This window comes from Nipponia nippon, unplaced genomic scaffold (assembly GCF_047370975.1).
Source record: "Nipponia nippon isolate SJK-2023a ecotype South Korea unplaced genomic scaffold, ASM4737097v1 scaffold_6, whole genome shotgun sequence".
NCBI classification, from domain to species: Eukaryota; Metazoa; Chordata; class Aves; order Pelecaniformes; family Threskiornithidae; genus Nipponia; species Nipponia nippon.
The window spans coordinates 57,732,374-57,861,802 of NW_028262380.1; the positions used below are offsets into that span (position 1 = coordinate 57,732,374).

The following is a 129,429-nucleotide window of genomic DNA, read 5'->3' on the forward strand; positions in this document are numbered from 1 at the left end:
TAAAACCACTGCTGCGGTCACTAAGATTTTAATAGGAAACTGAAGATAAAGGGAGGGATCACGGACCCGGGTACTTCCACTTGGGCCAAATCTAACGGAGAGGCATCAGGGAGCACTGAGCCTACCCACTCCTTACTCCTGGTATGAAAACAGGAGACTTCTGCTCTTTTTAGGAAGAAAAAGAAAGTAATCTTCCAAAACGACTTAATACTTCAGGTGAGCAAACAGCCGAACAGACACATTGCGTTTCCTACACGGGAAGACTGAGCCAAAAGCCTTCAGCCTTAGAAGTGACTGTGCCTTCCTGGGCTTGCTTCTACCTTTGAGGGATTCTACGCCATCAAGCGTGAGCCATTCTCATTTATTTTAAGCCAGACAATTGACTTTAGTTTTATTACAAAGCTTTTATTAAAAAACAAATGCTCAGCACATTAACTCAAAACTGGAATGACAAAAAAAAAAAATCGGTTGACAGTATTTTTGGCAAAGGCTGTGCCTTACTATTTTAAAAAATGGGTACATCAATGCTCATTTCAACAACTGGCATAAAATCCCACTAACAGGCTAACAAAAACAGATACAAATACAGAACAATTGAAGTAATAATTCAAGTGCTGGGCTTTTTACAAGGAGAAGGGGAATGGGTGAGGAGAACTCACTGCAGTCAGATTTGCTGGATGTATTGCTTATGTTTACAGAGTAGATGATGCAAGACTGACGTGTCTACTGACCAGCTGACTGTTGTTACATTTATTTAGTTCTATAGGACACTGTATTATATAGACTTGAGAGGCCACTATTTGTTACAAATAGTTTAACAAAAAAGCCACCTTTTTTCCATACAGGTTTTTCCTCTGGCAGAAAAAAAAAAAGAAAAACCCCTTTTATTTAAAAAGTATTCTGACACTGGTTTAAAAGCTCATACCTAGTAAAATATACACCAAAGAAATTACAAACTAAAAGTTAAAATATAAAAGCATTCAAGTTTCTTAAAAAAGCTAAAACCAAAATTGATCCTGTCGCACCATTAAATAAAAAGAAGGTTGAGTGTGTCATCCTGGTCCAGGCAAATTCCATTCCTCGATGTGTTGTATGGGGCAGCTGTGGTCTACGTTATTCTGTTGGCTGAAGCAGGCAGAGACAGCCACGCTACTTTGTTTGCTGACTCGATATGGACACAGATGAGACGGGGGCTTAAGAGTGCAAGGCAGAGGTGGAGTGAAGACAAAAGCTGCTCTGCTGACCCAGGAGCTCATTTGCTCTATTTATATCGGGGCTGGACCTCGTGATAGTGAAGGATTTTGGCAGTGATTGTCTTTATGATTCAGTGTCTCTAGCAGTGACATCAGGGTGAATGACATCCTAGACAGACTCCTTGGGGGTGGTCTGTGTGGATGAAGGACACACCTAGGGTTTAACAAGCTTCCATCTCCAGAAGGGGTCCTGGTGTCGCCGCCTTTGCTTTGCAAGTTGAGAAAGCATTTCTTTTCCCACCTACAGAGAGGGTGGGGGGAGAGAGAGAGAGAGACATAAAGACTATATGAAGCTTTTTTTTTTTTTTTAAAAATCCTTCAAAGAAGCTGGTGACGGGTTGCTGGAGTAAGAGTTCTATGACACAACTGTATTAGTGGAATGTGGCCTTTGTAATGTGCAGAGTATTGCTATTTGCTCTTGCTTGAAGTTTGCAAGAATATTTATGGACAGTACTTTGGATTGTAACTAGATGTCCACGCCAGCTAGAAAGGTGGGTTTTTAAGCTATTTAGAGACTCAACATATTACAGCAGTAATTCCCTTTTGTAGTGGATTTCATTTATCTACAACATTTGACCCAGATATCTGTTACAAAACTAGACATCCTCAGGCTTTGGTACTACAGTGGTTGAGGTCAATTAAACCCCTACTTTAGAGCCTAAAGCTCTGCTCCCTGCAGAAGCAAAGAAATGCTGTCTTCTGTAAGCAGCTGGCTAGAGGAATGTGGTCGGTGAGGCTTGTGTGAACACTGACCCTGCCATGCATCCACACGACTGGGGAGGATTCGTTCTGCTCTTCAGCGGGGTAGGATACATCTTCCAGTTGCGTAAGAGCCATGGGCCTCTTACCTAGCAGTAAAGTTCACTAGGATCCTGGAAGGATTTGTGTTCTTATAGCACGTGAAAAGGCCAACAGTGGAAACCTCATAGGTACTGCTCATCCAGAGAGGAACAGTTCTTCATCATTAGGTCTCTGGGTTACATCAGCTTACTTACACAATTGCGAACTCAACCATCACCCCTGCCCTTCTGACCCAGACAACTGGGTTGTAACAAGGACTCCACCCAAAGACTGTCTAATGAGTCAGGCGTTTTCCACAGACACATGCTCTCCAGTAATGGTCTCAGGATTATTGGTATCTCGAAAAATCTACGTTAACCTCTAGGCCTCCAGGCACTACTCAGCTGCCTAACAAGTAGAGGGTTCAATGAGCAGGGCTTTTGAGAATGACCAAAATTAGGACAGGAATGCCGTTCAGTGGAGAAGGTGAGTGAATTTTTACCAGAAGAAACACAAAATGCTTAGTCACACAAAGCAGATACACTGTCAGCACCCTGAATCACGCAAGGCAAGACAGAACAAGTTTCTGAAGAAATGGTTTAAACCACAAGTCAAACTTCTGTTATACTAATCATAACAGATAGACTGCTTGAGCCTGTAAGAGCCACAAGCAGAATTAATCAGCAAATATTACAGCAGCAGTATTTAAACCAGGGCCATTCATAACTGGGCACCCACCTCCCATCTGCTGCAGCTTCTGTATAAGCCATTACAACGCAAAGCATTTTGCCCGTACTGGTTGAGTACAGCTCCTGAATAAGGAGTTACACAGGTTAATGTACTCCAGGGTAGAAAGCCATGAAAACTGATTTTGGACCCTTTCATTTTAGTAAGCGCAAGCTGAGGCCCCAAAATCTTACTAAACAAATGGACTCCTCATCAGAGGCCACCCACCTGACCACCATTTTAGCGGAAAGGAAGGTTGAGGACACTGAAGAAGTTTAGCTGCAGACTAGGTAAGGTAGAAAGAACAAGCACAAATTTGTATCAAACTGTCCTGTACAGCTTTAATTTGAAGGACACCCCCCCCCACCCCCCCCCCCCAATACCACCATCCCCGATACATACGGAGTAATTTTCACCTGCTGCTGGTAGCCACAAAAGGACATTTAAAGCCACTGTGGCCTCTTAAACAGCACAACTGAAAGTCCACTGGCAAACCAGTGGTTTCAACAGAGGTGGTCTGTATTGACTAATTCAGTTCCTATTTCCTCATAAAACCAGCCCAAGGCCCAACTAAAAAAAGCCTTCTGAGCTTCCTGCCTTTTTTTTTTTTTAATAAAGTAGCACAGTGCTCCGTAACACATGCGGATCAAAGAGCTGCGAAGGGCTCTACCTTTCCAAGGAGCACGAAAGAGAGGCCAAGCAAACAGCAGAGGAACACTGGGGAGAGCACCCTGCAGCTTTATATTTATTTTGTGCCTTTTCATCCCGGCTTTTCAAAGGTTTGGTCCAGGTTGCTCTTCCTGGGAAGGTTTTCCTCTCAGTCTTACATGAAAACATTCAGCTTCCTGTTGAGGAATGGCCTTGAGGCGCCAGGCCAGTAGTTCACAGCGGTCTGATACAAGCGCTGTGATTCAGAGCTACTCCCCATTAGCAGCCAGGAATGTCTACTTCACTGAAGGAAATGAAATGCTCTTCTGTTGAGATGGTTCCCTGCCTCCTCCCCCCTTCCCTTACCAGCAAGCTGTCTTTGAAGTCAGGAGGTTAAAATAACGACCGCGGCCTTGCTCTGGCCCTCAGCTTTTTCAAGCAGCGGCCATCGCTTCTTTCTCGATCCAAACGCCGCTTTCGCAGCGCCTGCCTCCTTTCCATAGCCCCTGCTCCAAAAGAGGGGCTGCAGATACTACTGTAATGCCACAAGGGGACAGGCACAGGGAAGCCCCAAATATTGTTATTTCTAAGCCAGTACTGCAGTACAGCAAATTACACAGTAGCTGTCCTGAAAACAGCATCTAGAACCCAGCCTTTCCCCAGCTGCACATTAAGGCTACACGCTGGAAATTGCTTCTACTGCTGATAAACCAACTAATACCTAAAAAATACGAATGATGATGGTGTTGCTTTACAGATATAAAACAGGTCAAATCAGGATTCTTTTCAAGAAACCACAGGCATGTGCTAAGGAGACTGAAGACTTCCCACATCTAAGGCTTCACTGGGGGGCTGTAGCTGAAGTCTTGCCAAGCGAGGCATGCCCTAGCAAAGCCCAATCCACAAGTGAAGTCGGCGCAATCAAAGACTGCAATTACAGCTCCCTGGCTGTGGTTAGGCTTCAAAGAAAGTGCTGCAAGTCACATTTTACATATGTGAAGTCTTGAGCCTGAGCCACAACAGGAGGCACTGTCTGTGCCATTTGCAGTGTACATCTGACTGCAGGAGGAAAGGGTGGGGGGGGAATCCACTTCGAGAAAGAAACAGAAATAATATTCAACAATAATTCAGTGTAAAAAGAAAAGACTTACTACTGAAGTGATAAAACTGTATTTCAGGAATCACCACAGTAAAACTAAAGCCTCCTAACGAGCCTGGGCTCGATGGCTGAGGGCAGGAGCATCAGAGGGGGATCAGAAGTCCTCCCCATGCTTGGGAATGAGATGGATTGAAGGGTGGGTCTGCAAGGGCCTTGTGCTCCTCCTCTAGTCTTTAACTCCTCTCCGTTTTTCTAGAACAAGGGAGAAGATTATGTAGCTTCATCCAGGTCATGCTGATCGGAAGAGGTTATGGAAGAAAGTCAAGAGTGTCTGGGTTGGTACAGGAGTAAGTACAGAGCAAAAGAGATAGCTAACCCCTCACAGAAAGCAAGGGAAAGTAAAAATTTTAAACCGGGTGCTTTTTTTCTACACCCTTCTCCACCATAGGTTGTTTTCATACAGTTGTAAGAAGTTGTATAAGTTGTTGTACATACTGTACAGTTGTAAGAAGTTGTATAAGTTGTTATACATACTGTATAACAGCAGTTATATGTATTTGGGGAAAAAAAAAAAAAAAGGCAGTCTCCAAACCTGGCTTTTAACCCAGTACTTCAAACAACGTGGCAAACTCAGGGACCCGGCAGCTGAAACTGTCATTTTCTTTTGAAGTCGAAAACGAACATGTTCAACTTACTGCCAGGGTTTACCCAATACTCCAGAAGCTTGGGTACGCAAAACCAGGTCATTATTTATCGGAAAGGTTCCCGCTGTTTCTGAAGCCCCTTTGTATTTTCTTTAGCAGCAGAGCTGGAGGGAGTTTCAGGCGCAAGCAGATAGATGCCAGCGCTGCAGTCTGCTCCTCTTCCTGCCCAGCTGTGCCATGGTTTGCGGGGTAGCCTAAACCAGATCCTTGAAACGTTCTGGGCAAACAAAAACAAACACTTCACAACCTTTGTTGTTTCTAAACAAAAAAAAAAACCCACTTCCCAACAAAAACCCATCATTTTAGTAATCCGATTTGCTGCAGGGTCCCACAAGCTGTTACAGTGCATGGATGGAGAGACCTACGGGAGACGGGAAAAAGCCCTCTCTGCAAGAGCTGGATACCAGCAGGCAGCAGAGGAAACCTTTTAAGCTGCCATTGTTGCCAAATAAATTACATAAAATTGTACCCTAAAACTGTAACAGATACTGCCATGTTGAAGTTATGTCAGTAGTAAGTTTTTCTTGGGGTTTTTTTCCCCCCCTTCCTACCCTTAGCCTCAGCCCATGGCTGGTAACTGTGACTGGAGACCAGTAACAAATTATCCACTAGTGTTTTAGATGCCCTGAAGTAACTACCCCTGAAGATACCTCTCCATTGGCTACAGGTGGAGTCTGGAGTCCTAACGTCTCTCCTCTGAGTTTGGCCTAAGCTAGATGCATTAAGTGAACAGCAGGAATGCCCTCTGCTCCACGAGTCAGAGCGCTCTTCTAGAGCAGGTTAGTGGCAGCAGGGGAAACGCCCAGGTGTTTTAGGGATCCCGCTTTGCGCAGCCGAAGTCAGCGATGCCAAAGCAGGTGCGGCTCTTATCAAAAGCCCCCAGCGTAGGCAGCATGAAACTAGAAGCTCTATCACTGAGCTACAATCTTTAAAATGATCCTACTGGAAGACCCAGGACGTGTTTTTCCTGTTGGGGGTGGGAGGGGAGAGAGGTTCCACGTTTATAATAAAAAACAGATTACCTCTAGACAGCCACCTCTAGCAGCTTCTTAAAGAGGAATAATATACTAAAAGTGATCTGCAAGGGAGGAAGAAATAGGCTTGTCCCCCTTTTGTATCTTTATGGCATATAATAAATATTCAGAAGACTATTTTTTAAATTATATATTTTATAGACTGAGAGCTGTGAAGAAATGCATCAGTTCTAGGGGCACTGAAATTGCTACTTCAGTTTTCACCTGCTGTAACAGAAAAGACATGAGGTACTGGTAAAGTAGTAAGTGAAAATTCTTTCAAAAGAAAGAAATAACACAGGTAGTTTCCTTTGTAGATCATCTTTTCTGCCACAATTAAACATAGGTTAGAATTTACACGGCACTTTGAAAGACAATCTCAACATTTAAATCTTCTAATACATGGAATAATTTAAACAGTTGCTTTCATGCAACCAAAGGTAAGTCAGATGTAACCTGAGTATCTTCTTGAGCTTCATCAGCTCTTCTACACACAGCCAGCCACAGAGCCACACTACCAGTGTAAGACAGCTTCACTTCACCAGCACATCAGCTTCACTTTGATGCAATTAAGTCATCTCAGCAGAAAATCTCGACTGGTCCAAAATACACAAGCCTCCTGTTATGTACCTCAAAAGGCACACATACGGGAGAAACCCAACTATTCATCAAAACGTAGTTTCACCTAGTGTCAAGGCAAATGCACACACCATAAAACTAATTATATGTAGTTATTTTGGCAGTAACATTTTACCTCGTGCATTTTCAGGTATCCACGAGATGACAGATAGGGGACTCAAAACTCCCGAGTTTAATTCTGATGCAACTTAATGAGGAAACGTATCTTATTTTTGCAAGGAGGAAGCAACTTCAGAAATTATGTCTCTCTGCTCAGTTAAGCCTCCTTAGTTCTCTTACCCCCTGATCCCGCTCTACGGATGCCTGTGGCAAGAACACTGATTCAGAGAGATGGTCGCTGGTACCATTTCCCTCCGTTGCATCTAACCCTGCTGACACCCTACACCCCAGTGCCAATGACACCTTCTCTGCACAAATGCTTCCAACGTTTGCTCCTACCGCTGGAACCAGCAGCAGAAAGCTGGTGTCCTGGAAGGTCAGACTGCAACCCATACTGCCTAACTGGCTGCCAGTCTCACGTTTAACTGGCTGGACAGCGATGCTTCAGCTGGCCCTGCTGTGAGCTCCCTTCCTTGTACAGCTTTCCAATCCGCACACTTCCAAAATTGTTTATATGGTACAGTCTTAACAACCAGGTAAAGGACCAGAGATTTAAAAGATGACTTGCATAAAAAGTCTTGAAGTAGAGGATTAAGGAACTGACTGGTATGAGCGGGTTGGCTCTATTAGCAGTGACTTTTGCAACATCAAATTTAGGCTTTTTGGTTTTGTTGGGTTTTTTTTTTGTCTTCGGGATGGCTGGTTTTGCATTCATGTACATCAGAAGACCTCTTCAATCCAATCATAATCTCTAAAAGTCAGAGGCCGCCAGAAACAAAACTCAGTGCTAGAGTTTGCTAAGCTTTGACAGAACTGCATTTGAATACAATTCTGTTGAAATGAGAGGACAAATTTCACCCAAGCTTAGTCTCCAGAAACAAGTGGGAAAGACTTTGACAATGTCCTAACAACTTGCTTTCTAGCTGTTCAGGAATACAGTATCAATTTCTTCATGTAAATACGGTAAAAAAGCAAAAATGCAATACAGACCTGAGATGAACACTAAAATGCTGAGGTTTTCTTCCAATTGGGAATGAAACCACATTTCAAAGCCTTACATTGTCATTGTGAAACAGTTTGTTTCTACAGAGTTTTTCTCATGACCTCAGAATTCTCAATCTGGTGGCAAGTTTACTAAATGCACTAAAATACACCGTTTTCATCCAGAGAAGAATGGTACACCAGCTGTCAACTCCCTGTCCCCACCCTATCCCACAGGAAGGGTTAGAACAATAGTGGTCCCACTGTTCCTTCGTTCTAGCCCAAGCCGCCTACGGTGAACACCTCAGAAGTGAAACGATACAGGGTTTTTTTAATCACTTGTAAATGTGGCTGAGTTGAAACTTCATCAGGCACCTCGAACTTCACAGCAGCACCTGCAACTCCAGCATCTCTGACAAAATAAACAGGTTCTAGACATTCACCTGCTGAATTAACTACTTTTGCCCTTTGTCAGTGTCAGTTTAAAACATGAAACGCTGAAGGTCAGCTTCACAGCTGACCGGGCTACACCCTTTGATTGCAAAAACTGTTTTGTAAATACGTAAAAAAATTTTCTTGTTTCTCTAATCCCATATTGATGCTGATTGTCTAGTTGAAAGTATTCTGCTGGTTTTTTATTTAGAAAACCTATGCTGGGCCCCTACCCTGCCTTACCCTTGTCCCTCCCACAGCCTCTGATTGCACCCAAACCAGCTTTTATACCCTTCCCTCCTGCACTGCACAAGGCTCCTCCGCCAGGCTGTAAAGGGCAACGGGGAACTGGCTCTGCCCTGCCGCCTCTCTCCCAGCAGGTGTCAGTGCCCTGCTGTACCCGCCACCGAAACAGCAGGCAGCTTTTCTTCAGGTCTGCTCTTCTGACGTTTTTCTTGATGTCAGAGAGCCTGAAAGAGAGGAGGTTTTCTATCTTTCAGCCCAGCAAGATCAATGTCAGGTCAGAATTAAGTTGCAGGAGGGGATCTGTCCGAGGGCTGTACTCCTTGACTTTGGAAATTTCTACGCCTACCTGAAAAAGGCTGAAGTTAACCAAAGTATTCAATAATATAAATGTTTCAATCCAGCAAATTCTCTTCTGTTCATTCTGTCCTTCTTGCCTATGCTGAAGGCCACCGTTCATAGGGAAACCAGGGAACAGGGAAACATGGGTCACACAGGACACAATTTTTAAAGCAAACCAGGACATGTCTCTGCGCCGCCATCACCACACAAATTCTCACGCACACGAACTTCTGCACACATCCTCCAGGCTCTGTTTAAAGCTTCTGAGCAGTCAAGGGGTATGGAAAGGGGTGGAGCGTTTGCTTCATTTTCAGCTACTCCAGCTGCAATTTCAAGAGCGCTGGACAAGCCAGGTTGGCAAACATGCGCCTCCGAGAGCAAAGGACCACATCCTCTTTGCATTGCCTTCCTAGCATGCTGGCCAGAAACCCATGGTCAACCGTGACCACAGTCATCAGGCGGTTCTTTTCCACAGTATTCTGGCTGTAGATTGGTCCCCTTTATAGTCTGCTTACACAGCCTCACTCCATTTTATTTCTAAGGAATAAGGGAAAGATAATCCAGTCATAAATTGTTTGTTACAACACTATCCAAAAATCACTTCTGCACTGAAATTTGGCTCTAATTTCCATGTAGGAAGTTTGAAACGTTATAGATAATTCATTGTTTAAAGTTACACAGTCTTAATCTGATCCTTTTAAGTGCTTCTGATTGTAAATCAGTATTAGTCAAGTTTTCTCATTTTTGAAAGCTTGGCTAATCTAAATGCTAATTGTCATGGAATTTTGCAAGCCACAAATACACTTCTCACAGGTTTTCAAATGTTTATTAAGCTTCTCTATCACTCTTCTTAGCCCTTGAAGATATGCCAAAACACAATGTTAAATGATGTAGCTTGTGAGGACTTCCCAATTGCATCCTGCCATATGTCAAATGATGTGCCTTTTACAATTACCGTACATAGCAAGTCATAAGAAGTTAACTATTTCCATGTTGCGGAACGATCAGGAGGAATTTTTGTTAGTACCCTTCTATTTCCTTGCTGATTTAAAAATACTCATGAGATGCTACAAATCAGCTTCTTTTCCTTCCAAAAGTCAAATTGGATAGGAAATCAGGAATCTCCACTTCCGACACAGAATTGCTCCCATTTTCAAGTCTTCTAGAAGGTTGTGCTTAAAGTAACAAGAAAACACCCACCTTTCTGAAAGGTGCTCAACAGATGACCTCTACATTGTCCTTAATCTTAGCTTTCCTCATTTCCCCTTCCCTTCTGGCCTCTCCCAAACTCATTTTTAGCATTATTAGGTCTGACACCACTCTTGGTTGATTTCAAAAGGAGTGAATAAACACAAGTTATTTCTTCAACAAATAACAGTTATTTCAAACATTTTGTTGGGCCATGCCAACTGAAAACAAAATCCTGCTTGGGGACAGTTCCACAACTCTTAAGGAATGGCGACATGCTTTGGAGTACCCCAGGATAATTTAGCAATGACTGGAGCGCCAGGTCACAGCATTCCTAAAGCACTCTAATATTCAAGTGTTTTACAAATTGGCTGTTCAGCAGGCTGGAGGAGATCGCAGAACTCAGCTAAATCCTAAGCAGTGAAGTCTGCTGCTGTGTACAACCCCGGGAAGAGGAGCAACTTAACACTACCACCTTGACCTCACTGCTCAAGTGACGTCCAAGCCAAAAAGCAGGCTGGAGGTCCACCTTAAAAATCAGTTATGTGCTATCAGTGTTCACGGACAAAAAAAAACCACACCCAAAACTTTCACAGTATCTTAAATCATTTCTGTTTGCATGTCTCTTCCGTTACTTTCCTCTGAACATCCCACCACACAACCCTCCCACCATTTCATCCTTCTCACTTACATCATCGTAATTACAGCCCTGGCTGATCTCGAGATTCTTTCTTTGGTCTTGCCACCTACTCATTTCTGATTCTTCTCAGATAACAGAACGCTTGTCTTCTTCCCAGACCTCCCACCCTCCTTCCCCCTCTTCCTTGCACCATCCGTACGAGTAGGAAAGCTAGTGTTTTCCTGTCTTCAAGAGCTCTTTGCGGCACTCACTGAAAGGCATTCCCAAACTTATCATCTCCATCCAGTAAAGACGACAACAGCTCTCCTGTGGGCCTGGTAAGATATTATGCTTGTGGGCAAAACATTCTTTGGATTAGGCTTGCAAAGGGCAAGAGTCTTAACCTTCAGAAGTTTACTTTGAAGTCTGGCTGATTCAGGTTCCCTAAATCATTCTGCACATTTACTTCCAGCTAGAGCACATCTGTACGTCTCCAGTGGAGAGCATTCATTTGGCACGCAACGTTTAGTGAGGCTGCCTACATGTGCATATATGGAGTCAACAGCACACTCCCCCTTCAGTGGAAGAAGACACCTACTGTTCTCATACTCCGTGTTATAAATTGCACGAGGACAGAGGCAGGTATTACCAACAGTTCCCACACCATTACAGAGCTTAAGGGGAAGGGAGGAAGGAAGGAAGGGGTGTAGAGGTAAAAGGGAAAGAGAGAAAACCCACACTCAGAACGCTCATCCTCTTCTATTTCAACTCATCCTCTACTATGGAAAATGCAAACAGAGAAACTCCAACAAAAGTAGTTCGGTGTAGGCAAGGCGTCATCCGTGGATTGTAAGGCATTAAAGAGACCAAATATCCCCCTGTTTTTTAACTGTCACTTGAACCTTCGTTGTATTCCGATCCTTACCGGGTGCTCTGTGTCAGTTCAGATAAAGCTATGTGTGTTTTGCTTACTGGTACTGTGTTAACATCAAAGGGAAAAATACTCACAACAATCATGGACCTGGGCAACTAAGCTGAAATATCAATCATAAAATTCAAGGTTAAAGCACTTGCCTTTTTTTTTTTTTTTTTAATAGGTATAATATTTATGGCAGTCACTGTAACTAACGATACTTTACAGCTACATTTGTTGTGTAGGCTACAGAACCCAAATGCTGCAATCCACATCTAAAATCAGCATGACTCAGGCATATTGCAAAGGGCAAGACTGTCTGCTTGCCTGAAAAACTTTTGCTTAGCAGGAAGAAAAAAAGAGCAGGCATTTTGCCTTTTCACTTTACTTCAGCTTTAAAAACAAAAAACCCAAAGTCTTAAACACAACCAAGTTCAGACTAACCAGCATAGCGGCGTAACTACAGAAGAGGCTTGAATCATGCGGAAAGACTGACCACGGACACACTGCACAGAGCAAACTTAATGTGGCTTTCTCCGGCTGGAAGTCCAAGCAGAGCAGGGGGCCAACAGGAGGCCGCTTTGCTGACCGCTCCGAGTGCCAAGGGGATCAGGTGGCCAAACAAGGCAGAGGGAGAGGGGATAAAGAGCCCATTTCTGCTATAAGGCATAGGTGAGCTTGCAAAGTATTATTTTTTTTTTTCACGGTTCCTGGAATTCTCAGGGATCTCCCGAGAGCAGTCTGGGTTAATTAGACCGTGTAGAAGCAACTATTATGTCAAATGAATGCCATTCCTACTAGAAAACGTATCACACTGAGCGGAAGGGAAAGACTTGCCTTCCAACACAAACACTGAGAAATGAGGATCTCACTGTGGCACTGTGTGCACTCACAAGCGGACTAAATGGTGTTATTGGATATGTGTAATCACTAGTCATTCCACCTTCAGTACAGATGAAATGATATGAGGAGAGAAAACACAGGCTGGAAATACGACAACAACAAAAAAACCAACCCACACCACACATGAAATACCACTCTACGGTTGAGGGAGAAATTCTCCGTATAACTCAAATATTCCCATTTTCTTAGCAGATGTTTTGTTAGTATACAGGTGAATAAATTTTTAAAAAGTGTACCCAGCCAGCCAGCATCTTGTAGATGTCAGCACATAAAATGTACTCTGAAGCCAGCGTCTAACCTGCTTTTATGAACTGTGACAGTCTGCTGGCTGGGAGGGTTTGCACTGCTTAATAAACCCATCCCTGTGCTTCACAGGCAGACTTGCAGCGCGTCAGTGAGGTATGGTCAATTTGAAAATATTAAGGTTAAGAAGTGAAATGGTGAACACCTAGTAGATAGCCGGTATAAAAACCATCAGTAGTCAAAGTAACGTTAGCTTTGGGATATGATACTTCTGCAATTTTTGCTAAATTCATATTATTGCATAAAATTTATAAGAAAGCTTATTTTACAATTCAGTTTTATCATCAGGAAAGCTTTAGAGATGTTCTTACCATGCTTCAGATGTAGGCAGCTGTCATTCTGGGGCCTGTACCTGTAGAAGATTGTTTTCCTTTAACAAATTTCTGTTACAGAGTTTTTGCACATTCCAAATAAGTTTGTTTGCTACAGTATTACATGGATTTTTTTGGCGTGTTTTTTGGTTTTGTTGTTTGGTTTTTTTATGGTTCTTATACCAGCCATTTTTGTTGGGGAAAACAGGGTGTTTCTTTGTATATATTTTACAGGCAAAGAGGAGACCTCACTGATGCTTTTAGCCAACCTACTAGGCAGCTGTTAGTGTACACAGAAATGTAAAATACAGCAATAAAAACACAGTAGCTACAAAAAGGTCAGTGCAAAGTTTCCAGTGTCCAATAATCCCACACAGCATTTGAGACATAGTTAAGGATGATACAACATTGATTGAGGAGAAAAGCAAAGGTGAAGCAGGACAGTGATTGCAGCAATGCGCAAGTTCAGCCAAAGATGTTGATGCCGTCAGGACTGCTGCACGGAAAGGCGTAAAGGAAAGGAGACGTATTGTGTGCATTTTCACAAGCTTGCATTCAAAGTGAAGTATCTCAAAACATCCATTAGAAGCAAGCGTTAGAGAAAAGGATGTAAAAATTAAATAGCGCAAGCCCTGGTTTCTAAAATATACCTGAGGTGAACGCTAAGTAAGAGTTGATCATGGCCTACCTGATGATGATTCCTGCAATTTTTCTCTCTTCCTCTTCTTTTTCTTCCCCTGAAAAACAGGAAATTTTGCTATACCGTTACATGCACAGAACTTTTTTTTGTCACTCCCCCACCTCACAGCATAGAAAGAAAAGCCACGTGGACGCTGAGGAAGGAAAACAAACAATTGTTTTTGGGGTAGCTAAAACCTTTTCTGACCCACTTCCAACTGCTTCAATGGTAACAAGGTTTGCTCTCAGCATCTACGGAGAAATAAGCACATGAGCAATACACATTTTTATATCCACATGGAATTACAACTTCTGGCAGTTTTTCAACTAATGCTGGCAGCCGCAAGCATCTAAAAGACTTCTCACGCTTAATAATCTGATGACACATACGTTGATATAATAATTTATGGCTCTTACAAGAACTCTTCACTCATTCAGATACTTACACTGTCATACATGGCAACAGCAGACAGGGTGTTGAAAGTACCTAGGACGACCATCACTTGTCCCCAGGGTGCAAACCAGCCAACTAAAACTGTTCTGATAACACTCGTACCTTAACAAAAGCCAAGTCTCGTACGGCTGTGCCTGGGGAACACGCTATGCAATAAGCAAACAGCAGGCTGCTGTACAGCGGAGCACCCTTAACGTGACTGAGGTGCAGGACAGAAATGGAAGCCTGGCAGCTGTCTTTCTTGGACACCACACTGGCACCAGCGTGCCGGCGCAGGCTCATCGCGCCAACCCACACACTCAGCCTTCTCCTGCACCCCCATCTATGGAAAAGGCCGGAGCTCCCGGTTCGCAGAGTCTTTCAGGAAACAAAAGGTCAGCTTGGACCCACAATTTTAAACCTCAGTCATCTTGCATCACCCTAATTACCACTTTGATATTCCTCCATGTGACTTCTCTTTATTGTCCTGTATTGTCAAAGCTTTTTTTTGTTGTTTTTTTTAAAAAAAAAAAAAAGTAGTCATATCCATTTATGTTTTAAAGAAGCCTTCAAGCTGCCGGGACAGGCTCTAACAGATGAGCTCTGGCAAACCTTGGTGCAGTTGCTGTAAGCAGGACTGCAGCCTGCTGTCCATCCCTCTGCCCCCCAGCCAGAGGTTACCCCACTCAGCACGGTTGGCAGCCATCAACGCATGTCCCAGCATAGACCATGCCACGCACAGTGGCCACAAACTGGAAGGGCTGAGGTGGAGGGCAACGGGATGGACAGCAGGTGATGTGAGACACCACCTCAAACCACAGCAGCGCTCACTGATGGACAGCAAGCGAGGGCCCCAAATACAGCCTACGGTGAAGCTACGGTAGATGAATTTAAGTAGTCTCCAGTCTGCTCTGACAGTGTGGGCCTGCCTGACTCTTAAGCTCCTGTCCTTATTTATCCTGAGGCTGGCAACAGGGCTGAGCAATGCCTTGTGAGCGAGCTCCCAAATACGGGACCAAGACTAGACGTTGGAAAGCAGATTTCAAGGGCTCTGGGAAATTCACGGTGATATGCTTTGTCACTTAGGCACCAAGGCAATACTGCTGCATTACTGCAGATGTTAACATGGAAAAATCATGCGAGGAAAATTACGTTTTATTCTCTATGGCAGACTGGCTTCAAGGGCTAAAACATACTGAAGGCTGATCTGCCATCCATCTATGAGATACCAGAAGTGGAGGAACAGAAGGAAAAGGCTGGGCTGAAAACTAGTTGTCAGCGTTCCCAAATGAGGTAGTTTCTAACAACTCCAGCACACACAGACATTACCACATTATGAAAACCACTGTGCTCCTCGTGACTATCACACAACTTTGCAGGACTACTTTGGGTGTCAGTAATAAAAACATAATAAAAAGCACACAGATATTGTCAACAGTTGAATAGTAATGATTAACATTTTCTTGAAATTTCCGAAATCTTGAATAAACAGGCAAACAAAACCAGAAGAATTAAAACCAAGCAGTACATATTTTTAATTGTACTGTATTGTGAAATTCAGCCACGTGAAACAGAAGAGTCACCCCTCAGTCACTTCCAGCTTTCAAAATAGTGCAGTAATATCTGTGCTAAATGAATACAATTTCTTTTTTTTGACTGCTCAAGTTCGAAAAAATGAAGAGAAAAAAGAAAAAAAAAAAAAAAAAAGAGACATATACCTGAAAAGGTTTCAGTGATAAACTGATCTACTGTGACCACCTTCTCACCACCCCTGCGCCAAGCGTGTGCATTCCTGGAGAGGCAGAGAGGAGGACTGCAAGAGGAAGCTAGCAGAGTTCTCCATTGTAACACACAGGACTGGGGTATGCCAGAGATATACTTCCACACAGGATGTAGGTTGGAAGCACATCAAAGGGAGAATTCATACGTGCCATCTTACACACTCCAAATGTCTATCAAGGCATTTAAGAAACCGCAGGTCCGCTGCTTGTGCTGTGTGGCAGTAGGCTGTGGCAAAACACGTCAGGTTCTCAAAGTCACCATGACCGAGCATCACAGGACAATCTTGAAGGCTGACATCCAGTAAGCGTGAGCCAACAAGGCTCCAAAGTGGTTTGATTTTCCAGAAAGTAAGTTCAAGACAATTGAAATCCCCTTGTTTTCAGGGAGCATATCACTAAGGCCCTAGTTGTTCCCAAGCATATTTCAAGACAGCTCTGTTGACACGGTCTGGTGACTGGAAATAAACCCTACCTGCATAAGGTCACGACAGCTCATCTGCTAGGAAAGATGACCGTATAAAACAGGCAGAACCAAGCTGCCAGGGCTTACAGTAGTGCCTGTGCTTACAAAACTGGGCATGGATGTCAGCAAGACCAAGGCACTTGCTTCGGAGTTGATCACGTAGTTTCTGTGTCAATGCCTTCCGTGCCAAAGGCCTCCCTAAGAGACTCTAGCTTACAATGAAAATTTTGTTTAAGCTGAACAGTAGCTGTGCTGGATTGGAAATGTGGGGTACTTCTACAGTCTCTGTTAACACTGTATTTAGGTGCCTCATACATGTCCACAAGACATCACTGAAGTAGAGGAATACTACTGTCCACCTAATACAGATGAAAAACTGAGCCAGATGTGGCATGTATGCTTCCTATCACAGTAAATAATGTCACAGCTGACTGGGGGACGGAAAGGAGCCCAGATCTCAGGCTAGGATCAGTCTCTCAGGATTGCAGCTTGCAAGTTTCGTAACATAACATATGACTACACTGACAGCTCATTGTAAGCACAATAGTATAATTGTGCAGTGCAAGCTGTGCAATGTGCTATTAACACTTGTTTGATATTTAATTATAAAATAAGAGTAATTGTAAAACTACTTAGCTTCACCAAACTGTATAAGAGCAGAATCTATCATGAAGTTTATTTATACAAATTTTGCAGGCTTTATTTCAGAGATGGACCATTCTAAATTACTTTCAGCTAAAGTTCTTTAGTGCTCTTGAAAGAGAGACACCCCTTTTTTGCTCAGGTCTAAAGAAGATTTCTGGACAGCAAGTGATCAAACAGAAAATTATGGAAAATTCACAGCTGTACAGTAGAACATAAACTTTCAGACAGTACTGACAAGTGACTTAAGAAGAAAAAAAAAAACACCTTTCCATGCTAATTTTTCCCCTCAAAAACTGTGACCTTCATAAGAAGCATCTCAACAACAACAAAATCTCAAGTTTTCTGTATGCTTGAAGTGCAAACAAATATAAGACTTATGTTATATGTTTGGTCACCATCCCTCCATCCAGAACTTTCCACAAGTTAAAGAGAAAAAGAAGAAAGAAAAAAAAATCAGGTAACAGAAGTTAATTTGAAAAGAGCCTTCAAGTAAGTGACTTACATAGTTGTCTCTTGCAGACCAGCCTGGATAAAGCTGCATGTGTAGCTGCCTTTCTTTACGAGCTAGTTCATAATATTTCGCTTGCTCTTCACGGGAGAGAGCATGCCACTGCAAACAAAATAAACATAGCATTAGACTAGGAAATAACTCATACCTAGGCAAAGGATGACACGAGCAAGTGTTTTTGTGACTTTGATTCAGTCCTTCCCCACTGCAAAACTGAAATTCATTAGCAATTACAAGCACCCGTGTTTATTAACCAACTTTCAGGCATTTGTCAGCTCTGCAACTGCCAAGTGCCTTGAGCAAGACAAAAATCATTTATGGAAACAGGGCCCGCCAAATAATCTGCTCACAGAACCATAGTCTCCCAACACTACTTTAAAAAAAAAAAAAACAACCAAAAACCAAAAAACCCAAACAACCAGAAAGTACCCTTTAGTTCCCGACAAAACAGAAAGGTTTTGTGCTGCTCTTAAAGGGCAGCGAGCTCCCCACCACAGAAGGGTTTGCCTTCTTGTTTGTAAGCAGCAGATACACGCAGGTTTTCAATGCCAATGCGGAGGGCTTTCTGGGCACCAGCAGGCTTCTCGTCCAAGATCAACCTCAAAGTATTGAGCTTCAAGGTACCTGCTTTCTGATTTCTTCTTCTTGTAATAGAAGAAAAGAAAATGGCAACTGCAAGATACAGAAACCACAGAACTGTAGTCTTCCAAATTACATGAGTTGACCTCTGCAGCCAAGTAGGGATAAACTTCCTGCTTCTATGTACTTTTAAAAAAAACAGACAAAAAAACCCTCACAACCTGCACATTTGAAAAGGCACCAGCTACATCAGTATCTCATCATTCTGTTCTTGTTGAAACACCTATCATAGACTTGAACCAAAAAGAGTAAAGGCCTTTTATTCAGAGTCAGGTTCCCCTCCTGCAGCATTAGATGTGTCTTCTTGTTTGACTTTGACAACATGCAAGGGGGAGGCGGGGGGAGAAGAAGATATTAAAAAAAAAAAGAAGACATACACGAAGTCATTAAGACACTCATGCAAGAATAATTTACAGAACTAGGGTTTCAGATCAGATCACATTTGTATGATTTAATATGTCGTTTTGTTACACGTCAGAAGATGTGAACTAAAGCGCTTGTCTGTCTTGACTTGGCAAGTTCGATGTGTTACTGAGAGCACCGCAGTTCAGCCTGTTTGCAACTCTCCAACTCCACATGTGCATTCCAAAACTGGAAGGCAGCGAACATTATGCCGTGGCATCAGCGAGCCCAGCAGCATGCAAAGCATCAGCTCTTCAGAACAGAAGTGGTTCCTGTTCCGGAGTGGCACAGGGTATAGTAAATAGTGACCAGGATGACTGAACACAAAACATTTGATAACAATTAATCTCCAAGCAATTATGTCGGATAACTCATGTGTTGTTTGTACCACAGTAAAAGTGGAATTTGAGGTACTTTCATGGAGAACAGTAACTTAAAAGGAGGAGTCCCAGCTGTGGAAAAAGCACGCAATGGAGCACTGAGGCTTGATTCATTACCAAAATGGAGGTAAATAAGCCTCTGCCCTCATTCAGGCCAAGAAAACAAGGCTGACATACTAAGCAACTAAGATCAGTTACTGAGCAAGTGAGAATGAAAACATGATCCTAGCGACTTGCATGAAAGAATGGGAAAGGCAAGCACCAAGGTGTCCTTTAAGAGGGGGTAACAAGAACATCAGAGAGAAGGCAGCAGGCTGCAGGAACCAGGACAAGTGCCGACAGATTTCTGCTCTGGTCGGGGCAGGGGGGTGGGGGGAAGTCATCTTCAGTTTGTAACAGAGAAGTAGCAGTTAAGGTCATGTACTGACTTCCCACTTAAAAAGCACAGGGTTTTCAGAGAGTTGCAGTGCCTCTCAATCCTGCCTTAGTCAGTGGTCAAGAGGAGGGTTCCCTGAGCAAGGGGATTTGAATAATCGCTACTCAAACTCAGATTGATGCAAAAATCGTCCCCTTTTCTCATTTCCAGGACAGTCAAGGGCAAAATGGATATTTACCTCTGCTACTTTCCCTTGGAAGAACACCACTGACAGTGAACATGAAGTTTGTAATTGTGGGTTGGCCTGCATACTTTTTTTCGGAGCATGGAAACAACAAAACATGTCTACAATCCCACAGAAGCAAATGGCTCTCAGCAAGGCTCTGGGATATATACTGGGATCATCAGTACTCGGCTGCTGACTTTAGAGACATTCAAAACTTGACATTCAAAACAAAATCCCTGAGCAACCTGATGTAACTGGACATGCTCTGAGCAGGTGTTGGGCTAAATGACCTCCACAGGTCCCTCCCAACCCACATGGCTTTACCATGGGACTACGTTATATTCACTTTTGAGTTCCATCTCCACTGGCATCCAGTGTTCATCTTTGAATGACCCCCTCCTGCTCTGATGGGCGCCAGCCTAAGGGAGGACCCAGAAGGTGATTTGAACGCTCCTGCCATGTGTGAATGAGGATATTTCATGCCTGAGGTGCTGACACCACGACATGAGTGGAACAGACATCAATTTGATGATGTTGTTAATGCTGAAAAGAGAAAATCAAGATACTGCTTTTATTTTTAGTTGCATGTTTTATCTTCTACAGCTAATTTGATAGTCGCACATTAGTTAGCACCTCAAGCAGAAAGTGAGCCATCACACCCAACTAAGGGGAAACACACACAAATTAGCAGCACACGTGAGTACACACACACCCTCCTGTACGTACCCTTCTGCCAAGAATCTGGTTGATAGCTGCGCTTTCTTTCAGAGTACACTCTGCTACAACGTTCGCTCTCATTTCTTTCATGTACAACATGAAAGCATTCAGAGGTTTCTTAATATGAGGTCTTTTTGGCTCTTGTTCTTTTCTCTGTTCGTGCTGAGGCTTCCTAAAACGTGGTGGGGGAAAGGGAAAGGAGGGGAAAAAAAGCATCCATTTACCTTCAGCCTAAAAAAACCCCAATGGAGAATTACCAGCCTGTGGTTACAGTACCATTTAAGTTGTAAGAATGAGAATTTCAGTGGTCATGTCCCATCCACTTTCATATCTTTTCAGAGAACTGACTTAATTTAATACCCAGGGAGGATGTCAGGTTGACATTCTCTAGCAAATAACATTTGATCTGTGAATCCACTCCAAATCCATCACTTGTCTCCATTCTCTTTTCGAATGGCTATCCATAGTACCCTAGAAGACCAGTGCTACAGGCAGGCGGATAGCTCCTCATCCACTTCTTAGGCCTTTTGCCTTCCAGTACTAAGCAAAAGGGCTGCTTTTTACTAGTAGGTTTTGCAGTTAAGACCTTTTCCAGCAGAAGGCCATGAGTTCACACTCAAGCAACATCCACAGGTAGACAGGTCCATGATTATGTCTGAATCAAGATGACTGTTGCTGATAGCTAAAAAGTGTTGGACTGGAATGAGAAATGGCTTCATGTCTCATTGCTCTTCCCAAACAGTAGCCCACATCTCCCGTTTTAGTCATAGGAGAAGAGTTAAAATTCAAAGAGGACATGAAAGGCACTTTTTTTTTTTTTTAACCTCCTTGACTCTTCTTCAGATAGAGTTAGTTCTCAAACATTTACAGATTAAGGGCTAGTGCAGAAAGGCACTCACACATGCATTAGCTCACTGTCGTTGTGCGGATGTTCTTGTTTTACTTGAGGTGTTACAATAGCTGGGTGAGGGATTCCAGTTGTGTGAGGGCCTGGAGGACCAGGAATCATGTGATGTGAAAACCTAAAAGAGAAAACAGGGAAAGGTCTGTAACACTACTGAAGACAGTCATCAAACATGTCTGACAGCAGTGGGATGCCCCAAGAATGCAAACGCTACAGAGCTTGCAATGGAAGACAATTCTTTAAGAAAGCATGAAAAATATTTGGCTAAGATTTGTGCATTATAGCCCACTTATTCAAGAAAAACAAACAAACAAACAAATCAGCCAACGTTTTGGTTGTAAAGAAGTTATTTTATCACCTTTCAGGCAAACAGTTTTAGCAATGCACACAAGAAACATTTAACAGTTATACTGTTGCACTGACTAGCAATAAAAATACACATTTCTTAACCAAAAACTGTATTTCTACACCAAGATATAAACATTCCTAAAATATCCACCACCAGCCAATGCCAAAGGAGGGAACTGCCATGCAGAAACAAATAAAATAAAAGAAGAAGAGTCTTTTCAAGAAGTCCCTGAAGGCTCTCTAAGGAATCTCTTACTTTTCAAGTTACTTAAGCAAAAAGATTTTAACATCACTTCACCTAAACTCACCATCCTTCCCTCAAATGCTTAAAATAAAAATAAACTAAAAAAATCCTGCGTCCTGGAAGAAGGGGGAGGGGGCAGGACAGGGGGAGAGAGAGAGACTTTTGTCCTAAATAAACCTTCCTTTCATTTGTACAAGAAGGAAAATGAAAAGAAAAACCAAAGTACCGCTAACTCAGTCATCCCACCCTACTAACCCAGGTCATCCTCAAGGACAGCTGAGACGGATCTTGAAGGTGCTGAGCATTGCAAGCTCAGGTGCAGCAGAAAACCTGCATGCTTTATTTTGAACTGGTGGAAAGTACCATTAACATCAAAAGCAAGCTCATGCTCCAAAGGTTTGCTGAATGAGTGCTGGTTAAGGAATCACATCCAGCCTCTCGTTCCTCCATTTCCTAGTCACCTTGCCCTTTTCCTTCATGCCATCAAAACAGAGCAAACACAAAGCCCTGTAACTAAATCAGGTCATTTTATTATGGAGAAAGAATGGGTTTTCTTCTCAATCACCCTGACAGGCACGTGCTTATTCCCCTGTAAGGAAGTGAAGGGACAGTGATAATCCAAAGGAGCCCACACAAATAGAGGCAAGAGGACCCACCACTTATCAAGTGGCCTGTCTTAAGTCCCTGTGCAAGAGGATGTGTCTTCTTCAGGTGACACAAAAAAAACCCCCAAAACACCCAAGAATGGTATATTGCAACCTTGTGTACACCAAGCACAGGATGCAGAAGCTGCCTTTAGAGGGCAAAAGCAGAGGAGAGGAGGTCTGGAGTGTGTCATGGCCAAGTCTCAGTTAGCATTGCTTGCTTGCACTTAGACATAAAGACACAGTGCCTGATTCACACACCAGTACAAACACACTGTGCTGGCATCCCTTGCCATTAGTGGCTTTGGGCTATGAAATACCTACTTGCGAGCAAGTTTCCACACGGAGTGATACCTAAATGATTCAAGACTAATTAACAACAACTTTGAAATTAGAACTAGAGAACGCAGACTAGCGTGACAATCCACCTGGTTGCATACTTGCATGAGCAAAACCCAAGGATGCACACTATGTGTTGCATCTAGAAATGAACTAGTGACTCATTTCAGATGGAACAGCTCAATTAATTGCGGACAATTCACCAGTGCTCCTAATTGCAATACTTCAGAGACTGCCAAGAAAATGCTGAATGAGACCAGTGTGGGATCCAGGCAAACTGTATATACACAAATAAGTTAAATAAAAATGTACACATAAAGTTTTAGCTGACTGAAAAGCAAGCAAAGGCAGACCAAGATGCAAGCAGAAGAGCAACTTGCCCTCTAACGCCAGCAGTTACTCCCCAGTCAGTCATTCACCTCCTACACCTACCTGGACATGGAAGGGTCGACTGAGAGTGAGGATGGATAGGGCTGCCTGAATCCACTCGAGATGGGATATACAGGCTGACCTTGCCTGAGGTCACAGAAGAAAGGAACCCATCAATCATATGATACGGTATTCAGTAGTTACTCTAGAGTTACAAGCACTTGATGGGAACTCAGCACTAGTCACAAAAAATAGTAATAGGTAACACTTTCAAGAGTTCTCCTGTATTCAAAGCTAACGAATACTTAAACACTTTGGAGTTTCTCCCTTGCTATTGAAAGATTCCCAGCCTGTGTTTCCACTGGGGAAGAAAGCAAAACAACCAGCCTTCCTCCCCCAAAGCACACGTGCATGCACATACACACACACATGCACGCATGCATGCACACTCTCTACCTCTATCCCTCTCTCGCCTAGTTTTAAAAGCACTGGAATCAGATTTGGTTAACTAGCTCTTATGAAAGAGGCATTTTATTCCAAACAGTTCTACTGTAGACCAGTGCAAGAACACTAGACTGTGAATTATCAAGCTAGAAAACTTTTTGAATAGTTTTGTTAAGTCTTTGAAAACTTAGGACTCTCTTCATTTGCATCTTCTATAGTGAGGTAGAAGTGGCCAGCTTTTCTAAGAAAATAGAGATTTATTTGATAAAAAAACCCCTCACAACCACCTAAAAGCCCACAGCAACATAAGTCCATCTTAACTACTTAAAGTTCAAACTTTGCAATCCAGTAAAAGAAGCTTGTATGAAATTCTTACCTCCTTTATACTCCCACATACAGGGAACATTTTGTCACCACCCTGTCATTTGGACTCTCTAGTTTTTATCATCATCATTACATATTGGTTACTTTCAGTTAGCAATGGTTCAGGTTGTGACTACAATTAACACGCTGAAGTAGCATGCTATGGTAATGCAAACACATACCAGCTCAGCCCAAATACCTGAACCAGCCCAGAAAGACCACCACACACATCAATCTTATTCAAACGGTTACTTATAGACTATAAGCTCAGCCTTCAGGGGGGGAAAAAGGGATATTGGCCTTTGTAAGGTTCAGGATACAGGTTTCACACTTGGAGTGCGTTACTGGAAATGAGCAGTGCTCAAAGGGAAGGGGGGAAAAAAAAGGTGGAGGAAGTCTCAGCAGCGCTACCGCACAGAAGGCAGCTGGAAGCCGTATAGCATAAGGGATGGCTGGGCACGTCCTGCTGTCAGTGAGTGCTGCTGAACACATCCCCAACCCTTGTAAGATCGGATCTTGTCTCTCCTCTTCTTTCTCTTTTCCCTCTTCCCTTCCCCCAGCCTCTGCATCGAGAAACCATTCCAAAGAAATGATTGACCACATCTGGAAAACGAATGCCAGGAACTGCCTGGTGGTGGTGGAGGTGGGGAGTCAGCTGAGCAGCAACGAACCGGAAGGAGGGCGGGAAGGAAAAAATAGAGTCAGATACTTCCATATTTTAGTTTGGTATCTGATAATAATTCGTTCCAAAAAGGCATGTGACACTTCCTGAAAGATTTGCCAGCAATACAGCATTTCACCATCTTCTGCTCTCTACTCTCTATGCCTCTTGTCATCTGGATCATGTTTCCCTCCCATAAACACACTTAAAAAAAAAAAAATCAAATCTGCATCGCTCATTGCACGGGTACAGATTAGTCAAGATACAGGTTCTGAAGCACCGAAATTGTTGCTAAGTTTCCTTATTCCTTGCTCTGACAGATCTGAGGGCAAGTACCTATCTACCCCAAGCAGACACAAAGCATCCTGCCAAATCAATTACTCTGAAAATACCATGTTTCCTCCAAAAGGAAAATGACACCCTGAATGGCAGAGAAAGATCCTGAGAGGGCTAGCATTAGCAAGAGCAGCAAAATCTCCCAATGAGAGAGGCTTCTCCCCATACAGAAACTGTAAGAAGCAGCAGACTACAAAAGTTTGTTCGCCATTTTGGTGCAGTTTCAAGATTTCCCCCCCACACACACACTTCAAAGTTCCTTCTTACCTCCCCTCCCCTCAGTAATTGCAATTCTGTTTATTAAAAATTTACATTTAATTCCTTGAGAACTGTTTTCTGCTATCTTTCCAAATGCCAAGAGCCACAAATCTGAGCCATAAGAAATATATAGACTTCAAAGTGAAATCTACACACTTCAATTTTTGTACGTGTTCAAAAACCAGATTCAATTCATTTCAAAGATCAACATTTTTTGATCTTTTTAACTAAAATAACGTAGTAATTTCTTACTGCAGCAACATTCTTATTTTGTAAATGCTGCTATTGATTCAACAACAGCAAATGGCGTGAACATGCACCTTTGTCTGAAAAGAAGCTAAAAGATCTTACCAGCCAAGAGGTGGTGTTATCTGTCCAACCCCCCCTGGAGACAAGGGATAGAAGGTAGGGAGATCAGGAGCTGGAGGATGCCTGGACATGCCTGTTAAAGAGCACAGAAGAATGAATGACTTTCCCCTCAAAATACTACACATGAACTACAGTTTACAGCTAACACGGCCAATGCTACGATGGAATTAGTGCTCTAGATAAGAAATAACCATATTCTTGGTTAGTGTTAAAAGCAAATGGCTACCCACGCCACCTTTAAAATAATAAATAACTTGCACACGATACTGCAATTCAAAGGGAAATACTGGAAAAAAGTAGAAGGAGGGAATAAATGTACGGGTAAGGGCCTGCGCAAGTTTAGATCTCCTGTGAAGCGTGTTAGGCAATACCGTCCTCTCAATGGTTTCACCAAACCCGATCGGATCCTGAGGACCTCTCACAACACAGCATGAAACAAGAGGAAATTAAAGCACTGTCAAAGAGGCAGCGCAGCAGAGCTATTAGATTAGGTAAATTGCTACTTGTACGTTTTTGCAGGTTCCCTTATGGATTCACAGATTCTGGAAACTTGCTACCACAGAGGATCAGTGGTTAATTAAGAATCATTTTCAGGCCTGTAATGGTCACACTTGATATGATTCATTCGGCTTCCAATTGTCACTCCAGCTCCAACTAAGCTCTTCATCAAGTTGACTCCTGTGGGCTCCAAGGTCAATCTGTTTTGCATTGGTAGTATTTCATGGAAAAATAAGAGTCCCATCAGAAATGATCCATCAGCTCACATTCCCCAGAACAGAGAGTCCTACAACTGCAAGAATCACCTCAAGATTAAAGCTAATCCTTGTCCCAAAAGGGTCTGTGGTCTCCATTCTTCACCTAAACCTCGTGCCCCCAGGAGACATGGAATTACAGTTGCAGAGGCCACAAAGACATCGGTTTATTTAAATGTGTTTGGGGAAGAGGGAGCTGAAGCAGAAGGAATTGTTAACTCTACTTCACATGTTAAATCAGCTGCTTTAAAAGGGCATTAAATATTTATGTGGTGACACTCCAAAGGTCCGAGACCAAGTGTGTGCTACCTTGAGACTTGGTTTATAGATTGATGTTACCGATTTATTTTCCTCCCCTAGTTTGTATTTAAATCTTCTGAATTTAATTAGAAGATTTGAAGAACATCTTTCAGGATTGTGCACAGAAAAGGATGGAAAACAATACTGGTGGTGTTACCGTCTCAAAACAGCTAAATTCTCATACTTGGGACCACAACCCAAGGATCATATTTTTGGCCAGTTGTCTTTTCAAAGGTGTAAAACAGCTGGTGGCTGACAGGAGATGGAACACTTTATATCCCAGGATTTTTATGTGAGAGGGAATGCTCTTTCAGAGCAGGTTTTTAAAAAAAAAAAAAGGTGAAAAACAAGCCCAGCCTCTCATCTTTCTCATCTCCAGTGACGGCTGATGCTCCTGGGAGTGACGACATGACCTTGCCCCTGCCAGACCAAGTTCTGCACAAGGAGCTGGGCCGTTCCTTCCCCAAAATCCGCATTTCTGACCCACGGGGACAACGCTGCTCTTTCTGCACTAATGCACAGTGGTTATCATTAGTCCAAAACTTGTGGCCCCTTATGGGGGGCTGTCAGCTACCTAATACCCAGAAGGAACACACGCAACTACTGCACGGCGAGTGCTCTCCAAAGCAAGCTTTTGCTCACAGGAGGGTTAAGAAAAAAAGAAAATAAAATAAAAGGGAAAAAAGAAGTGACCGCCTCTAGCAAGGCAGTGGCTGTGTGTCCATCCCAATGTGCCTGGGGTGTGAAAGGCAGCACTGCAGGCAAGCTGCTGTGGGCCCCCTGTCACCTCCCCGCCAGCGGATTTCAGTGGGAGGAGGGCAGCCTGGCGTCTGGGCTGGGGCACTGGGGCAGTGCCTCGCTCCAGACCCACGGTGGGAGGCGAGGACAGAAACAATGGTCAGAAGCGTTTGGCAGAGGACCTGAGGGAAAAAAAATCCTCTCTTCACAGCAACTGCATGGGCCATTTCACTGGGGCTGCTCCCACATGCCAGCGGCACCAAAATGGGGAGCATGGAAAGACCACACACATCAAGGAGACCATCACAGCCAAAACCAGAAGTCTCCAGCTCGCATTATCCATCCCCGTCTCCACCAGACACTGTGCAAAGGGATCGAGAGCCCATTCACGAACACCAGAGGGGCACGAGCTCTGCGACAGAGACATCCCTGGCCGCCCCCCCACAGAGCCCTTCTCTGGGCTTGTGCTCAGGGCCGGGGACGTGAGCGGTGAGTTGCACTGGGGCTGGACAGGGGAGAGGGTGAGACAAGGCAGGAGGGAGGACGGGCAGCAGAAACAACTAACCAGATGTTCAGTTTGGGTCTGCAGGAGAAGAGTACAAAACTAAACCAGAGGTAAAGGCAAAGAACTGGGGTGCAGGAGGGGAAATCCATTGCACAGTAAGTGAAAACCTTGAGCTCACGAACTGCAGCAGTGCGGTGTGCCCCAGCCACCACAGCCAGCTTGGACAAGAGGTGGGAATCCTGTACTCTAACATGTGCAGCACCCGTGGGATTTCAAGGAGCAAGCATTAATATCCTTCTCCTGGGCACTGATCCAAAGGAGGAAGACAAATGAGGACAGGAGGTCTCCATTTGCTTCTTCCAACTCTGAAAAAGATATTATAAGTGTATTTACAGGGTAGGCTTTCCAGGCAGAGTGCTTTTTGTATTCCCGCTCCCTAAAAAAAAAAAACAAAACCAAAAAAACCCCACACAACTAACCAACAAACAGCAAAACCATGCAGAGCCACAAGGCCATGGTATTTCCTGGATGCAGCCCATGTTATTACCTGCGGAGCAAGGCCAAAACAAAAACTAGGCATTCAGGGAAAGTCAGAACTAAAAAAAGTCTCTCTCCCTGAATGATGGTGGCTAGACAACTCTCCAGATAAACGGGACAACTGTGCATGTGGACATGTGCCCAGGTAAAGCAGAGCTTCATGAACTTGTCAGCTAGGTGTCACGCCACGTGGTAGGATATGTGTGTGCAGAAAGAGGCAGGGAGAGGCACCCTCCAGCTCCAGCACTGACAGACTTCATGCCCATGCACTGATGTCCCGACTGCAGCAAACGCCTTCACAAACCCTCTGCTCCCTCTCCTTCCCTCCTCGCCACCAGTTCTCCTGCGCAGGCTTCTCCTCCTCCAGCTGCTTACCCAAACCCTGGCTCAGACCTGCACCATCCGGGGCCAGTCCTCCCCTTGCACCCCCCCAACAACCATCGCATCCCCCCCAGCTCCTGCATCCCAACACAAGCAAACACACCCAGGGGTTTCCTGGGGAGGGTTCACCGGGGCGCTGGGTGGGAGCCCTCGGTGCAGGCGGGGCTCAGCACCTCGGAGGTTGTCGGCGCTTCCCGGGGAACCCACAGACTGACCCCGAGCGGGGCTGGTCAGACGCTCCCAGATGAGGATCTAGAGGGCTTTTTTGTTTGTTTTAAAGAGTCCCAGGGGCACAGAGAAAACTGACACCCATGACTCTGGCATCTAAAACAATGCTTTCTGCAGAAGGCAGTGGGCATCAGAAGGTTAAAAAAATGTCATGTTTGCAAAGCCTTAACCGGCACAGGCTCAAAAATGTATTTTATGGGCTACGCTTCAGTTATGACAACTGACATATGGAAGAATTCGGACAGCTAGAATACAAGGACATAAAATACAATTTCAAGTAAAAGGGGGAAAGAAAATGTTACAATAACACCACTACTGAAGTACTCTTCCCCCATTTTTGGGAAGGTGAGGGATGATTGCCGTTTCTGCATCTGCACGCTGCAAGCCTCGGGCACAAAAGGGGGTGGTGAGGACTAACTGCTGCTTATTGAGATTTTAAAAGATTGTGAGGAGTAAAGCAAGGCCAAATTATCACATTAGAAAGAGCACGAAGATTTAAACGGCCAAGTTAAATATCAGCATCACGGCACAATGACTGTCTCTGAAAGCGGGCATGCACACCTGGAACCCTCCTTCTAAAATATTAAGAATAAAGCTGATTCAGCAGCACGGGGGACACTGGGACTGCTCTGTATCCCTGCCAGAATGGGATGGGCTCACCTTGTTTGGAGCTGACGTCAGAGGGGATGTGAGACGGGTGCGACCCCGGGGAAAAGTGCTCATCGCTGTAGGTGATAAGAGGGGTGAGGGGGTGAACCGCATGAGAAGGCTGTACCACTGGCACCTTGTTTGACTGCAAGAGAAGAAAAAAAATTGAATTAAATAGTGTCAGAGAGGTGGGGCTTCTGCATTAAAAAAAAAGGCACTTCCAAAATGCAACTTTTACATATTTGTATTACTGAAGGGAGGGGGGACAACATTGAGGCTGGTGGATAGCAACCAGGTTTGCTGCCAGAACTGGCATCTTCAAACCACCAGCACCTGAGGAGGGATGCAGGGGTTGAGGAAATGCAGGGAAATGGGTGGGGCCGGGAGCAGGAGGAAAAGCATTTGGGAGACACGGAGATGGGGCTGGGGAAGCGGCGGCTGGAGAGCTGCCAGGCTGGAGGAGCACCGTGCCGGGCAGGCAGGCACCACACACCAAGGGCTGCAACCGAAGGTTGGCAGAGCCAGCAGCAGCACTGGAAAAACCATTTGGTTACAGGATCAGCATTTAAAAAAACAAAAAAAGAAAAAGGTTTAAAGTGCAGGTTTGCCACATCTCCAGCCTTAAGAGCAACACAAGCATCATTGACTTCACTCCTCCTCTCCGCTGCTCTCCTGCACGACTGCGGCATGTCGCAGCAGGGACAAGCCCCCGGCCTTGCCAGAGGGTACGGCAGGCTTTTTCCCTGGCAATTTTACAAACTCCACTTGAAACCCCCCGGTCTGGATAGCAAATAACTGAAAACCCACCCTTAAAAGCCTAATTTCATATATAAGCGTTTGGCAGTGGCCTCTCAGAGGGGTCAGTTAGGGAGGAGACCCGCTGACCGCCCGGGGGCAGCTGGGAGGCCTCTCGCCACACCGCGCCAAGGAGAAATCAGGAATGCTACAAATGCCCAAGAAGGTCCCAAAATGGGTGCCGTAAAGCGATGCCCATGCGGGCCAAGACGCATGCTTCCCATCAGCCCTTCCCACAGAGGTGCAGGGGAGGGGGCACTTGGCGTGACGGAGGGACGCTGCCCAAAATCACGCTCTTGGATCAAGGCTGCAAGACAACAGGACTCGCCCGTCCTGACAAAATCCTGCCGCGCTAACGCTGCTTGAAACACAAGTTGCTCTGCCCATGGCGGGATGAGACGTAGCGATGATGCCAGCGTGTAACAGGCGCTATTCATTTGTACCCCACCACTCTGTACCCTGCCCCTTAGCAAAAATAATTATGCCCAAACAGGTTTTTATTAAAATTTAAAAAAAAGGGGGGGTGTGGGGGGGAAAGCAATAGTCCTTCAGAAAGAAACGCTGATAAAACTCAGCAATGACAGCCTGTCAAATACTAGGAATTAAGAAATGAAAAAAATAATTTAAAAGCCCAGTGAAATTAATTTTCTTTGAGCTTACTATTGAAATCCTGGCACAAACAGATGTTAGGACAATACTCCAAGTACAAACCCAGGATTTCTCTGGACTTCTAGAAGCAGAAGGGCTATTAAATGGACAACTCAATTTATTGTTAAGGCTGATAGGAGAGGGGAAAGGGAGCAAGTGGGAACTAGTGCAGCATTTTCTGCTTGCCTTGTTTCCAGAGCACCACCTTAAGGAACTTGCATTAGCAGGCAGTATCTTCTTAATGTCTGACCTATCCCTCCAGTCATATAGCTCAGAATTTGGTGCCATGAATTTTTGCTAAATTATGCTATCCTTGCTCTCCTCTTAATTTTACGGTTTTCAACACAGATTTGCTTTCCTGTGGGAAAGAGATAAGAACCTGAGGATTTTAATTTAAGCTTCGGCCTTGTCTTATATTTTGCAAGATGGAGAGAGAAAGCAGCGCCAGTAGGTGTTTTAAAGCCAACAAGCATTAGGCCCATTTTTGTGACCAAATAATAAAAGCAATATGAATTCTCAATAATATATATGAGTTGAGTCGTAAAGGGGATAGCTCAGACTGCTATTCATCTTCCCTGTCTGTATAAATTTTAGCAAAAAACAGATGCCAACAAATTTCAGACGCTTTACAGATCAGGCCTCAGTCTTTATCTATGAGACTTGTGGGCCAGCCCACCATTCAGCAATTACTTTATCAACAATAAACTGTATATTATGAATAAAGATCAAGCAATAGATGTATTTAGGTCACACACATGCAGCTACTAATCAGCATTAATTTCTCAAAATTTAGTAATTAACATTTTGTATTATACTGGATGTAATTGTCATGCACGCCCCTGGTATCAGGGTTACTTGCTTTCAGAAATCACCCATTTGTACTTTGAGCAAGCCAATCCCCGTAGTCCCTCGCTCTCCAGCATCCTGCAGATTTTATTTTATTTTCTAATTCTCGGCACCTTATCCCCTAAGCCCACAGCAGCGGCTTTCAACGGGCAAAGGAACCGTGAGAAGTCAGGAGAAAAGGAAAACGCTTGTCAGTGGGCTTAAAATTAACATATAAACGGGCTGTATCACCGTTAAGAGCATTTGAGGGTCTTGCAGAGCCAGAAACTGGAAAAAAAAAAGTAATAATAATTAATAATAATAATAATAATAATAATAATAATAATAATAATAATAATAATAAAGCTCTCCAGCCTGCCTGCCCCACACTGCTTTGGGAGGACCTAGGGAGCTCTGGCCACCTAAATCTTGCCAGGCACCAGACGGGGGCTCGGTGGGCATAGGCTGAGCCTCCCTGTTCCCTGTGGTCCCACCAAGACAACCACAGTGATTGACAGGGGGAGAAAACAGGGCAAAACCTGTGAAACGAAACCAGGATGAGAAAGGCCTGACGACATGTTTTCCAAAAGCCCTATGGACTAAATCGGTTCTGCTATGGCACCTGCCCTACAAGTCAATCCAGATGGGTTATCTGTGCCCTCCTCCCAGAGAGCGTTCAGGGCAGGAGACCAAGATCTCATATGCAGACCTGGATGCCCCTCTTGCTGCCCTCTCAACCCTCCGACCCCCGGGCCCGTCCCACGGATGCTAGCCTGCACCCTTCACTCTTGGGGACATCTGGACTGGGGACAATGTTGAAGCCCCTTCCACCACCTACTGCTTGCAGTGGGCGTTACCGCCCCAAAGGCTTTTCAGAGCTGACCAACATGGCCAAAATGCTACCTCACACTAGACGTACAAGACAGTGCTGATTAGATTCCTCCTACCGCAGCTGTGTCTTTGCCCATAGGCTTCCTCCTCCTGCCACAAACATGCCATCCCTACTACATTCATCTCCCTAAATCCTCCGAAGACGGTGCATACAGCTGCAGAAACACTTCAGCGATTGACAGAGACCTGAACCAGGGACCGCCGATCTGGGTCAGTGTGATCTCCATGCAGGGGGAACTCGGTCCCTCACACTTCGCTCAGCCCCTGCTAACCATTTACATCTAATACAGACACAGTTCATGGAGGAACTTTTCTCCTCAATACAACCTTAAAAATCTTCTCCTGGAGAACGCAATCAGTCCACACACCTTTGATGAGACAATTACATAATTACCCATTGCCCTATGTGAGGTTCTTCAGTATTTCAGTACAGAAATTATACTTCATCCACCCACCAAAATGTAATATTTTGGGGCAAGTTGGTACTAAGCAGCTTCTAGAAACACAATAAAGCAGATGAGAATGCAATTCTCTCATTTCCAAGACAACCTGAAGAAGTTGGACGTTCATTGAAACAGTCCCTAACACAGCTCTGACACAGCATACGTGGTTACCTCCGCACCACATCAGTTTTGTCATCTTCATTAAACTCTGGGCCTAAGCTTCTTCACACACCCTAGAAAGTAAAGGGAATTGAACGTACAGCCTGGCTCGAGATCTGCAATTTGGAAAAAAGAAACAGCTAAAAATGAGGACCTGTGGCTTACAAAGGTGTAAGGCTTTAAGGCACCTTGTCATGTGGGTGTCATAACCCGTTATGAACGTTAAAGATTAACGTCGAAGGGATCACCCTTCATCTGTTGGCCTGGGGACACCCAGCTGTGCCCCATGGGACCCAGCTCAAAGGGACACTCAATCCTGAGCAACTAAACCTTGGTGGCCTCCTTCTTGGAGGCCACTGGCCCATCAGGGTTCCGGTCCCGCAGCACAGTCTTGCAGCAGAGCCTGTGGCAGCATCCTTTGAGAACTGGCCCTGCACCCAAAGGAACTCTCCCCAGCCCTTCCCGGGTCACTTCTGCTCCTTGGACATTTGCTCATCAGCTTGGCCTTCACAGCTGGTATCTTCTGTTTCTCCTGAGCACGTGCTCAGGCTGAGGTGAAGCAGTGCAGGCAGGGGACGGTCCCCTCAAGGGACACCAACAGGGCAAACAGGCAGGGCTGGGAGAAAATACATCTATTGGAAACAGCAGGAGCTGCATTATTTGACCAGTTGGTGCATGGATGAAGCTGTTATTCAGTTTTATGACTGACCTGAAAAAAACCCAAAATCCCCAATGCAAGCTTGCAGGGACGAGGACCCTGACCCAGCAGTAGGCATTACTCTGGCAAGGAGCTTCACCGTGCACCGGAGACCGGTTTAAAACTATTGCTGCATGAAAAGTAACACAGGAACAACCACCCAAGTCCAGTACAAGAACGCATGTTTCTCTTGCAAACAGTAATCACAGTCTGCAAGCACCAGGCTTGAACCGTACTCGGGCATTTTGGGCAGGGCAAGGATGGGGGAAGAAACGCCCCCGCCGCGGCACTGGCACAGCTGCTGCCTCCCCGTGGGAATCGGCTCCCGTGCCACACGCAGCACCCAGCACCGGCGGAGCACCAGCTCCTCTACCAGCACACAAACGCAGCAGTGTCACTCATCATTTTAAACGAGCACTGGCCGCTTATCCAAGGACTACACTTTCAGACAGTTCAAATTAATCTCTGGTGAGTCGATGGTGAAATTCTGCGTCTTGGATTCAGGCTGAATCCAGGAAGTTTTTCCTGACTTTTGAAAAGCAAGACTGCCAGATAAAAAAACCAAAACCCAAGCCCTCCCCAAACAGCTAGCTAATGCTTCAGCAAAGGCCCACACCTGTAAGGTATCCGATGTGCAACAAGTGCGCAAAAACTATAAAAAGCCTGAGACAGCCACGGCAAAAATGCCTGTAGGTCAGCGCCGGGTGAGGCGGGCGGCTGAGAGCTCCTGCTGGAGCTGGGGGGACCATTTGTTCCAGCTGCTGCACAGAGAAAGATATTAAATTAACGACCCTTCAAAGGATGCACATCTACAAAGGGGGTCGCACGCGGGCAGGGAACTGCGAGCAAGCGAGCCCGTGCACACAAGACCCAAGCGTCCCTGGGTCAACACCCAAAGAGGTGCTGCGTTGTTTTTTCGTTTTATCTCTTTTCTTTAAACATGAAGCTGCTTCTAAAAAGCAAAAAAAGGCCCCAGCCTGTCTACTTTTCCTCTCCTGTCAACAAGTTGTGCATTGGGTACAGGCACTAGCAGATGGTCTTCACAATTCAGACTAAAATAAGCCAATTAAAAAAAAAAATAAAATAAAAACTTAAGGAGAAATGCCTGCATTCCCTTTCGTTCCTGAAAGAGAGGGTCACTTTTGCTTCAAGTTTTTGACAGCAAATGTTAAATTCGGGGGGGAACACAAAAACAGACAGCTCCTCCAAAAAAAAACAAACAACCCAACCCCAAACCCTTCCACTATTGCTACAGCAGTACAGCAAAATAAAAGGACCAATGACCTGTTGGAGGATTTGAGGATACCTTGACCTGAAGAGACATGAAAAATCTGTCCATTTTTTAGCCTATTTAACTTCTAGTTTCTAGAGCCTTGAAATCATCCTTAGGCAGAAGGTTTTAGCAAACCCAGAAGATAGCAGTTTCAGTTGTCCTCTCAAAATAGCAATAGCATTTTAATGGCTAAAGTAACTCTGCATTTATGCCTTTGCCGACCAGCTGTTGCAATAAAAATGCAAGACCAAGAAGAACGTACTTTTGGAGCAATGTCAAAACCAGGGCCATGTTCTGGTTCACCAGGGACCTGTCATCACGGACAAACTTCAGCACAGGGGAACCAGAGGTGGAAGAAGAGGAGGTAACAGTAAGGTGTTTTGGCCAGAACTAGCTACCAATAGATGAAACAAGCTAATCAACACCAGCAATAATTGCAATTACCATTTGCCACCTCCCTGGGAGCTATCATACAATCCCTTTCCACAGACAACTTTGCAGAGATGCAGCAAGCCCAATATGTAGAGAGCTCAGGTTACTCCCCCCGTCCCCAAACCATTTATTTAGAGCAAACAGTTTTATGTCCAAAGCCAACCTCCTTCTAGGCTCTTGACAGCAGAGATCATTTTATGCTTAATTTTCAAAACCTCCCATCATTAGACAGTGAAACTGGGAAAATTACATAGCAGATGGGGGGGGGTGGGGGTGGATTTGTAACCCTACTTTTAGCCTCACCTGAAGCTCAAAAGGAGCAGGGAGGGGAAAGCGTGCCCACAGTAACACCCTGCTCACAGGAAACAGGGGCTTAGGAATACTGTGATTTATGAAAGCCAAATGAAAAAGGCGTAGTCTTTTTACCCTGCTTCACAACTTGGCAATGGGAGGCCATTTATCTCGCTGACCTTTCATGCTTACAAACAGCGGGGGTGACACCCCAGGGACTTGCCCTGGTAGGGAGGCAAAGGGAAAACACTGCATCCACTTCAGTGTAAAGCTTTACAGCTTTACAACTGCTAACACTTAGTCAGAACAAAACTAGAATCAAAATCGCGCGTTTCAAGGTATAAACTGATGGCTAGCTGAGGTCAGAAAAAAAAATCCTCCTGGTCCCCCTTTTCCTCATGTCCTGTACTTCAGCGCTTCACCGGGTCATTAAGTTGTATTTAGTGCTGGGAGCCAGGAAAGGGGAAAACAAGAAAGTTACTTTAAGTCAGTCATTGAAGGCTTCCCCCCCTCCCCAGGACATGTGGCATCAGGCGTCCGCAAAGCCACAGCGGCCCAGGAGGCCCCCGGGAGATGGAGAGAAGCTGCCAGCGCATCAGCGGGCGAAGGAGGTACCCGGATCCTTGATAGAGCTTTCTGTGGTTATTCAGGAGCAGAAAAAGTTTGTGCCCCTTTCCCAGCTGCCCAGACTGCCTTCTTTTTTGGGAAGCCCAGCAGCAACCAGCTGCGGCTGCAATGCATGGGAAAGGCAGCTCCATGGCCGACGGTGCTGTGCCATGCTCCGCGGGCACAAAGATCAGCACCGGAAGCAAAGGGGGTGTCACGGCTGGAAATGCAGGCAGCGTACGAGCGAGAGGCGAGAGGAGTCAGAGCAAACCGCTCTGCCTGAAGCCCGAAAGGTCGGCGTGCAATAAAAACTTCAGTACAACAGCCAGGGGAGCATTGCAAAGAAAAGAGTAAATGCGATTTGATAAAGCCTGGGATAAGCATCTATCTAGACGGATTACAATCAGTAACCGGATTCAGGTTAATTGCAACGTTAGTGAGAAACCACCGCGCTAATGGCTTGTCTACATTCTTGTCTTTTTCCAACTTTTCTTCTCCGCCTTCAATCCTGGAAATTAATATAGCACAACTGTGACGGGTTTTTGCTGAAAAGTTGTAATAAACATTCGAGTTCCCTCAAGACAGCTTTAAAAACACGGGTGTTGAATCTCTGACAGAAACATGCTTTATTTCAAGTGTTCATTAAGCACTGCCATTAAGTAAGTGATTAAAGCACACCCAGTATTAAAATCGCTTGATTAGAAATCCCCTGCTATCTCTGTTTTCTTCTCTCCCGTGACTTCTTAATTTGTTTGTTCTCGCCTGCTCAGGAAGGCTGCCGGGAGACCCGGAGTGCTGGCGAACCACGCGGGGAGCCAGGCAGGTCTTGCAAGGCTCCGATCGCGGGAGGACAAGCCCATTTCTATTTACATACTGTAAGTTCACATATACACAGATTATATTTGGTGTTGTACAGCCCATTAGTTTTAGAAATATGTACTAATGACTGATAGGGCATTAAATTGCCAGCAAAGCCACATGCTCGCAGGCAAGGGTTTCCCTGTTAAAATATGTTGCAGCATTTTATTTCGTTCTCCAAACTCAGCACCGGGCCCTCCCCAATAGCCATTAATTGCCAGTAAATGTTCTGCAATTTGCCAGCCAATGCTTGTTTTGAGCTCCGGTTCCCACGTGATGGTCCTTTTAACGTTGCCCATCCTCAACGGTTCATCTTTTTCCTGATGTAAATACGTGCACCAAGAAGCCCGCACCCAACAAGTGGCAAAATGCAGCATCAAATCACACTCGACCCCAGGGGTCACAAAGTCCCAAAACTTGGTAAATGGGACTGCCAGCGCTGGAAATTTTAACTCTCCAAGTGGCAATGTGTCCCACGGGCCACAGCTCCCCAGCCTTTACCCTATGCAGCATCCCTGCTCCTGCCTCGTGCATCCTTGCCACACACAAGCCGGGCTCGTCAGCTGAAAAGGCATTTTCCCCCATCGTTTCATGACCTGCCCAGAGCCCTTTGTGTTTTCTGTTGGCCAAGGGAAACACAGGCACCGCAATGTTTTAACAAGCCCAAGCTCAAGCCTCTGAGTCATGGGGCCTGGCTTATTAATTGCCTTAATGATAAGGACCGCTGCCCAAAACCAGCAGAGGAAGCCCGCGGGACATCAGAGGAACCGGTTGCCACAGCCCAGCCGCTTGCCGAAGGGGGGATCAGCAGGCGTTATGTGCCAGGGAGCCCTGGGGGTTTTGGGCAGGAGGGGGGTGGGTGGGTGGAAAGATGCTGGAGGCCATCCTGGTGTCACCTCTTGTGCCGTCTTCAGCTCTTCCCTGGGGACAACACTGCTCTGGTTTCTGTCACCAGAGCTGTCTGCTGAGTAAAGACAGACATCGACATGAGCTTGTTTTGCTTGCTTGGTTATCAGCATCCTTGCTCACAACAGCTTCGGCATCTTCTCCGGGATACTCAGACCCACGAGCTAATGTCCAAAGGGATGCGCTTTGGTCCAATATTCAAACTGGGGACTCCGCTGCACCCTCAAGCACCCACTTAAATCAAGCATGGAAACCGCTCAGGCAAGTGAAATGCCATCTGCTACATAAACATACAAGTGCTGTGTGGAAGCAGGCAGTCCGACGGCAGCCTCTGAAGCCTGGCGTTCCTGTTCTGGCAGACAACGTGCGTCACAGGATGGGACGACTTTTCCTCATCAGTCTCCTCACGTCCCACAGGATACGGACCAAGGCTCCTGGGGGAAACCAAGAAAAAACCCCGTCCTGCACCCTGGTGACAGGAAGATGCCTTTCAGCATCGCACAGGCAATGGATCAAAAGTGCTTGAAATAAGACCTCCACTAAATGTATTTACATTAAGTCTATGTTACAGCCTATTCAACACCACATGCCATAACAAAGACCATCAGAGGCCCAGAAGACTGCCAAATAGGTCAACTTCTCTTTGAGCAGCAGTTTTTAAGATGCACCAAATAGAAGTGTTCTTGATTAAGAAAACCAAGAGCATGACATGCATCGGGAAGACAGCTGAGCTCTGTCTCATAGAAGGTAAGGACAAGGGCTCAGATGCCTGTGCAAGTACCTGACACACATTTACATATCCAAAGCCTCTGTTCACCATGCCTGAATTTGCAGCTGAGAGGCTGACGAGCCAGCAACCACTTACTTCTAGCAAAACAGAGATGAAGCTGTGCTGGCCACGCTACCCAAAGTGACTGACGTTTTTTGAAGTGCTCCTGCCTCATCCGCCTTCTAAAAAACAGGGGGAGGAAAAAAAAAAAAAAAGATAGAAATGGATGTGAAGAAGGAGGAGTGATGAATTTGACTACATTTATGACTCCTCGGCTGGTCCTTGCTCCTGGCAAGCTCCACTCCCCACCACGCCATGGCTGACGAAACGCTCCCGTGGGGAAATCACCACCAAGGCCAAGCCCCTCTGGCCCCAAAGTGGCGGGAAGGGCTGCCCACGCTTTGCCGGGAGGAGCCCCCACTGCTGGGATTTTAGCCGCTTCAGGGGAATTTCCTGGCAGAACTGGAGCAGACCCACGCCCAGCTTGAAGCCCAGTGCCGACAGCCGGGGCTGCGTGCGTGGCATTAAGGACAGCAGGGGCAGGCAGGGCCGGGCCGGATCGACGCAGGGGTCGTTCGGTGTATGATGGGGTACGAAGGAAGCACCAGAGGGGCCAGTTTCTCCAAATCTGAGGCTCCCAGGCACCGCTGACCCCTTGTACGCACTGGAAAAAGTTTTCATGAAACTTCCCTGAGTCCAGCTAAACCGTATTAACAGATTTATCCAATAACATGCAAATTCAGGTTTTAATGAAAAGTCTTAAGTCCCAGCTCTAAGTAATTTGGACTTTTCTGCTAATGGCATCTGCTAATGACCAAAGATTTAATGCATCAAGTCTTAGCATACATCAGTGCAAACAATATAACCATTTAGCAGAGGTAAAAAGTCATCTCATTAGACATCCATCATTGGATGTGGGCAAGATGGTCCAAGGCTTAAAATAAAATATTCATTTTTAAACTAAAAAAAAAAAAAAATCCCTAAAAACGTACAAATGATTAGGCCAAAAGTAGCAGTCTGCTAAAGCTTCACTAGGATTGAAAATGCAAACTGCAACATTTATCTGGAGGTAAAACGCATTTGCAAGTACTTAATTTCTGCAGCACTGTTCTACAGAAGGCAAAACCAATTTTAACAGGAATTAAAGCAACAGGGCCCTCCAGAAACAGGATGTCTCTTAGACAGGTTATTTGAACCATCAGTAGAAGGTCACAACAGGAATTATTTCTCTACCACATTGTGCAAGATGATTTCAGTACAAACAAAAGTGTTGAAAAGCTACTAACTTAATTTTATAGATCAGTCCCACGAGGGTTTCTCACGCCAATGAGACACACAAACATGCCCTAAACTTACATTTACATGTAGCTAAAAATATAAAAATCACAGCGCACTCAGCTAAGGACGAGCAAAGAATGACTCGAACAAGGCACGGGCTCAAAGGAGCAGGGCTGCAAACACTTTTTTTGGCCCAAACCATCAATGCTGACTGTTTCATTTGGACTCTTGGTGTAAACAGGACCAATAAACCTACCACAAAACACTCAGCTGGATACTGAGCTACCAACGCATAATCTAAACGCTTGGTATTTTTAGTCCCATTTGCCAACTGGCATCTCAGAAGACACAAAGAAGGGACCAACGCCTCCCAGCCACGGACTGCTGGTGGGAGATGACTCAGGTCAGGGGAGTACTGTAATTATAATGGGCCTGTGCAAGCTGCCAGCCTGTTTGCAGGAGAAGCGGAAAAAGGAAGGGAAAAGGGGTACCCAGAAAAGATGGAGCACCCCATCTTCGTGCCTGCTGTCTCCCAGGGCAGCTTAGGAAAAATTTTTTTTCCCCTCCCTGAAAAGCAGACACAAAGAAGCTCACAGCAAGCCTTGCCTCCAGCTGCAGAGAGGAGTCAATAAAGGAGCCCTGCAAGGATGCTCCTATGTTGGCTTTGGGGCTAGATCAGCCTCTGAGAACTGCCCATCCCTGCTGAAATACACCCTTGTGACCCAGGGAGTCCCCGGGACCCAAAATGCATCTTTCCCAGTGTTGGTGGCATTGGCTCTCCTCCAGCTTTGCTCCAGCCCTGTTCACCACCCATCCTTGCCTCTGCCCCACCACCCTGCGCTCACCCCCAGGAAGCTGCCTGGGCCCCCCTGGCCCCGCTTGGCTCGTTTTACTGCACTGCACAGCACCCTCAGGCTCCCCAAAACCAGGCATTTCCCTCAGTTTTCAGGCCTTGCCCATGCAGGCACATGGCCCTCCTGGGCACTAACCTGACGGCTCTCCAGTGGCTGGGGTGGCCTCCGCTTGGGCAGCCCATGAGATAGGGGAAGACAGGGAGAAACACGGGGCTCACCTGCTCCCCCTTCCCACCCAACTCAATTTGGTCTGTTACTACTAAGCTCCTTCCCCCAGTTGGCCACAGGGCTTAAAAAAAGGTTGCTGGTATGCACAACACACGTGATGTCTTTTAAATCCTGACTAGGATATTTCTGCCTGCTGCTAGGCTTGATTTTTTTTTTTTAAAATTCAAGAGGTGCCCTTTAAAATTTAAAAATCACTCTTAAAAGGAAAAAAACACACCCAGCCCACAACGTAAGTTTTGTGCAGCAGGCACCTACATCCCCATAAAAACCCTGGGCTGCACTTTATAACATGGGTAGAAGTCTAAACATTGTAAAAAAGAGCCTAAATTGCCAGATTGCCCAAGCCTCCAGTAAACCACCCTTCCAGATGGGCCTACGGCTGCGCACAGAGCCCCGCTAGTAGCAACGGGTCACCCCACAATTATAATTCAATCCTACTAAACTCAACAAACATTATATGAGAGTTATGTTCGATTTCATTAAAGAGGCACTTCTGAAGTTTACCATTGCCCTGTCATTACCAACAGTTTGATTTTTCATGCAATTAGCGCTCCTCTGTGCAATTAACTCCCCCCTGAAGCGCGGCAGGGGAAGAGGTGGACAATTTCTTATCATAACCGCATCCCTCCTCAGTACTTTCCATTGCAATAAAGGCTGCACTTGGGAGAAATACGGCCACGTTAAGACTCTGCAAAACACCACTAAACAATTTATCAGGCAAAAAATTAGCTCATGCCAGGAGAGCTTCGGGAAGCATTCAAGCCCCTCTCCCCCCCTCCACTGCCTCAACAGGGCAAATGGTCGAGAGTGCCAGAGATGCTCAAACGCAACGCTAACCCCTTTCTTTTTGGGGGTGGACACAGGAGGTATCTACACAAGACCTGCCCGTTGCACGTGCGCTGCCGTGGAGCAGTAAACCCCAAAACCGCTGCAGCACCTGGGGTGGGCTGGGCAAACTCAGGCAGCGACATTCCCACCCAGCAACCTCTCCAGCTGCCGCCAGCAGCCAGGAACGTGGCCGAGGTCTGCAACCGCATACTGGAGAAAACTAAGTTTTTCTTTTCCCCCCCTCTGTCTCTCTTTCTCCTGCTCCCAGCAGAACTGGCAGGCTCTCTCCCCATTCCCAGCACGGTATTTTGGAGGTCAGGACCAGACCCTCCCCTCTCCCCTGCAGAGGGAGCACACTTTTTAGCTTGATGCTCTGGGATCTGAGGATCATGTGGAGGTTGGGCAGCAGAGACCAGCGCTCTGGCTGCAGGCCTGGTAGAGGCTACACACAGACAGATTTTCAGTTGGCTCGAGAGGCCGCTTGTCCACAGCCAGTTGCACAGTTTGCCACATTTATTTGCAGATGAGGTAAATTTTTACTGCCCCTTTATTCAAGAAACAAGCTAGGAGATAGATTCAGGGGCATCTATTTCAGACCTTTAAACAAGGAATCAAGTGCTCTGTTCTAAAAAAAAAAAAAAAATAATTAATTTTCCCCTTTCCTGGCAGTAAGTGCCCTTGCTGTGTAATATTGCATGCTGCTGGAGAGAAAGCATGTATAGGTCCCTCTTACTCCTATCCTATACCTAGGATAAGGATACCTTAACCCCATTTAAAAATAAAAATTACCCCAGATGTCAGGCTATTAACATGCTTCCACCATCTCACAGGTGCTGGGTCACAGCCAAGATGCTATCACACCGTGAAACACAGGCAGAAGCCCCCCCTGCCTTTCATATAGTTTCAGCGCCCATGCCTGAAGACAAAGCTGGCAGAAACACCACGCCAACCAACCGGGCTCAGGATAGTCAGCCCCCAGCCACAGCCAGACACAGGACCATGAGCCACAGGGTGAACCCACGTCACCCCAACTCGAGGGGTGCAGCCCCTCATGCCACCGAACCGGCACAGATGCAAAAATATGGCATCTAATGTGCGGAAGCAGAGACGGGATTTGCTCACCTCAAACATCTCTTCCTTCCGCTCGCCCTCCCCAAACCTCCCTATCCACACACAAGCTGCTTGCAGGGGATAACCAGCTCAAAATGAGTAATTAAATGCCAGTCTATCAAAACAGTGAGAAAACAATATCCTCTCACAGGAAGATACTGCGGATAATTTCTCATATGCCCAATATTTTGGAACTCACCATTTGTATCACTTGCACAAAACTAGGAGCTGAGAACATGAGGAAAGCAGCTCCTTCGGTCTAGCAGAGAGACAGAGCACGGCTTTTCTCAGCATCGAGCTCTCTCACACTAAGTCAGAGGAAGGAAATGCTGCCTCCCCCACAAATTTTTTTTTTTTTTTTTTGAAAAACACCTTTCCTCTTCAGAAAACCCAGGCCAGGTGTTACATGCTCTCAACACCAAGCTAAGGCCAGGCTGGCTAATCTGTAGGTTCACTCGTTAACGAGATAAAGGATTTCAGTGCAGTGCCGCAGCCTGGGCTGTGGGAGCCGTGGGCTGGAGGAGTGCTGCCGGCAGCCGAGTGTCACTCCTGGAGGAATGCCTGACCTTTCCCGGGGCTTTGATCATACTGGCTCGCAGCGTGAGATAACCAGCCCTTTGCAGAATCCGGAGGTAATAAAAAAAGCAGCTTTGAGGCCTCGTGTTTTTGCAGGGAAATACTTACCTGTGTTCCCAGCACACTGCCCAGTCCCCACTGCCACCCTCCCCAGATACCAGCCGCTTTAAAGCCAAACCCATCACTGTCAACTAGGGGAATCTTGTAAAACATTCAGGTGAGGGTTTTTAGATCTTGTTTAATTTCTCTTAATTGAAGAGGGTACTTGCGTATCACTCTTATGGAAGATGCATGTACAGAGACTCAAAAAAGAGAAGAGCAACAGAAGTATGGTCTCCAATTAGTACACAATTAAGCTGTAAGCAGGATAATAGGAGGAGAAATTTCGTATCTTACACAAACAAGATAGCAAGACATAGATAAAAGCACAGAAGGGGAATAAAGCTTTATCCCCAGTTCCCCTCTGAACACTGAACCCATACAGAAAAGACTGGATTTGCTGAGGGTTTTTTTGTTTGTTTGTAATTATTGTAAAGGGGGGTTGTCCTTCTCAGGACAGTCCATGATGGGCAATTTAAACAAGGCAGTGTAGTACCAGGTTAGTAAAGTGCAAAACACCTGGAGCCCTGGGTTGAATGTGCTGAATCTGTAAGTGATAATTAGATCAGTCTTGAATACTTCCTTTAATTGAGTCTATGCAAGCACCACATCCACCCAGCCTGCTTTTCATCACCAACCTAGAGAAGTTCGCGTGATCTTCTCAGGCTGGGGTTGTTTTGTTTTGTTCGGGCCGCTGCAGTAGGGTTGGAGCTACAATTCCTTGGTACTCTCTGCAGGTTGTACACGAGGCGCAGGGCTTGCTCTGCAGCACTCCTCAGCTGCAAGCGGGCTGATGCCAAACTGAGCAGACCTGGATAAGTTACCCCTCTGGCGGGAAAAAAAGTTGTGCTCAGCTATGCTGTCTTCCTCACGGGGGTTAACTATGTAGATTTCAGATGCAAATTTTACTTTAGGGCAGGCTTTATGGTATTAAGAGGCTCCTTTTCAGCCTTCTGAAATTTCATATGTATACATGCTAGAGCTCTCTCATCTCTGTTAATTGGGTTTTGTGGAATTTCAAGGCCCGGGGGCCAAGGGGGGAGGGCTGCTGATTAAAGCGCGCCATGCAGAAGGGGATGCAGAAGTGTTGCACAGTAACAGGAAGGGAGACTGAATTCCTCCCAGCTACCTGCCTTCACGCGCGCACCCCACCTGCCACTTTGGAGGAACCCTGTCTTTCGCCCTGGCCTTCCCAAGGGTGCGAGGACGGCTCCTGCCTTCTCCGACGGGCATCGCGGGGAGGATGCTCACCTCTGCTTCTCCAGTTGCGCAAATCGATTTTAGAGATTTCAGGGCTGGCCCGCAATTACGTTTCCTTATTGCATGGTGCCCGTGTCCTCACCACGGACCCGAACAGGGCCATCTCCCCACAGCCCTAACCCCAAAGCAGTGGCGATGGGGGGCGGGGGAACCCACACTCTGACCTACACCCTTCAGGACCATTAAGAAAGAATAAAAGGACATTTAATCTCCCTTCATCCCCTTTTATAACCCAGCATGCACATGCGTGTCAGAATGTGTTAGGCTGCGATGCCTGAATTGATGAGACAACGTGTGTGCGTGTCCGTCCATGTGTGTCTGTCCGTCCCCACAATGAGGGCACAGAAAATATCCGTTCCTGCATTTGGCGGAACTGTATCTTTCCACATACAAGGATCCAGTCCAGGAGCTGGCTCGCTGGAGCTAAATACAGATATTCACACACCCATTATAAATGCAGTCTAGTTTCATTTTTAACCCACAGGAGGGTGTGGAGGGAGAAGACATCAAAGCATGGACACAGGCTACCCTGGCATTCTGGGCGTGCAATTTTATCTTCCCCTCATTTCCCTCCTCTCCAAACCAGCTGCTACAACTATCATGATGCTTGCCCTCCGGCCAGTATGCTGGAAAACTGGCTTCCAAGACAGTCATTAATCTCTCCCCATTACCCAGCTGGCACAGGATTTTGCTTAGCTCGGAGGAGAGTCAGCTCTGTGCCCTCCGAAACACCAGTGGCAGCTCCCGCAGCCACACACGCCAGGCACCCACCGGCCCCGCTGCCTGCACCGCTGCAGCAGAGGGGCCACCGCGCAAGGGACGCGGAGGGTAAAACCCAAAGAAACACAGGCACTGAAGAGCACTGAAAGAAGAGCTTTGATGTGAATTGAATAAAACCCGCCTGTCAGCAATGATGGTGAGAAGAAGTGCTATGCATCTTCAGGGGAAGGTAGCTCAGATCAGAGCTAAGTTTAGAGGCTGACTTCTTGCATAGCAATAGCAGCAGAGAGTAGCCCCTACGTATGTGAGTTATGCAAGTGAAATGAAGATGCACATAAACCTTCAGCAAGAAAACGCAGCTCAACAATGTTATGCTTTTTATTCAGCCATCAGGTTTTGACCCATCTGAGGTAACAGGGCTGGAAATACACAGACAGGTACGTGGTACGTTGAGCACAAGCCAGGGCTGTTCCAGTAAAGCCAAGCTGAAATGAGAATAAAGCAGGCTTAGAAAGTAATGACGTGCATCACTGCAAGTTTGTTAGGAAGATAAAGTAGCAAGATGTGTGTTTTGTGCGATTACCACCTGAAAAGCAGCCATTTTACTGTCTCCCACCGTATACTGCACTGTCCCAGCGACACTGTGAGGCGACGTTTGATCATCTTCATTGGGACAAAAAGAACCTTTTCAGAGAATACTTTTTTTGTGTGTTGACGGGGTGATTCATACCAAACCTGTCACATCCTCTCAGTAATACTGCTCATTTGCTACGTTTAGAGGGAAACAACAGGGCCCACTGAGAGCCCTGTGTATACATACGTAAACCTGCATTTGATCTGTCAGTAGGACTGTAGGTTCCCCCAAGAAGAAGAAACACACAGACGAGTTTTTGATCTTCCTTAGAGTACTGCTTATCTCAGCTTTTGTTTGTTTTCTGTTTTTTGGGTGTGGGGTAGCATCTGATGTGAATGCCACCCACCATAAGCTATCTAGGCAACGAAACAACCATCATAAACCACCGCTGGAACAAAAATAGCAGCACCTTTCTCTCCTCTGCCTCCCCTGGGCATGGGCCATATGCAGGATGGTACTGCCAGCATGTGCAGCTACAAGTATATTTTGCAGATCACAAATTCAGAGGCGCTAAGCACGGGTCTCCCATCATTGTCTTGCACCCAGACACTCGTCAGGGAACCACAGAGTCCGTCCTGATGGCTACCAGAAAAGGCAGCCCATCCCAAACAGCTGTGGAGCAGGGAGGGATGGTCCCGCACCGGCTGCTGGCAGCTGCAAACTGCAGCTTGGCCCAAGGAAAGCTACTGCCTGTGGTACAACCAGGTGGGTGAGCATCTGCTGCAACAGCTCAAAACAGTTCGGTCCCATGCAACAAGCCTAAACCATGGCACACTGAGCCTCCCCTTGCTGCCCACGTCTTCCATCTTCTCACCCGCTCCTCGCCGTTTAGAGGGAGTGCCAGTCCACAGCTAGACGCACAACGGGGCGCAACAGCAATGGTTCCAAATCCTAACTTGAATGGGGGAAGTGGTCTGAAAGGGATTTACTGGAGGTTGCAGGTTAAACCAACCTTCGCCCATGCTTACGGCTTAGTCCCTCTTAACTTCAGAGCACGCTGGCCAACCACGGCCACACCTGATCAGGGGGTAGAGGTCTCCAAGCAGCTACGCTCCTACCAGCTTTCAAGGGAGAGAGAAAGGACAAAAAACCCAGTGGCGAGGCAAAGGAAGCTCTTAATGAGCAGGAGGCAGCAATCAGCTGCTACGCCACTTGTTTTGCAGCAGCCGGCTGGGTGAGCACCCGGTGCGCAGGGCTGCTGGCGAGCACCACGTGAGGTCTCCGTCCCCGGCACATCCTTCCTCGCCGGGAAAGGACATGAACCCCCAGGAAGCCCAGCTGCGGGGTCTGCTGCCGAAATCCTGCAGAGCTCCCGCTGAAAAGCACACTTAAAATGCATGCTAAAAATAGAGCCCACACTGATGCTATATTTAGCAGGAGGGTGCACGCTTTTGGAAGGGCCGTTGTCCCCTCCAGCAGCAGGGGCGAGGCAGGCAGGCATGCCCTCAGGATGGTCCCACATACTGGCACCCAGTACGAGCATGCCTCGGAAGAGCCGCATTTTCTTATGGAAAGGCAAAAGCAGGCTGCAGGAGACCATCTGCAAGCCCGCTGGGTAGCGGTCCCTGCTCCAGAGCAGCCAAGCGGGAGGCAGGAGCCTGGCCCTCCCTAGGAGCTGTGCCGCTGGCCTGTCCCGTGAGTGGATTCTTCCTTCCCCGTGCCCAGGTTTTTCTACCTGTGCAGGTGGGATAATGGGCATCGTGTTCTTCATAAAGCACTTACGGACACGTTGCTTCATCCAAGCACTCAGGAGAGCCAAGCATAGCTGTAGGAAGTAATATTTAATAGGGGCCACTAAAAATTTGTCAGCCAGTGAATACACAAAATCTCCTTCTTAGCTTGTCAAGCCAAGCAGCTGCCAAAAACCTTGACTAACCATCTCCCAAGTAAACAGCAAAACACCCGTCTCCTGGCCGGGCCACTTAGACTACGGGGGCAGATCTGGAGCCAACATGACGCAGGCACCAGGCTCCACACCAGCGAGCCCCAAGGGGTGTTTCTGTACTTTCCACAGCTCGTGGTGGGTGTCCTCTCCCGCAGAGCAAAGCCGAGGGGATGCTCAGCACAAGGAGGAGAGGATGCCACGTGGTCCCTGTGGATGCTGCACAGGACGAAATGGCACCTTCCCCCGTTGACTTGCAGAGCCCCACGGGGCAGTGAAGCAAGGCAGGGGGTGTCCCACCTCCGGCACCCGGGAGGAGCCACTGAAAGCCGAGCTTCTAATTAAGACCACGGCTTCGGTTAATTGAGTCCAATTCACCTGTGACATGAAGAGTCCCAATCCCATCAACAATAATGGAACTGCATCGGCTTACACCAGTAATGACTTCAAATCAGCGGCATAATAAAGCTAATTCAATACTTCTCCAGGTCCAGCTGATGAGGCTGCCACGAGAGAGCAGGAGACAGCCTTCCTCCCGCCGTGCCGACACCTCCTCTGGAAGAGAGGGTGACGTGAGCGGACAGACGGTTAGAAAGGCACGAAATGTAAAAAATAACGTAAGTTTCCAATAACGAGACTAAGGTTTATTTTAAAAATTTAATTACTCTTGCGGGTGACCCTGTGCAAGCGCTAACGATGAAGCAGCACTCGCCGTGACTACCTGCCGGGCTGAGGAAAAGCAAAACCCTGCAAGGCGGCCACAGGTTTCCAACCCACCATGTGCTACCGAGCCACCCCGCCGAGCCAGACCCACCGATTCGGGGCACCGGAGGCAGGAGTCGTGTCACGTGCATGCCGGGTAGCGCCCGGCTAGCGTGGGAAGGAACTCGCGGGAGATGGCTGCGCGCTGGCAACCCCAGGGAGGAAAGCGGAGCGACATGAAAGTTGCCCGACGTAGGCAGACATGCAAATAAGCAGCTGCGTGGCCGCACCGGCAACCTCCTCGTTGCCGCGACGGCAACCTCCTAATTGCCACGACGCCAACCTCCTAATTGCCACGACGCCCGCCGCTCTCTCGGGGCGGGGGCCGGGAGGGAGCCAGGAGGAGCGGGAAGGAGCGAAACGCTCCCACCAGAGCAGGGGATGTGCCGCCGGGGCCGAGGCCGCCCCAGCACAGCCTGAGTGCCCCGAGGGGTGGGAATGGCACGGGGCTTGGCCCCCGGCCGCCCCACACAGGCCGCTGCCTTGTGCACACAAATTTGTCTCTGCCTCCAGCCAAAAAAACCTAAGCCGCCACACTTCTAAAGAGACGCGCATTATTTTAGAGCAGTCAAGTTATGACTGGTCTGATTTCCATAATACACGCTCTGCAAACATCTGTCTGTTATTTAAGGCTCGGCTCCACCAGGACAGAAGTTGAACAGGGCAGACCTCTGAGCCGGCGTGTCCACAGAGTGCTCCTTGCTGCCAGAGCGACCTCAGGGCAGAAACGTGCCCGCTGGGAGGTCAGGGTAGTCACTCCTCGCTCCTGTGGCCGCAACCGACTTCACGTTTCTGCAGTTTTTCCTGCGCGCTGCCGGTGCTCCCACTCCCATCACAGAAGGGCTCTGCCCCCCTCTCTGCCAGCAGTACCTGCTCACGCCAACGAGCAGCCCCCAGAGCCCGTGCCCCCCGCAGGAGGACCCAGCTGGGGTTATCCTTCCCAGAGAGACACGGGCTATGTATCTCAGGCATCTAACAAATCATTTGGCACCTTCAGGCTGCTGCCATTTTTGCAAGTCGACTGTCGAAACCTGAGCGTCCCACTTAAAGTTAAATGCTGCCCTGAACGATGAGCGTTGCTGGCAAGAAAGTTATCCTGGCGTTATTGGACTGCTCCCTCCCTACTAGAAAACCGCAAATTGGTGTTTACTTTAGAGGCTAAGTAGGCCAGCTTTGAGAAATCGTGCCCGCCCTGCCATCCCGCGAGCTCCGGCTTCCCAGGGGCTCCCTGGAGGCCATAGGACAGAGCACCGGCTCCTCGCCACGCACCTCCGCACCATGCCCTTGCTCCGCGTTTAGCCCCTGCTCCATCCCAGCCTGACAGAGCATTTGGCTGCTGGTTTTATTCCCTGCACGCTGCACTGGGAGAGCTGACATAACCGAGTCTCTGTGCTGCAGTGAGTTGACACAGGCTAAATCAATTAGCTGCTATTGCTGGGATGCTCAGCCACGCCAGATCAAAAAAGACAAAGAAAGAAAAGTCCCACGCCGAGAGGAACCAGGCCCAGTCAACACATTTATCTCCGATACTTTAATCGTCATATTTGAAATGGAAAGGGAGATGGCTGATGCTTTCCAAAGTGACTAGGTGCAGGCTTGCTTTCCTAGGGCAGGAGGGGCAGAGAGGACAGGCAGAGCGCTGCAGCTCCCCTTCACCTCTGCTCCGTCCGTTGTTTCCATTCAAGCACACACTTCAAACAAACACAAAAAAGCAAAATACTCTGTAAGTTCAGTTAAGGCACTTTCCATTTCAGATTGGGTTGTTTAAGCCCTGTAAGTCTCCTAGTTCATCCTGATTCAAAACAGCACATTTTGGAGCTTGTGCTTAGCATCTTTCATGAAGGACACAGAAAAGATCACAACGCACCACATGCCTCACATGCCCCCCTTCTCTGGGCAGGATTTATTATTTTGCAGTAATCTTTGCTCTGCATCAGCTGTCCCAAGGACTACTGATCTTCTTCCCCCTGACTTCTGCAAAACCACACCGGTCGGTAAGCAGCACGTCCCATACCCAGCCCTTTGAGTACCAAGCCCTGGACCCGTTTTCGCCTCCGCAAAACATAAAATATTTCTTTTGAGAGACTGACAATTACGGCTGACAAGACTTCACCTACAGCTGTGACTGGAGGAAACCAAAACTGGTAAAGGATGAAAGCGGCTCTGCACCACCCAGCTGTAGCTGGGCAGCCTCCAGCTTCAGCTCAGCCCTCGTGCAGCCGCTCCTGATGAGAGGTATCATGCCATGCTGCTCTTCACTTCAAAGAAGACAACTGTAAGGAGAACTATTAAAGCAATTAAAAAAAATTATCTTTAAGATGCAATCTACCCAGAGATGAATGGAAATAATTATCAAGCTTCAGATATTTATGGTTTTTTTAAGGCAATAACTGGTTGAACGTTTCTTCTGAGCAGTGTTACCTACAGTAACTTCCACCTTATCAAAATGAGAGACTGGAGATATAATTTTTTTCACATTGTAGGCCACATCTTCCATACCATATCTCGTAGTAATATCTATGCTCACTACCCCTTTTCTCGTTCAGTTCGCAATCCTATAAACACCTCTGTAGCAGCTCATGCAATCCTTTACATAGAAAAGCGTGATTTATGTTTTTCTCAAAGCAGTGAAGGCAGCAGTTCAGCAGCCTGAAGTGAGAAGAGCCAGCCCCAGGTTACCAGGCAGCTGCCTGAAATCGCCTCCACAAATTCGCGGTGAAGAGCAAGACCTAACACCAATACCCTTGCCTCAGCTTACTTGCATCTGCATATCCTGAATCCTTTATTCTTCCTCTTCTGCTCTGTTGTCCCATATATGAAATGGATATTACATCATACTGCAGATGGGAAACAGGCTCTGAGACATCAGCTACCGGGCTGAAGTCATGCGCCAACTAGACTTTCCCAAATCCTTCGAAAATTAGTGCATTCCAGGTATTTTTGCACACAATGTACAATCCATGTCTATTAATCACTTTTTGTTGGATAAATGTGCTTCCTGCTGTTGGAGTAGCTATTATGTGAAGCATTACCCGCTCCTGTTTGGCTCTCACGTGCCCGTGGGCAAGTACCAGCACCAGCCCTCCTGAGCCAGCAATGCTGACAGCTGCCTTGAGCTCCTCCCGATGGGACTGGCCCCTATTATAAACACCTTTAAAGATGCAACAGAAGCAGAAGCAGCTCAAAGCCAACAGACCTCTTTCCAAAGAAGGCTTTTTTGGTTTGACTGCACCCCGAGATGTTGATCCCAAAGAGGGGCATAGAGCAGTTTAGCTTGTGTATCACAAATATGGGGCGTGATGCTCTCTTCTTTGTAGGTTAGGGCTTAAGCCACGTACTTCATTCAATCAAGACAGTTAACTGGCATTAAAAATTTCATGAATCAGCTATGAAAAAGGGTTAAAAAATCCATTAATTTTTTTTTAAATCTATTTTAAAAATTGCTTTGCAATTTAAATTTATTGGGAGGCGGGTGGGGGGGGAATATCACCAGGAGGAAACGGTTTTACTTTTTTTGAGATTATGCATCTTTCACCAAATACTTAAAAGGAATCCTCAGTTCATATTTGTAATAACAAGGGATTATCAGAGTCCTTAATTTACTGTTGAAGTCTGCAGTGAAGCTTCATACCTTGAATGAGGTGCAGCCTAATCCCTGTGTGTGATTACATGTAGGAGTGAGAGGGAGGCGTGAGGAGGGTGGGGAGAAGCAACTTTTATTGAAGACAACGCTTCAGGCAGCCCTGGAGCAGAGTGGATCCAGTTTGAAAAGAATTGGCAACCCTAAAACTTTTTGATAAGATAAAAATTCATTGATGTTGGCTCACACTAGGCCCACTTCAACTCTGCACTTGTCCTCTGTGTTTCCTTGGCATATCTGTTCCTTTCCTCTATCTGCTTTAGCATAACTTTATTTTTCTCTTTTATCTTTAGCTAACTGCACCCAGGGACTGGAGGGATTGATTTTTTGTTTTGACTTATTGTTTGAAGATCCGTAACTCAAAGCAGCTTCTTGCGCCTCTGATGTCTAAGCCTGAGCAGTATAAAAGGTAAAGCTCGTCCTGTGTACCAAACTGAGCGGGGATACCATTTTATAATCAGTCATCTGTGTTTTATTTTGCCTTTTTGGGAGGAAAACTATTTTAAGACTTTATAGGCAATAAGACTTTAAATAAATATTCTCATGGCAGATACTACACATGCCAGTTCTCTTTTTAAAGACAGTCAGCTATGGCTCACCACTCAGGGGAAGAAAAAAAAAGTTCCTAATTAAAGGAGGCCATTATACATCAGAAGATATTTTGAGCATCACGTCACACTACCGACAGCCTACTGCAGCCAAAATGCTACCAGGCAAATCTAAAAACGCTCCCGCTCAGAGATGCGCTACCACGAGGCTAGCCTAAATCCCCGCTGGGAGGGGAAGGCGGTAGACGCGAGACGTGCTCGTCAATGCCGCTCGTAAACAGCGATCCCTCATTGCCATGCTAAAACCACCCTGTCCGGAGATAGGAAGGGACGGAGAAGGATTTTTATTTGCTTCCTCTGCCTTCTGAGGGCCGAACTCGGGAGATTTCTCCTTTTCCCAGGCAATTCTTCCCTCCCCCTGCCCCAAAAATGCAGCTAGGCTGTTTTAAACAAACAGTTCTTCAGGACGCAGCACACAGGTTTCTCACTGCACATACGCATTTCTGTATCGTAGAAGGCTGATAGCCACGGCACACACCGACTTTGTTTACGATCACCCATCTCCGCTATTCCCTGAAGTTGCCCAGCTTGCTGAAATATGGTTACATATGCAAACATTATCTCCCAATTGTAACCTCATTTTCTGCTCTGCTGGACAGCGTGACCAGCATTTGTCATCTCGCCGCCCCCGCCCGCCACATCATTCATGTGTCTATAATTGTCATCAAGATGTGGCATGTCAGCAGGACTCCCGCGTCCGCTGCTCCCCATCTCCACGCAGTCACTCAGGTAACAAACCCATAATCTCGCCCTGTTTTCATGATGGTTGAATTACACATAATTGTTTCTGCACAGTGATTGATTTCTGCCTGAATAGAGACCTCTGCCTTTTTTCAATGCGAGCGAGTGGCAGCCAAGTCTCTCCATCTAGGAGGAGGCAGCAGCCTTTGAAGAGATCAAAGCCAAGGCCGCGAGCAGTTGTGCGCCCTGGGAATATGGAAAGCCTTTATGCTCTCAACCCCATTTCCAACATCATGTTGGATTGCAGCTGCATTACATTCTGCCAGCATTCTTAATGCTTTTAGTATTGACTCTGACATCACCAATAGCTGTTTTAAAGTAACAAAAGCTGAAGGATGACTTATTTTCACAACTCCGTAATTGGAACATGCAAAGTTAGGGGAAGGGAGCATTTGTTTTTAATCTGAGATACAAAAGAAAGCACAGAAAATTATATAAGTTCCCTGAAATTAAAAACACGTTTTTCATATGGAAAGAACAGAGGGGGCATTTTTATAGCCTAGACCACACAAAATGAACTGATTATGCACATGCTTTTTCAAGCCTAAAGGCTGAAGTAAAAATACGATTGGGCAAGCGAGTCAAATTGGGAAAAAATATTGTGACTCACGGTACGTTCAGTGACTTTTAGCACCTGATGCAAGGCAAAATAATGCAGATGTCCAGGCTGTCGCCTCCCCTCTGCAGCTCCTTGTAGTAAACTGACAGTGGTTCACTTACCCTAAACCAGACACACAGCACATGGCAAATGAACACTAAATCCCCATTAGTTTTATAAAAAGATAAATAACGATCTAAAGTGTCAAATATCGCAAAGCTTCCTCTAAGACTCCAGTCATACAGACAACTCTTAGGCTGCTTTTAAACTGCTCTTGCCATAATATTGTTTTCAGGGGCACCAAACGCTCCCACACTCCTCCTCTCTCCTCATCTGGCTTCGCTGGTGAAAACAAAAGTAAATCTCTATCAAGAAAGACTGCCCTGGACTTTGATTAAACATACATCTACACTGCTCTGAAAAAATATTTCCAGGGAACTTTTAAAACTTATCAGTGGAAAGGAGCAGGGATAAGGAGGATGTAAAAAGCGAGATCCCAGGAGGGTGCAGCAGCTGAACCACTCTGTGTCCATATGCTGACCAGTCTGAGCACCACCGCTACTTCGACAAGTACTTTTATTCATTCTAAAACCACTGAATAGGAGCTTTTAAGAGCAGTAATTTTGAAATATGGTAGCTGCCACTACAAGGTGCAAAGTGGTGAGGAAGGAAGAATGTGCAAATAAAGCATCTGCTGTAAAGAATTAAACATTATAAGCTGTAAAGAATTAAACATTATGAGCACCCATGTATTAGCAATAAAAATAATTTCCTCTTAGCTGTATCGTTTTTCTTCTGCTGTTCTAACACTCCTTTTTTCCCTGTAGTCATTAAAACCCCAACTCAAAGACAACAGCAAAAGGATCTGCCCTCCTTCCCTGTGGACACAGAGCTTACGTCCCTGTCATGTTCCTTAACACACACTAACCATACTGAGGCTGAAACTAGAGCTAAACGTAGCAAGCTCTTTACCACGATGTAAAAGCTTATGTTTTTTTTAGCACTATTAAGACAGAAGTCTTTTCTGTGTTAATCCAAGGTTTGGGGGGTTTTCCTCCCCCCTTTATTCTCCTGCCATCCCCAGCAAATTTACTGCTTCCTCTGCACAGCTTGCTTTCTTAAATCAGGACTAATTCTTTGTGGCTCTGGTGTCCACTCCGATAACGGGAGGGATGCTCGTAAAGCAACACTGAGGAAAGAGGGGCAAGATAAGCATAAGCTCTTGCTCCAGCAAGAGCTGGAGCAATCACTGTAAGCAGAGGTATCTGCTGCCATGTTGGCAGGGCAGCTAATTCAACTTCTGCCTATCCCACAAGGAGTCCCAAGTATCTGTCAGCCTCCAGAAGCTGAGCAAGCAACACGCGTAGCATTGCAACGTCTCCAAAACACTCGCTGCTATGAAGAAACAGCAGCAGAGGAGTCACTTTTATACAATGCTGCAACCCTGCCTTTCAGCGTCAAACCATTACTGTGATGAAAAAGTATGTTTTACCGTAATTACTGCTTATTTTCCCTTCCAGGGACTTTTTTGTTCATTTCCAGAGGATTCACTTGCTACTTGATACTTTTGCTTGAAAGCTTGCTACTTTTTTGCACTATTCACTGAAATTTAAGAGACCCCATTTAGCCCAAAAGAGGCACGCGAAGGCTGTCGGCCAGCTTTTCATACTGCACAGGCCACCGCATAACCCGCACAGGCAGCTCTCCGTGCGCAAACAGAGGCACAGCTTCTCCTCACGCAGGCTTTTTCAGTGACCACATCAGGGAGGGCCGACGGACCTGCCAACAAACCTCGCCAGTTCCTTAAATCCTGATCCCTGCAAAGCGACGACCTGCATGACTGCAGCAAACTGAGTTTTAGGCTTGGCTGTGGTGCTGGGGGATGTGCAGCCGCCAGCCGCGGGCATTGTGTATAGGCTGCAGCTACAGAGCTGTGAAGGAAAAAGAAAACACCGATGACCCGGGCAACCCTGGGGAGGCGATGCCACCAGGGCACGCCGCTCAAGAAACACAGATAGGAAGCTCAGAGCTGTGCTCCAGTGAGCACAGCCTGGGCGCACATTAAAGTAGCGGGTATTTCAGGATGCCCAGAAGTTTAAAGGCTCCAGCTTCAAACCAGCCAGCACCTCCTTTGCAAACCAGTCTTCCCACCGGAGGCTGCTGAGGCACAGGGCACGGACATCGCTGAGGCCACGGCAAGTGCCCACCACGGCAGAAGAGGAAGACGAATGCCACCACTGCCGAGATGCCATCCCAAATAGCTTTAAGAAACAGCAGAGCAAGGTCCTCCCAGCCCCGTGTTAAACTCCAGAAGCCCCACCACAGCAGGGCCCAGGGGAGCCGGCTGAGAAACGCCGGTCGGCCATCCCTGGTGCATCGCCACAGACCAACGGCAGCATCCTGGGAGAGGGAGCGTGCCGTGCTGGTTACCCAACTGTGTTTGGGCTGAATTTCTGAGAGGGGGGCTGAGGCAAGAGTCGGGGGTGCAAATAATGATGCGGAGGGCAAGCAGCCTGCTCCCCCTGCGGGGGGAGAGCAAGCAGAAAACAGCATGGGAAGATACGGGTGCTGCTGCAATGGCGGGGAGGGAGAATGAGAAAAAATGAAGCCTGCTTTTTGACAAAAAGTTTTTAAGCTAATTTTCTTAAGCCTCTCCTTGCTTTTACTTAGAAACTTCAGTAGGATTGTCTGGTCCTTAATTGAAAGACTGCGTATGAAACACAGCCACAGACAGCACTGACACCAACTTCCTTTTTATCTGCACTGGTTTTAATCCTCTTATTCCCTCCCTCCACGCACATCCCAGTTTTTACTTTCTCAGACTTCTGGTTTGTTTTCATGAAAAAACAAAACAAAACAAAACAAAACAACCCAAGAAACATATCTTTATAAGCGAGCTGCCTTTCAGGTGGGTTCCTGAAGCAAACTCGGGAAACGCAGATTTTGTTCCCGCCTCTGCCATCACCTTCCTCTAAGTCTCTGAACAAATGTTGCTTTTTTGGGTCCTCATTTGCAGAAGCCTCCTCCCAGACTGTATCTCTGCTTTTGGGAGCAGGGTGGGGGGAGGCAGGGGACATGACCCCCCCACCACACCAGCATGGGCACCAAGGGTACCTCCCGGGAATCTGCCGGCAGCCACCGACGCGCTGTGATTTCCACGGGTCACGTCCTCACGCTAGACGCTACGTTGGGTAATTATACACAGAATTTACCTATTTCATGCTTAATTGCACAGGCACAAACTTTTGCTCCACCCCCGAAACAGCTATAACCTACCAGAGGCACTTTGTACAGGCAACTCTCCCAGTCCTGGCTTAACCCCCTAGGCTCAAATCTCAGTCACTGTCTTAACCAGGCGTCCCCTCCTGGGAGAACCCACCAAGCCCAGCAGAGGGGAGGGGATGCAGGTAATACATGAAAGGCCAACGTGAGCCCACGGCTGACTTGTGAGCTACAGGTTCCTGGGCTGTGAAATGCTGCCTCCAGAAGAGAAATGCAAGACCCACACACAGGCTCTTCTGCTGACTGAACCTGAAAAAATGCTTTGTCCAGAAGATGTTAGCCAGAAAGAGTCATTTAATGGAGGAGGGCATTTTTTGTGCAGTGAGCACAACTGTTTAACTAGCAGAACGTATTTACATGCAGTCCTGGAGCCAGAGCTGGAAGACAAGCTCCACAAAACCCCCTCTAAAATCTCCTTCTCCTAAGAAGTCTGCCTCTGCCCCAAACAGAGGGGTTTCTGAACCGACTTTGGTTAAACCACATTTCCCAACTGAATGTTCTGCCCCATTAGCCTGTAATATTCTCATTTACACACATATCCCTGGAGAGAAAAAGAAAAAAAGGGAAGAATTTAAAGTTTCAAAGGAAGAAGGAAAGCTTTCTACACAAGTTGTTTTAGGAGAGCCCTTGAATTTAAAAAGTTTCAAGCAAAACAGCATTTTGACCAGCTCTCCTAGAGTCTCTTAGTATTTCCTTATTACAAAGTATGAAGTCATCTTTCACAGGTCACTCCGATAAGAAGCTTAGTAGTTGCCAGTTTAAAGAAAAGGTGTTTGCAATAGTGCTGTCAAGCTGTCTGGGAAGTTGCCTAATAAATTAGCATTTTTTTGCGGTTCTCCTATTCTGAGTTTTCCTTCTGAAGATTTACATCTCAAACAGGATCTCTGCACTATTATCTTAGAAATATCCTCAAAATAACTGAGAGAGGGGAAAAAAGTCGCAACAAAACCAGAAAAATCCACACGCTTAAAAGCTAAGCCTTTTAATTTTTTTTTCCCTTTAAATCCAGCACAGCTTCTTTTTCTTCCCGTACCAGGGCTACTTAAGACATGAAATAATGTGTGAGAGAGAGGGGGTTTGAGTAACAATTTTTTCAAATCCAACATGCTCAGTTCAAACTTACTTTTTAAACTGAATTTCAGTTGTGCGCAGGAGGAAATCGGGCAGTAAAGAACAGCCACAAATACAACCCAGCGCGCTAGTGTCAAAGGGCAGTGAAACAAGAAGTTTCAGAGGCGTTCTATAGAGTAAATTATCTTAATTGTTTATGTTTTTCAAAATGTATTTTAGTATGTCCGATATATGGCTTATTTCCTCAATATCCTCAAAAGCTCTCGGTGAGCTCGCTTTCCCTTTTGGTGTCGATCCCCCGCAGCCTGGAGGGGACCCGGGCACGCTGCAGCCTGCCCCACCACCCCGGGCTCCTACACCTGACCGTCACCCACCTGCTCGCTCCGGCCCCGCTCCCAAAAGCTCCTCACGAGGCCGCGTGGGACGTAACGCGGGTCGGCGGCGGGAACCTTGCTCACCGTGGGGGTACACGGGAGGTCTACACGGAGCTGCAACGAAGACAGTACAGGACTGGGGGTGGGAGGATAGAGTGCGACCAAAAACACAATTACCGCTTGTAACTGCAGCTTCCTAAACCTGATACAGCACCAGTCAAACTTCAGAAACTAGAGACCCTAAACAAATCGCTGGATTGTGGCATTTTAACAAAGTAAACACATTTGCATGGCTGGACACAGTTTATCTGCGTTTTAGCACATCAGCAGGGAAAAGGCCTTCTCCCCAAGTGCAGTCTGCATTTGACAAGCGTTGACACCTTTAATCGTCACCTCCAGATTGTACTTTTTTTATACTATACAAAGCTTGCCAATGCAAGATTTGGGAGGGATGAAGAAAGATCAAGGCAAGAAGATATGCCAAAACTGTGGAGAGACAACAGACGGTCACAAAGATAAATCTCTGAGGCTGTTTTGAAATACAGAAAGAGGCAGAAAATTAAAGAAATAGAGCCTTATAGCCTTGCTAAGTGACGAGTTACTGAGACAGAGCGTTGGCTCTGAGCAGCCAGTGTCAACTAGGACCCCAACCCAGAAACACAGGGCCTACAGGGATAGCTTTTTAGAGCTCATCACTCTCCACCTCAGAGGCACAAAACTGCCCAACAAAAGTCCCATGTTCTCCTTCCCTGTTTTTTCGATGTACATGATGAATTAGACCATTTCCAGACTGGTTTTCTTTGGATAACGCCTGCATCCCCATCCAGACCTCCGATCAAGTCAGCTACGGGGAAAGCTGAGCTGCCATCAGTATCAATGGGATTTCAGCATCACGCCTCTCAATTCCGTGAAATCTCACTCCCCGTGCCGACACCGCGGGGTTTCTTGCAGGTCCCACGAGTCATGGTTGCAGGCTTCTTAGGGCAGGGCCGTCGAGGACGTGCAGTGCCTGGCACCGCGCTGGACGTGCAGCAGCAGCCTGCTTCAATCTACTGTAAAGCTTCCCTACTCAGAAAGCAAGGAGGAAAAAACAAAAGGTCTAGCAAACAGATTTCTTCTGGTCTTTGCCAAAGCAGCATTACTAGAGCTTCCTTGCACCGTGAACACACACACACACACACACGTGCACCCCTGCTCATTCGAAGCGCCAGCATGTTCAGAAAGTACTTCGTGGCAAACGCATGCATGAAATTACAGGCTCCCAGGGGACTTCTCCCCTGTGCACTGGCCTGGGTAAAGCAGACCTGCCTGCTGACTCGTCCAGCGCTGTTTGAAGTACAGGGCTAGAGTACTGAAAGCGCTTGGATACACAGACGCTTTTGGGAATTACCTGCTAATTAGGCTTGCCTAATAAATCCTAACCAAAGTGATTCTCTGGTTTATGTGTTATAGCTGGTGACAACAGTACACTTACATTTAAGTTAAACTGCCCATTTTATAAATATTCGATCAAAGCCTCGTAACTTTACACATGTAATTTGTGCTGACTAAGCTCATCCTATTGATTTTATGCCTCAACTTCACCTATACCCACAGCCACTTAAAGAAAATAAACAAACGCCGAGTCGACCTTTCAGCTCCATGAAAATGCTCTTCTACACGAGGGATTTGGTATCTTTGAAGATCACAGACGAAGATATTCTAGGTCCTTCATCTCAACCTGAAGCATCAGTGAGCAACACGACCGCCAGAGGCCAGGGGAAGGCGTGCCACTTCTCCTCTGGCAGTTCGGACCGCTTTTCTTCCCCTTTAGGAGAACAGGCAATCCCTGGCCGATTAGCACAGTTGGTGCACACGTTAACTCCCTACTGCACTTTTAGCTCAATCCCAAAGATTCAATGAATACATTTTTATTTAAGTGCTCAATCACTTTCTTGCTGAGAGGACAGATTCCTTTGAAGTGGGAAACCCAAACTAAATAAACGTATCCACAAGATCCAAGTCTCAAAATAGAAGCCATTGGGTTGCTAGATTAAGTTATTCTGAATGCAATTTTCTTAAGTGAATCTAATGCTGATGAAGGGCCGGAGTGACAGAGATGCTAATCCCCAATTGCCCGGGCAGGAGCAGCACGCCAAGCAGCTGCGCCGCCTTCCCCCCAGCGTCCTGCAAGAAGGGACCGAACCTGACGGCCAGATGAGAACGGTCTTCACGCCAAACATGCCTTACGGCCAAAAGCAGCTTAGCGATAACTGCCTGCTAGCCAGGACGTGGGCCGTTTGGGGTAAACGGGAGTCGTTTACGCACAACTGGAGCATCACGGCACATGGCTCCCCTGCAGCAGTGGGGAGGACGCACGCCGAGGACAACCTGCCTCCACCAGGTCGAGGACCCACAGACCGCCCGGCTCGCGGCAGCATTTCCCTCGGACCGGCCACACGCTGGATCAGCGTCCGTCTGTGCAAGAGCAACACGGGAGATCACAGCGGGCCACACGACGCACAGACCTCGGGCTGCAAAATGTTCAGTGTCCATACTAAAGAAGACTCTTGTGCATGTGTCGTCTTCTGAGAGACACAGTGTTTCCCTACTAGCAAAAAAAGCACATGCCTCTAATGGGCCTTCAGAAATATTACAGCAACAGTAAAATGCTTTTGTGTGGGTTATTTCCTTCCCATATCAGGAGGAGTTTTCCCTAACTATAAACAGAAGTTAAGGACTCGGGAGGAGCCAGGCCTGCGGTACCCAGGCTTTTCGATGCCTGCAGCGTTGCAAGTATCTGGGAAAAGCCTTTTCCTCTTTTGATGCCTGAACCTGTGGAGCTTCAGGCTTTCTTCTTGAGCCATATCCTCCCTGGCACTCGCAGCCTGTAACAAGCTATTCTTATTAACATGTTTTTCTGGACTGGGATTAAGTTGCAGAAGAGGTGGCACAGCACCAAAACAACAGGAATGACATTTTGCTTTTAAACCATCTTAAAATGAAAGCGGCAGCTCCACCTTTTACAGTTTATATTGAATTAGCTCCTAGATATATAGGAAAAAGGAGATTTAGGACATAAGCATACACCCATCTTGATATACAAAAGCTCCAACTTTGATGATTTGCAATGGGTGGGGTTTTTGATTACACCTCCGTTGAAGCCACTGCTTCATGCCACTGCTGCCTCCGGACTGAGACGACAGGAGAACATTTTCTTTCCCCCTTGCCCATTCACAATTAGATAGATTTGCTAATTGCATCACCCTGACAAGGAGAAGGCAGCAAAACCAGAAAGGCCGTTTTCTTCACCAGTATGTGCCCAAAGACCATGCTCGTGATGGGCATACGTACATAAGACTCTGCCTGGATCATGCCATCTTATCACAAGCAACCAGACCAAGCTTCGGACAAAAGCCAACCTAGAGGCACCACAGCAACTTCTTCTGCCCCCTTTTCCAAACGCAGAATTCATTTCACTAAGGGGAGGAAAGAAAGCACCACCCAAACTCAGCCTACGACCATTCATGGCTTGGATTTGTGTTTCAAAGAGACTTGGCTTGTCAGAGCAGCTGACAGACGCCTTTGTGGCAGTGAGGTCCCTCTATTAGCCCTCTTCTCCCCCGGTGCTGGCATTTGGCGCAACTCAGTGAGCCCCTCAGCAAATAGTGCCAAAATTCCTCCCCAGGCAAACCTGAATAAACCCCGGCAAGTTCTGCTTCCACAGAGTCAGGAAGCTTTGCGCTCCTCTGCACCTCATTTTGAAGTTAATTTAAGGAGCTCATCGGCATCATTCGACTTCACTCAGAAAAGGTGCGCCACGCAGGGTGAAGCGGCAGAGCCTCGGTGCTGGGTGAGCAGCTCCGGCTCATCGACCCCCTCGGCTCCCCGCGCAACCCGTTTCCTCAGGCACGGGTCTGGGGTTGCAGGGGAAAGAAAGAGATGTGCAACAGGACCACAGCTGCCCACGGCCCTCAGAGCGTCCTGCGCCGACGCCAACTCAGGAATTAGTGCAAAGCTTTCTGCCGGAGGATACAGGAGCAGGAGCTGAGCCCCCAACATCTGTGCTACAAAGCTCATTTCATATTGGGCCAGGGAGCTTTCAGCTGACCACGGCTCCCAGCAAGCGCCCACAATTGCACATTCAGCAGAAGCTGACTCTCAGGAAAAGACAATATTATGAAAAATCAGGTTCGTGTCCTTCTGCAGCTGGATATGCTAGCTCTAACACTCCCATACATTCCCCTTGGGGTCCCAAAAACTCCCCACAAGCAAGTGAACCAGCCTGCTTTCACAGGGACAGGAAGATGCAGCTAGGGAAATAAACTCCTTTTACTGAGGCTTTGCAGCCACTCATTCTTGCTATTTCTACCCTCATCCTTTCTCCTGTCCATACTGTCTGCACAATTTTTCCTGAGATGTTAGCTCTTCAAGACAGGAGCGATCTCCATACCCCTTGCCATGCAGAAGCACACAAGGAATATCCAAAACTTGGGCAGGGTAGCAGGGTCCTGTGTATAAACGTTGTTCCTTGCGTTCAAGCTCTCTTAGCAGAATTCTTCATCGTTTTCAAATGGATATGCTGTGTTTTGCAAGTCGCTGTAAGGCATTTATAGATTGTATCCTCCAACCTATTTAACAGCTCCAGCTGCTACAAAGAGACAGTTTAGCCACGAAGAAATAAACCCAGACCCCAAGAACAGATAAGAACAGACAAAAGGGAGGTTGAAGAAATCCTCTGTCTTCCCCCAGAAAGTTTAATTCGTTGGGAAAGAAGGAGGAACAAAGACAAAATGATTTTCTGGATGAATTTAAGACACGGAGAAATGAATCTTCTCCAGTCATTCCTTTGTCCCCACGTTCTCATCACACAGACGAGAAAGGTTTGCTACCCCAAAACTAGTGTTGTTAACGAAAAAGTAAGAAAAAACCCACACATGTTAGAAAACAAACAGCTGTCTCCATCTCCCACGTTCAGTAACCCCCATGATGCTGAGAAACCACCAAAAGATATCTCGAGCACACAGGATGCACATTCACCAGGTGTTACTGTGGTTTTAGTACCATCATGTGCCACTTCTCCTGCAGCCACCCATATCAACTGCTTTGCTTTTTCACTTACCCAGCTATCTGATAAGAACGCCTACTGCGGCACAAGGGTTGTACCTGAACTCATAATTAACACTCTCCTGCTCCTACAAATCCAACTTGTAAGAGGCAAATCGGTTGCCAGTAAAATAAAAAACTAAAAAACTAAAAAACAAAAAATTTTAAAAAGAGGGAGGAAAAGAGAAGACGAGACAATTCTAACAATAGCAGATTTAGGAAAATTTGAAATCCTCCTCATACACCCTCTCCCCTCCAAAAGCTGCACTGAAATTACACTATAGTTTTCTTCTTTTAAGGATTATTAGACACGTTGTGTCTGACTACAGATTTGTATTTTCAATTTTACAGAGCAAGAATGTAAAGCGTTTGCCTTTTTTTTAAAAAAAAGGCATTTTTTTTTCCTACATATGTTGGTGAAAGTAACTTTTTTCCCATTCCAAGAAAGCTTTGCTTTCTCTGCACTGGCATAGCGAGCCAAGGCCACCTCTGTCGGAGATGGTCCCCGTCCTGGGTCAGCCGCCTTTCCCTGGGCGTGCATCCCCTGGGTGGTTTGCCGGCAGCCGGGTCCTTCCAAGGGTTTGTGCCGGGCAGAAAAAAATATTCAGCGCCCCAGGGCGGCTTTTTAATCCTGCCTAACACCTCCAGGCAACAGATGCATCAACAAGAAGCGGCTTTGTCATGCAAATGGCAGGGCGCAGGTACACACTGCAGGGCTGCTCCACTCACAAATGGCCGGGGACTAACACCCCAGGGGAGATCCTCCACCTCCAGAGCTCGCTGGTCTCGGCTGCTCCTTGCCCCCCAGCCCCAGCACGTCCCCCCCAAAAAGGGGAGCAAAAGAAAACCTGCGGGGCTGGCGGTTGGGACCCCGCAAAGGTGAAGAGGCAGCGGCGCGCGGTGCTGGAGCTGTGGTTAGCCATGAAGCGAGCGAGCATGTCATCTCCTGGATGCGGCGTTTTGATCTCGCGTGCATTAAAACCCAGCTGTCAGCTAGGAGACTAACAAAGATTATAGTTCAATTAAACAAAAAAATTATTTAATAACTCAAGCGTGTAGCCTTGCGGTTAAACGGAAAGAACTCCAGGCTTATGTCAACATTGCAGCCCTGCAACAGCACTATTTTACCGAAATAGTGGTGCTGCTCTAACATGCAAGAGCAACACTGAACTAAATTAGCCCCTCAGATGTTCGGCAGGCAGCTTTACAATTAGAGAGCAGAAGCGTTTCCCCCCCTCCTACCCAGGTAGGATGCCTCCTCAAGTACCTGAGCAGGCAGCCTCCGCAAGGAGCCGATATTCTGGGGGCATCGATGCCAGCTCAGGAAAGAGCGGCAGCCCCATGGCACGCATATGCAGAGAAAATCCTCAGTGAATAATTAAACTGGATTTTGTTGTTCAAAGCCTTGCACCAGCACTAGGGACTTTCTTAGGAAGGTAACGTGGGAAAGAGGGGGTAAAAAAAGGTCTGAAGTTTCCCAGTCCTCACGGGGGCAGGTTTGAGCCTCGGTGCCCTCTCGAGAAGCTGCATCCTTTTCCCCACGACACATCCGAACTGAAGTTTTCTGTAGAGCAGCGTTTACAGCAACAAATATCAACAGACCATGGTCATCATGCTTCATCCTAAATGGCTGCAGGCCTCTGAACTGTAATTCATACACAAACAAGGTCCTTTTTAAAAACAGACCTACAGAAAGCAATATATTGCACGAGTTTTTGCATCTTTCTAACACAAACGGTGACATATAAAAAGGGCAGATCTGTGTGTTTCCCAGTGCCAAACTGCCCTGTCATTCCGAATCCGAACATCCACTAATTTAACACGCTTTGCTACTGTCAAATTACCGATACAGATTAGGCCCCCTCTTTTTTGATTTTGAAGTCAAAAGCCACAACCGTGAAGAAAAATCAAGAACGTCGGAGAGCAAAATAATGCCAGTTTTTTGACAGAGACCGCCAAGTAAAAATCTAAGAGCCAGTAAGGCGGAAAACTGCTTTATCACAGAAAAATAACAGCATCCAACTTCTCATATCACAGCACACACAACTGCAGCAGCAGTTTTTCAGCAGCATGCCTACAAGCAAATTTGTTTCCTGCTCCACTCCGGTTCTACTAATATAATTTCCACACATCATTTTAATACTGTCTCCCCATCGCTCTACACATATACCAAGAGGTTTATAAAAATAAATGGGAATTGAATACCCCAAATTAAAAGTACATTAAAATCCATCAAACGTGTATCTACACCAATGGAAGCAGAGGGACCAACCTGGAAGAATCAGTGCGCACCACAACGTAAAGGAAAGCTGTTTCTATTGCGTCACAGTTGATATTAATTCCTAAATGACCATTTCACAATTTGTGGCTGAAGATGCAGAGTACGTTTCAAAGCAATACTGCCAGATACAAAAAGCCTTCATGCAGAGCAACTGATGGCAAAAATAAATATCAACGAGCAAAGAGCAATGCCATAACTGAAGGCAAAAAAAAGAAGAATCAAATCTTTTCATCTTACTGACAAGCAACTTTAGCAGCTCTGCTTCCAGCCCTTGATTTTTTCCTCAACAAATGAAGAGTTAAAGCCAGAAAATTCACATCTGTCCCAGTCACTACAAAGACGGCATTTACATCATTCTGCCATACATTCTCCTACAGTCGTCAATCAGGGCTCACCCCCCCAAAGCTCCCAGCCCCGTTCAAAGGATGTCAGACACCGCAGACGCTTTTCCACCGCAATCGCGACCAACACCTCTAAGAGCTCTCAAACTCCACTGGACGGAGGCTCTGAACAGCAGAAGCGCAACCTTCACCGCAACTGGAGCTACCCAAAAAACCCCGGTGTGAACACGCGCCGCAGACCAAACAGGAGGAAACCCAGCTCGCCAAAACCGGTCTTTGGAAGAGATAACTCACTGTTCTGGGGATGGGTGGCGACAGAGATCCGTTAGGCATGTACGGGTCGTTATTCATATTTGGCATCATGATATACCCAGAATAACCAGAGTATGATGGTCCCTTGCTGTATAAGCCACTGTCTGGATGCTTTCCTACGGAAGAGGAAACAATGATTACATTATTCCCCACATATGCATTTCTTATAAGTTAGAGCACTTAAACAGGTACTGTGCATTCATAAAAATGTTCTGCATGCAAACGTTTCCTTATTTATGGAAATTACCTCTGACAGAAAGTGGTCCGCAGCAATTTGTAATAAGGTTTCTTTAAGAAGAGTTAATTCTTAAAGGAGCGAGTGCTCTCACTGAGGAGTTTATGCTTAAAATATGGAATAGCCTCAGAGTAACCAATGCATTTTGCTAGTCCCTGTTCAAACCAAGGCAGAAACATCAGCAATGACATCCCATTTCTCAAGTAGCCGTTTTCCCCCATTTTATACATCCCTCTAGGACTTGTGGATTCAGAAGTATTGCCAGTATGGGTTTCCAACATCATTGTTAGGAAAGGGAGGAACAGGGCAGTGATAACTAGATATAATAATTTCCTTCTCTTGCTGAGCCACTGTGTGCAGTGAACAATTCATTCTGGCCACGCTCACCGGGAACAATTAGAGGGCAGGGGATGGCTTGGAAGGAGACCCTAATGATTTGGGGGGTAGGGGGGAGGGCTGTTGAACACACATGGTACTACAGTCAAGAGGGAAGCCAAGTGAGGGAGGCTATTTTGTAGGAAAATACAGAATTTGGGTCCAGGTCCTGCAAAGGGGGGCGAACAGGTCTCCCACCTATATGACTGTTGACAGTGATACTACTCAAAGGTGAGGTTTTAAGAGGATGCAAGGCTGAAAAGAAAACTATACAGAGCCCCCTCACTGCCAAAATGCTACGAGCACGGACATTATTGCTTTTAGGCTGTTTAATGACCAATTTGGAGAAAGATCACCACAGAGTCCTGGAAAGCACCAGGGCTGAACTGTATCTGTCTTTACATGGAATTTATGATCTGGTTTAGTTCATGATGATAAGCATTTCATTTTAAACATCATCTCCCATCCTTCACAGCACACATTCTTTGTACGCGTGTCCAGCTTCCTAAGTGATATTCAATGAACTCTGTTATTTCCTCTGTCCTCCTCCATCAAAATTAACCGGCTGGTACATTAAAAAAGGCAAGAGGTCTGTTCATGCTTAGATTTGGAAGAGGAGATTTAAGCAACAGACTTTGGCTATGGGGAAAAAAGCACAGAGTTTCTGAATGCACACAACTCGGCTGCACTGTATGAGTGCATGAGATAGATGTGTTTAAGCTGATATCCTAAAAATAGTTATTTCTTCAGCGAAGATCCATTTGGCCTACTTATCAGTTTCTAAACAACCGAAATACCATTTGGTCACTCAAGATAAATGTGCTGCACATCAATGTCTTTTTTTAAATTTGCTTTGAAAGCACCCTGGCATCCCCCTTCCCCAAAAGGTACCAAAGCTATGTTTCCCAACAGAAACCAAGCTCCAGTTTGAGGACCGTGCGGAGGCTCACAGGGGGACTAAGAGGGACAATATCGCAAGACAGGACCGTGCGCTTCTCACCTTCCTCGGGGTGCTCTCTGCCTTTATCATGGTAGGAATCCTGCGCTTGAGTCTGCCTGGAAACCTGACCGCAGGGAATCCACCATCAGAAAAGAAGAGGAAAAAGAAGAGGAAAAAGAAGAAAAGTCATTGTATGGATGCTCATTTATTGATCACAGCGCTACAGCTTCTCGTAGAAAGAAAAAAGTTAGGGCGAGAGATAAGCATCTTTCTTTTCCCTCTTAAGTCCCCTGGAAGGCAGCTGCACCAGAAACGTTTGTGTAAACGATGGTTTTATGACAACGTTAATAACTATGGGCCTTTGCGAAGCGTTTCTAGCAGAAGCGCCCTACATTTAACGAAAGGGGCTTATTTCTGGAAAATATCTGGAGCTTCAGCAGTCAAAACACTCTCTGTAAAAAGATACCAAAAATAAGAATGAAAATCGGGTTGCCCTCATTACCAGATCTTTAGGAAAAAAAAAAGGAAAAAAAAAACAAAAAAAAGGAAAGAAAAGAAAAAAAGCAAAAGAAAAAAAGCAAAAAAAAAAAAAAAAAGCCTCTTCCCCGCTCGCCCTGAAGTTGTTTTAGCGTCGGGAATTTCTTCCCAACAGTTTTATGCAAATCCCTTAAAGAGTTTACGGCTAATGCTCCGACCCCGCCGGTTTTACCCAGGAAATTTCACGGCTGCTTGAGGTCTCACAGCACCGCACCGTCGGGGGACTCGCGGGAACTTTCTCGTCCCGGGCCGAAGCGCGGAGGGGGCCGCCCCCCCCTCAGCCCACCCCGGGCGCGGAGGGGCGCGGAAGGGCGCGGAGCCCGCCCGCCTCTGCCCGCCGCCCCTCTGGAAACGGGAGCTGTGGTAAGGTGATTTTTTTTTTTAGGGGAAATTCGGAAAATAGGGGTTTCCCCGCTGCCCCGCCGAAGCTCGCTCCCTCCCGCCTCCCTCCCGGCGGCGGCGGCGGCCGGAGCCCGCCGGCATCCCGCGGCCCCTCCGCTCCGCGCTGCCCCGCGGAGTCCCCGCGGCCGCGCACCTCGTGCCCGTTGGCGCCGGGGGCGATCTCGGACTCGTTGACGAGGGAGGACTTGATGTCGGCCAGGTCGCCCTCCTCCTCGGGGTGGCTGATCTCGGCGAAGATCTTCTCCTTCTGGGGGTCCCCCTCGTCCTTGAAGGGGATCATCTCGTCGGTGGCGCAGAGCTCCGGGTCCCCCCCGCCGCCCCCGGCCCCCGGCAGCTGCGGCATCCTCACGGCAGCGCGGCGTCTGCTGCGGCCGCCGGCCCGCCGCGGGAAGGGGAGCGGGAGCGGGAGGAGCAGCGGGGGGAGGAGAAGGAGGAGGAGGAGGGAGAGGGAGGAGGAGGAGGAGAGAGGAGGAGGAGGAGAGAAGAAGGAAAAATCCCGTCAAGTCCTCGGGGTTGCTCTCGGCAGCTGGAGACCCCCGCCCGCCCGCCCGCCCCCTCGGGGCCGAGGTACCCCCGCTCCCGCACGGCACCGGCCCTGTGGGGAGCCTCGCCCCGCCGCGCCGCACAGCCGGAATAAGTCGAAATACCCCGGCTTGTGTCCCGCCCGCCCCCAGGGACCGCGCCGGGGACCGCCCCCCGGGAGCCCCGTCCCCCTCCACCCACCCCCCCGGGGCCCGGGCTCACCCTGGGGGTGAGGGGACGCGGAGGGGAGCGGAGCGCGCCCGAGTTTCGCCTCCGAGTGAAGTTGCCGCCACCCGGGCGGGCCCGAGTTAAAATAGCTGGGGGGGGGGGGGGGGGCGGCGGGCGGGGGGGGGAGGGCGCGCCCCGGGGGCCGGGGCCGGCGCTGCCCGCGGCGCGCACCCACCGGGCCTTTGTCCGCCGCTTCGCCCGCGGCTCCGGGCACGGCTGGGCTCGGCTCGGCGGCACGGCGGGGGGCAGGGGGGCGAGGGAGAAACGGCCCTGGGAGAGAGGGAGGGAGGGAGGAAGGAGGGATGGAGCGGGCGGGGAGGCGCCCCCCCGCTTCCCTCCGCGCCCGCGGGCAGGGAAAAAAGTTGCCGCCGCGGCGCCTCCGCGCCCCCGGCCGCCTCCGCGCTCAGCGCCCGGCCGGGCCCGCCTCTGCCGCAGCCGGCGGGCGCGGCGCCCCGCGGGGGGCGGCGGCGGGGCGCGGGGCGGCGGCGGCGCAACTTCGGCATCGCGGGCGCCCGCCCCTGCCGCCCTCCCTCCGCCGTCGGGGCGGGGCGGGGGCGGCGGAGATGAAAGGAGCCGCCGCCGTGACTGACACCGCGCCCGGGGCGGGGGCGGCCCCGGGGGGGGGGCAGCGGGTGCGGGGCTGCCCCCGGGCAAACTTCGCTCACCAGGCAGGCGGACCCTCGTTTTTAGGGCTGCTTTGTTGAGGCTTCCACTTTTGGGGGGCGGGGGGGGGCTGCGGCCACATGGCGCTGCGCGGGGAAGGGCAGCGGGGGCAGCGGGCGAGGGTTCGCCCGGGCGCTGCCCGCGCCCGCTTCGGACGAAGGGCAGAGTTAACACATCGCCATGAAACGCAGCAAGCGCCGGGCAGCAATGCGGAGCAGCCCCCGAGCGACGGGGAGAAAACCAGGCGGGGTGAGCTCGCCCCCGTTTCAGACCGGTAAAAGGAGGCAGAGCACAGCAGAGATTCACCCCTCGCCCCGTCCCATTCCGTCAGCGGTCGGGCTGCCCCGTTAGCTCCCGGGGGACACGGCGTCGCCCCGGTGCAGGGTACACGTACATTTAAATAAAAAACAAACAAACATCCAAACAAAAGCAGGCGCTGCGTTTGGGAAACGTCAGGATCCGCAACTTGTTTGATTTTGCGAACGCGATGGGCGCACATTTTGTAGGAAACAACTTCCCTTGATTTTGGCATCGGAAAAGCGCGGTTCGTGCTTTGCACATGCCCCGCGAGGCTGCTAAACCTTCAAGCGCCGGGAGACGGAGAAACGGGAACATGTGGATGCTCAATCCGTTTTCAGCAGATGCCGGGCTGCGGCGCGGCGTGAGGAGCGGCCGGCGCGGCGGCACCGCCGGCCGGGACACGGGTGGGCTGAGCCCGCTGCCCACGCCGCCCCTCCGGTCTCTGCATCGTTGCCCACGAACGAGTAATTAAAATCCAGCTGAGAAATGAGAACCCGCCAAACCCCGAGAAAGGGAGCAGGTCGTGGGGAAACGGGGGATGGACTTGTCAAGTCGAACAAGTGCGTAAAATAAATAATCGAGACAGACAGAAATTAGAAATGTAAACCCTGGGAAGGGGCTTAATTGTGCAGCGCCCCCCGGATGGAGGGAAGCCCCCTCTCTCCCGAAGGCGGCTGGAGAGAGGCGATCGGGAAGCGGTTGTTTGGAAAACGGCAACGGGGGGATGGTTTGTGCGCGGAGATGCCGCCGCATCCCTCCCGCCCCTCTTCCCTTCCCGGCGCTCGGCGGGCACCGGGCACCCGGGGCCGGAGGAAGGTGCCCCGGGCCGGTCCCTTTCGGAAAAAAAACCCTACGGCGAGCGGCCGAGCGTTGCCGCCCGCCGCCCCCGACGGGGCGGCCCGGCCCGGGAGCGGGCGGGGGTCCCCGCCGGAGGAGGCGGCAGCGCGGCCGCCCGCCTCTTTCGTTACCGGTTCCCTCTGGAAAAACAGCCTCCCCCCGCCCCTCCGCCGTCCCGGGGTCTCCCCCTTCATGTGGACTGGAGTTTCTCCCGGATCAGTTTTTTTGGTGGAAGGATTTTGAAGGCAGAAGAGGGCCGGGGTGGGGGCGGCGGGGCGAGGGGGAGGTGGAGACCGTAATGATTTATGACAAGAGGATAAAGTCAGGAAACCTCAACTCCAACGCCAGATTTGACTGGAGACAACACAAAGCTGTCGCTTTACTCGCAGTCCGTGGGGCTGGGGAGGGGGCACGGCCCGGGGGGGGCCGCCCCGCGGTGCCCCCGGCAGGACCCCGCCGCCCTCCCCGCTGCCTGCCGGCCCCCGGCTCCGCACCGGCGCCGCTTAGTACTTTAACAGGGCTGGGTTTTGGGTTTTAGGTGTTTTCTTTTTTTTTTTTTTCTTTTCGTTTTAGCGTCGTTTTGTATTTTCGCGTTTTTTTCTTTTTTTTTTTTTTTTTCATTTTGGTCGGTTTCGCATCTTAGCTTTCTTTGGTCGTTAGAGCGGGTTTTGGCGGATTAAAGTTGGGCTTTTTTTTCCTTTTTTTTTTGCATTTCAGCGTTGAGGGGGACCGCACTTCCAGCACTCCCCGACGGCCAGCCCGGCTCACCCGTCCCCGGGGGGGGGGGTGTATGGGGGGGTACGCACAGGGGAGGGGAAACCCGCCGCCGGCCCCGGGGCGGGCCGAGCACCGGCGGTCGGGGCAGCGGCACGACCCCCGCAGAGCTTCAGGGGGGCCGACCGCCGAGAGGGGGGAACCGGGGTCTCAAGGACGACCCCCCCCCCGGGCGCAATAACCCGGGGGGGGGGGGGGCACCTTCGCATGCAAAGCGCCGTCCGCCGCCGTTGCCCCCTATATAGGGGAGGGCGGGAGCGGGGCGGGGCGGCGGCGCCTTTGATGTCCCGCCGGCGGCCCCTTTCATCCCCCCCCGCCCCCCCCGGCCCCTTTGTGTGACTAAATTTGGCAGGAGCATGGAGGCGCGCCAGGGCGCCCACGTGTGCGCCGAGCTCCCAGCTGAGCGGGCGAGGGTTTTCTTCCGGGTAAGGAGTCTGCGGGGGGAGATCAAAGAGTTTGGGGAGCTGGAGCTGAAATGTGCACTGGAAATAAAATTTAAAAAAAAAAAAATGCTACAAAAAGAAAGAAAGAAAGAAAGAAAAAAAATCCTCCCGCCTGGACGCACGCCAGCCCGGAGGCACGGGGGAGAGGGGGGAGCGCCGCGCACATGGTGGGGAGGGACCGGCGGGAAGGAGCTAGTTTTCTCCGGGAGGGAAGAAAAAATCAAATATATTCTTGCAAAGGGGGTCGCAGTTATTTTCTGAGAAGAAAAAAAAAATAAACCCAAACCAAAAAAAACCAACCCTTTTGTTTAAAACCACCGGGCTGTGGAGCCAAGCGGGCTCCGCCTGGAAGTGCCACCCGACGGCGCGTCCCTGCGCCCGGCCGGGCCGCGGCAGCGCGGCCCCGGGGGGAACCTCCTTCATATTGACCGACAAACCAGCAAACAGCGGCAAAAAGCCCCCCCCCCCCCGCCCGAGAGGCCAGTGCCAGCTTGGAGGGAGCCCTTCTAGGCAAACCCTCCGCGGGTTTTTTTTCCCGGGGGGGGCAAATGTCGAGGGTGGCCCCCCGAGGGGTGGGTGCACGGGCGGCCTTTGCGGCAGCCCACGCTGTGCCCTGCGGCTCCCCGACGGGAGAGGCGTGCACCCTGCTGCTGAGGTGCGGCACGGCTTTTTTAGGAGCTGTGAGGTGCATGGGTAGCAGAGCTGGGGTGCAGGAGGGGAGCCCCGGGGGGCCCCACCACCGCCCTGCACACCCTGCCCACCCCGGGCCCGCGGGGACGGCCACCCACCTCGGGGCTCCTGCTGCTCCCTCCGGACTGCAAAGCACAAAAAAGGATGTCAGATTTCAAAACCTCTCAAGTGAAGCTTCTACAGTGCCTTTTCAAGGCAATGTGACGGAATTATGCATGTTCCCTGGCTCTGCGTTTGCCACCCCATTTAGATAACACCTGTGATTTATGTGCAAGTTGAATATATAGGCTGAATTCCCAAATTCCTGCTGAAGCAAATAAATCCTCCTCCGTCAGGACGTGGGGTAAGCAGGGCCGGAGCAGGGATGCGACGATTAGCCCTGGGCTCTGCAGCTTTATCGCTGCAGTCTCCCGCACACGCCGCTGCTGCGTGGCACTGCCGGGGAGCCAGCTCCGGGCTGCCTCAGGATGCATGAATGTATTTAGAAATACGGACCTGTTCCTTGCCTCTAAAACAAGGATAATACTTCTAAGCTTCTTTTTCACCCTGTGAGAGTAAATGCAATGTTGTGTGTAAAAGGCTCGCTCCTCCTCTGACGAATGCCATAGGAAAAGCTGTAAATAACAGATCTGGATGGGTTTTGGGCAAAAACCAAAGCGCCCTCCCTCTTGGGTCGTACCAGGCAGACAGTCCCTTTGGCAGTGCAGTCCCTTTTCAGTGCTTTTACTAACGCAGGGTCCAGACAGCCGGTGTGGCTTTGGATTTGGGTCCAGGTTTGGGTTGCAGACACTGTGGCCTACAGCCACATGACCCACATCCAGCTGCTGATCGGCGTGGGTCGCCTGCTGTGGTCTCCAGACGCTGCTGGGGCTGTGGGGTCCCAGATGACGGAGCAGTGATGCCGGTCCCCGGCAGCCTCGGGGAGACTTTGGCAGGGGTGGTGTGGGAAGGATTTCTCACCGCACGCGTCATCATTTCCCTCATGGTGGCTAAAAGGGCTTCTTTCTGACAGTCCGTGGCTGGGCGAAGTCAAGAGGATGCTGCCACGTAAAGGGAAGAGCTCTGTATTTGCTGTGGATTCGTCCTTTGAATCGAGGGAAAAACAAAAAGGGAATAATGTGTGCTGGTTTTGAAAACTCAGTTATTACGAGTCTTTATGAAATGCGGACTCATTTTTTAAAATGATAACAAAGGGCATCCTGGCTATGTTTCTAGCAGCTATATCAAAGAGTAACTGCACTTCTCATTTAAAGCTACTTTGAAAGAGATCACATGTAATAGGTATTAGGATATTAAGAGTGTATATGTGCTTTTTGCTTTTTAATTTACACATCCAGCTTTCCAGTTCTGGGATGCCATTAATGTTCTTAGCCCAGAATTACTCTATTTAAAGAGCTAGGTTTTCTTAGCCCTTGCGACAACATGGGCTTTATGAGATTTGAGTGGGCAAATCTCACCAGCGCATTTTTACTGTAAGAGCTTTTGTTTAGAGGAAGGCATTGGTGGCTCAGACCTCACAAATATGTTAAGTTATCTCATTCTGAGATTAAAATAGTTAGCAGCTCAGGGGCTGCTTTCTTCTTCGTTCTTTACGCACAAGATAAAATACAGGGGAAGTGTCATGGTTTATTCAAATAAATGGTGACACGAAGTAGCTTGCGAACTAACCCTTACATCGAGCAGTGCCGTTGCAGGATTATTTCTGATGACTCATCAGATCAGATAATCTGCAGCGTGTGGATAAAAGGAGAGGCAGGACTCAGAGTCAGAACCAAGCCCAGAAAGCCACGCACAGGAGAATGCAAAACTGAGAGGTTAATGTTATATTAAAGGTGAGACCTGAAAAGAGCAGAGCAACGTGCTGCCCCCCAGCAGGGATTTTTAGGCTGGGATTTTTGAAAGGACCGAAGAGATGTTCAAAGGGAGTAGAGTACTACATCCCTGAGGGGCCCTTTGAAAATCCAAACTTCAGTAGTTTTGTTGGACACTGCATTTATGAGAGATTCTGGCTGAAGAAGTGTGTTTTAATTGCAGAGTAGCAGTTTTGGCCATTTACGTCAACATTTCCTACTTTCTTAGAGCGGGAAGTTCTGCTCCTGAATAAATAAATGTTCCACGTAGCCCAGAACGGATGAGATTTTCTCCATCCCTGAGAGCCAGGATGCCGCAGCCGGGGGCAGTGTCCGTGGGCAGGTTTGCACAGGCCCCTCTGACCGAGTCCTGCTTCTGCCTCTCTAGCTTTGCACTCAGAAGTGCCTGTGCGTGTCTTGCACTGCGACTTCTTGGATGCACCAGGGAAAGGCACTGAGGGGCTTTTGCCAGGGGTTTTGTGCACGTGTCGTTGGAAGCCGTACGCTGAAAATGCTTATTTCTATTGGTACTTGCTTGTACAGTGCAAAATTAGTATCTGTAGCCCCAGAAGTATGTGAGGTGCTTTGTGGAGAAGTCATCCTTCTACAAAAGCCCTTGGCATGGCTATAGTTAGGCCTGTTTCGGAATTCAGCATAAACCAATGGATATATTCTGCCAAATATATCATGAACATGCAGAGCTGGCTGTGCACCAGCGTTTCCTCCTAGCTTTTGAAACAGCGACCGTTCCCTTTCCGTGCTCCCAACGAAATCAAAGCATCTTGTAATCCCTCGCTTGTTTTTAAGTGACAGTAGTCCTCTGTGCCCCGACAAATATTGCCGGCAGAAGCCTGGTAGCTCCAGACAAGGTCCTTTGAAAGAGGTGGGAGGGGAGGGAGGCTCCGTGGGCAACTTTCCAGCGGCAGCTGTGCACTAACGGCATGGGAGTGTGGGAGGCTTCTCCCAGGTTAGTACGACAGTTCAGCGATGCAGTGAATGTGTGCTCCCAGTGCATGGCTCCTGTTTACTTTTTTTTAATTCTCTGACCTCTGTCTGACCAAGCCTGTCGCCCATACGCAGCTGGACGGGGAGGGGGAACAGCAGCCAGGCTGTACCAGGGATCTCGCTGCGCTCGGAGAAACGTGCGGCGCTCCCCCGGGGCAAGTGTTTGAAGCAAGTAATGAGGTGGCGAATCTTCCTTCTTGCCGAGGAAGTTATTTGGAGGTGGGTCTTATTTTAAAGTACCATCTCTCGCTTCCCAGGGAAGTAACTGCCATTAATTTGCCCAACAGAGGTATTACACAGTAACAGCTGAATGCCAGTCAAAGGTGGTGGTGTTTGCTAGGGAAGTGCCAGAAGACGGCAACTAGGAGTTTGCAGGAGTCTGGGATATTGTTCAGAGCCTTGTCATCTCAGCATCACAGCTTCACGGTTTTGGGTCTGGTAACGATCCAAAAATACGTATTTTCACGGTGACTGGAAGGCAGAGGGGACAGCAGTTGGGGCTCACCTTTCAACGAAAAGCGAGATCAGTCCGAGTTGCAGCTGGCTGCTTTACCTTTAGCTCCGCTCTCCTTTGCGTGAGTCTCATGGGCTACTGTGTCCACGTCCTAGGAAAACAGACGGTTTCAGCTTGCAATTCAGAATTTTGGAAAGGCTCTCTAAGGCTGAAGGAAGTAAAGGGATGTGAGCAAATGTCCTGCAGGCGTGGCTGGGTTGTCAAAGGAGAGCCAACACCACACACGAGGAGGTTTGGGTCCAATTCTGCAGACCTTGACTCATAATTGTGCTGGAGCAGGGACCTACAGGTGAGACCCTGAGCTGAAAAAGAGGGGGATGACTTTAAGGACAGCAAGGGGTAGAGGAGAAAACTTGAAGCAACAGTAAGTGAATGGTTGCGCTTACCGTCACAAAATTCCCTGTGTGGTGCTGGCCTGAGCCTCTCAGACCACTTGCGGTTCCTGCTGAGTTCAGCCAGAGCTGTGGGTGCTCAGCCCTCCTGGGAATAAGCCCTGCCTAATGAGGAGGATGGTTTCTGCCCCGCTGGAGAAGGGTAATGAGAGAGAGGGACCTGTTGAGACCGGCCAGGCGACTCGTGGAGGGTTGAAGCCAGACGGGGTCCAGATGGTGGCTGTTGTTGCTCATCTGCAAGGTCGGGCCGTTACGCCATGGTTGATCCGCTGTCTCCTGGCTTGCATATCTCCACAGAAAGCCGTGCTTTCTCTCCTGTTTCTACCTTACCTCCTCTCCTGCTTTGTGCTGGCCGGAAGGAAGGAGTAGATATAAAACTTGTGTATCTGGGCGAACCTGCAGCAGCAGAACTGTCTGTCCTTGCCCACCCAGCAAGGCTTTTCAACAAAACAAGGGACTCCAGCTCATAATACTCTTCTTGGCTAAAAGACTTTAATAATTTTTACTAATTTCAGTACCTTTTTACACAATGTGTAATTAAATTATGAAGCTCCTTCCCATAAGATGTTATGGAGGCCAAAATGATGAATGGATTCAGAAAAGGATTAGGCAAATTCATTTTGGCTATGAAACGTGACTGGTTGGATACAACCTCCAGCTTAAAAAGTCCCTGAACCTCCAATTGCAGGCAGTCCTTCTGGGCACACGAAGGTAGCGGAACAGAGTACTGAGGAGTGGGAAACCAAAAACTGCAGAAACCGACCCAAACGCGTGCTGTGATGGAGAAGTTAGATTGCAATCCAATCTAACTTAAAATGAGATTTAATATATTAATCAAGAGGATCACCTTTTTTTTTTCTTCAGAATCTGAATTTGCAGCATGCCGTCAGTCACTGGCCTCAAGCTATAACCAAGATTAATACCAGGCGATGTGCGTATGCCTCTACTATGTTGATAATGAAATAAAACTTCCCCTGGTTTATTTGTCTGTCCCTTGAGGAATTCAGTCTTTCAGACCTCTCTTGCAGCCAAGACTATTTTTTATAACGTTTATTTATGTTTGCTGGCCATGAAGCATCTAAATAGTGTTTCATTTAAAAAAATCTTTATACGAGAAAGATCAGAAGTATTGCATGGTATTTATATTTCTTTAAAGACGGTATCATTGGCATGCAGACAGGCAGTGGCTCGACATTATACATTAACAAAAGATCATCCATGAAACATTCACCATAAGAAAAATAATATTAGATAACTAGTAAAATTAGCTTTTAATGGGATTTAATTTCATTTGTGATATAGTATTTTGACTTTCAGTAAACCTTTCTGATTTCCCATGAATGCAAGCAAACACCTTGTTATGTTGAGCTCTTTTCTTTTCCTCTTATGCACCCTGCGTTTAGCCCTGATACAGGCGTAGGATTCACCAGATTATTTTGCATTAGAAGAGTGCTATCTTTAGCAAGAGCAATTAAAGCAAAGGGGCTGCAGGCCAAAGCACTAGAGCTGTATAAGGATAGCAGAAGCTGTAGATTAAGCTATATATTAATTACTCAGTTCCCTACTTGGAGCTATGAACAGTGAATTCTTTAATTTCATGTTGCATTTTTAAGGTAGCTTGCAGTTCGCTAAACCCAACACATCAGGAGGTTTTCTATGTAGATATTAAAATGGTGGTGCTTTAGGAACTACTGTGGTGTTTTGAAAAACATCTGAGGCAGACTCCAGAGGCGGATCCAGAGGAAGCGTGCGGAGCAGCTTTTGGGGGTGTTCAGGTTGGTTGCTTTATGCAAACTCTTGCACAGGGTTTTATTTCCCTTACAGCCCTGACCTGTGCTGGTGGATTTGATGTTGTGGGTCCGAACGAAGGTCTGATTCAGGCAGGAAGGTCTCCTCATCTGCTCCCCCTCTGCGGTTTATGGAGGTGCTCACACAGCCTCTGTTGCTCACGGGATGCTCTCCGAATTAGCAGGTCTCTGTCGCAGAGGAGCTTCTGCTTTGGAAGAAGCTCATATCTTTGAACTTATTTGAATTATCCTCATCTGGGAAATGAATTATCCTTCAGCTCCTTCTCACCTCAGAAGCTCCCTGTCCCCTCAGTCACACTTTTGTCTCCCTTGTTATTGCTGTGCATCCTCCCTATGAGCTCTCCCCGCAGCTGGGGAAGCCCGCAACATCCCCTGGGAGCTGCTGCTAATTTCAAGCCAGGCACCAGGGCAGCTGCCTTGTGCCCAATGCCCAAGCAGGGGAGGAGGTCCTATTAATGTTCCTTTGTTCAGTTGATCTGGATCTTGTAAAACATGTGCTTTCAAAAGTCCTGACTCTGACCTGGGAAACAGGTGGCACCTCGTAAGCCTTTTCAAAGGGAGTTCTCCTCATCTGCTGTGTAATTTAGGCCCCTGCATTAAATATAACCGCGTGTGGAGCAATGCCTGCAACAATCGTGCTTGGGCCAATGTCTGCATGTCAGTTCAGTGGTGCTCTGCGTAAATGCAAGAGCCCCCACTGGGCACCCTCAGCCCGGGCTAAAGGCCTCTGCCTGCGGTGGCTATCATCTGTCACGCAAGCAAGGGATCCTTTGCGCCTTACTCCCGTCAAAAGCACAAACGCCCATTTACTGTATGGTAGATGAGGAAACAGCAGCAGCAACAATTTTCACACTGATTCTGAAATCCATCCCTGTGATAATGGAGAGATTAATATAATATAACATAATTTGGTAAGCATGCAATAGTTAACATTTAACTTCTCTGCCCCTTTTGTTCTGCCAGGAGCCTAAATGTCGGCCGTCGCTTGGGTGATGTGGAAAAAGCATGGCTTGAGATTGACCCAGGTGCTCAGCTTCCTTCAAGGTCGCTGTGTGGCTGGAGGATCCCGGAGAGAGGCGTGAGCTACCATCAGGCCCAGGAAGAAAATGCCCGTGCCCCGAAAGGGTTGTTGGAAGTGGTTTCAAGGGAAGATGGGGCAGACTGGTTGAGGACAGAGACCGCACGGCACGGCAGCGTGCTTGGCAGAGGTGCAGGAGAGGAGCCTGGATGGTGGGCAGGCAATGGGGGAGCCATGCCGCCAGCCGGGCAGGGGAGAGGGGAGGAGGCAGCGGCTTTCCTGCAGGTGGGAATGCTCAGGCGCAACTGGTGGCTAAACCAAGCGGTGTGGAAGAAGATGGATGAAAGATGGGGGAAGAATCCTTGAAAATGGCTCCCTGGCCATCCCAAAGCTGGAAGAGCTTGCTAGGTGTTCAGCTCTGAAAGCAGAGCTTGTTAGAGGCTTACAGCAGCCCTAGGTCTGACCACAAGACGTGACATAGCCTTCGCAATTGCCCTCCGGAGAGTCTTTCCCTCCGTGCTGGATGTACTGGGGGCACAGGCCCTTTTGCCTGTGAAGTTATGTGCAACAGACGGATGGTCTGAAAATTGCCCCAAGGTCACTTACTGTCTTTTCGTCTCAGTTTTATGAGATTCAGACATGAGGCTAACAAAGAAAAAGAAAACAGCATTGACCAAGACCTAGAAGTATTTAATGCCAATTGTTCCTCGGTAAAGGGGAGAAAACACGAACTCTCCATGGAAGAAGTCGAGGAGCTGATTGCCAGAGCTGCTGTGGTGGTGCTGGGCTTAGGGTCCTGTAAGAAGTCATTTGAAGGAGGCCGGTTGCTCATTCCTAATCTCTTGGCCTCCAGCACAAGGGACAATGAAAGAGTTTTCAGGCACATACTTTCAGCAGTCTTGGCAGCAGTTGCTTAAAATTAGTCCTTGCTTGTGGTTTCAGAGACTTGCCTCTTGGAGCAGGCCCATGGTATCCTCTGTATTTGTACAACGAGGAACACAACGGGACTCCAATCCCAATTAGAGTCTGAATATACACCTATATGTGTGTGTACGTATACGTGTACGTATACGTATAGCATAGATAAGCAGGCTGAGCAGCATCGGTGTGAACATCTCTGTGGCCAAGGCAGTGGCCCAGGCAAGCAGACCCAGAAGGGTCTGGGCTAGCCCTCCTTTCGCTGGGCCAGCAGCCCAGCTCCCTGCCTTGCCACAGGAGAAACCTTGCTCTCCCCCTTTCTTTGCTCAGGTGAAGCGTACTTGGCACACCGTTTTCTTGGAGATTGTAACACTGCAGGTCCCTGATAGTCACAAATACTAAATATATGTTTTATTTTAATTGATAAGTGCTGCTTACACTCTTTGATTAGCTCATGTGGAGGGTGGTGGCAGCCCGGTGGGGGCTTCTCAGAGCAACAGCATTCACTTTGGCCACACAGCACAACACAGTGTGCAGTACGACTTTGGTTTTGAGGATGGAAAATGTCTTTATTTCAACTAGATGTCCAAGCTGGGAAGCTGGGAGGGATTTTCCTGAGGGGAAGTTATCAGCCCTCTCCCTGGGAAAGGCGCGAGGCTGCTGAACCAGGGCATTTTGTTTGTTGTTATCTCCTCGCCCTGTCTGAGTTTAGTTCACGTAGCTCTGGGGCAACGCACGCACGCCTAGCTGGGCTAGCTTGTTGGCTATACTTTTCCTTTCCAATGAAAGGCTTTCTTCTGTGCAAGTTATTGTATATGAAAGCAAGCTGTTGTGCTGGGCTATACCATTAACCGTACTTAATCTAGGAGGGTTTCTGTAAACAGTCCATCATCTATTTAGTAATGGTGAGTAGGTCTAGCCACTCAGACATACCAGTGTAACGGGAAGGCTTTATCAGCAGGAATTTTGCAGGAATACTGATTTATTTCATTTACACAAAAACTATAAGGAGAGCTCTCTAAGTTTGTAAGGCTTGAAATGCCTAAACCAAATGGAACTATTAGAAGAACACAAAACTGCTCACTCAACTCTGCGAGCCCAGCTCCTCTCTCAGAAACCCACCTCTGCTGACTTCAGCCTAGATATATATTCTTTGCAATGTGTGAAGAGCCTTTGCTGACGCTGTCCTGAGAAGGGTGGGAGGAGGTCTCCATAAAGCTGAAGGAACCTCACAGCAAATGCTGTACCCCTGAGCCCTTCTTCCTTCAAACTTCACAGCATCTGGCGCAAGTACCTCTGCCAGCTGTGGTGGTTATGGAGTAGCGCAAGCAGAAAAGCTGCAAGCCATTTGGAGAAAAGAAGTAAGATACCTGACAGTAGGATGTCATGTGGAGGTGTCAGGGACACTCAGTAATTGCACCTGCGTGCTGTTGAGCAACCTCAGTTTTGGGGTGGTTGTTGGTGTTCCCTTGATGTACAGGAGGATCTGCCCCACTTCTCTATTACTACCAAATTCTGAAATCATTTGACACGAGAGTTGGTCAAACATACCATCCCATCCTGTTCATGTGCTTTCTTATGTGTTTTAACCTAAAAATACTTTTCCAGCAAGATTTTGGAGCAAGGTTTATTTTTAGTTTCTTTTAAGGCAATTTGGAGCCAGAAAGGAACAAAAAAGCTTCCAAACCCCAAACGAAACGGCGCCACCGAACAAAGGGGCTCTTGTTTGTAAACTTCCATTTTAAAGTGTTGTTGCACATTCTGCTGGAACAGTTTTTCATCTTTCACTTACACAGTCCAATTTTTTAAATACTAACCTATTCAAGAGTCAAGTACTTTTTAGTGCCTTTTTAAGCGTCTTTCCAGTGCTGCGTCTCTGTTTCCCAGAAAGCTAAACTCGGTTCTCTCCCATTTATTGATCCTCTCAGATAATGTCTCCAATGAGAAAAATAAGAGTGTTTCAGTTTGCAGAGAAGCGAAGTCAAAGAGACTGAGCTGAATCTGTCCTCTAATCTGTCAACCACCCAGCCTTCATCACTTAATGATCCTCACCTCATGTTTCTGCCACTTGCAGCACAAGAACAGGACTCTGTTTCAGAAAAAAACAACCCAGGAACAAAAAAAAATAAATCCCAATCCCTTGCTCCCCCCTCAGTTTTCCTTTGAATCTAGACGTGGTCTAGCCAGGGGAATTTTTTTTCTCTGCACTTCTACCTTAATATTTCTGTCCACATTGCTTTGCCTTTCTCTGCCGCCAAAGCTAAGTGTTTGCTGAATTAAATAAACCATGCCGTGTTGACAGAGCTTGTGAATGCTGCTATTGTCACCAAAATCCTTTCGCTGATCCGACCCCAAATCTTAATGCCAACTCTGCGCTTACTGGTGCGGTAGTAAGCGAACAAGAATCGATCACGCTGACGAGTCTAAGAGAATCTCCAAAAAGTCACTTTATGGGCTGGTTTTGTCACCAAGCGGCAAAACTTCAGGTGTGTTATACCTGGTCTGGTCTGAAATTGGTCCTGTCTGTCAGGAAAGGTTTTTAAATTAGTAAATGCTCAGTAAATTAGCAACACATTAGAGAAAAGCTTTTTGTCCTATCACTGAAATAAAAATAGTTGATGATTTCAGTTGCAAGGTAGTTAATAACATTGGATTTAATGGATTTCCAGTGTTTGCATAGTACAATAGGGGATGGTGCAAGGAAAATTATTGTTCCTATCATCTGTATTGTGGTGAGGAACCACAATGTAAAGTCTCTAAGATGAAAAATTAGAGCCATTTCTGGCAAGATAGTTTCTTAAGACCTTAAGAGGAGAGGTCTGAATTCTCAAAACAAAACCATAATAATGAAGTCCCCTAATTTTGCATATCTTAAATGCCTGTGCACTGTTATATATTCCAGAACCAAATACTCTTGTGTCCTACTGAGAAGTTAATGTAAAAAAATTGGGTCTACTCTTTTTGTGTGAGGTCTAGAAACAAACGTGTCCACCTTAGACTCCCGTCGGTCTGTGTCAAACCACCCAGTAAAACATCCTGCCTCAAATCCCACACCATTATCTTCTCTGACGCCTATTGTTCCTTCTCCTTTTGGGCACGCTGAACAGTAGCAGCAGGAGAAGAGACACTTTGGGGACTTATGGCGAGGAGCTGATGGCTCAGACCAGTGTTGGAGTTCCAGAATTGGTATTGGTTTAAGGGTTTTGGTTTCTCTTATAGCATGTTTGCGTGAGACAACACGATAGCCTTTTTTAGCAATGTTTTCCTTTTCACTTTGTTTTTCTTTCTGACAACATAGTGCACAAAAACTGGATGGGGTTGTATAGAGAGCTGCTGCGTGAATGACTCATGCTGTCTCTAGACATTGTATTTCACCAACGTGCGTCCTAATCTGAGAACTATGGTCTCAGCCCTGTGGTTTAGGTGAGTCACGCTCAACCCAGCACCTGGCACCAGGAGAAAGGCAGCTTTCGTTGACTTTTCCCAGTTTGGCCCTCGTCAGGGCATACTTACTGCTGGGTTACGTGTGGTCTCATGGAAGCAGTCTACCTGTTGCACTGACCTTTGCCTCTTAGGCAGGGTCCCCTGGCTTTACTGATGCTTTGGTGTCAAAGAAGCCTGCAAGAAGCCCAGTTTCGCCAAAAATGGGCCCTTTCTGTGTGAGCTTTCTGGTTTACAGAAATAAGGGGAATTATATTCTTCCTCCTTAAGGTATGAGGAGAAAAGTGTCATAGTTTATAATGCTTTCAGGTTCATAAGCAGAAGCTCTGGGCTATCAAGGCTTGCTCTGTTGAGGCTCTGGCATCTCGGAGGATTGCAGGAGATCTGGCTCCCAGGAGACCGCGGGCTTTGGAGGCAATGGAAGAGCATGGCAGCAGCAAATCATTTCCTTCCTCGGCCAAGGGAGACTGAGAGACCCATGGCTTTTACAAAATCTCTTGTTCAAACGACGGTGCCAACCTTGCCGTGGCAGTGACCAGCAGAGTCTGGGGTACCGCTTGACTCCTGCTACGCAAGCAGAGGCTGGTACAAACCAAACTGATAATTCACGTCCACTGGAATTCAGATTGTAGCTCAGAAGTGACTCTTTAAAAGCTCCAGAATAATTATTTCACCTGGAGTTGGAATTTTTTCTTCAGGCTCAACTTACAGTTTATAAATATGTGAGATAGGAGATTGGTAATTCAGTTTATAGTTTGTATGAACCCTGAAGCTTATGTCAATGCTGTTATCTATTATAGAAATGCAAACATGCTCTTTGATGTGTTATTCTCAGTGACTTGGGAGGATAAAGACGGAATACTCTATGGGCATTTGTAAAAGAAATTCAGAAATTGCAAGTCTACTAGGACCTAATATATTTTCTTTTTTTTTTTCCTCTTCTGCAATCTGCTTGATTACAGTAACTTAAAAACAAGAGAAATATTGCATCTGTCTAGGTTTGTGCAGTAGGAGAGCTCAAAACGGTTTCCCTGCTATGCCAAAACCCCTTTTTTGAGCATGCCGAACATTTATATTATAGTGGAAGGGAAATTTGGTGCCACACATCTATGATTTATTCTGTTGGATGGGTTTTCTTGCTATAGGAGCACCTCCTGCTGGCTCTGCACTGCACTGCCTTTGGACTGCTCATGTTTTCCAGACTTGGGAATAACAAGGAAGCCAAGCAAGGTTTCTTGAGATAAAGGAAAATGATCAGCATGGGACCAGCTCTGTCACTGTGAGTGGTGATAGGGACACTCTGGTGACTGACACTACCCAATCTGCTACAGATACATATTTATATAGTCCCTAATGGAGTATTAGTAGTCCACTAACTCAGTTCGAGAGGGTCATAACCCACTTTCTGTTCCCACATTTCCAGCTGAAGTCCACAGAAGAGCTGGCAGTAAAACTTGGTAACAGGGAGGTGAGAAATAGCAAGATGACATTGTGCTTGTCCCTGGTAGCTTCAACTAGTCCGTGAAAAATAATTAGGAATGTTTTTCCACCAAAAATGCCATTTTTATTAAAAAAAGTGAATGGGTTTGTGACCATTTCAGGGAATTTTATTTGAAAATATAAAAGCAAGATATTAATACATTTTTGATTACTGCCACAACAAGCAGCTTCAGTGTTTTGTTTCCAAGTAATTTTTTCTTGAAGGTTTGTGTTTTATTTTTTTAGGAAGCAGTTTAAAAGTAATTTTTAAAAATAAATTAAGTCAAACTACAAATGAGATGTTAAATGTAAGCTAAATAAGCTACCCTGACCAGAGTGTTTTTTTCCTTGGAAAACTAAAACAATTGAAAATCCTTGCTGTCATTCAGATGCACAGCAGAAATAAGTTTGAAATATCAACATTTCCCCCAGAATGAGAGCACTGCCAGCGCTGACATTTGTTCCCTTTGGTGATCAAAGCTCTTGGGATGGATGGAGATGACATAAAGAAAACGTGGTTTGTTCGTTTAAATGCAGTGGGTGGGGAGAATGAGAGAGCAGAGCGTTGTAGGGAGTAGGACTCTACCAGAAAACGAGCAGTAAAGATCTGTTCATCAATGCCTATTACTAGTAGTAAGCATTAACACTGTAGCAGCACTTAAAGGCTCCTGTTATTTATTGTTATTCCAATAGTATATAAAGGGGCTGTTGAGATAGACACCAGAAAACAAGCACAAGAAGACACAGACCTTCCTTGTCCCTACAGCAATTAAGCTTTTGTTTTACAAAGGGACGACCCACGGTTTATTAGAAAAGCATTTTCTTCTTTATTGCCCTGTTTTAATATTTTGACACACCCTAATGAAAACACAGCATGCCACTACAATGCCATGCTGTACTCTGTCGTCATGTGTTTTATGGCTGTGTGTACCCTCCGGCGCGTTTCTGCAGCTTCCTCCCTTGGTTAGTTGTCACCTATGGCCGGCTGGCTGCTCCTAGGGAGGATGCCGCAAAGGTGATCGGTAGGGTTCTGATGGCACCCATCGCAAATGCACGCGCATCAGCCCCGACAAATGCTCAGCCGGGACAGTGCCCACAGTCCTACATGCTGTATGGCACACATTTTACAGAAAGAAAAACTAGGAAATAATTTGGAAATACGGTAGAAAATGGTTTAAAACTTCTCTGGGGCTATTCTGGTAAATCTTGCTGCTTGTAAAGGCAGGCTCCTTTTATCTCATAGGGACTGAAAGGCAAAAGAAAATTATGACTAACATTTTTAAGAATTAGAAAAAATTACCTAACCCCACATATTTGGAATATCAGAATATTGCCATTTAAGGCTGTGATATTCAAAAGAGCTTACGGGAGCGTGGCACCCGGACCTACCCCTACCCCCATTGAAATGCATATTAATTTCCTATCAACTTTCAGGTGAGGGATCAAAACTCTTCAGCTCTCACTGAATTTCCCTGGGAGTTTGGTGACTTGCAAAAATCCCAGCTCAAACCTCCTAGCTGTCACTCTCCTTTCAGGGGGAACTGGGTGCCTATTGCGAAAATCCCAGGCTGAAGAGCCTGATAACTCCTGGCTTTCAGGGCGGGAAGCAAGCACTGTGCATCCGACCCAAAAGCCAGCAGGAATCTCTCTTTTCCAGTGCAGAGGGTTTTGACATTTTGGCCTTAGCTACATCCCTCAAGCTGGATGGAATATGACCTGTCTGAGGCTTGTGATGTGTTTCGCTTATTCGGGCATCAAGGAGAGTCTATGTCTGGGCAAAAGAAAGCAGTATTTAATCTGGCTGTAGTGATCCGTTTCTATTAAGTAGTTACTGTTTGAAAGGTGACCAAAAATTTGCACTGACAAAAAGTAGGTCTCCTGAGCTGGACTAGGGGGTGAAGACGGTTTGGGCAGTCACAAACATATATTGCCTTATATTCCCAGCCCATTTCAGTGCCACTGTCACATAAATGACTTTCTGAGAGGACAAGTAACGTGTGCGTTATTTCATATGGAAGGAGGTCTGCGCAGCGGCTTTGCAAGTCAGCACAGAACATAATCAGCTGCGGTCAGTGGGATGCTGCCGGGGCAGCAGCAGTCACTTGTACAAATCTAATGACGAGACTGTTGTATGTGTGGGGTGTGCTTGCACGCGTGTACGTGGGGGTGCACACCCTGCCGCGTGCACACGCGCGCGCAGATGGACAGCAGCAACAAGAGGGGCTGCTCCTGGGAGAAACAAATCTGCTTTACACTAACAGCTCCGGATCTGTGTTTTATTTAGAACAAATAATGCTCGTGTATCAAACAAATAAACCAGCCCTGCTTGCCAGTGCTCTCAGAGCGATGGTAATTACACAGATTTTTGGTCAGTCCTGTCATATTTACTCCACTAAGTTGATTAACCTATGTAATGAGTACAGGACTGTGACCAATACTGACCCCACATCAAAGGCTGGTATTGCTGCTGTGTGCTGACCTGAATTTTAATTGTTCACTAGGTTTTGTAATTAAACCACAAATGTGCTAAAGAAGAGATTAGGCATTTTAGCTGGCAGCATATCCATTTTCCCAGGTGTGCCAGTTGTGTACACTATAAAACATCTGATGCCCACCTCAATATGCAAGTATCTAACGACATGACACTTCACAGATATTTAAAGCCTCTTCTATTTTTTTTGCCTGATATCTTAAAATGGGGAACAAATGTAATTTATATGCTAAAACTTTTCTATATACATTACTGTGTATCACCAAAGCTCTCGCATAAAGGTATATAAATAAACCAACAATGAATAAATTAGGACTTCAAGTGTCTGCGAAGTTCCCACAGGCTTACACACTCAGTCCTCAGAGTCCAAAAAAGCTACTGCAGACAGATGTGTTTGCCTACTTCAGGATCATCAGTGTGGTACATCTGTTGCTTCAGCCAGTGGCTATGCCAGACTCGAGAGAAAACACGTTGCTCCTTAAATGAAGACAACTATCAGAAATAAATGAGAACATTTGGAAAGCTACCCGTGCCTCACTTTTGTTTGAAAGACACTTCTCTTTTGGAAGCTCTCGAACATAAAAGAGAGGAACTGCGCTGCCTCACACTCCACACGACCCCGCATTCTCTCGTTTTGCTGGAGAAAACACGTGTTTCGACATCTGAGTTTTCCAGCATGTGCTGCCTTATACCTCACGCGCCTGCTACTTTGGCAAGGAGAAGTCCAGTGCGTCTGCTGGTGCAGCTCCCTGCTTTGCTTCTGACCACACAGAGGAGACAGAACTAGAACGAAGTCAGTGAACCTGGAGTTGGGTGGGTTGCGCTGGAAGGGAACAACTGGGAAGATCCATCTTTCATTCATAACATTTTGCTTGAAACATATGGGAGGAATTAGGAGCTACATTTTCATCTTGATCAGCTGGGACTCGGGAGCATGTCTTGAAATTTATGCAAGACCATGAATTTGGTCTGAAACTATTTGGTGTGCTTGCACTTCTTCCATCTTCCTGTGATTTAGTCCTCCTGTGATCTACCAGCGATGGGTGTCCTCAGGCCTCACAAAAAGTTGTTGACTCTGTGCATTTGATTGTGAGCAGAGAGCTTGGCTGAAGGAAGAGCAAAACCCAGATTTTTTTCCTTCAGGAAGACTGTTGTGCATAAAGAATAATAAGGACAAGACAACAAAATGTGGCAGGTTTGGGGAGTAGCAATTTCTGAGATGCAGGCTATTTGTCTCACACCTTTGATAGCCAGAGTTCCTTACATGGGCAATTTGCAGTTGTCTACTGATACTTTGGAAAAAAAAATTTGTATGTGGCTGTGTAATTTACTGAGATGGTGAGACAATCCTAGTTGTCTTTTTTTTTTTATTAAAAAAACCACCCTGCAGACTAAAAAGTACCCACCTGGCACTGAATAGTGTCCTGTAGACACTGGTCTTAACGTAACATTTGCAACGTAGTCTCCAGGGACAATCTCTGCTTTGTTTTTCTTTCCTGTGTGCTGCCCAGGAATCCCGAAGGCATCTCTGGGAAGATTTTTCTTTCAACGGGGGAATTGTTTGTTCAGACACGTAGTTGAGTTCACCAACTGGATGCGTTTTTTTCCTTTGCAGTGTGCTCCAGTATGCCTTGGTCCACTCTGAGAGCCTCAGAAGCCAACTGAGCGTTGTTTGGGTGTGAACTTCTCTGCCTGTTTCCCAGCTCAGGTGGCTCTGAGGCACAAGACCGCAACCTATTTCGGTTGGTCCTGCCATGAGGGGAATTTCTGGATGCTGGGGTTTTTAAGAGCGCTGATTTATGTCATACTGGCATCAGCGTACTGACATTTTTCTACCATTTTGCAATGGTTATTCATGCATTTAAGCATGTGACCAGCCTTGAAAAATCAGTGAGAACTCTTAAATGCGGACTGCTGGACTCTATGAAGAATGACGCCTTCGTTACCAGGCCTGAATACACGCAGGAACCTTGCTTCCTTGTTCAGAAGCACCCTCGCCTTTGCAGAAAATAACCGTACCTGAAGCCTGCTGTGTCTGGCTTCCTTGAATGTATTTGCAAGGACTGAGTGTTAAGTAAAATACCTGCTAGCTAAAGAAAATAATGTAGCCCTGCCCGAAATACTGATGTGGTATATTCCTTAAGAGTGCCTGCATGCACCTGTAAAGAGCAGATTTTAGATTGTAAATAAGACCTCCAAATTTTCCTCCTGTGTCTTAAGCTTGCAATGACAAAAGCCCATGCAGTGCATAATGATGCCTCCAAACAAAAATATGTAAATGTGCTAAAAAAAGAAAAGCATTTGCTTTCCAGAAATCTCAAGCTCTATGAAATAGGTTTTGACTCTTAAATTGAGACAACAGTATTCAAATAAAACTAAATGTGGTAAACCAAGATCAAAATCCTAATACAAGAATTAACAGGGAAGAGAAGCCATAAACAAATTACTGAAATATAATTTTAAGGTAAATATGTTAATTTAAAATAAGTTTGCAAACTCATTTTAAAGATGTAATTTCAAGAGAGAATAACCAGTTTAAAATTAATATAATTTATTAACAATTAAAAATTATAACACAAGCAGAGGGAGGTTGAAGGTGAAATATTGAGTTTCCTTTGATAGGTAGAGTAATTATGAAGTATGCTTTTGAAGTTCAAGAAGAGAGCCTTAGGACACAACATTTTTTAAAGCAAAAATTGGCTTGCACTCTGTTCAAGTGATTTATTTTGCACTAAGAAATGGGTGTGAGACATGATGTGATTTAAAATGTCATCCCTTGATGGAACTGCTTGAGGGTGACATCATTTTTTTTTTTTCTTTTTTCTCTCCTTTTATTTATATATTTGGCTGCTTGATTTCTAAAGTTTTCTATCTTAGGGGATCTACTGAAATTATGTAGAAATTAAAAAAACCCTAATCACCAACACCCCACCCTCCCCCAAATAAAACTTTCCCCTAAAGTTCAGGAAGCTAAAAGCTAGACTCTGGAGGGAGCCACCGGGAAGGAATACACTTTTCAGTTGCATCTGTGTCATCCATGTTGTTTACTTGGTGTCCGACTTTGAGGAATACCAAATACCACGCCACCAAACAAATGCATGTAACAAATGTAGGAGTGTTGCTTGCCTTCAAAACCAGGCTGTCCCACACATGCCTGGACAGGGAGGACGGCTCCTCCTCTGTCCTCTCTATGTGCCTTTTTGCAGGAACGCTTCTAAAAGTTGGGAATGGACTTACACCTCTTACAGTTTTTCTTCAAGCAACACAGGATGTGATATATGTGGTAGCTAGTCAACATGATGACTTTTGTGACATGTTTGCTTGCACTGGGCTCTACTGGCAGGAGGAGGCAAAGCTGGCTGTTGTGGCACTGGGCCCGGAGGACAGAGGTGGTACTATGGCCAAAATACACCCTTGCTTACCTTTGCAGACTCAGCTCTTGTAAAGCTTTTGCTTAACCTCAGTGGCATTTTTATACACCTGGAGATTTTTATCATAAATCTCACAAATTTTGTTCGAAGCCCTAGCTACTGGAGGCAAGGGATTTATGTGGGAATCTCATAGATTTAACTTCATAGTGAAGCTCATGATATTTTACCTACTGCTAGCTGAATAGATCTTGTGGGTCCCAGATGGTACAAGCATCTGGACACGCAGTAGGTTGGTTGGGCAGCTGTAGGGGAGATCCACCTGCACTTGCTACCTATGGAAATTCCAGCCAAATTAAAAAAAAAGAAAAAAGAAAAACACAAACCCTTCAAGTTCACACAGATGTGCTCTGGAAAGCCCTGAGATGTGGATGCTCTTCTCTCTCTGAACTCCACCAGCTCTGTGGGGCTGAGCAATTGAAAACGAGAGGAATGTATTTCATCACCAGCATGAATAAATTATAACCAAATACACACAGGGCACAGATCTGCCAAGTAAGATAAGCCACTGTTTTCCTTGTCACTTTTCAAATAAAATTGCCATCTAATCTAAAATACGGCAGTCTTGCTGAAAGTCTGTGAATTCTCTTTGTATGAGGAACTGTAGCAAAGTTCATAGCCAGACTTGTTATAAAAACACAGAAGTTAAAAATAGCTGTGCAGTCAGGGAGCAGGATCCAGCTCTAAATGGGTGGCCCAGTTTGCTCTCACATTCAAGTATCGTAAACAAAAATCAACCCTTTTCTTTTTAGGCTGCTGCTGCTAGCTTTGTCTCTTGCCATGGGGAAATGTTGGCGCTTTCCTATCATCTGACAACTATTGACTATTTTTGTGGTCTTTGTTTGTTCGTGAAAGTTCTGTGTCAACAAAGTACCAGTATCATTTTGACTGTGCGCAGCACATCGTTGGGAAGGTGTTTCTAATGGAGGAGAGGGAGTAGCTTTTTTTTTGCAGAAGATTGGAAAGATTTCTGCAGGAACTTTGCGAGGAGCGGGGCCTTCTGCAGGACTTGCTGTTGCTCTGGTTAGTAGACAGAATTGCTGCTGCGCTGGGAGATGGATTGGCTCCTGGTCCCACTCTGACAGCCATGAGGCCTGCAAGAATTACACAGCCTAGGGTTTTGGGTGGAGCAATTCTGGAAGATTCATCCCAGCTGTGTCTCACACCAGGTGGCAAAACAAACCATAAAGGGCTGAGATGCTAGAGATGTTGTATGCCCATCTTCCTTGCTGTGCTGTGAGGAGGGGCTGCTGTGCTGTGAGTGCTGCCCTCCTTGTTGCACCATGGAGAATGCTGAGGCTTTGAAGGAGGAGGGGGTAAGAGATATCTAAGCTGGTATAAGTCTGTTATGACTAGAAGTAGTATTTTTTTTTTTTTGCTGAAATGCTTTGTTGAAGAACTGAGGCAAGCTCTCCATGTTTTCTGACTTGTGCTAATCCCCAGCCTTGCTAGAGCCTGTGCTGTTTTACTTTGCAGGCCTTGTATATGTCTATTAAATATAGCACAGAGAAGTCTATCCATCTATGAAATGGGAGCATAATATTTATTGATCTTACAAGGGTTTTCTTGAGGTAATATTTTCTTTTGTTTTTAACTGTAAGCCTTCTGAGACTGGGTTCTTGTCTTTTGTGACTGACTGATGCTAAGCAGAGGTGGTGTTAGAGGCAGACTGTAAAAAGTGCTTTAAAATCACTGGATGTGAGGGCTAAAGAATGAAAAGGCATTCCTTTGCTGTTTAAAATGTTGACAGTCTACAGAAAGCTGTAAGCATGTTCTCCATTACTAACTCATATTTTAATGTATGGTCTTATGAGAGCAACAGTATCTGCTATTTTCCTAATGCTGGTATTCCTAGGAGTTTACACACCTCTGATACGGAGTGAGGGATAAAGTCAAAATATGTATCTGTTACCCAAGATGTGTTTGATATTGTAGCCTATGGTGTCCTACTGCTGAATCTGCTCTTGCAAGAGGCTTGGAAAGCTGTTACAAAGCTGGGCAGCACACGGCTAATCTATAAAATCTTAAATATATGTAAAGCTGTGTACAAATGACACCTACTAACTGGAAATTCCTACAGATGAAAGATCTGGCAGCTGAATCACAGAATTTTATTCAGAGTAAATACTTACACCAACTTAATAGCCTGGAAACAGTTCCACTACTCAAACAGCCTTCAGAAGTATCGACTAATTCAAGAGTGGGCTGCTGTTAAAATAATAGAATCATAGAATTGTTTAGGTTGGAGAAGACCTTTAAGATCAAGTCCAACTGTTAAATCCAGTGTTGTCCTTTCTCCTTGGTATCCTCCAGGCTTTCTCTGGTGGGTTTTTGGTGTCTTTTTGTGTGATTCAGTAAAGCACTAGGCAAATTTTAATCTTGAACACAAGCTTAAATTCCTCTGGGTTTAGAAAAGCCTTTCAACATGTCCTTAAAGCTCGACACATTGTTGTCCAGGACCCGCATCCCCTTCCACCAGTAGCAAGACCCAGCATGGACAACCACATGTTGTCTCTTGGCTAGTGAGATGTTGAAGTAAGGAGGTGGTAAGCCTGCTCTTGTACTGCTTACTTGTAAATAAGTGCTTGAGTGTGGGTCTAATGGTTTGTATCACGCTGGAGGGATGGGATGGCTGCTGCTGCCTAGCAGGCAGTTTTGGCAGGTTGTGGCTGGTGACCCTGAGCTTTGCATGGGGCAGACTGCCAGGACAGGCGGAGGCAGAGGTGTGTCATGAGCCAGGGAGTTTGCTTGTGTCTTTCTTTTTCTCAGTACCTGATTAGAGGAGCACCTACATAATCACTGTTCCTCGCCCTTCCCCATCTCAGCTTCCTGCATTTTAGTTGTGGGTTGTGCTTGGGCCACCATACCAGCCCCAGCAAGGTGATGGGTGGTGCAGGAGGTGGGGGTCCTCTACACTGGCATTGCTGTTGCCCTTCTTTGCTTCTGGGGCACAGATGGTGGGGCTGGGTGGCCACACCACCTGTGTGGTCAGTCATTACATTTCCCTGGTGTTGGGGTCATTGCTGTGTTTTGCCTGCTGTGAGGATTTTAAAGAACTTTCTTATCACTGATAAATATCAAAGCTGGTGAGACCACTGTGTGTGGCTGAGGGTTTGCAGTATGAGAGCCTTAAATACTGATATACCTGATGCTATAACAATTTCAGCTACTTTAGCAAAAAATACCCAGGAAAGATCTCTAGTCCTTTCCAAGAGGGGAGTTGGCCTATTAAAATGAATGACTAAGAACCTGCCATGTTGCATGCATAAGTCATTTTCATATTTAGCTAATGAAAAATCTACTTGTTTTATTTTTGGTGAAGTTTCTGCTGCCCTGTGAGCTTGGTGTCTTGCTTTGCAGTTCAGGAACTGCTGGCCATGTAGTGCAAGGGAGCACTTTCCTTCTGTTCAAGCTAAAAGGATGCTCTAGAAATTAGGGTGGTCATCTAGGACATGGCAGGTTTATGTTTACCACTCTGCTCCCTTACTGGCTGCCTGTGTGATATTAAGTTTAGCCTCCATGTACCTTATCTCCCTGTTGAAAAACAGACATAGTGAGGACATGGTGGTGTGAGATTGCTAAAAATTGCCTTTTGATAGTATGGTGGTGTTATGGTCTAAGGTATACTTGCAGGTGAATATAATATAGTGTTTGTATATTAATATTTGGGAAGCTTGGCAGTGGGTTGCACAAAGCTGCTCCTACCAATCTGAAGAAAAAGTAACAAGAATGTTACCTTATTTTCTTAGTTAAGGACTTCTTTTAGTTAAGGACTTCTGGACACTATAATTGCAACAAAATTAACTAAATCCTGCTTATCATGGGTCTCTTCCAGTGTTTATAGAGAGGTCACCTGCTGAGCTTCATGCTGCCTAGCCTGGGCTGCTTCTGCTATGGGAACTAGTTTGCTGAAAGCTGGGTATCTGCTCTGCATTGCAGGGTGCAGTGGAGACATACCTTCAGTTTATGATTTCCAAAGCACTGCTCCTTCACATATACCAGATATTCCTTGGTGACTACTATTGCTTCATGAACTACTATGGGCTCAGGTTCTCTGTATTGTAATATGTAGACTGGACATGAGATATATAGAAGACTATTATATAGTGCCTTTTGAATTTCATGCTCAAGCACTGTGAAAGGCTACCAGGGCCTTACAGATTTATAAGGAAATTGTATATTCCTTATGCATTTCTTCCAATAAGTGTAGCCCATGCTCAGCATCTCTAAGGACTAGGTCTGTCCTTCTGAAATAAGAGCTAAGTTAAAAAAACTAAGCTTCTTGGGCTGAAAACCTCATTATAACTATTTCACCTCATTATTTAGTGAAGAACACTGTCAAATCTTAAAAAGAAGGAAATAACCCATATCCTACCTGTCACAAGTAGGAGAACTCCATGGATGTGTGTAGCCCAGCTGCCGAGCTGTTGGCTCAGCTTCTCTCAAGGAGAGCTACAAAGCCACATGGTGTCTCCGGGTGCTGGATTTTGTACTTGGACCTCTGTATTAAAACTCATATAGAGTGACAGCTCCCTATTGGATATACATCTGAAGAGCCGCAAGAGTGCAAGTCATTCCAGCAAGGATCTGGTATAAATTACACTCAGTAAATTGGCTCCAGATAAGTCTATTTTGGACTGTGGAACATGAAGAACTTGTGTGGTGTATTAAAGCCTCCTATTTCTTGCCCAAACCCTGTCTCTATGCAGGGAGCTGCCATCGCAGTCATAGAAATATAGAGCTAGAGGCTGGTAAGTTTTGGGTGGCAAAATCCTACTGAATCACATTTTGCACAAAGACTGCTATTAGCCTCCTGGGCATATTATTTAACAACTGGGAGACATGTAGTGGGATCTAAGAGCTGTATCAGATACTTCATTTAGCTGTAGCAAGTTATCTTTAAGTAAGTGGCAGCATGCATCTTGATTTTAATATATGCAGCCTGAGATTATGGAAGAGGTAGACATGCTATAGTTGTTTAAACCTCAAAATATGTTTAAAATAATTGATTTCCATGCATCTAAAGTAAAGATCAGTTATTCAAAACATATTTATATTTGCAAAAAAAAGTATGACAAAATAAATGCTTATAAATAATTTAAAACATATTTGGAGGCTTTTAATGTTGCAAAATATGTTTCTCTAACTGTGGTAAAACCTCAATAAATATGATTTAATAATTCTTTGTATAGCTAATACATAAGCATGCTATTGAGCAGAAGAAAAAAATCAGATTTAATTAAAAGTTTGGCAATGAGAGCATGAGTTCATGAAGCCATCTCCTAAGTTTACACCTGCTCTGTGAAAGGCATGCACAATTATAAGTATATGAAAAGAAACTGATGTTTGTTAAGAATCCCTAATTATTGATCCAGTGCAGGTGCAAACCAGTGCTTCATAATCAGATAAAGCTGTGTCAGGGGAGGTTTAGACTGGACATTAGGAAGCATTTCTTTACCGAGAGGGTGGTCAGACACTGGAACAGGCTTCCTAGAGAGGGGGTCGATGCCCCAAGCCTGTCAGTGTTTAACAGGCATTTGGACAATGCCCTTAACAACACGCTTTAACTTTTGGTCAGCCCTGAAGTGGTCAGGCAGTTGGACTAGGTGATTGTTGGAGGTCCCTTCCAACTGGGCTATTCTATATCAAGTGAGAAATGTTTGGTGAGGCTCTCTAGGCTATTGAGACCAAGAAGTGCAAAGTGAATTTTGAAATGGATGGAGGTAGCTAAAGGAGAATTTCTATACATTATTGGCATATAGAGTAACCAGTCAAAACCTCAACAATGTCCTGCACCTCTGCAGAAAGCTAAGGGATGTGCTTTTAGGGGCATATCAGGGTGTAAGAGGTAGAGAGAAATACTGCTAAGCTCAGTCATCCCTTGGAGTAAGGACTGGGCCACCTCCTAGGAGAAGATATGAAGGCAGGACTTCTCCAACTCTACCCTTCCCAGAAGCTGGGCAGCAGGCCCCAGTCCCTGTGACCACTTCTGTTCTCTACCCCTGGCAGCAGTGCGTGCCATGGACCTGGTGCTGGGGAGTTTTAGTTCCATGCCTGCGTCTTACCTACTGATGCAAACAAAAGGTGAGGTGTAATTCTTGCTTTACAACAAGAGGCAGGCTGGCTGCCCTTCCCTGGGCAGTTTCTGCTGCTTTCACTGGATGCTTCCTTGGAGTAAGGACTGCAGAGCACACACCAAAAGAACACTTAGACACCAAACATTTGGTGTCACTTCAGTCTCACTTGTAATGTAATTAAGCTGCCTGCCTGTAAAATGTTCCCTTCCTGTAGTAAAATAACTGTTACTTGAACTCCAGTTCAGATACTGAAGTTCCCTTCCCATAGTGAGATCAGTCCTGGCAAAAATAAATATAGACGGATGTAATAGTTTTGCAGTATGTAGATTTTGTGCTGGTTTTGACTCTATGCCTATTATATACTGTCATAATGCAATTGACTTCCTTGGAAATAGTTGCTGATTGCAGTAATTTGAAGGCTTGTCTACATGAAGTATGTTTAATAACTGAATTAGGGTGTGAATGTAAATCAATTAGCTTTTCAAGTCTATGTGGATACTCTTGCTCTCAGTGCCTTCATAGAGTTTGGGCTAATCCACAGTCAAAGTTAATTAGCATCTTAATCTGTTCTGTGCTAACTTTTTCCATGGTTGGCAGGCTAAATCAATATTGCTCCCAATACCTGTAAGCTCACAAATCACCTGTCTCTTCTCCTCCTTTCATTCATTCCCATTGTATAGCAGTGTGATTATATACTCAGTGTTTCTGAAATATTCTCAGCCTGGAATTCCCCAGTGAGAAGTTAAGTGTTTCATGTTGTGCTCTCTCCCTGTCTCTGTGATGATGAGCGTACCTATACACATGTGAAACTCCTAGGTCTCTACAGCGAAGAAGTTTAGGTGAGCATCTATCTTCCATACTATCAAATACTATTTTGCGCGCTTTTATGAAAAGGGTAATGCAACACAGAATGCTGTACATGGGTTCTTCCAGCTCTGAATTAGTCTCTTTTATCTGTCTCTGACCACAACAGATGTTGGCAGCCTTTCTATTCCATATCCTTAAGTCAGACTAAGAATATCAGTTCCGCTTAGAGAAGCTGTAGGGGGAAAATTAACCCTTTCGGGAGGCTTTTTCCTAATTTATTTTCTCTGTTTTTAAAGCTCTTGACTTAATTTAAAGGGGGGGGGAGGGAAGTCAGCAAATGTCCAAAATGACATACATCTTTGGGGCATGCTCAGTTTAAATTTCATAGAAGTGCTCATTGGTCTTTGCATTTTCAGTCAACTTCCCTCTTACTGGGGACACACAGACAGAGGTTAAAAAGATCACTGTGAATGTTGCTAATACACAGTTAGCAAAGGAATTTGCATGGAATGGCAGCAGCGCTGTAAAAGGCTCGGGAGTATAATCTTCAGCATAGACACCATAGGCAGTACTGGCCATCTCTGTGGAAAGTTAGCCCCCCTTGCCCTTCTCAAACAATCAATCAGTTCATTCTGTTGCACTGATTATGGTACAAAACATTATTTTAAAGGTTTGAAGAGAAGCAGCCTATTTTTCCCTATAGGCAGAGTTAACAAGAGCTTCACATGCCTAGATTCTCTTCAGGATAACCTTGGACTGTTGGCTTTCATCTTAAAACTCAAACAAAAGCAAGCAAGAAAAACAAAGCCATGAATCTATAATTTAAAATAATTACAAATGTGCAGATATTTTATTCCTATTTTTTTTACTTAAAGCTTGTCAGAAAGTCATAATAAAAAGAGAACACTATATATATTAATACTGTAATAATTTGAGAAGTGCCCATTATATCTCCACATAGCCCTTGCAGCCTGTTCACCGCTGCTCTCTGAGATGACCAGGTATCGGAAAGACCCTGGCAATGGCAGAACCAAGCCAGCATTCTTACCGTTTTCCCGCTGCACTTGTGCTTCTAACAGAGCCCTGTACAGCCTGATGCGTAGTGAGTTACATGTCTTCAAGGGAGAGGGCTGTAAGGATCTAATTTTACTGACTGATATGGACTGCAGAAGCATATACAGCTTGCTCATATCCTTTGTGGAGTTGGAAGCAGAGCCACCTTTTTTCTTTTTTCTTTTTTTTTTTCCACCACACAGAGACGCCATCACATATGTTCAGAGGCTGATGAGCTGAAAAGATCTGGGAGCCACATGTGACCAGCAGAACAAGCGTCAGCCTAGAGTAGAGTTTCAGTGGGAGATGACTTTTGGGAAAGTTCCCACAGAAATACCATTGTAGCATTTCTGTCCTTGCTGGGCCTGACTTCATTTATTCTGAGGCTACTTTACATGTCCCTGGTACCACAAAAATACCTTAAAGCAGGCATAAAGCACACTTGCAATCACATCAGGGCGCTCTGGCGTTGCCAGAGGGGTGCCACAAGGCTGCTTGTGTCAAGGCGGATCTGGCCCACTGTGTTAATTCATACAGTAGCTTCTGCTGAGTCACAGCGCCTGCCTTGCAGCCAGGAAAAGGAAGGGCTTGTTTTCATTAGGGGACATCAATGCTATCTGGTGGCTGCAGAGCACCAGGGCGCAGAGCGTGCCGAGGGAGGGTCACAGAAGGCTTTCTGGAATGCCAAGGCAGGAACACGTTAGTGTGATGAGTGACAGAGTTGGAAAGATGATATTTTCAATAATACAACACAACAGTCTAGCCTTAAGGCTTAATCTTCCAAGTGTAGAAAGTGGGGGTTGATCCCTTCTCTCCCATGAGAACAGAAGTAAAAGACGTCAGGAGGCTGGGATGACTGCAGAAGCAGGGAAGTTTCCAGCCAGTTTGCTTGTGAAAGTGTGGGCATCACCTTCTCTGAAGGCAGACCTGCAGGTCCTCTGGCCTGAGTCAGCCTCCAAATTAGTTGCCTCTTCAGAGAAGGGAGCAACAAAAGCAGGCTGGAGGAAGTGTAGAGGAAAAATAGTATTTCCCCCAAGTTACAGGCTTTTGATATCTCGGGTAAAGTTTGTCCAGCTTATAATGGACTTTCTGGACAGACAGGGTGTATGGGGGAAGGGAGTGGTGATGGGGGCAGCAATGGGAGTAGGTGGTAAGGGGAGGGCTGCTATCAGAAAGCATTGGTCTGTCATCTTGTTTTGTGCAGGAGATGGGACTGTGGAAGCCAATGGGTTCCTGCTGATGGAAATGGGAACCCACCGCTGCAGCCTTCCAGCAACCTGCTAGATGCAGGCAGGAGGAGGCAAGAAGATAAGCAAGGGCACCCCTTGGTCCTCCTTCCTGATGCTAAGAGGGTGTAGTGAAGTCTAGAGCTGAGAGGTCCTACCTCTGAGGGAACTGTCCTGACCCCTGACTCAGGAAAAAATACCTCATCCCACTGATTTCTCAACTGGTATCTAAGTATTTTATATGTGAAATTTGTAACTTGGGGAAAGCTGCAAGCCAAGCATTTCAGAGGCAGTCACCCCCACTGCTGGTGAGACTGTTAGACACAACAGAGAGGTTCTGGTCTCTGCCTCTGTGAATTGGTTCCTGATTTATATTGGACCATGCAGTACCCACCAGCACCACCTTCCTGGGTTCCAGCCTCCTGTATTGCCAGGGTACCATTAAAGGCCTCTAACCAGCATACTCCTGCGTACATGATGAGGATTTATGCCCTCTTAGGCAGAGATGGGATTTGAGACTGGGCGAGTGCTCTATCCACTTTTAAATAAGTGGGACACACGGTGGCCTTCTGTGGTTTTGTGCATCTGGCCCTTTGCTTCATTTGATTCTCCTTCAAGCACCCACAATTGAAACATTTCATATAGAAAACATTTTCTGCCCAGTGAGATCTCTTGCTTTCGCTGTTGTGACAAAAGAAATGAAAGTTTCAGAAGGGTTGCAGTCGGGACCCTCCCCTGTCCTCCCCGTTTTGTTGCCAACCTAAAAAATCAGTTATTCCCATAGTCCAACTCCAGGCAGTGTGTAAGGGACAGATCACGAAATGTCTTACTGTGGTGAGTGAGGGCTTTGGAGCTTCTACCCAAAAAACTTTTCTTGCTGGGAATTGATCTCTCATGCTTAGTGTGTGATTTAAACAGCAACATATCCTGCAATTACTATAAGATAATGTTAACTTATTTTAGAGCATGCCAGGCCTGTTGGTGAATGTTGTCTAATAATTGAGAGTCGGAGTGTTTCTTAGTTGCTTGTGGTAATGTGGTCTTCCTCTTTGCAGGGTTATCAGCCCTTTAAAGTGGGATCCAACAACTTTCCTCAAAAGAGTGGAATACTAGATTCAGCCAAGAAACACTTTGAAATTATATTTAACCTAAGGCTGCCAGGGTTACAGAACATGAAGGGATAATATTCTCTCTCTTCTTCAAATTCACGTGCACACGATTAATTGCATTATTTATCCATAGCTAAATACTGTATAAAGCTCTATCTTTATTAATCTTCATTGCAATTCAGCAGTGAAATATTTTTAGATATGATGTATGGTCTCTGCTCAGTGTTAATTTCTCCATTTCATTAATTTGTACTTTTGCATATATAAACAATTCTAATATACTGGAATTCTAATTTATTCCTTTTATGCTTGATAAACATCTAGTATTCATTGAAGAATATGGAAAAAAAATTAGATAAGCCAAATGGCACAATTGAGAGCAACAGCAGTGACTTCCTATAGTCTAATCTGTGTTTGTGGGATGCTTTTCCTAAAAGGATTCCTAAAAGCATCCTAAGTTGCTTCTACCTTCCTAAGAATATGAAAAAGCCCCATTGTCCCCAGGTTTGTTTTCATTGCAGTGTGGGACAGACATGCTAGAGAGAGCTCTAAATAAGATGGATTAAATTCCAGAAGTGCTGGAGACATAGCCTGGGATATTTAAAACTGGTCTAAGAACACTTAAAGATAGGAGAGGTGTAAAGGAATGAATTAGGTACTCAGAAGGTTCTCTCTTGTCTCTATGTTAATGCACTCCTCTCAGTTGCCCAGTTCAGTGTAAGCCTGGAGTTGACACAATTCCTCCAAATTTACTTTATTATCTTTGTACTAATTAGGGCCAGTCCATTTTTGTGAAGGAGGCTATTATGTCAGGTAAACAGGCCATCACAGGTGTTCTGCTCCACTGTTTGCAAGTGAGGGTGTGTGAATATTCAGATCTCTATGAACCTGAAAAAAGAAAGGCTGGCCTATCATCCAACAGGTAGAGATTGAGACTTGAAAAGTGCCCATCCAAATCACGTTAACTACCTTGAGGACTGGTGTAGGGTTGGAAGAATATAGGGCTCAAGCTGCTGGATACTTGGTTATCTTCCTGCCCGTTCATTTTGGGGCTGAAGAGTTCTGTTAACATTGGTGCATGTTCACATGAGTCATTGAGTCACGTTGCAATCGCAGATCATACTGCTGCTGCTAAAAAGGCTGTGGGTAAAATACACAAGCTCAGATTTTCTTTTCTCTAGGTTTGTTCTGCTGTCTGGGTCTTTTGAAACAAGTTTCCATATGAAATAGTCCCAAGGTTAAACTCTGTTACTAACCCCCTATGTCAACTACAGAGTTTCATGAACTGGCTACTGAGATCCTTAAGGAAAAAATCTGTACTTGTTGGGCCAGAGCAGGTTTTTGTTTATCATGATCTTCAGTGATGTGGGACTTTGAAATAGTGTTTCAATTTGATGGGCTATTAGTTTCTTTCTCTTCTGTATAATATTCCTTTCTTGACTGCATATTTTTATTCTGCGATATGACTAATATAAAAATATATTTTGCCTCAATCAATGACCACTGTTGCAGACAAACGTAGGTTTTCTGATATTTGGTTTTCAAGGAGTGTTCAAGAATAGGGTCTAGAGCATCCCTGAGGCTGTCCATCTATAAGCTTTGCCTACATTTTGGCCACCTGAATCTGTAGACTGAAATTCCACTCTGCCGTGGTCATCTTCTTTCCTTTCATCTCATGTCTTGAATGTCACCTCCATCTTGTTGGGGAAAAAGAAATAGGGTTGGAATAGAATAGTAACTCCCCTCTCCTATTTCATTGCCAACTGTTTTAGCTACAGATGGTGGCTGACTAATGATGAACATCCTGTTCCCTTCTGCTGCAGGAAGTCCACATAGGAGAGAAGAGCACAGATGCAATGGGAGCCTGCTGGACTCCCCACCCTTGAGAAGCTGCAAGTGGCAGCACTGTGCTGAGCTCCCAGGAACTGGGATGGCCTAAGAGATTGCCATGTACCTCCTGATGCTTCTTGGGTACTTGCAATGGTGATGCACCTGACTGTGTTTTGTGGTTTTTTAACGAAGTGCTGCAGTTTTCAGAGGTTGGCCATTTTAGTCCATGGTTTGAAATTTTTTTATGGTTTTATCTGGAGAAAAATATACCCCTGGTGACCATATTTCTGCTCAAATGTGACTTTTCTACTGAGCAAGTACTAGTAAAAATGGAATAGATCTTCAGAGCAATGCAATTCTTCAGATTGAAGAAGAAATCCCTGCAGATTTCAACTCCCAGTACTCCTGTGTCTTGCCTGGGTAGATGGAGTAAAGAAATAAGGAGGCTCTGAACCGTTAAGCTCAGCTGCAGCAAACTGACCAGCTTTTGCCTGAGAAGATACTACTTCTTGAGCTATACAGAGAACATGAGGTATTCGGTCTCCCTTGAGACAGGAAAGCTCTGAACTGTCCAAGTAAATCTACAGTTTAATCCAGTCCTGTAGTCTTTGAAGGACCCTGAGCAGAACTTGAACCCAGCCTGGACCAGATGTGCTGAACCCTTCCTGCTTTTGGCAGCTTGGAAACTTGTATCTGTCCAGTTCCAGGAATACTGATCCTCAAAAGTGACAGAGCCTTAATACATAGGTAATGTCAGAAAAGACATACAAAGGTTATATTCACCCCGGCATGGGGGAGTTGCTAGTTAATGTTATTCAATGAATAGGAAAAGATACTAAATTTGTAGGCTAAGTTATTTCTCTGTTTTAACGTTCCATGGATTCCAGTGCTTGGCACAGTAAACTTCATGTGATAAATTACACTTATAGTTTATTTTTACTTGCTTCACTTTTGCCATTGTGTTAATGAAGTCTCCAGAACTTACTTGAAGATTTTCAAAAAAGAACTTAGGTAGCCAGCTAAGAAATTGTAACCTGAGTATTTTCTTCTTTCTCCTACCTGCCTCTCTAAATACTACAAATGCCTGATGTACAAAAGAGAAAATATTTAGGGATAAACTGAAACTAGATTTAGGAAGCTATATGACATAAGCAAGTAGATCTAAAAATAGGTTATTTCTACTGTTTGTGATAGATATTCTAAGCCTCCCAAAGGACTACACAAGAAGTCCTTAGGAGCAAGATGATGGATGTTAAAGTAGTGTCATTTTTAGGCATTTTTCAAAGTAAGTGGCTATTTTTCTTGCCATTTGGGAGTTACACAACAGGATTAATGGTAACTAATGCAGTGTAGGTTTAGACAAAAAGTAGTCCCAGCAAGCAATTTTAAAAGTCTCTCCAACACTATTTGCTATTGTAAATAAATAGGACTATATGATCACATGACCTGATTTGTTGGCATGAGCACAGGATACGAACTTTAAGGTAAAGTTGCATATCACTTAAAATAATGTAAAAATTTTCCAGTGTTCATCCTCAAGTATTCCATATGTACTGCATTTCACAATATTTTGCTATATATTGTGCATTTTACATGTGCTGTCTCTCTGGCAAAATTTATCAACAGTTAGACATTTTACAAGTATCTGGCTGTATATACATTATTCTTGGTGATCCTTCCATTATATTAATTTTACTCAAGGTCACAAGGGAAGCATTGTTTCTATGCCTTGGGAAAAAGTTGTAAACCTTATAATAGAGTTGCTTTATAGAACAACAGCTGCAAATACTTTTTCTCCAATCCTCTTTTTTTCTCCTGCTTTTTGATACTTTCTGCAAAAGATTAGTAATTTTTGAAAAGGAAAACATCATAATCCTATAATGCACCTAAGCTCAGAAGTTGTTTGGCAATTTTAACTTCAATTAAGCCCTTTCCTTTCCCCACAAAGATGTGAAAGTAGAGGAAAAACAATTGAAAGACATGTCCTAGGTAAAAAATTTGCAAATCAAGATTGTTGAGAAAAGAATGCCACTTTTGATTTGGAAATACAGCTATTAAAACAAACAAGCAGTGGACTAATTATAGTTGTGGGGCAGCATTCTGTGGGAGTTGCAAAAATGAGGATAATGGTCCACACTCAGGGGAGAGAAGGGGAGCGGAGACAGAGGATGCTCAGTTGCAAGGCAGGCGAATAATGATACTTCAGCATGTCTAATTGTCTAATGCTGCAGTGTATATAAACTAGGGCAAGCTGAATATTATACAAATTAAAAGCAACCCAAGGCTGTCTTCTTTTTGTATGAGCTCTGCTCTAGTGCAGAAGAGCTGGCTTTGATGGGAGTTGTGTTTTCAGTGTGGCTCACTGCTTGGCTCTAGCAAGATGGAAGCAGAGGTTGCATTCAGTTGGTTTTGAAAGATGCAGTTGCATCAGGGCTGTGTTACTGTGAAAGACTTTTCCTACAATTCTGTTTTTGATCTCCAACAGTCCTGCTGCCTTGCCTTCAGAGATTTAAATTGGCAAGTGCTCAGTGTTGCTCTACGTCATGTCTTTGGATGTGAACTGAAGGTCTTCCTTGTGACCTTCCAAGTTGGCATGCGGAGTGCTGTGCACGGGATGTGCTAAGGGGAACAGGAGTGGTGTTGGAGCGCGGAGGCTTTGCATCATCTGGCTTCAGGCACTGGAAGTGCTTTGATTAGGAGCTTAATCTCCCTGTAGTGAATGCAGAGACAGGCTCCTCAGAGGAGAGACTTGGAGTACCTAGACTGGAAGCCTACCTCTTTCAAAATTTTTTCTGAGTTTTGGAATTACAGCATCTGTAACATCCCTCCTAAAGATACTAAGACCTGAAAAACTCTTGTTTGTGAAACTACTGAAAGAGATGGGGCCTAACACTTTGAGGAGAGGATGAGAGAAATAATGGAAGCTAATAAAGTGTAAAAAAATTGCAAATAGCAAAGAAAAGGTAGCTTGGGAACTTCTGTTTTCCCTATGCTACAACATGCTGCCTTCCAAACTCACCAAGCGATGTAACAAAAATGGAAGGTGGCCAGCTCTACTCCTTGGTTGCCTCTGTGGATATTTACAACTACTAAGCATCACTGTCTACCTTTCTCTCCCCACATCTCTCAAACTTATCTTTTAATCTTAATTCAGTTCCAGGGTTTTGGTAATGTTTAACTATGTTGTTAAGGATCTTAATTTAATCCATGTATTGTCTTTGAGTGGTAGTAAAAGCTGGCTAATAAGAAAAGTTAAACTGTGAACTAATTTTTCTGCAGCGGGAAGGGCTTGAGGCTTGTGTCCTATCACACGTTTTCCTGGACTGGGTCTTTTGGAGTCCAGCTCCGTTCCAAGCTTTTCCTAGTACAGGGTGCTGTCAGCTGCTCATGTGGGATGCTAGTGAGCCTCCTCCATCTCAAGGACTGAAACCATTTTGCCTCCAGCTTTAGCAAACATTACTTAACTTTTTTCCATAGTAACTTAAACCTGGGCAAAAATTAATGTATGTTAACAGGATACTTAATGTGAAAGGAAATGAGTCAATACAGCATCTGCCTATGGCATACAAACAAAAGACGCAAGCAGGTGCTTCTTTTTGGCAGCATCACTTCAACTGGTGCCGAAGCATGGGAACAGTAGTGCTTTGACACAGGCAGCATGTGAAATGGGTGGTGTGTTTTATCATCCTCACACTGGATGACAAAATATTGGGTAAGGATTTTCATCTCTCAATACCCAAAGTGAAGCTCTGATTTTGGTTACCCTGCTAAAAACTAAGTAGCTTCTGTCCATGTATCACTGTAAAAAACAGTCTACCTTGAAGAGATAGGAACATGGCCCCTGTAGAGAGATTTACAAAATCCTTATGTTTAGACAAGGATTAAACCCCTGCCTCTGCTCCTAATGAGAGCAAGAGAGCTGAGTCTATCTGCAATTTTTATCTTTATAGTGTCAGGCTCTTTTTGGTTCTGTTTGGGACTGGGGGGGTGAATGGGAAAATGCTGAAACCTGTGAGAGGGCCTGAACCCAAGGGTTTGCCCGTTTCAGGCTGAAGACTCACCAGATGGAGGTTATTAAGCAACCAAATTGGACAGTGTTTATCAGAAGTAACCAGACTTCTGAACTGCTTGAAGTTATCCTGTCAGGAGTTGAAAGTCACAGGTCGATCCTTCGTCAGGTTTCCCTGCAACAAACTTCCAAAGGTGAGAGCCAGCACTTTGCAAACTGCCAACATAAACATCTCCTTTCATGCAATGCTGGCAGTGTCTGCATATACAGATACATACATATGTCTCTAATTGCTAAAACTCCTTCCAGGGTCAGAGTAAAAAGAAAGCCACAAAACCATATCTTTAAACACCTTGATATAAAACCATAGATCTCAGCATACCCGAACTTTGGAGAGTTTGAAAAACCTTATCCCAATGTGGATTTTGTCTACAATGCACATCTCTACTATAGCTACAAGTTCAGTATGCTCATGCCTTTTAGTAGTTACGCAAGAAAATACCCAGAGACAGATTTGTGTAATTAAAATCCTGATTACTGAGGGGATCAGCATGTGATGAGGCAAGAAATGGTGGCTAATATCTGATGTTATCTTGCAAAAGAGAGCCCTAAAGCTTGAATTTGTTTAATGCTCATTTGGCTTCCCGTATACAAATGATACCGATCATCTTTTGACAAGCGCTGCTGATAATGGGTGAGAGCAGGAGTGTTACTTGGTTTTGGTTTGCATCGCTGAGCATGACATTTAAAAGCAGAGGAAGGCATTTGCTTCAAAGCTTTCAAGGAGTGTTTTCAGAGTCAACCTTCTCAAGCTTCACCTTCCCACTTCTGTGGGACTAGGTGCTTGCAGCAGCTTACCAACTGCGACCCAGCATCACCACCTGCTAGCAGACATCTCCAGTACTGCTGAAGACACTTCTGTGGCCAGCACTGGTTTGGGTATGTGTCTATAAAAAAGGTTATATGATGTGTTTGATTTCTGGAACAAGGGACTGGATTTGACCTAAAAATCCCTCTGAGAACTAGATATGCTTGTATATTGCCAGCCTTTCTCATGAGTTGGAAACTTGGCAAAGAAAAAGACCAAAATTACTTTATTCCCTCTGAAATTTCAGTGCTTCTGAAAATCACATCCATAGAGAGCTCTAGTTAGGCACTGACAAAGAATCCTTGCCTTTAATTAAATTGTAAGTATTTCTTGGTAGTGATTACAGTTATCATTTTAATTATTTCCACTAAGTACAATACCACTGGCTCACACTGGAGCTTCTCAAAATGCATCTCTCCCTACCTAGAAGGACAAATAGTGTGCTCTGATCAGTGAACTTATGTGATTTGGAGATACTGTAGTTAACAGAGATTAGTGTTTCTATGATTTTAAAGATTTAGCTGTCATTTTTCATTTACTTTTAAACCTCACTTTTCTTCTTTTTATCCTGAGGGCTTTACAGAAGGAGTTTCTTGTTAAATTTATCTTGGAGTTATTCAAACTGAGAAAAGAAAATTAAAGAATACCCACAGTTCCCATGAGAGGTGTGGAAAACACAGATTATTCAAGCTTTATTGGGGGGAAAAAAGGGCAAGAAGGGAATGAAGAAGATAAACAATTCTACCACGTAGGTCAAGAGGGCATCCCAACTTGCAGAGGATATTGTGTAGACTGAAGATAGCACCCCAGTGCCTGTGGGGTGGGTATGATGTGCCAGAGCTCCCTGGTGAGCAGTCCCCTGGTCCTGCTTATCTGCCCTCTGTTGCCCCAGCCTTGGAACTGTGCAAATTCCCTCCTGTCCCACCATGTGAGCAAGGGGACCTGCTCCTGCTCTTTGATCAAAATGACAGCGTTGCTCATGTGAGGAACACGTGGTGCCATACGATGGAGCATGTGCATCCATATTAGGTTGCCTGATCTGAGTTGCATAGCAGTCCTTCCTGCCTCTGGTTAGGGAATGATTTAGGTGGGACCCATTGAATACCTCTAATTGTGAGTAGTATGTATCTGGCCACATGAGGAGGAAGGTGTCCTGATGTAGACTCCCCCTGAAGGTGACTATCAGAGGCTGTATATGGTCCACCTGAGAAGTAGCTAGCCACTAAATTCGGTGTTTGTGCTAATAGAACATTTAGTATGTTTCATCCTCAGAGGGGGGAAAAAGATCATATTGTAAACTTGCAAATTCAAGATTAAAAAACTTCCTTTGACTATCTTAATTTTGTAGGAAACATTGCAAATGGCATCATTACCTATTCTGTTTAGGTTTTCATAGATGGGACAATCCCTAATTCACTGAACTTCATATATCTGTCTAGCTCACAAGGAGGAGACAAAGAAATGAAAAGCCTTCTCTGTCCCAGCAGGACAGCCAGGAATACAAGCAAGTATCACACAAGTCCCAGGTGAGAACACTGTCCTCCAGGCAAACAGCACCTAAAAACGCCAGTCCTGAAGCTGCCTCTCAAGTGCCTGAAAATACTTTGCTGGAGCTGAAGGGCTAGTTCAGACAAAACTAAAGGTTCCTTGTATTGATTAGGGCTCACTGAATAATTAGGCACAGTAATCGGACAACTTCTGTTCAAAACCACTACCAAATAAAAAGGAAAACAAGATTTTAACATTGATTTAATAATTCCAGCAATAAAAGGAACTTGAGCTCTCTAAAGCTGGTTATAGGTAATGCAAATGCTACACAGTGCCATGAAACATAGTAGATAGAGCAAAATTTCCCAGATGGATAAGGGGGAGCTTATTCTTCAGCTAGAAGAGACTTAGTTCTTGTGCAAGTGTCCTGTTTCAGTTTATATTAGCTGCTGTAGTGTCCTATGAAGTACTGATCTAGTGGGTATGATGATCTCTCTTGCATCTGGTCCCCAGTATTAATTCCTGTAATTTTTGTCAGTGTCTGAAATTACTAAGTAATTTTTAAATGCTCTGCTGGGTGACAATTGCTATTATCACTCATTCTTCTTTGTTTCAAATTCAGTGCATTTGTGTGTTCCTCCTGATATCTTCCCACTTCCTAAGTGTTCTTTTAAAGTGTTTTTTAGAGGCTCTCTGATTTTAGTCTACATGTCATAATTCCCCAAACCTGTTAAAATAAATTTCATCCTAGCCTGTAGCATTTCCATATGTAACCTTGCCTGTAAAAAATGAACAGAAATCAAACACTACTTCATTCAAAGTTTCTGCTTCTTGGTAAACAATCTCAAAAAAGCATCTATTATGTTAATAATTTTAGTTATTCATATCAACTTTCTCTTGAAATTTGTGCTTCACCTCTTTCAAATACTTGCAGAAACCTTGCATTCTTCTAACTCTTCTCCAGCTCAGATTGTTTTTCCTTTTCTCCTTTTGATTTTTTTATAGCCTTTTATTTTTTTTTCCTTGCAAACCTTAACTGGCTCTGCCTTCTCATTTAGTTTCTTCCTCCTCCTCCATTTCCAATACAGATTATTCTTTGTCCTTGGAGCTTTGAGTGGTCCCGTGTGAACACTCATCAGTTGCTGCTGCTGCTTTGCTGACATGAGGGTTGCAGTGCGCAGAACGGGAGAGTCAGCAATGCTTGGACCTTGATTATGAGAAGACCCTCCCCCTGCTACTTAAAACCTCCCTTGCAAACACTGGAGGGGAGGGGAAACACATGGTGGAGCTGATATATTAATACACATACAATAGCACCAATTGCCTGCAGGAGTAAAAAAACCCTGAACACCTAACTTGAGAACAAAATTAATTTTAAAATGTAGGTCATATGCTAATACAGCTCCCAGTGTAACCTGTGTAGCACCACCAAGCACAACATAGGAGTGGATTGTGCCTTCTTGTTTTCCTTGCTTGCTATATTTGCTGCTTTCTGTGTGTATACGACTAAATTAGTTGTCAGACTCAATGGCCACATTAAAGAAAGGATTCCTTCATCTAATGATCAATAACAATGCTTTACATTATTCTTATGGTGGGGACTGTTGCTGCTCCTCCTTCATCGCTGATGAGCAAAGGAGAGAAAAGGAAGGATTTCCCTCATGATCATGTTACCTGGTAGGCAAGCAGGCTGTGTTATGGGGGATGCTTGCTGTCCTGTCTGTCTTGTGCTTTACAGCAGTTGTGCCCAGATGTTCTGGCTGGGGGGACTGGAGAGCTCGGACCTACCAGCAGAAGCAGGTTGTGCTTTGTGGCTGCCTTCTACATGGTGCGAGCGGACTTAATGCACAGTATGGTTTGATTTACATGCATAGAGTAGGCCCAGCGCTTTCCAGTAAAGCTGGATGTCCCTTCTCCTGTATGCCCTTCACAGTTTGTCTGTATATGAAGTCTCTGACTTTTGAATGACTGATCATCTCTGGGATGGTTTTTCTACTGCTGTTGGAGTTGTATCTTTACCACATGGTTCAGCCTTTGCAAAGTTCAGGATATTTAAATGGAGGCTGTGACAGATTTAGAGCTGCACAGTAAGAACTTATGAATACCATATGCTGACTTGGGTTATTGGGCTGTTTGCTGCATAATGATATTGTTTAATTTAATACAGGGGGATGGAGAGAAATAGGGGAGAGAAAAAGATGCAAGATAAGCTGCTTCTCAAAGCTTGAGTAATAAGGGGCAATACCAAAACAAGAAAGAGGCAGAGCTTGTCAAGAACAAACAAGCAAGCAACCAAATGGAGAAGTGGTATTTCAAAAAAAAAGTGTCTTAACACAGAGGGGATGGTTGGCTCTTTGAACCTCTAGAGCACCTATCTGGTAAAAGGCTGAACATGGGTGTCTGAGGAAACTGAGCTTACCTATGTTAGCATCTGGAGGAAGCAAGCATATAGGTGTATAGCAAACATATCAGGTCTCGCCTGCAGAGCTGGGTGAATTGCGTAGTGCGCATTAAAATGGGAATTCAGTGATGCTAATTAGTATTGTAGGAGTTTATTTTTGTCTCTTTTGGTTGTTAAAAAAAATTGTAAAAGGATTTGTGTTTTCTTCTAAGACCACTTTAAAACACAGTTTTTCAGTTTTTGTATCAAGGCTTAAGAAATTAGAAGTCAAGCAAGATATTGTTTCAGGCCAGTAAATCTTTTTCCTGCCTCAGCTTTTCACTTCAGTAAGAAAAATAAGGGGATTAATGCAGAGCAAGGTCTCTTGGATCTTCCAGCAAACTATAAGAAAATCAGTCCATACAGCCGTTTATAGTTGGTTCAGTACTTTAAAACCTTCCTCCTCAAAAGCTGCCAATAAAAAAACCTCAGATCTTGTTTTGAAAAGACTGATCACTGGGTAGATGCTGTCTGACTTTGATGGAAGAACTGGGAACTGGACCTTGTAAATGAGAGCAAAGGCTTTATTGAGTACTTCCACCCACTACAGCAAGTGCATCAGAATAATGCATGTTCCTCATGCTGGCAGCACTGGCCTGCAAGCTGCTTGGCTGCCTGATATCCCGGGAGCTGTGGAGATGTGGCTCCTGCTGTGCACACAAGAGCTGGATTTCTTGGCAGACCTGTACAGCCCACCTTGATCTCTGTGTGTTTAGATCTGGAGTGGTTTGGTATTACTGCTCACATGGTACAGCTGGCAAAGCAAGCACAGCTGAGCTAGTTAGGCAGTGCTCTGATAAAGATATAAGTAGGCCCCTTGGAGAAAGAGCAGAAAGTAGGTGGAAGTGTAGCTTCCCACAGTTATAACATAGGTTGCAATTAGAGGAAGGACTTGTTAAATTTTGTGATTCAAGTGCCAAGGGCAGACAGCCACTTTGTTGGGCTGCTTCTAGTAAAGATGAGCATGTAGCCCCTCGCATGAAGCATGTGAGGAGCACATGAGAATTCCAGTATTTCCTTTTTGCTACTATAGAAAGCAATTGCTGTGTTTGTTTATTTGTGAAAGCTGGCTGGCTGGATAAGGTGGTAACATGAAGTGCTGAGAAATGGCTTAGATGTTGTGCACCTGAATGGTCATCCTACTGAACAAGCAACTGCCCGTTTAAATGTCTACTTAATTATAGTGGGGCCAGTTTGTCCCATGTTCATAACAGTTGTGCCAGCATTTTTACAATAAACCTTCCTTATCTAAACTTTATATCTGTCCATAAAACGTTGCTCTAGGCAGGTATGTGATATATAAGATAGGAGGGAGGAAAAATGTATGTACCCATTACAAGTTAAGTTATAAGTGGGCATCGTGATTTTGAAGAAAATATTGTAGCTTGGCCCTATCTAGTAGACTTGCAATAAAGGTATGCCTGCTGTGGAGGAGAGCTGGGGCCCTTGTTCTCCTGATTGAGTGGGAAGCTGAGAGTCTGTTGCCTTGCTGATGACTGCCTGGTGGGGCTGTGCGATGCTCGCATTACCTGTCTGGACAGGATGGCAGCTGGCTGCAGTACTGCATGCTTTGGTCTGCTAGCCCTCAGTTGAACTGGTGATTACCACATCTGCTGTGATACAGCCCTCTGACCAAGTAATTTCATGTCTCCACTAAACTTCCATACCTTCAACTCTTATATAAATGACACAACACATTTTCCATTCCCTTTAGCTTCTTTTGTCTTTCCCCTCTGCTTTTATCGTTTGGGTTTGGCTTTCTTTTTTCAAAGTAGGCAAAACAACCATTTTTTTTAATGGTGTCTCCCATCATCACAAGAACCCACAAATGAAAAATTCAGCAAACTAGTGTTAGCGATTCCCCACACCTATACGTTTTTCTGTAGCTCTATGCTCTTTCTTAAAGGCACAGCTTTCAATGCCCTCTTAAAGGACAAAAATCATTCAGCACAAGAAGGTCTTTCCCTGGTTGGCTTTTCTAATCTGCTTGACTTTCTTGCCTCATCTCAGCTGTCCAGGTGCTTCTGTAGTTCCCTCAACCCAGCTTTGACTGGCTCACATCTGTTAAAGGGCCTGCTCATTTACAGTGCTCTGGTGACTTGGGGAAGTGTTATTGCCCCCATTTATCTAACTAAATATAGCCCAAAGGAGAGCAGTACGGACAGCAAATGACTGAGTCCGATCTGTCATAAGGAAAATGCAACTTCCCTTCTTTTCTGTGTAACTCATTGTTTTTTAAAGAAAAATTTGGTCAAGATATTTTTAAAAAGCACTAAGATGTTATATGAGACTATCATGTCATACCTTAGTTTATAATCCCATGACTTGTGTTTTCAGACTTGGAGTTTAAATGTGTGTTGTCAGTTTTGCTCATACGTCTTTTACATTTGCAGGTGCTTGTTTTTGTTATGTTTGTGGAAATCGGGTATTTAAATGTCAAAACCCCTGATACGATTATGTCTTCAGTTCATCTTTCCTGTGTTGAGGTAACTGCAGGGGCCTCTGATTATTAAGTAATGGGAATTAACAAGACAAATGTAAACATTTGTTCAAAGGGATTGTACTTGGAAATCTTAGAGGGCATGAAGCCATTATAGAGTAAAAGCCTGCCGGCCTGGGGCTGGTGGCGAATGCTGGCTTTCACAGCTACAAGCCCAGCCAGTTTCTCTGCTCTATGCTGTTTTATTTGCTTTTATATAGACATAGTTGGAATAGTCCATTTTTTCACAGTTAAGGCTCAGACACACTTTTTTCACCTGTACCCAATTGAAATACTCTATACAATGTCTGCTTTAGCAGTGTCTTAGAAATATATTCATGTGCTTCTTTCTGACACCTAGTCTGACTGGTGTTGAGCTTTGTAGAAATGCTCATTTTGTAAAAATTCTCAAATTTCTGTATTAAAATTCTTGCAGGTAAATAAAGCATAACTTGCAAAAGCCATAGAAGTTTTTAATTGCATAGGAGCAGCACTGAACCTCAGTGGCTGGTGACTTCTCTATTTTAAAACGTATTCTGCTTAACACTCTTCAGCATGTATCTTGCAGGCCTTTTTGTTGCTTTCAAAGAGTGTGACCAAAGGGAGAAGGAAAAAAAGAAAAAGCCATATTTTTCCATTTCTGTAGGTTTAAAAAACCCCTCAAAATCCCCTAATGAAATGAAGGGAAACCGTTTGCTGTTGGTATAATAAAAATCCTAGTGTTACTTTTGTGGTTGTGAAAAGGATGTGTATTGGGCCTGGCTGGGATAGAGTTAATTTTCTTTGCAGAACTTGTATGGTGCTATGTTTTGGATCTGTGACCAAGAGAGTGTTGATAACACAGGGATGTTTCAGTTACTGCTGAGCAGTACTTACACAGGGTCAAGGCCTTTTCTGCTTCTCCCGTTACCCCACCAGCGAGCAGGCTGGGGGTGCACAAGGAGTTGCGAGGGGACACAGCCGGGACAGCTGACCCCAACTGACCAAAGGGATATTCCATATCATATGATGTCATGCTCAGCATATAAAGCTGGGGGAAGAAGGACGAAGGGGGTGGATGTTCAGAGTGATGGCCTTTGTCTTTCCAAGTAACCTGCCGGATGAGGGGAAATGGTGAGTGAATTCCTTGTTTTGCAAAAGCCACCACACACAAGCAAAGCTTTACTTATTAAACTGTCTCTATCTCACCCCATGGTTTTCATGCTTATACTCCTGATTCTCTCCCCCATCCCACCTGGGGGGTTGTGGGGGTGAGCAAGTGGCTGTGTGGGACTCAGCTGCCTACCAGGGCTAACCCACAACAGGGTGGAAGCATGTCAAGGGGAGAGTAGGTGTTGGGTACTTGGCAGCCTGACTAATGTGACTTGTCAGTAGAGGGCACATGGTCTGGGACTATGAAGTCAAATTTCACACCTCACTTCACATTTTGAAAGGCTGCTTCTTTAGGATAGCTGGAGAATGTGCAGAAGGTGAGATAGGAGCATGGCGAAAGGAAGAAAGTTGTGGATAAGAGAATACAGCTGAGTACAGTTTGTAGAGGAGTTGTCTCTGGAGCCAAAGGAGTGTCTTTCTGAGTTGTCAGGGCATTCTTCAAAGAGGTCAGCATGAATGTCTTTACAGTCCTCCCCTTGCTGAAGCAAAGAAATCGAATCCAAGACCCTGCGAATTGGGTGTCCTTCCCTCCTGTAATCCACAGGGCTTTTGGATGGTGGCCTCATTTTTTTGAGAGCTGAGTGCTAATGTGCATGATCAGCTGGTGAGCTCTTGGTCATCTTATCAATTCTCTACACCTTGTGTTTTCTTCTGCTGTCTTGTTCCAAGAATTACATGCAGCATCTCCAAAGGCTATGCCAATGCTCTGGTTATTTTATTTATGTCAGTAAAACACAGTCAGAACTCCTGAGGGTTAGAAATCTCTCCTATTGAAGGTTCCTATGGGATTAAGATTGGACCCTTCGTTAGGGCCTGACCAATGCAGCTGTTAGCCTGGTCCAAGAAATGTACTGTCTGTTACACAGTTGCAAGTCTAAGTGCTGGTGCTGGATAAGGAGGACTGCCTGGATAGTGTTATGTTACTAACTCCACTAAGTGAATGCAGTCCCAGGGTGACTGTTTCTAAAATGCATAGCGGAATGAATTATAGCACATGATTGAAAGGAATGAATTGGGTAAACCTACTTTGATGGCAAAATGGCTTCAAATGAATGCCTTTTTCCTACTCCAAAAGGCTTCACTGCATCTGGTGTGTAGGCTGTGATCTGTACTTGTACCCTGCAGGGTCATTCGTCCACCTTGTTGCTTGCTGTGCGTACTCCCTGCAAAGTTTCCTTGTTTCCTTTCAGGTGCCCTTGCAGTATTGTGCATTAGAGATTCATGAGGAAAATCCAGCAAGTGCTGCTTGAGATTTTCAAATGACAGGCAGATAGCTATTAGCATTAATCCTCTTTCTGTATTCTCCAAAGAGCTCTTTGACAAGGGTGTGTGCAGGACAGGAAGCGCTTGACAGGATTCAGCTCCCACTCAAATCCCTCCATTACAAATGGAGGAAACAGAGACCCTCCATCATCATCCCCAGCACTGGTGCAGACAGCCTGCCCTGGCAGGCAATCTCTCCACTGGAGTATGTGGTGGTGGGCGGTCTCCAGCATCTGCCTAAATAGGCCACCCAGGAGTTGTGTAGGTTTGGAGAGTGATAGACACTGAAATTTATGGTCAAGGCACAAGCCTGCAGTCAAGAGTCCCTGAAACAGCACTGAGATGAGCACTGCATGGGGTCATGTGCGCTTTGTAGTCCCCAGCACCCCCATCCCTCTTTTTCCCTTGCCTGTGTGTGGTAGATGGACAGCAGTGAGGTAGCTCTCCTGCCACTGTTAAAAGAAGTGTGATCCACACTTGGTCAGCTGGGCGCCTTCAAGTCCCGCAGGGCCTACCCAGAGCTGTTGGCAGCCTGAGGAAAAGGGGAAGGGGCTTCTTAGCTTGAGAGGCTCTGCACCTTTGATTTGGGGTCAATACGGGTCAACGTTATTTCTAGAGGACTAAGAATAGGTTATCCTGCAGAGCTTGTATAAGCGGGACTGGCAGTGGGGCCGTGCCTAGGAAATAAGGGATATAAAGCTTTCCTGTCCGGAAGGCAGGCAGCCAACTGACATGTCCATGTCTGACCATCAAAGTGTCTCTCTTCCAAGGCTGTCTGTGACTCATGTGCTGCACCTCACACTGTAGGAAGGATTACTTATTGCTTAAATGCAGCACCTCAAAACTGACATGTTGAGTGAGAATTTGCCCTTTTCTGGTTTTTGTATATAATGAACTTCACAATGCTCCTTAAAAATAAATTACAAGTTGTGTGTCTTATTTAAAATATGTATTGCTTATAATCTGTACCTTTAATAGACATAAAAGGGAAGAAGTTGGCCTAGTGGGTTGGCTGTGGTAAAAATATACATATGCAACACAAAGGTTAACTTGGTGTACTGTGGGCATGAGAATTTGAAGGAGTCTGACCATAGTTCAGCTGATGTCAGTGAAGTTACAGATTATAAACAAAATTGTTATTTGTCTCACTATGGCCTTCTTTGAATCCACACTTCCCTGATCCATGGTTGTAGCTGATTTAGTCAGTGACTCCATAATTCCAGACTTTTCTGCCAAAACCCATCAGCCTTCCCCATGAAGATCTAAGCTTTTCTTTGGGAAGGAAATAATTTAGTTAATTTGCTGAATAAGTATGTGGTAGAGTTTTGTGGGTAAGCCTAAGGGAGAAGATTAAAATCACAAAACACATTTGAACATCAGCTGGCTGTGTGGAATACAAGACAATGAAAGTCAAGACGACAACGGCAATTTAATAGTTTATTTAAAAATCTGTAGCATTTTCCTACAAAATTACATAGTGATCTAAGCTTTAAAATGCTTGTGTGTATGATGGAGTACTATAGCTTGTCTTCTATCAAGACTTGGAATGAAACCTAAATGGCAACTGGAAGAGTATTACTCTGTAGAAAGTCCGAGAATGCTCTTCCCTTGTTTGCTATCTAATGATCAGTCTAGCTATTGCCACATGTGAACTCTTAGTCTTACAAATACGATACCTCAAGGAAACCTGTGTTCAATATTTGCATTAAAGGATAACTCTTAAAAAAAATTCTGGCAATAACCATGTGATAAATCCTGGCTTTCCAGAAAGTTGATTATTGTCCACTTCTGACTGCCCTGCTGGCACTGTATCTATCTCATGACACTTACAACTGTTGACCATAGCTTGATGTTTCAGAGATGAAAATTTTTCTGTGAAAGTTTCACTAGCCTATGTAGCTGATTCAAGCAGCCAGCAGGTTTCACCATCCCTTGGAGGAAATCTCAATCTGAGAAACAAGGTGGCAGGAGACAAGAGGGTTCAGGGTCTCCACAGGGAAGGAGTGTTATGGGACTACTATTATTCTGTACACTGCACAGGTTTTATTTTAAAAACTAAGCCAAAACCTCTTCTGGATAGAATTGGCTAGTTAAATTCATGTTACTTTATGCAAATCTAATAAGTGGTTCTGACCATGAAGTGACCAGCAGCATAAACAAGGCTGAAGTTAAAAGAACAGGCAGGCAGGTCCCAGGAGTGTGAAGATACCTCACGTTTAGCATTTCCTTGCCTTTTCGGTTTGCTTCAATAGCTGTGTGGTCTCATCAGCACAGATGGGCACCGTCAATTGAGCTTTATCTTGTTCATCTTCATAGACCCATCTGAAATATCCCAATTTCAGCCTCAAGGATGCTACAAAAACAAAAAGCAATTTGTTCTGGTGGTCTAGGAAAAGTAGCCCTTCTAAAGGAAAGCAATGAACTTTCCTTGCTTATAAAATTAAAAAGGTAAAGAAAATGGAGCTTTGAAAGGCTTTAAGGATAGTCTCTTGTATTTGGCCTGACTGTGGACAGGTGACTCTGTATGAAGCTGGAGGCATTCTTGAGGTTATCCTGGTAGCATAAGATTTGGATTAGCAATGTTTAGGTCTATTAAAACAGAATTGAGATTGGTATCAAGATTTCTCTTGAAATTGCTGGTAATAACAATGCCTCCATATCTGTGGAGTCTGTTTAAAGGAGTATGATGAAAGGAGAAAAAAAAGCTAAACACTCAGTTGCTGCCCCTCTTACTACTTTCAGCTATTTCAAGTTCAGCATGACTTGAATCAAACAGACAAAATAAAAATGACTAAAAGACCTGGTTTTAGAGTGTTTCATTTGGGGATCTCAAAACTACTTTTCCTGTTTGTGGTATTGCAACCTCTGCGTTCAAAGCCAGGCAAGCTCTTAAATCAGATTAGTTCATAGATAATGTCGCCACCTCTCTGTTGCCTTCCTGAGAACTCAAGGCTCATGGCATCACACTTTATAATGATGGAAGACTGAAACCTTTTTTTAAGTGAAGGAAGACTTTTACAGAATCCTGTAACTCCAGAAAAGGCAATAAGAAACTTTAAACACAGGACTTGAGAGAAAATAAGTTTGCAATACAATGTATTATATTCTGCCTCATCTTTGACCACAGGGTAGGTACATTTCATCTGCCTGTGATGGGGAAGCTGAGACAAGATGCAGTGATGTTGTTCCTCCTAGGATCACAGTATGAGAACAAACCCCTCACTCTGACCCCATTGCATTGGCCACTGAACTAGAGGGCTCTGCTGTGCTTAGGTTAATGATGCTTACAGCTAACTGCTATGAATCTCTTTGGGGTTTTATCTTAGTTCTTATGATGCTTATTGTAGTTTAAACTATCAAGATTCACAGTATGAGTGAGTGGCATTTTGTAAATGAAAGGTGTTTTCCATTTCCATTTTGTTCATAGCCCTTGAATTAAGTCACTGTGGAAAAATGCCAAATAATACACCCTTTTTTTGGCAAATAAATGTAAAAAAACTTGATGCCTCAAGCATATTACATGCTTTGCAGGAAATTCCCAGACTCTTACAACAAAGAGACAGCCAGGCACCATATCAGCTCTTCAGAGCAGATGAAAATTGCTGTTACTTGCAGGAGTTGTGGAGCTGAATGCCAGAGCTCACCTCTCTGAGCCCCATTCACATGCACCCCTTTCTAGGGGCCTGGTATCTGATATATATTCTATGGCCACTGTTTGTCTTTAAAGGGGCACCATTATATGAACCCAATATCCATGGCAACTTCAAGATGCTAAGAAGAAAAATAACATGTGCATCTATATTTGTCAGTTATCACAAATTGGAGAGCCCAAGCACATAACACATTATTGAGGTGCTATTGCATATTTCATTAGTAATAAGAGCACTTTTTATATTGGAATACTTGAATGTGTTTGAGTAAATAGGTAACTTCCATCTCACAGCAAGGAATTTAGGAGTTGGGCACCCTAGTATACAAAGACTGTTTGATTTGTATCTATACAGCATGTGCCGATAAACCTAACTGCGTTTTGATGAAAAGTGTTTTATGTGGGATCAGACTGTGTAAAGCAGAACTGCCCTAGACAAAGGGCTGAGCCTAGAAGACACGTTATTAATAAAGTTGCCTGTGTTCTAGCAGAAGGTTGTAAATTACCCCCTCCATGTTCTCATTTAATTGTATCAGCCTTCAGTGCTTATGTCCAGCATGCCAGTAAAAAGTCATGGGAAACTGGGCTCCCATCCTGACATGGTGCAGCATACAGTGAGGACTGAACAGTTTGCACATGTATAACCCCCGAGGCAAAACAAGGGGGTTTTGGCCTCACTTGTCTCCATTCTCTTCCCCTCATTTACCACATATTATGGTCTGAAGTGTGGGATTCTCTCCAGGGAGGCACAAGGCCTTTGTGGTGTACCAGGACTAACTTTTCTTGCATAGGCTTCAAACCAAATTAAACTCCACATCTGAACAGCTCTGATTTTGGGGGAAAAAAAACTCAGAACCAAATCTGGACTTTGCAATTTGAGTCCCTAGGACAGCTTAAAACCATGGTTGTATGAGTCCTGTGACTCATACCTGGGTCGTGGGTTGCTGATTCTTACTGTGACTGAAGAACAACAACAAAAAAAGCCAGGGGCAGGACTCCTAACCTCATCCTCGCATTTCATTCACAGATAGCAAAATCCTGATCAGAAGCTCGGTGGAGCTGATACAACAGGCTCAGTGGGCTTTGGTTCATGCCACAACTGCAGGCAACCATTGCATACTGACCTGGACCAGTGAGGTACATCCCTGAATGCCACCTTTGTTTCATGCCAGGGAAAGATTTTGGATAAAGCTGATCAGAGTGGAAAACTATTGCATGTGCTCCACAAGCCTGAAAACTAACTTCCGTAATTTCTTTTATTGCTGTTATCCCCTCTGGAGTTCCTAGAGCAAATTTTTCTTGCCTTATGGATAAAAGAGGTGCCTAGATGCCCCAGAATGTTGGTTTTTTTTTTTTTTTCCCAGTCAAATGTTTTGCTCAAGATCAAATGACCTCCTCTTTCTCTTCCTGTTTACCTGCACCTTATTTCATGCGATTGGGCACTGGGGTATCACATGGTGATGCGGGCGTGTAAGTAATTTCCTTCCTCCTTAGGATCTCAACACTTTTATTGTATACTTGGATTACACATTCCTTGCTTCAGGCTGCTTTTTCCCTGCCACGGTGTTTTGAAGACACTGGTGTAATTTGGACTTTTAGCACTTCTTGTAATGTTTAATTTTATCAGATAAATGTGAACCTCCTATAGAGCCTAATGACGTAAAGGAAGGCAACTGTGAAAGGGGTGGCAAGTTCAGTGCGTGAACATTAGTAGTTTGGTTGCCACCATGAACTCTGCCAGCCCTTTGTGGGTGTCCTACATCACTTAGACACAAAACCTCCCCAGTACAAAATTATCTTCAACAGAGCCAGGATTTAAAGTTTTAGTTTGAAAAAGAAATTGGGAACTGAGTTACTGATATGTACCCATGTGATCAGGAACCTGAATTTATAGCTTGCAGACTTAATTGTGCAATGTACCAAAAATGCTTAGGAAGGCTCTGAAAATCTTCCCTTTTCCCTCGCCTTTTATTCTCACTTATTTGATAGCCTGTGGAGTACTGCCTTTCAGTTATCCATCTAGGAATGCCTAAAAGTTTGAGACTTCTTCTAGGACTTAAAGTTTGGAAAGCATTTTATGGCTCCAAAGTCAGATTCTGCTGTTACTCACTATTTGCATGGAGCCATAAGTGATTTGCACGGCCTCTGGCCCAGGGACATTGCAATCTAAATTGAACTCGACAAGATGCTGAGGGAGATAACACCAAGCAAGGAAATGGAGGAGGAATCTCCTGGACAGGTTTATGGGCTGTTTGGGAAGTACTATTATGCAGCATGTCAAAAACTTTTTGCATTTTTCAAAGTGGGGCAGTGATTAGCCTGTTGTTATGTGGAACAGCGTTGTGGATTATGTAGCTATAGGAAATAGTCTTAAGGAAGGGGTTGCGTGAAGCCTGTGGGAGCAGATCCATAATAATCAGACTGTGTGCTACAGAAATAAATATCCCATTTCACTAGAAAGCCTGGGATATTTTTGCTGCACTGAAATGGAGCAGTGCACTGCTCAGGAGCATTTGAATCTAAGATGAACACGTGAAGCACCCAACACCCTTGTGTTTTCTCTTCAAGTTCCTTTTCAATTCAACTGTGAGCTAAATAAAAAAGGACCCTGCCTCATCCAGCTCCATAAGCATCAGCTCGTACTCAAAGTAAGTCTTTCTGTAGGTTTAAAAAAAGAATGACCATTTTTATTGTTTACTATTATTTATTATGTTCCTTTTCTACTTTGGGTTTCTGAAAATCTTCTGACTTTTGAAAGAGGTTTTTTTGTTTGTTTGTTTGTTTGTTTTTTTTTTTTTTTAACCTTTTGCTGCTTGGCTTCTTTTTACCACGTTCTCTACATCAGCTCAGATTTTCTGTAGCAATTACAGGCTTTTGTTCTCCCCTGCTTTTGGACTGATGTCCTTGGGAGCTCCAAGCCCTCTAAATGGTATTTCTTGAAGAAACTCCCAGTTTTATGTTCCTCACTCAGTTAGAATACCAACAATTATCTGCACTGTGCTGGCACTCTTAGTTACTAGGCAAGATCAGTCTTTTAAACACACACACAGAGTTCAGTTTTAACGTTGTTTTGTGACTATCTGGAATTCTTTTTATGTACGTGTTTCTATTTTGCTAAGCATGTATTGTGTCTTGTAATCCTGCATGCTTGCAAAGTATCAGTCTTCAGCCAGGGAAATAACTCGGATATAATTTAATTTAAAAAATGACCTTTTTAATCTGAAAAAGATGATGCATGCAGAAATAAACCAAAATAATTAGCATTAAAAGGTATCTCTTGAGCCTGGGATCAACAATGTCCTGGACAAATTACACCTATAAACAGATTCAAAGAGATTTCCTGAAGCACTGAGCATTTTATTCCTCTAACAGATGACTGGGTTAACTCTTTCTCTGCTATTGACCCTTATTTGTTCTGACATCTTATATGTCTCGTACTCCAGAGTGCTTACACGCGGCATGACCTATGATATTCCCAACAGTCTGACCTCCTAACAAGGACATAATGCGCCACAAGTTAAATGGGAAGTCAGCATAGTTTATCTACATTGTTCTCACATCTAGCCAAGGTTTCGATTTTAAAAGGAAATTCTGCCGGAGGAAGGAATATCTTACCTAACAGTCATGTAAAAATTCAAAATGTGAGAATGTTCCTACTTTATTTTGATGACAAAAGCAAAGTTTATTGCTGACTTGCAATGGGAATTTTCCATTATCCCAAAGTAAGTATCAGCATAATACTCTGAAATAATTTTCTGGTTCAGGCAAGTTGGCTTTCCATTATTTACTGGATGATATCGCTATTCTTATTCACTGTTAAATCCAATTTGGGCTTCTGGGCTGAGGGTGCCAATTTTGGCTAATCTGACACATTCATTTTACTGTGTTGCAAAATACACAAAAAAGTATGCCCCTGGCCACCCGAGAAGTGCTGGACTCCATCAGAGATCCCGCAGAGCCAGGCTGGCTCTTGTGGGGGATGCAGCCCAGGGTAGGGGAAGGAAAAGGAGGGCGGAGGGAGACAAGGGTGGCCTTGAAGCAACTTCATGCTCTCTGTTTTCCTGCTGCTCCTGCAGCTCTCGTAGGAAACGTGATGCTTTGTGTCCCGGTGAGATGGCTTAGAGTAGTCTTGAAGAGCATGTGCTGTGGGACCTTCTTTCTGCCCCTCCAATCTCTGGTATGCTTTTGTGCTGGGGCTTCATGGAAGCTTGCACAAGACAGCCTGTAGTTGTACTAAGCAGTGCTCACCCAAGGGAATGAGCAGTAACAAACATTGTTTGCCTTGCTTATGGGAAGAACTCAGTCATTTATAACTAGATTGGCAAAACTTAGAGAAAGGGGCTAAATCATGTCCTCTGATGTAGGTTTTTGTGGAAACTGCTCTCTGCTAAGGGCATAGAGCCGGTTAGCCATGTTGCATCTCTCCCTATGCTGGTAGGTGTGTGGATGATGGAATGAGCATGTCTTGCTCTCATACCAAACCCTCGGTTTTTGGAGTGTGCAGTAAAATGCCCAGAGCCATCAAAATGTCATGGATTCCCTGGGTGCAACTGTCTGTGAGGACGGCGAGCTCTGCGATGGCTGCAGGCCAGAGCACTGGCACAGCACGACTCCATCACTGCCCCCTCACCTGGGTTTTCTTTCAATAGAAAGCAGGAGGTGTCAGATGGACTGTGTGCCCCCGAGGCTCATCAGCATCCAAGGGAAAATGTGAATCTGAAGCTGGGAAGTGCTCTCAGGATCCCTAGTGTAGACAGACCCATTGAGACCAGAGTTTGACCGACTTCATTATACCACCCTCGGCAGAGCCTTGTAGATGTAGGAAGGAACCACTCACTGATCCTGGAGCATGCAATATGAGCACAGCCAGGGGTTTTTCTCTTCCTGCTGCTTCTGCTTGGAGATAAAGCAACATTGTCCTAACTCATAATTTATGACTGTTCTTTATAGCAATAAAAAAAAATTGGAAAGAAGCTTTCTAGCACCATTTGCTGAAGTTCTTTCTCTTAACAGTCAAAAGATTCGTAATTAGAAAGAGTAGTGTACTTTATTCTATTCTGGTTATACAGAAACTCGTTAAGCACCATGCATCCAAGTGCACTGTTTTATATAAACAAGACCTCTGAGAGAGAGATAGATGTCTGATAAAGATGAAAAGGAAAACAGACTAATACCAGGCCACATTAATAATGGCCATGTCATGTTCTTAGAAAACAAAAGTCATCTGCTGTGCAATTATTACACATTTCACAGCAGGACTGGGGCAAGGTAAAGAACAGAGATGTATACAGAAAGGCCACCTATAGATTTTAGATCCAAATGATTTAGTTGCAGCTAGGTTTGAAACTTTGCATGATTTTTGTTCTGTGATGAAATGGGATGGTCTCTGTTTTGCTCCCAAGTGCTTAAGGCTGGTATTTTGTGAATGTTCTTTACTGAGACCTTCAGGATGCAGTTGTATTTCATGCTGAACTCATCTAACCTTCAACAAACGAAGCTGAGGGAATTTGTCTTGTTATGTCTAGGTAGGGTTTAGATTATCGAGATGCATTTAGCTGTGGCTTCTGCTGTTAATAATGTATTTAAACTAAATGGATAGTTCAAGTTTAAAACTCTTCCTCTGGCTATGTCCCCTGGTGGTGCTGTGTGGATGGTTTGAGCTCTCTCAAGTAGTTTAGCTTTTCCCTCCAAGAGGCAGATGCTTTGACCACCTCCGCTTCACAGCCCTGCCATGTTCTCTGTGGTTTTTGGAGGGGGCAGCCCTCCTGAGGTGAAATCAAATTTTGCTCTGCTCCCTTCAGGTTTTTTGCATGTGCTGTGATTTTTGTTTCTGGAATTCAGAAAGCAGAAATAGTACATGAGAAAAAAAATGCAAGTAGAAATGGCTTGGGTAGCCTCTCAACCCGGTTTTATGGAATGGAGAGAATGAGGTTTTCCCTGGGTGATGAGTCCTTTGGTTTGCTTAAATATTGAGAAAGGAAGTCAAATCCCCCAAACTCCACAACCTGTGGAAGATCATCAAACTTCCATAATGTGAAGTAGCCAGGTCTAAAGACCTTAACCACCTGTATACTATATAGTTATATAGTTTAATATATAAAAATTTATATAAAGCTATACATGCATATATACATATGCATATACAGATGCACTTAGTAATATAGTGTACTTTTTTTTTTTCTAGTAAAAAGCAGGGGTTTGGGCTTGACCAGTCTGAGGAGATATGTGACTTCCACAATATGACTTGCTCTATTCCAAAATAAGCAGAATTTAACTTAAGATGTCATTAACAGCAGTTCACATTATCCACGTAAAACAACGTAAAGGTCAGACGCTTCCACTGAGACTAGAGCAACGTACCGAAGTATGCTAGCTTGAGTTTTAACTGAGATGATTTTAAAGGCACAGTTTACATAAATATTTGTAGTAGTGTACTTATATGAACTGAGCCATCTTAACTTTTTCCATAGATAATTGTATAGACTCAGTGAAGTATAGGCTGTAGGCACTTCTGCTATGCCTTTCACTGACAACAGTTCTCCTGTGTAACATAATAGGCCTGATTACCACCAGCACTGAAGTGAATGGTTCAGCCTCTTTGAATCTCTCTTTATGACCAAACTCTCCAATATGTTTTCTAAATAAACTGTTAGTTTCTCCTCTGTTCCATTTTCCACAAAGTTAGCGGCTGTGGTGGATGCTATGCGTTCATGATCAAGA

The 129,429-nt window shown here is 45.6% G+C and overlaps 1 protein-coding gene across 7 annotated transcripts; it reads right to left on the minus strand.

Annotated features, from left to right (window-relative positions):
• Positions 1-249: 249 nt before the first annotated feature.
• LEF1 (lymphoid enhancer binding factor 1) lies at positions 250-71,621 on the minus strand. 7 transcript variants are annotated; one of them, XM_087736520.1, is made up of 12 exons: positions 70,592-70,975; positions 69,580-69,643; positions 67,952-68,085; positions 29,825-29,957; positions 25,706-25,796; positions 23,356-23,439; positions 21,344-21,466; positions 20,454-20,616; positions 17,699-17,806; positions 13,885-13,933; positions 13,197-13,237; positions 250-1,494 (listed from the first exon to the last, which is right to left on the minus strand). In XM_087736520.1, exons 1-11 carry the CDS (start codon positions 70,799-70,801, stop codon positions 13,203-13,205), a joined length of 1,194 nt encoding a protein of 397 aa, XP_087592646.1. In that variant the 5' UTR covers positions 70,802-70,975; the 3' UTR covers positions 250-1,494; positions 13,197-13,202. The 7 variants fall into 7 exon arrangements, with proteins under 7 accessions (XP_087592646.1, XP_087592648.1, XP_087592643.1 ...); XM_087736517.1 differs by lacking the exon at positions 13,197-13,237 and adding an exon at positions 71,384-71,621 and having other exon boundaries at positions 252-1,494; positions 70,592-70,820; XM_087736519.1 differs by lacking the exon at positions 13,197-13,237 and adding an exon at positions 71,384-71,621 and having other exon boundaries at positions 252-1,494; positions 70,592-70,823.
• Between the last annotated feature and the right edge of the window lie 57,808 nt (positions 71,622-129,429).

Bases quoted from the DNA above. Each gene is read 5' to 3' on its own strand.
- LEF1 (XM_087736517.1), bottom strand. From the start codon at position 70,801: ATGCCGCAGCTGCCGGGGGCCGGGGGCGGCGGGGGGGACCCGGAGCTC. The intron at 21,467-23,355 runs GTAGGTGTAGGA...TTTCTCTTTTAG, and splicing joins GTCGACCCTTCCATGTCCAG to GTTTTCACATCACATGATTC. The intron at 17,807-20,453 runs GTACGTACAGGA...TTTTGTTTGCAG, and splicing joins ACCAGATTCTTGGCAGAAGG to TGGCATGCTCTCTCCCGTGA.